This window comes from Microcaecilia unicolor, chromosome 1 (assembly GCF_901765095.1).
Source record: "Microcaecilia unicolor chromosome 1, aMicUni1.1, whole genome shotgun sequence".
NCBI classification, from domain to species: domain Eukaryota; kingdom Metazoa; phylum Chordata; class Amphibia; order Gymnophiona; family Siphonopidae; genus Microcaecilia; species Microcaecilia unicolor.
Window position 1 is genome coordinate 662,997,933 of NC_044031.1, and position 144,179 is coordinate 663,142,111.

The following is a 144,179-nucleotide window of genomic DNA, read 5'->3' on the forward strand; positions in this document are numbered from 1 at the left end:
GCTGGATAGGGATGAATAGAGGGGACAGATGGGCATGGATGGATATGGATTACAGGGCAGGCCTAAGGGAGAGAGGGCAATTGCTGGATAGGGATGAATGGAGGGGCCAGGTGACAGAGGAGCATGGATGGGCATGAATTGGAAGGGCAGGACTCAGGGAGAGGGAAATTGCTGGATAGGGATGAATGGAGGGGACAGATGGGCATGGATGGATATGGATTGCAGGGCAGGCCTCAGGCAGAGAGGGGAAATGCAGGATAGGGATGAATGGAGGGGGCAGGTGACAGAGAAACATGGATGGCCATGGATTGGGAGGGCAGGGCTCAGGGAGAGACTCACTCTCTCTCTCACACACTCACACTTTTACTCTGACTCTCAAACAGTCACTCTCACATACACTCTCCCAAACATACACACTCCGATGAAAACCTTGCTAGCGCCCGTTTCATTTGTGTCAGAAACGGGCCTTTTTTACTAGTATGACAATAAAATGATCTACAACACTGGAGTTGCTGAAGCTTCACCTATCTTTTGCCATTTTCGGAACACAGACTGTAGCAGTCTGTCCAGCATCATCCTCAGTTCCCCCAATGCTGGAGTTGCCAAATCTTCTTTCAGCCTTTTGCCATTTGCCGGTAGAGCAGCGGGCTGAGAACCAGGGAAGCCAGGTTCAAATCACACTGTCATTCCTTGTGATCTCAGGCCAGCCACCTAAACTTCCATTGCCTCAGGTGCAAATTTACTGGCGAATATTCAGCTCACAGCAGTCAGCACTTTTGACAGTGCCGACTGCCCAGGTATTCAATACCGACATTTATCCAGGTACCAAACTAACTTCCAGGAGTCACACAGCAGGCCTATCAAGAAAAAAAAGCAGCACAATCATGGGCATAGTTTTTGGGGAGGGCAAGGGGGGTAATCAGCATTTTATGCGCATAGACCATTACCGCCCGGTTACCACATGAGACTTTACCGCTAGGTCAATGACTGGTGGTAAGGTCTCAGACCCAAAATGGACGCGTGGCAATTTTCATTTTGCCACACGTCCATTTTTGGCAAAAATTTTAAAAAGGCATTTTTTACAGGTGCGCTGAAAAATGATTCTCTGTGCACCCAAAACACACATCTACATTACCACAGGCCATTTTTCAGTGAGCCTTTGTAAAAGGGCCTCTCAATTAACCAGTCAAGTCTAATGACTAAATGAAACTACCAACATGTCATATGCAGGTGGATTACACTCTACATGACGGTTAACAAACCTAGGGGTCCTTTTATTAAGCTGTGGTAAGCACTAATGTGTGTTTACTGCAGCAAAAAAGGCCTTATCGTGGGGTACACTGAGGCATCCCACAGTAATTTTTTTATCAGTGCACACTTCCCACGCACTAAAAAATAGAGGGGCAAGGAGTAGGCATGTTCTACATTAATTGGTTAGCACAGCTACATGCATCATGCTACCCAATTAACACGTGGTTAGCACATGAGCCCATACCACCTACAAAATGGGGAAAAAATCAGAATTTCAGCCATTTTATACATGCGGACAAAATAGTCTTAGTTTATGGGAATGACCTGTGTAAGCAGGTGCTAAGGCCACTTTTTATTTGTCTGTACCAGATTACTTTTTGCCAGCAGTACATGCAGATGAGAATATCATTTATTGACTGTGAATGAAAGACCCGAGGCAGCATGGCTGCACTTGAGGCAGGTCATGTCAAATGAATCCAATTGATTTTTTTTGACTGGGTGACCAAACAGTTGGACGTGGGAGGGGCTGTGGATGTGGTTTATTTGGATTTCAGCAAGACCTTTGACACGGTTCCACACAGGTGACTCATAAATAAACTGAGTTCCCTCAGTATGGGACCTAGAGTAACTGACTGGGTTAAAAATTGGTTGAATGGAAGAAGACGGGGGTAGTGGTAAATTGAACTTGCTCTAAAGATAAGGATGGTATCAGTGGAGTAACGGAAGGATCGGTCCTAGGGCCAGCTCTTTTTAACATCTTTGTGAGTGACATTGCAGTAGGGCTATCTAGTAAGGTTTGTCTCTTTGTGGATGATACCAAACTCTGCAACAGGGTGTGGACACCCCGGAGGGTGTGGATGACATAAGGAAGGACACAGCGAAGCTTGAGGAATGGTCCGATATTTGGCATCTGAGATTTAATGCTAAAAAATGCAGGGTCATGCACTTGGGTCACAAGAATCCGAGGGAACAGTACAATATAGGGGATGAAGTGCTTCTGTGTACAAAGCAAGAGCTGAACTGGGGGTGATTGTGTCTGATGACCTTAAAGTGGCCAAACAGGTAGAAAAAGTGACGGCCAATGCCAGAAGGATGCTTGGGTGCATAAGAAAAGGGATGACCAACAGGAAGAAATGGGACTTGATATACTGTCTTTCTGAGGTTTCTTGCAACTACATTCAAAGCAGTTTACATATATTCAGGTACTTATTTTGTACCAGGGACAATGGAGGGTTAAATGACTTGCCCAGTATCATGAGGAGCTGCAGTGGGAATCAAACTCAGGTCCCCAGGATCAAAGTCTACTGCATTAACCACTAAGCTACTCCTCCACTCCAGAAAGAGGTAATAGTGCCCTTGTATAAGGCTCTGGTGAGGCCCCATTTAGAGTACTGTGTACAATTCTGGAGCCCGCACCTACGGAAATATATAAACAGGATGGAGTCAGTTCAGAAGGTGGCTACAAAATTGGTAAGCGGTCTTGGACATAAAACATATAAGGACAGGCTTATGAACCTCAATGTGTATACGATGGAAGAGAAGAGGGAAAGAGGAGATATGATAGAAATGTTTAAATATCTCAGGGGCATTAATGTACAAGAAGAGAGCCTTTTTCAAATCAAGGAAATTTCTGGAATGAGGGGGGCATATGATGAAGTTAAGAGGAAATAGGCTTAGGAGGAATCTAGGAAAGTATTCGTTTACGGAAAGGGTGGTGGAAGTGTGGAATGGCCTCCAAGTGGAGGATGTGGAGACAAGGACTGTGTGAGAGTTTAAGAAAGCATGGGACAAGCATGTGGGATCTCTTAGGAAAAGGAGGAGTTAGTGGTTACGGAAGATGGGCAGACTGGATGGGCCATTTGGCCTTTATCTGCCATCATATTTCTGTTTCTAATGCATATTGCTTACAAATCTATGACACGTGGAGGGGCATAATCGAACGGGGTGCCAAAGTTTTCCTGAGGGTGTCCTCGCAGGACGCCCCCGTGAAGGGGCGAGGAAACCCGTATTATCGAAACAAGATGGGCGTCCATCTTTTGTTTCACTACTACAGTCAGGGACGCCCAAATCTCAACATTTAGGTCGACCTTAGAGATGGTTGACGTAAATGTTGAGTTGGTCAACCTTAGAGATGGTCATCCCCGGTTTTCGGCCATAATGGAAACCGAGGACACCCATCTCAAAAACGACCGAATCCAACTCATTTGGTCGTGGGAGGAGCCAGCATTCGTAGAGCACTGGTCCCCCTGACATGCCAGGACACCAACCGGGCACCCTAGGGGGCACTGCAGTGGACTAACTGATGCACTAACTGAATGGAAAAAACCCTTCCCTTACCGATCCCTTAGCAATTTGGAAAGGAACAAGCATGCATGAAGGAAATCGCATGCAAATGAGCTGCTCGCTGTTAGCTCATTTGCACATGATTTACTTCCTAAGGAGAGGAAGCCAGTGCCAAAGATGGCTTCATACATGCAGACAAGCTGTGTGTATAATAGCTGTCTACAACCGTAAATAAATTGCCATCTACAACCTTAGAAAAATACAAGTCCAGGTAAAAATGTCCAAGTGCTTGTCAGGGGCATCTTTTTTTTTTTAGAGTATGGGTGAAGGACATCCTTCACTATGCCTCTGTGTCCAAAATGTGGTGTTTTTGTGAGAAGGATGTCCATGCCTGCTATGCCTCCAACATCCCCTTTATTTATTTGGATCACAAGTAGCAGCAGTAGGATTTGAACTGGCCACCTCTGGATTGCAAGACCAGCACTCTAACCACTAGGCCACTCCTCCACTCCACTCCTTTGAAATTTGGCCATCCCTGTGGGGGGGGGGGCAGTTCAGGATGTCCAAAATGTTTGAAAGAAGGACGTCCACACCTTTGCTATGCCTCCGCTGACACACACATACCTCCCCTCCCAGGGACCTGCATACTGCTGCGATGGACCTGAGTATGACATTTCAGGCTGGCTAAAAAAGTTTTTAAAGTTGTTTTTTTTCAGGGTGGGAGGGGGTTAGTCACCACTGGGGGAGTCAGGGGAGGTCATCTGGTCAGTTCGCATACCTTTTTGAGGCTTGGTCGTGAAAAAAAATGGACCAAGTAAAGTCAACCAAATGCTCATCATGAACGCCCTTCTTTTTTCCATTATCGGCCGAGGACGCCCATCTCTTAAGCACACCCTTGTCCCGCCTTCAGTATGCTGCCGGCACGCCCCTGGGAACTTTGGTCATCCCGGCGACGGAAAGAAGTTGAGGATGCCCCAAATCGGCTTTTGATTATGCTGATTTGGGTGACCCTGAGAGAAGGACACCCATCTCCCGATTTGTGTCGGAAGATGGGCGCCCTTCTCTTTTGAAAATGCCCCTGTTAGGGGCCCCTTTACTATACCGCATAGGCACCTATGTGCACCCAATGTGCCCCAAATTGGAGTTAGCGCCCCGGTACCATGTAGCCCTTGCAGTAATTTCAATTTTGGCGTGCATCCACTACGCGTGTCTGAAAAATATTTTTTATTTTCTGATGTGCGGCAGCTACATGCATCAAGTGGAATTTGATGTGCGTAGACCATTACCGCCCGGTTACCACATGAGAAGTTACCGCTAGGTATTGACCTTGCGGTAAGGTCTCAGACCCAAAATGGACGAGTGGCAATTTTCATTTTACCACACGTCCATTTTCGGCCCCCCCAAAAAAGGCATTTTTTTGTAGATGCGCTAAAAAATAATTCTGCATGTGCCCAAAACACACGTCTACACTACCGCAGGCCATTTTTCAGCGCACCTTAGTAAAAGGACCCCTTAACCCCTGAACCAGCCTGTCAGCAAAATGTTGGTTCATGTGTTTGTTGTAAAATAAATACTTTTTAACATAGAAACACAGAGCTCTGTTTGTTTTCTGTTTTTGTGCTCTGATTTTGTGTGCACTTTTTTGTTTAACTTTTACTGTGGTGCACCTACCTCTCTTTTCCTGCAGAAGGTTCATAGTGCCATATCCCAACAGAAATAGGTCACAACTGAACTATAAGCATGAAGAAAATTATTATTTTTATCCATTTGTTGCATGGAAGTAACTGATTACTGTTACTCAAGTTTTTGACATAAGTATATTAGGTTGCTTTTATGTCACAGGTAGCAAAGCTCTGTGGCTTTAAAAGCAAGGGCTCTGTACTTTCTGTTTTGTCCCATTTTTTGACATTTATTTTATGGGGGTTTTTTAATGTTCTATTTTAGGACTGCTTTGTATACTGTTTGAACGTTCTGTATTTTTATTATGTAGGTACATTTGTGATCTGAATCATTTATATGTTGAATAGAAATGTAATAAGTAAATAAACTGATAAAGTTAGTGGAGGATAGATTGCTACCTGAATAGGCATTATATTCTGACACCATTTCTGTAGAGATAGCAGGGATTATTTTGCGTATCTCTGTCCCAGATTTTATTTACAAGAAAGAAGGAAATCAGCGAAGGAAATAATTTCACTAGGAAAGAGGCTGCTGTAGTACAGGATGCACTAGCAAGAATGCACATGTGTTTTCAAGACCCTTTTATCTGATAACATCCCTACTCTAAGCTGGAACAAAAGAGAACAAACAAATAACAGCTTTCCAAGCCTGGGCATTCCCACAGCCATATTAATGAATTTCTTTTCAACTCTAACCTTTTCTTTTATTAATACGACATTAGAGATATCTGCTGATTGCTTTCTTCCATGGAAAACCTATGGGATCTCTACAAATTACTGTATATATGAAGCAACCCTTTTTTGACTGTGAAAGTGCAATATGCCAGCTAAGATAAATGCTGGAGCATGAAAGAGTGTAAGGATTTGATTGACTGAAACCTAGAACTATGATTTCTAAAATCCGAGTACATTTGCAGGTGCTTCTTAGCTGCTAATTGCTGCCTTATGAGCAACAGCTGTGGAATTAGGAAAGCAAAAAAGTGCCAGCACCTGGCATGCATAAGATGTCATCGTAATCAGACCCAAGGCCGTTGCAATCACACTGACATTATCATATATTTTTCACTTTTCTAGCTTCAGTAGCAAGAAATTTTCAATTCATGTTTTTCTTAAGCAAACACATTCTCAGTCTTTCAAGTAGGGGGGAAAATGTAGCTCCTAATTTTCCTTTAATGGATAACTACTACAGTCCCAAATCCGTTCCAAATGGCCATAGAAAGTAAGCTTTTTTCCTCAACAATTTTTCTGCTGTGACCATCGAAATTAAGTTCAGTTTTTTTCTATAGAACATTCAGCAAACCCAATCCGACCGATATTCAGCCGGTGGAGGTCAGCATTTTTATGTTCACTGCCGTCTATATTCCCGGATATTCAATGACGGGCCATGTCCTGGCACTGGCATCGAATATCCGGTTTTAGGCTGGCTGTTAAAAAAGGTTTGGACAAGTTCCTGGAAGAAACGTCCATAGTCTGCTATTGAGACAGACATGGGAGGCAACTGCTTGCCCTGCGATTTGTAGTATGGAATATCGCCACAATTTAGGTTTCTGCCAGGTACTTGTGATCTGGCTTGGCCACTGTTTAGAAAACAGGATACTGGGCTAGATAGACCGTTGGTCTGACCCAGTATGGCTACTCTTATGTTCTTATGTGGTTAAGTGCAATATTCAGCCCTTGACCGCATAAGCTGAACTATTTAAAGACAGGACTGCTATTTATTCAACTCATTTTAAACCGTTATCTTATGCGGTCAAGGGCTGAAAATCGATACCTAACCCAGGAATGCCCACAAGTTAGCCAGCTTTGGTGCAGGCGCTAACAGTGAATGTTCAGCAGTGCTAACCAGTTAAGTGCCACTGAATACCAGTGTTTAGCCACGCACAAGCAATTTTAGCAGGCAGGAGCCTTTCCTGCCTGCTTTAATCATTTTGAATATTGCCCCGAATGTGTTTAAGCAGTGATCCCTCTTAGGTGTAATTTAATTTAGTCTTTACAAATTGTTCCAGTACATGTGCATAGTGCTGCTAAGTGTTGTGTAATGATACAGAGGTGTGTTTCATGCCACTGCTAAAAACTGTTGTTTCCTTCTCTGTAACATCACCAAAATTCATTGCTTCCTTTTTGAGCAGACTACCAAACCCCTTATCCACACTCCTATCATCTCTCGCTTAGACTATTGCAACTTGCTTCTCACAGATCTCCCACTAAACCATCTCTCTCCTCGCCAATCTGTTCAGAACTCTGCTGCACAATTTAAATTCTGCCAGTGTCACTGTGCTCATATTATCCCTTTCCTCAAGTCACTTCATTGGCTCCCTATCCATTTATGCGTACAGTTCAAACTCCTCTTATTGACGTACAAGTGCATTCACTGTGCAGCTCCACAGTACCTCTCCACTCTTATCTCTCCCTACACTCCTCCCCAGGAACTCCGTTCATTAGTCATTAGGTAAATCTCTCTTATCTGTACCCTTCTCCTCCACTGCCAACTCCAGACTCCGTTCCTTTTGTCTTGCTGCACCATATGCCTGGAATAGACTTCCTGAATCAGTACGTCAAGCTCCATCTGTGACCATCTTCAAATCTAAGATAAAAGCCCACTTGTTAACTCCTAACCCCTATTCACTTGTTCAGTACTCATATCTGTTTTATCATTCCCACTTTAAGCAATTCCCTTATCCCTTACTTGTCCTGTTTGTCTGTCTTGATTAGATTTTAAGCTCTGTCGAGCAGAGACTGTCTCTTACATGTTCGATATACAGCGCTGCCTATATCTAGTAGTGCTATAGAAATGATAAGTAGTAGTAGTAGTCTTTGAGATTCCGGAATCCTACTACTCTTGTCCTTATCCCTTATTTGTCCTGTTTGTCTTGATTAGATTGTAAGCTTTGTTGAGCAGAGAACATCTCTTACATGTTCAGTATACAGCGCTGTGTATGTCTAGTAGCGCTATAGAAATGACAAGTAGCAGTAGTATGCTGATGCTAAAGAATGAATAGAGCCACCTAGATGTATACAGTTTAACGTTAATGTCACAGTTTGAAGCATATCTAAACACGTGAACTGCGTTATTGACTTTTTGTGGTGTGCTAAAGTGTAGATTAAGGTGCCAGCCAGTCTCCTAGCTTTGCTAGTCCCACTCCTAACCTTCAAAACCCAGTCTAAACATGCTGTTAGTAAACTGCCCGATGTACACCTGGGCAAACAAGGGTTACAAACAGTAATGGCCTCTGTGTTAAATTGTAAAGCAAACTCTCATTCCATGCCCCAAACTGGTGTTTTCCCTGTTATCTATTTAATACCAGAATTAGCATTCATTAGCAGCTGACAAATTGTGTTAGCATGGGCAATGTATAGTAACTCCTATGTTAAACAGCCAATGCAGTTTAGGAAAGAGATCACTAAGGGGCTCATTTTTAAAACAGAAAAATGTCCCCCCCAAAAAACCGGCACAAAGCAGCAGATGGACCGGGGGGGGGGGGGGGTTGCCAAAATGTCCAAATCGCTATTTTTGAAACCTATTTTTAAGACCATTTCCTATGCAGTTTGTATGCAGTGTGTCCAAATCACAAGGGGACATAATGAGCATTTAAAACTCGAACGTTTTTCTACCATAATGGAACAAGGCAAAAACGTCCGGATCTAAAAGTTAGACATTTTGGTCTGGACCTGTTTCAATCACAGCTAAGTCACAAAAAGGTGCCCTAAATGACCACTGGAGGGATTAAGGCATGACCCCCCCCCCCCCCATTATTCCCTCAGTAATCACTAACCCCCTTCCATCTCCCCCACCCCCACCCCCCAAAGATGGGAAAGAAATAGTACATACCAGCCTCTATGACAGCTTCAGATGTTATGGCCAGTCCTATTAGAGCAACAAGCAGGTCCTCAGAGTAGCCTAGTGGTCGACGCAGTGCACTCTAGAGAAAGGAACCCAGGCCCATATCCCACTCTAACTGTTACACTTGTGGTGGAAAGTGTGAACCCTCCAAAACCCACCAAAAACCTACCATACCCACATATAGGTGACACCTGCAGACACAAGGGCTAGTGTAGTGGTGTACAGTTGTGTGCAACAGTTGTTTGATGGGTTTTGGAGGGCTCACCATACAATATAAGGGGGTAATAGTGAGATGTGTGCCTAGGACCTTTTATGTGGTCCATTGCAATACCCCTAGGGTGCCCCACAGCTCTGCTGGGATGTCTGTGTGGCCTGTCTACTAAGAATGTCCCCCCCCCCCCCCCATACATCCCAAAAGCTTGTTTTTGAGCAATTTTTCCTTGCCTTTTTTTTTAATGATCCAAAAAGATAAGACACACTGAGCACAAAAATGTCTAGCAAATGGTCATTTTTGAAACAAAAAGATGGACATTTATTTGGTGTGAAAATGGTCATGTTCATTAATGGATTATTGGACGTTTTCTGCAAAACATTCAAAATCAGATTTAGATGCCCCTCTAAATGTACATTAAAAATAAAATAAAACAAAATGAAACATTTTCCCCAGCATTATCTTATGTAAAGCCAGTACTCCCTGTCTATTGCTACTGTTTAACTGTTCATTTAACTTGAAAGGCAGCACATGATCAACATATAACAATGAAGACAGGGTGTCAGCACAGTAATTCCTAAACAATTTACAGATCCCACCCCTCCCTCCCATCCTAATGGCAAATCCCTTTAATCCCACCACCCATCACAATCTTAATTTTTGACTCTTCCAATACTTGCCCCAAATACAATTGTACAAATCAATTTTTCTATTGTGTTATGAATGACATGGCAGCCGGCCAAGAAGCACTTAACAGTTGATCTATGGATGATACTTCTGTACACATATTAGTCAGATTTTAAGAACTGAAGCACAGAACAAAACATTTTTCAAATGTCTTTTTCAGAGCAACAACTAGGCATTTTAGCACCAGGGATAGGTAATATGATTTGCACCTTCCCTGCTAGCTTTGGCGGCTGGAAGCACAACCACTGACTGCCACAGTGTTCTAATGGTCTGGGATTCCAGCAGAGGATGTCTTCAGCTGGCAAAGCTTGGGATTCCGGATGAGCTGGAACCAAAAGTGGATGGGCCGAGGCCTGCTCAGATCCACCCATAGCTAAGTTCCTGGTAGGAGAAGAGTGACACTGTTCCTGGATTGTCATTCACTGCTAGGCCACAGTTATATTTCAGTAGAACTTTACACCCAGGGCAGCTGCTTCTCTCACCCCCTCTTAGTTACAGCTCAGTTCCCTCTTCCCCCCTCCTTTTATTTTTGGTATCTTGATCATGAGGAAGTGCTGTGCACGCTTCCTGGTAGTCACAGCACTATTAGAAATGTAGTTTAGCTCTCAGGCAACTGAGACAAAAATAGTGACAGAATTCAAGAAACCATGAGAAGCACAAGGAATTCCTGACTTTGAGGAAGACAGGGGAAAAGCTAAAGATTAATTGGAGTCTATGGCACTGCGGCAGAAATGGAGTTGGACACGCTAGACAGACCTTGAGGCCCTTATCTATCATCATGTTTTTCTGTTTTTCTTATCTTTATGAGTGTACTAAGACTGTACTTCAGGTTGGCACAAAAATGTATGTAGAAACCCATAAGGTTCTACAAAGGTATTTTTTAAACTATGTGTTGGAATCTGGGAGCATTCCAGTGTTGGGAGGGATCCAATCATAACGAGGATTCAAGAAGTCTTGAAGGGCAAAATTAACCAGGGAGCAGGTGGGAGGCTGTACTCTCCAGTGTTCCAGGATTTGAACATGGATCCTCTGATTCTCAGCCCACTGCTCTAAACATTAGGCCACCCCTACACTATGCAAGGATATCTGTTTGGCCATTTTAAAAGATGGATGTTCCTATACTGCTACACAGACATCCATGCCCCTTGCTCTCCCCCCGTTCATAATTTGGACATTGAGTTTTGTAAAATGGATGTTCATGCTGAATGCTTCCAACTCATGGATATCAGTCTCATCATATATATTAGAACAGGCTGTATCCTATTCTAAACAGCATGTGGAATGAACATCCATTTGTGATGTTCTGAGTTGGACATCCTTTCTAAAATGCCCCTCTATGCATACATTTAAAAAAAATATTAAGAATTCAACAATGCAAAGCATCACTGAAATTCTGTAAGAACATTTTCCATTTATTTTTTACTAGTCAAAGAAAAGAATGAATAACATTTGGAATGTTATATATCTTGTAAATCTGTCAAGGAAAGGTCAATGTTCTTTGCTATTAATCTAAACATACAGAAAGTTGACTTTCAAAAAAATAAATACACGTATCTAACAAACTTTAGAAAAATAACTGTAACAGGACTTCCAAATGTTCTTATATCCTTCTTTCATATTCTTGAAGACAGTATGTAATTATCATGAGGCAGAAGAGAAGGAAACATTGTCGTTTCTCATTAATCCATTCTTCTTTAATTTGTAAACCACAGATTGTCATTTTAAATACTATATAACTCTGCAAAAAGTGTATTTTCAATCAAAGCACTGTGGTTAAGAAGAATCCAATAATATGTAAAAAGCCACCCTCACATTTTGGCAAGATTTAAAGAAACATCTGAAAGTATACGCTATCACTTTGTCATGAGTTATTTTCTTGTGGATTAACACTAGGGTCATTTTTTTTATTTATTTTGAGAGAGTACACATTAGCACTTTGCTGTAAGAAACTGTCTAATATGTAAGGTGTACTAATGCCCATTGTTATATTTGGAAAGCTAGCGAGTACAAAAACATCTGACGAAAGAAACCTGATGCAGGCCATTGCGGTTGAAACACATTTTGAAGGCCGTATCTTGCTAAGGATGTAAAAAGAATTGAGGCGGTGCAAAGAAAAGCTACAAAAATGGTATGGGATTTGCGTTACAAGACATAAAAGGAGAGACTTGCAGACCTGAACATGTATACCCTGGAAGAAAGGAGAAACAGGGGTGATATGATAAAGACGTTCAAATATTTGAAAGGTATTAATCCGCAAACAAATCTTTTCTGGAGATGGGAAGGCAGCAGAACTAGAGTACATGAAATGAGGTTGAAGGGGGGCAGACTCAAGAAAAATGTCAGGAAGTACTGTTTCATAGACAGAGCGGTGGATACTTGGAATGCCCTCCTGCGGGAGGTGGTGGAGATGAAAACGGTAACGGAATTCAAAAATGCATGGGATAAACATAAAGGAATCCTGTTCAGAAGCTTAGCGGAGATTGGGTGGCAGCACCGGTGGTTGGGAGGCAGGGCAAGTACTGGGCAGACTTCTATGGTCTATGCCCTGAAAATGGCAAGGATAAGTCAAGGTCAGGTATACATATAAAGTAGTACATATGTTTATCTTGTTGGGCAGACTGGATGGATCATACAGGTGTTTATCTGCCATCATCTACTATGTTACTATCCAGCTCATTTTTGAAAGTGATCGCTGGCCATCTTCCGACACAAATCAGGAGATGGCCGGCGATCTCCTGAACCCAGCCAAATCGGTATAATCGAAAGCTGATTTTGGCCGGGTTCAACTGCTTTCTGTCAGGAGCCGGCAAAATATCAAGGGGGCGTGTCGATAGGGTAGTGAAGGCGGGACGGGAGTGGGACGTGGCGTGCTCACAAGATGGTCGGCTTCGCCTGATAACGGAAAAAAAAGCCAGGTTTGACAAGCATTTCGCCGGCTTTACTTGGTCCATTTTTTTTCACGACCAAGCTTCAAAAAGGGACCCCAACTGACCAGATGACCACCGGAGGGAATCGGGGATGACCTCCCCTTACTCCCCCAGTGGTCACCAACCCCCTCCCACCCAAAAGAAAAAAAAAAAAACTTTTTTGCCAGCCTCAAATGTCATACCCAGCTCCCTGATAGCAGTATGCAAGTCCCTGGAGCAGTTTTTAGTGGGTGCAGTGCACTTCAGACAGGTGGGCCCAGGCCCATCCCCCCCTACCTGTTACACTTGTGGTGGTAAATGGGAGCCCTCCAAAACCCACTATATCCACATGTAGGTGCCCCCCTTCACCCCTTAGGGCTATGGTAATGGTGTAGAGTTGTGGGGAGTGGATTTTGGGGGGTTTCGGGGGGCTCAGCACCCAAGGTAAGGGAGCTATGCACCTGGGAGCTATTTTTATTTTTTAGAAGTGCCCCCTAGGGTGCCCGGTTGGTGTCCTGGCATGTGAGGGGGGCCAGTGCACTACAAATGCTGGCTCCTCCCATGATCAAATGCCTTGGATTCCGACGGGTTTGAGATCGTTGGCATTATTTTCCATTATGGCCGAAAACCGATGCCGGCCATCTCAAACCCAGCGAACTCTGACATTTGGCTGGGCCCAACTGTATTAGCGCAGAAAAAGATGGCTGGCCATCTTTTTTCGAAAATACGGTTGGATCCGCCCATTTACAGCACCAGCCCCGAATTTGAACGGCCAGCTATTTGGCCAGCGCCGTTCGATTATGCCCCTCTATGTTACTATGATTCTGAAAATTCAGCGCTGAATAGCATTCTATGATGTGCATTCCAGGATTGGCAGCCTTTATAGAATAGCGTGTAGTACTGGGATTCACATTCAACTAAGGCCATGAGGAGTTACGCCAACTGAAACCAGGTGTAAATCCTGGTGCTCAAGTTGGACACAGATCCTCCAAATTCTATAACACTGCACAGATGCCCCTCCCACGGCCATGTCCCTTTTACAACATCAGCATGCAGTGATAAATCAAAGATTGCATTTACACACAGGTACAAACAAGGATGTCTTGTGAGTAAGCAACATTTTCTCTTTCTTGAACAGAGAAAAATTCTGCTGAGCTATAGCATGGGTCAAGTGAAGACAGAAGAAAACGTGAGCAACTCTAGGCCAGCTATTCTGTTCTTCACACTTGTATCCTGCATTATGGGTTTAATAAGATATCCCAAAGAAACTTACAGTGCAATTCAAATAATGCAACAGGAAACGTTTCCCATCAAAATCACAGCATGATCTGTCATTTCAGTTCATTGATGATAGTGTGTTTTTTTCCACATATAATACTGTTACCCTGTTAACTAATTTAAAAATACAGACTATGTTTTTTTAAATACCTATAAAAGGAAATGTTAAATGTATTTTCTGTGTTCCCAAGTTTTGCATCAGATAGACTTGTACTGATGCAAAGAAGAAAGGGGTCCTTGAAGATTAGAACCTGGGAATTTGCCAGCAACAGTTTTTCAGATTCTTGCATTGTTTAAGTTTATTTGATTTGTATTAATAACATAAAGGCAAGAATGGTGGTTGCCAGTTTCTGGAGAAGATGAATACCAATAAATACCAACCAGATAACTCAATAATACTTGAGATAACAGAGAAAAGAGGCCAAGATTAGGAGACTAACAAGACTACAGGCTATTGAGAGGACTCTATGAAAGGCAGAGATGTCAAGTTACCCAGTTCCAGACTGGAGATTTTGGGACAGCCCTGGATTTCTGACCTTCCCATTATAGTTCATTATGGGTAGGGTTACCATATGTCTGGATTTCCCCGGACATGTCCTCTTTTTGAGGACATGTCCAGGCGGGTTTTGCCCGCCCGCCTGTTTGTCCGGATTTTTGGACAAACGGGCGGGCGGGCGGGCGGCGCCGTGGATCTCCCCTCCACTTACTTAATATCTGCCCTGGTGGTCTAGTGACCTCTTTGGGGCAGGATAGAGCCCCCTCTTTCCTGCCCGGAGCGCTGCCTGCCCTTGCCCTGGCTGCATCCTTCTCAGTTTCGGCTCGGGATTCAAAATGGCCACCGAGAGTTGAAGCGGCCTCGCGAGACTTCAACTCTCGGTGGCCATTTTGAATCCCGAGCCGAGACCGAGAAGGATGCAGGGCAAGGCAGTGCTCCGGGCAGGAAAGAGGGGGCTCTTTCCTGCCCCAAAGAGGTCACTAGTCCACCAGGGCAATAGATAGTAAATAAGGGGAGGGGAAGGGAATATGTGACAAGGGGGAGGGGAGGTGACAGACGGCAGGGGAGGGGAATATGTGACCCGGGGGAGGGGAGGGGAATATTTGACCTGGGGGGAGGGGAATGTGTGGCAGGGGGAGGGGTGACGATGTGAAAGGTGTGGGGTGTGGGCGGGACAGGGGCGGGACATGTGTCCTCTTTTTAAGAGTACAAAATATCGTAACCCTAATTATGGGACTTGCAGCACTGATTTCAATGCACAGAATCAGATACTACCAAAGAGGTTTGATCAACGGGAGACAGCATGATGTCACAAAGCTGAAGCCAGTCCACCCAAAGAGGTTTTCATTCTTCCTGCTGCCATCTTAATGCATCCAAAACAGTAGGGCAACAAGCTCCATCTACTGGCTTCAGGCCAGATAATGAGCTAAGCACACTCCTGCCATCTTCTGTTCATCAAACCTCCATGGGTACTATAGTGTTTTGGGATGTAAGGTCAAAACCAGGTCTAGCCAAAAACCTGCAGCCTGGAACTGGGTAACTTGGCATCTTAGAAAAGGTAAAGAAATGTTGACTGTGCTGGAATTTCCAGTTGTTTTTAAAGCAAATGTTTGGCATGCTAGTGTCCAAGAAATCAATTCTTGGCATTTAAGATGATATATACAATAAGCATTTGGTTTCCATTGCTTATGTTAGGGTAAAGCAGAGGGTTGAAACATGTTCATTTTGTTGTTTTGATTTTTCTTCTTCTGTGGGCAGGGAATGCAGCTCATTTGCATACTTTAATAAAACCTAATAAAACTTCATCCTACCACTGACATTTTACACATCACTTGACTCAGTCCCAGAAGGTTCCCAAATCAAATCCAAACTTACAAATGCATTAATCATTGTTCAGAAATCAGTAAAGCCCTCACTCACTTGGGCAGCTCCTTTTTCAATTACGTTTGGCATCTCAGTTAAAATGGTCTGGGAAGTTATAAGGGTTTGACACTTGCTGTGCCTCCAGAAACAGTGGAACTTTCTCTGACCCATTTCCAATGAGTACAACCAGTGTTTCTTTGACTTCTGCTTTCATTCAGCTAGACCAATGATTCCCAAACCTGTCCTGGGGGAATCCCAGTCAGGTTTTCATCCACAATTAATATTCATGAGATTGATTTGCATACACTGCCTCCTTGGTATGCAAATATATCTCAAAAAACTTCAAAAAAAACCCAGAGAGATGAGAGACCTTGTCTCACACTGCGCTGTACTACAGTATTAACCAGTCAGTTAAACCACTCCAACATCTACAGGAGAGACTAACTCTAAGGGGGTAATATTTGGCCTGTGATGGAAAGCAGCTTACAAGCCACTCACAGCCATGGGCTGAGCTAATCCGAATATTCAGTATCAAAGTACGTGCAGCTCCCAGCATTGAATATATGGGTATGTGTGCTGACCTGGAAATTAACCAGGCATCAGCCACTATTCAGACCAATGCCTGGTTAATTCAGCACATAAAGTTAAGACAGCCTTTTTGCACTTAGCTAGTCAGTTGCCAGACCAAATATTGCTGCTAACCAGCTAAGTAGCAGTTTTGCCCAAATTGTGCCTCCAGACCACCCCTAACCTAGCTGTCATGAAATGCCTAGCCACCCTCCTGGGATTACCCCACGACCACTTAGAGGTCTGTCCCCAGCACAGCTCAGGTCTGCCTGCACCTGCCTACACTAGCACCCTCCTTCCACCGACTGGGTCCCAACCACCTCTGGGCAAGTCTACCACTCTCAAGGTGTTCCCCAGTGATTTCTGGGTTACTGGGGCAACAGTCCCAGTGGTTCCATAGTTCCTAGAAAGCACCCACAAACCACCAGGATTCTTAGTTAGTCCAGACAAGCAGAGTTAATAAATTTAAAATGTTTATTATCATGAAAAATTAGAACAATGAACAGAAAAGGTGCAATCAGCAAAATAATAACAAGTAACTGAATATGGATCAGTTATAAAACTATCTAAACATTTGTTCACTACCTGAATAGTGCCTGGAGAGTACATGAAATATAGCTGTTCACAGGTTATCAAATATAACTATTCAAAGGGTCTCAGCAAAGAGATTTTTCTCTCTCTTCTCCCTGGCTATGATTGGGGGAAAAAGCCAGTACATCCTAGATGAATTGAGCTCCTGGGCCAATCAGAATCCAGAACAACAAGTTTTCAAAAATATGCTGCGTCTTACTTCCTATCTGTAACAGCTTTAAAGCAAAGAAACATCACCTGCTGGCCAATAGGAGAAATACACTTCAAGAAATAATACAGTTTTATAGGCTTAAACCCCACTGTTTTGCCACACTAGCCAGTTATAGAATGGGTGATTAAGGAGATAGTGGCAGTACCCAGTTAAGCACCCATGGATATCAGCGACAGGCCAGCTCAGTGCGGTTTAACCAGACAAGAGCCTGAGAGTGGAGCATAGTGTGTGTCACATTAAGGGCACTGAAGCAAACATCTGCCAGTGCTTCAGTGACTGGAGTACTACAAGACTGCCTCTAGGGGTTACAGCAGCCATTTTGAGGTTGGAGTCACAAGGGGCAGGAGTGAGTGGGCATTGCTGCCCATTGGACCCCCTAGACTACAAGGGATCTTAAAGGCAGTGGCACAGCTAGGTGGGGTCATGGGGGTCTGGGCTTCCCCAAATTTCTTCTGGACCCCTGGTTATGTTGGTGGGGGTCCCCAACCCCCACCAGCTGAAGCCTTGGTCCAGCTCCAGACTCCGGCGCCGCCATGTTGCCTGCCCTGCTCTGTCTTCCCCTCACATGTGGCACGCTCCTTTTAGTGAAACTGAGCATGAACAGTTTCACTAAAAGGAGCTTGCAGGATGTGAGGGGAAGAGAGAGCAGGGCAGGCAATGTGGCGATGCAGGAGACCGGCGCTGGACAAAGGCTTCAGCTGGCAGGGGTTGGGGACCCCCTCCAGACACGGTATTTGCAGTGGCGAGGTGGCGGAGAGTGAAGAGGCGGCGGCAGAGGGGGGCGGTGAGGAGGCAGTGGGGCAGCACACCAAAATGTGCCCCCACCCCAGGCTCTGGCCCCCTCCCACCACAAGGTCTGGCTATGCCCCTGCTTAAAGGTAGGCCCAGGGTTGCTTACAGGAGGTGGGATGGGAAGTTCTTGTCAGGGCATCTAGTTCAAGGGAGGAGGTCAGGAAGGAGGGGGCTCTGGATCCTTGGGGGTGGGAGGGAGCTTCTTGATTCTTGGGAGGGGGGGAGTTGGGGGTAGAGGACCTGCTTCCCTTATATGGGTCCTCGCCAATATTCAGCCAGGGCAGCTGAATATTGGCCCAGACCTGCATAAGATCTGGCAGGCAGTGCATGCTGGCATGGCCCCGGATATTCAGGTGCCCAGACATAGCCCAGTATTGAATATCGAGGCCTAATTCTACCTGTGGCTCTCAGGTAGAATTAGGAACTATTGTTAGTAATATGTAATTTATCCTTAAATTCGAGCGTGGTACCGGAAGATTGGAGGGTGGCCAATGTAACGCCGATATTTTAAAAAGTTTCCATAGGAGATCCGGGAAATTATACACCGGTGAGTCTGACGTCAATGCCGGGCAAAATGGTAGAGACTATTATTAAGAACAAAATTACAGAGCATATTCAAAAGCATGGATTAATGACACAAAGTCAACATGGATTTAGTGAAGGGAAATCTTGCCTCACCAATCTACTACATTTCTTTGCAGGGGTGAACAAACATGTGGATAAAGGTGAGCCGGTTGATATTGTATATCTGGATTTTCAGAAGGCGTTTGACAAAGTACCTCATGAAAGACTTCAGAGGAAATTGGAGAGTCATGGGATAGGAGGTAGTGTTCTATTGTGGATTAAAAACTGGTTAAAACATAGAAAACAGAGAGTAGGGTTAAATGGTCAGTATTCTCAATGGAGAAGGGTAGTTAGTAGGGTTCCCGAGGGGTCTGTGCTTGGACCGCTGCTTTTTAACATATTTATAAATGACCTAGAGATGGGAGTAAATAGTGAGGTAATTAAATTTTGCTGATGACAAAGTTATTCAAAGTCATTAAATCGCGGGAGGATTGTAAAAAACTACAAGAGAACTACTACTACTACTAATCATTTCTATAGCACTACTAGATGTACGCAGCGCTGTACACTTGAACATGAAGAGACAGTCCCTGCTCGACAGAGCTTACAATCTAATTAGAACACACAAACAGGACAAACAAGAGATAAGGGAATATTAAAGTGAGGATGATAAAATAAGGGTTCTGAACAAGTGAATAAGGGTTAGGAGTTAAAAGCACCTTACGAGACTGGGAGACTGGGCGTCTAAATGGCAGATGACATTTAATGTGAGCTAGTGCAAAGTGATGCATGTGGGAAAGAGGAACCCGAATTATAGCTACGTCATGCAAGGTTCCATGTTAGGAGTCACGGACCAAGAAAGGGATCTAGGTGTTGTCGTTCATGATACATTGAAACCTTCTGCTCAGTGTGCTGCTGCGGCTAAGAAAGCAAATAGAATGTTAGGCATTATTAGGAAAGGAATGGAAAACAAAAATGAGGATGTTATAATGCCTTTGTATCGCTCCATGGTGCGACCGCACCTCGAATATTCAATTCTGGTCGCCGCATCTCAAAAAAGATATAGTGGATTTAGAAAAGGTGCAGAGAAGTGTGACGAAAATGATAAAGGGGATGGGACGACTTCCCTATGAGGAAAGGCTAAGGCGGCTAGGGCTCTTCAGCTTGGAGAAAAGGCGGTGAGGGGAGATATGATAGAGGTCTATAAAATAATGAGTGGAGTTGAACGGGTAGATGTGAAGTGTCTGTTTACGCTTTCCAAAAATACTAGGACTAGGGGGCATGCGATGAAGTTATAATGTAGTAAATATAAAACGAATCGGAGAAAATATTTCTTCACTCAACATGTAATTAAACTTTGGAATTTGTTGCCAGTGAATGTGGTAAAGGTGGTTAGCTTAGCGGAGTTTAAAAAAGGTTTGGATGGCTTCCTAAAGGAAAAGTCCATAGACCATTATTAAAATGGACTTGGGGAAAATCCACTATTTCTGGGATAAGCAGCATAAAATGTTTTGTACTTTTTTGGGGATCTTGCCAGGTATTTGTGACCTGGATTGGCCACTGTTGGAAACAGGATGCTGGACTTGATGGACCCTTGGTCTTTCCCAGTATGGCAATACTTATGTATTTATGTAACATTTAAAAAATCATTGATCACTGCCAGCTGAATATTGGCCAGATAATATTTATTTTAGTAGGTTAGAATTTTTATGATGGAAAGTTGTACTGGGAGAGTCCCTGGCCACCCCACTTCGCTCTGCCCCCCTCCACCCCATCTGGGTGTCCCAGATTTGCAAACCCAAAATGTGGTAACCTCAATACAGCTGTGAGTCCTTCCACAACTAGCACTTTCTTACCATTCATTACATTCAGATATAGTAGCTATTTTCCTGTCTCTGGAGGGCATACAATCTAAGAGCTGCATATCCAACCTCAAATATTCGAATACCTTTGGAAGTTATCCAGATATTTGTGTTGGCCACAACTACACAAGGGAAGTATCTGGATAGTGCTGCTACATCTCCTTACAGGTAGCCTGCCTTGATACTATCCAGGGGGAAAGCTTGGTTGGAATTAGGAGTTATCTAGTTAGCCAAACCAGATAAAGTTAGGGCAGCAAAAAGACTATCCCAAATTTATCCAGCCTGATTGTCCCTCTTGCCTCTGGAACCTATGGTCCATCAGCCACTTTTTCCTCTTGCCTGTGCATTCTCGTGGGACCACAGAGTTCTCCACTACTGCAGATTTCTTTTAGAAAATAAAAAACACTGAACTGTGAGCAGCACCGGTGTTAGGGGGTGGCAAACAGGGCAATTGCCCTTGGCCCCCATATCACAGGGGGCCCTCAAACTTGCCTCAAACTGAAGAAGGCATAGGCTGAAGACCAGCTTTGGGGCCCCCTCCCCAGTTCCTGCCCTGGGCTCCTGAATGTCTAACACCAGCCCTTGCGGCTCAACATCAGCAATAAGTCTGTACCTGAAGCAACAGACATTTAATCAGAAAGAGCAGAAGGGATTTGAACCTTGATTTCTTGAATTTTAGTCCACCACTCCAGAAAGGTAGAATAGCCCTGATCAATATTCAATTATAGCAATCCCTAAAGTAATTCGTATGAGGAAAATCTAGTATTGAAGAAGTTATGATCTTCCTTACAGGCAGGTGATCAGAAGCCCCGAGCTGTTCCAAACCAGCTGGAACAGCACAGGGCATTAATGTCCCTATGATCAGAGCTAATAGCATGCAAATTTAAGCACGCTGTTAGCTCTCATAATAGGGGTACTTCTGCAGGAGGATTGTGCTTGGGTATGCGCCCAAGGCACAATTCTCTCGCAGAAATTGTTTGACAGGTCCGGGCTGACAACAAAAAAAGCCTGGACCTATCAAACAAGGCTGGAGGCCCCCATCCCACCCCAACACAGGGCCTGACACCCCCAAGAGCACCCAACACCCCCAGTCCCCGACACTGCAGCCAACACTTCCCTGGTGGTCTAGAGCTCCCCCCCCCCCAAGAGAGGCAAACCGTGGTGGACCTCCAGCCTTCCAGCCCCCCCCCCCCCCCCGGTAGTGTAGTGCCCCTCCTGAACACCCTCCCTGGTGTACCCTCCCATGTGTAACTCCCTCCTTCCTTCCTTCCTTCCTTCCTTCAGTGCTGCCTCCAAAATGGTGGTCCCATGCCCTGCCCAGTGCATCTTGGGATGCAATGGGCGGGGCTTTCCTACCATATAAGGGAGAAACTCCCTTATATGGTTGGGAAGCCCCACCCAGCGATTCCCAGGATGCACTGGGCAGGGCAGAGTGCCGCCATTTTGGAAGTGGTGCTGAAGGAAGAAGGGAGTGCTACTCCCTCCTCATCATTAGAGGTACACCAGGGGGGTTTAGGGAGGGGCGCTTGACGACCAAGGGGGGGGCTGGAAGGCTAGAGGTCCACTAGCCGCCCACCCCCAAGCCCTCTTTGTTGGGGGGGGGTGTCAGGTTTGGGGGGGTTAGAGGTTTGAGGAGTACTAGACCACCAGGGACGTGTCGGGTGTTGTGTCGGGTAGGGGGGTGAGGGTGTCGGATGTCAGGGTGTGTCAGGTCATCTGTCTGGGGTGGGATAGGGAGGCCTGCTAGCATGCAGATGCATGCTGGACAGGGCTTTCTATTCTCCCCAATACCCTGCAAACCCTAACACCAGCTCTGAGCTGGCGTAGAATTTGCCCCGGGAGCAGCATCTTTTTTTGACACACTACCTGTTGAGTATTGGAGAGGAATAGGTAATGCCCTGTTTAACAAACATTTGCATGCTCATTGCATTCAGAACTCGCCACCACGTTGTTACATACACTGGCCAGCTCTGATCAATGGGCGGAAGCAAACACAAGTGCTAGTAGGGAGCTATTGACCTCTAGTGCCCGCATTTGCTTTTGATCGTCTGGGCATTAGAGCAGGAGTACCTATATCATTCTCTCTACAGAGATTCTTCCTAGCAAAGAATGGCGCGAGAAACAATGGGTGTAATTCTATAAGGAACTATCTAGAATTAGGCAGATGTTGGTATTCTAAGACACCTAGAGAAGAAAATAACCATTTCCTGGTTACGCACTGTTCTGTAAGTACATGTCGATATTCGATGCCGTGTACTTTACAGATGGGCATTCACATGGGCAGAGAATGGACAGGGTGAACATTTACATATGCAGATTATAAAATACTAACATCTATGCGCGTTCTTTAACAATCTAGGCAAGAACATTTACACCAGCTCTATGGCTGGTATAAGCAATGACACCTAAAATGTGGGTGCGTTTTTGTGCTGTTATATTAGTATTCTGTAAACAAAAGTAGGTACCTAGCTATTCTTTATGGAAAAAGCCTGAAATAGGCATGTTCTTGGCCCCTTACCTAAAAATAGGTGCTCCTTTATAGAATTACCCTTTGTCCCCCGGATTCTAAAAATAGCGCTCAAAATTGCATACACAAATTTGGGCGTGCATCCAATTTGTGCGTGCAATTTAATTGAGTAGCAAGCCAATTAGCATCAATAATTGGGTATTAACAATCAATTATTGGAGTTAATTGGCAACAATTTGGATTTGCATGTGCATCTTGCTAAGTGCTATTCTATATAAGATGTGCACACAAATCTTTTACCGTGTAACTGAAAGGGGGGATGTGGCCATGGAGGGGCCTGGGCGGGTCAGGGGTGTTTAAGAAAGATGCATGCAGTACTATAGCATTCAGGAGATCCACGCCTAATTTATGTGCAAGGATTTATACCAGGTTTCAGCTAGTGTAAATCCTCATGTCACATTGTCACGACAATCATATGGTCGTGTGGCTACTATCGGTTTTGAGCCTTTGTGCTGTTCCGGGACCAGAGGTACCAGGCCGGGTGGCGTAAGTTCAGTTCCAGAAGCAGCAGTCGGAAAGCCCAGTGCTTCACCTGTTATGACCACTGTTCCCCAGGGGTTGAGCCCCTGGGTGCTGGCATCCGACAGGACTTGGAATAGGACCTGGACAAGAAAAGACTACCGGGAATGGTACCATAAGCAGGTTACAGGACCCAGCGGCAGAGGTACTAGGCAGGACTTTGACCACGCCCAGAGAGTAGCATCCAGGAATGGCAGAGCAGTGTAGACGGGCAGCAACAAATGAATAGTGTCAGGTTCAGGCTAACAGTTTCAGGCTGACGTCTACCAGAAGTCAGGGTCAGGTTCAGGCTTGCAGGTTCAGGCAGGCAGCTAGCAGAGGTCAGAGTCAGGTACAGGCTTACAGGTTCAGGCAGGCGCAAGATAAAGAGACAAACGCACCAGTGCTACCAACATAGTAGTAGCTAAGGCAATGAGATCCAACCCGGCTCTCCCCTAAGAGGTGAAGGCTTTGATGTCACCGAAGGGTGCGCCCTCACAAGGGGAAGAGCCGCGTGCCTTTGCCCGGCAGAAGTACCAAGGGAGAGAGGAGCTACGTGTGCCATGCCCCCGCATCAGAAGGTCAGTGCCTTGGCGGGCGCGGGCTCCGGAAGCACTTTGGTCGACCGCGGGGACGGCATGGGAGCTGTGACACCTCACACCCAAAGTTGGACGCAGATCCTGGCACTACTCACTATTCTGTAAACGGTGTTTAACTCGGAGCGCCATTAATAGAATAGCACTCTGCACTCAGTTTTTTGGTTTTTGTAGGGGTTTTGGTGCTAGTCCAATGTGTGTTTCCCTAGAGTCAATGATCATGTTTCAACTTTAGGAGTAAAAACTGGCAAGATGGTTGGTGTTCTCAGACTTGCAGTGCCCTTTCTGCAAATGAATGCAGTTCAAAAAGCAGTGCACTGAGAAAAAATATTGACTTCCTAGCTTATAAACATATGCCAGAAAAGCTTCAAACTCTAAGAGGTATCGATGTTTCATACAGATCTCGGACATTTGAACGGATTTTAACTAATTCATTGCAGCAGCTCCTAGTTCTGATGGCGAGGGAAAGGAATGGAATGTGTGCAAGCAAACGGGATGCAGAAAGACAGAGGGAGAATGTGAGTTGTTGATAAATGGTACTATTTCTTCCTCTGCCTCCAAAATACAACAGTTTACACCAGGGGCATAGCCAGACCTCGCGGTGTGAGATGTCCAGAGTCCGAGGTTGGGGGGGGCACATTTTGATCTGCCCCCCCATGCCACCTCGCCGCCCCCCCCAGTGGCGTTCCTAGGGCGGCTGACACCCGGTGCGGATCGCCAATGCGCCCCCCCCCCAACGAAACGACACCCCCCCGGGTGCATTTTTACCTGCTGGGGGGGGGGGGTGCCACGCACCTGTCGGCTTCGCTCGTTCCATGCTCCCTCTGCCCCGGAACAGGAAATAACCTGTTCCGGGGCAGAGGGAGCACGGAACGAGCGGAGCCGACAGGCACGTGGCACCCCCCGAGCGGCGTGCACCCGGGGCGGACTGCATCCACCGCCCCCCCCTAGGAACGCCACTGCCCCCCCCCCCCCACTGCCACAGCAAATACCTTGGCTGGCGGGGGTCCCCAATCCCCACCACCTGAATCGTTTCCAGGACATGCAGGATGTGAGGGGAAGACAGAGAAGGGCTGGCAACGCGGCGGTGCTGTAGACCAGCGCTGGACAACGCTTCAGCTGGCAGGGGTTGGGGAACCCCACCATCAAAATCATGGGCCCAAAGGAAATTTGGGGGGCCCCGGCCCCGATGGCACCACATAACTACACCACTGGTTTACACTCATAATTAGTACATCAACTTTCTGTTGCTTTGCAAGTTGACTTAGGGGCAGTTTTACAGGCTGAGCACACTGGATAACACAAGATGCAGTAAAGCATCTTGTGGTAGTTTTCTTGTTTGCACACACTAATTGCATGCTATTTATTTTTGGAGGGGCTGTGGAATGAGTGGGGAATAGGCGTGGAAATGTAATCCAGCTAGCACGCTCACATTACCACACACTAAGTACCGGTTCTATATAAGGCATGGCGAGTAACGCACATTAAATTGTGCATGCAGCCAATTTACATGTGCTACTCAATTGAGTAATGAGGCAATTAGTCATGATAATTGACTGATAACAGCCAAATGTCATCACTATTTATTTATTTATTTATTAGGATTTATTTATCGCCTTTTTGAAGGAATTCACTCAAGGCAGTGTACAGTAAGAATAGATCAAACATGAGCTATAGGCAATTACAGCAGTAAAAATATTCAAAAACAATACAAAGTATGGCATGGTATACTATTTACAATGTCAACACAATACGTAATAGAACATTATAGGTGATAGCGAAGGGTAAAGCAGAGAAGTAACATATAGAAGGGTAAGAAAGTAGGAAGAGTTAGAAAGTAAGGTGATTGATATAAAGGAAGTTGCACATGAGGTCAGAGAAATGGTTAAATGTTATCTCAGCTAGGGTAGGAGTGGATAAACATGTCCTGTTGCAGTATATGCAGCCTGAGTACTCCTTGTGCTTGTGAGTGAGACTAACGAGTTACTTCTTCCAGTAAAGGCTTGGTTGAAGAGCCAAGCTTTCACCTGCTTCTTGAAGTACAGATAGTCTTGTGTCACATGGAGCCTTTCAGGCAGTGCATTCCAGAGTGTGGGGGCTACTCCAGAGAAGGCTCGCTTGCGGGTATCACATCGTTTAATGTCTTTTGGCGAGGGTGTAGTTAGTGAAAGTCCTTGGGAGGACCTTAGTGTCCTTGGTAGTGTGTGGAGGATCATCCTATTTTTCAGGTTCTCAGGGCCATTTACTTTCAGGGCCTTGAAGATCAGACATAGAGTTTTAAATTTAGCCCTGTATTGTACTGGTAGCCAATGAAGTTTTTGAAAAAATGGTGTGATATGGTCACGTCGCAACCTTCTATGAGTCTTCCTGTTGCATTCTGAATCAACTGGAGCTGGTGCAGGCCCTTTGTAGTCAGAGCATTGTGTAGTGCATTGCAGTAATCCAGTCTTGATGTTACCATGGCATGCACAACTGCGATAAGATTTACCTTCTTGATGTAAGGAGAGAGGCAGCGTAGCTGTCGCAAATAGCAGAAGCAGCTCTTGAAGGTTGCTTGGATTTGGGGAATCAGAGTAAGTGTTGAATCTAACTGTATTCCAAGGTTTCTGACTTGTGATTTGAGGGGGAGTTCATACTTCCCAAAAGGGATTTGGCAATTATTGGAATTGCATGTGTTTCACTTTAGGCATACTCTATAACGAGGCTTGCATAAATTCTAACATGTATAGCTGAAAAGAGGGCATGGCCACGAGAGGAGTGTGGGCATGTTGGGAGCATTACTCAAATTTACACACGTTGTTATAGAATTTGGGGGAACGTGCCTACATTTAAGTCAGGGTATTTACACCAGGTTTTCAGTGGCGTAACTGGCCACGCCTAGATGTAGGCGCGTTCCCCAGCCCTATGCGTTATTTTACACAATGTGTCTAAATTTTTTTCAGATGCATCTAGATTTTAGATGCTATTTACAGAATCTATTCCTAACTGGTTAACGCAGGCCACAGGAGCCCTTAGTGTAAGCTGAAGGAGAAGGGACAGTATCGTCAATATGGCGCCCTATTGTGCCATAGTAAGCACTATTGATGGCACAAAAGAAGAAAAACAACAACAAAATATCAGAGCTGATAGAAATACAGCTGTTTGGCTGCTTTGTTAGATGCAATGGTGCCTTTTTTATGAGTGTTTAGGAGTTTTAACATCGTATAGCACCTGATGCAGCCTCTATGTGGGCGAAACGTGGCCTGTGTTGGGCATTCTTGGTTTTTGCTTTTTAATAAAGATTTGTTTATATTTTCAATTGATCTGCTTGGTTTGTTTCCACATTGGAGTTTGCAGATCGATTGCCCTGATGCTTCTGGTGGATGCAGAATTTCTATAGCACTACTGGACATACACAGCGCTGTACACATGATGGACTACATTCTGTATATTACACCTAAAAAATCAGTGCCAAAATGAAATTTTCCTAAACATATTCTATAAAGTACATCTTAATTTAGGCGTACTTTATAGAACAAGCGTAAATTTCCACTCAGTATATAGAATATGCCCAGGGTCACAAGAAGCTGCAGTGGGATTTAAACTCAATTCCCCAGGATCTCAGCCAGTGGCGTTCCTAGGGGGGCGGACACCCGGCGGCGCCCCGCCCCCCAGGTGCAGCACCCCCCCCCCCCAATGCAGCGCGGACCCCCCCGGGTGCACGCCGCTGGAGGGTGCCGCAGCACGCACCTACTCAGAGTTCCCTGACTTTGCGCGTTCGCTGCAGCTCCCTCTGACCCGGAACAGGAAGTAACCTGTTCCAGAGCAGAGGGAGCTGCAGCGAGCGCGCGAAGTCAGCGAACTCAGAGCAGGCGCACGCCGCGGCACCCCCCAGCGGCGTGCACCCGGGACGGACCGCCCCCACCGCCCCCCCCCTTGGTACGCCACTGATCTCAGCTCACTGCTCTAATCATTAGACCACTCCTCCAAGTTTGTGTGTAACAGTGGCGTAGCTACGTGGGGCCTGAGGGGGCCGGGGCCCCCGCAGATTCATCCCAGGACCCCCCCCTCCCGGCGAACCCGCCCCTGCCACCGCCTACCTTTATTTTTGCTGGCGGGGGATCCCACTCCCCGCCAGCCGACGTCTTCTCAGTCCTTCCTGCTCTTCAATTTGTTTGCTGACGTCCTGCACGTAATTGTACGTGCAGGACGTCAGCAAACAAATTGAAGAGCAGGAAGCGACTGAGAAGAAGACGTCGGCTGGCGGGGAGTGGGAGCCCCCGCCAGCAAAGTTAAAGGTAGGCTGCAGCGGCGGCGGGTTCGCGGCGGGAGGGGGGGCGGCAATGTCGGCGGTGGGGGGGCGGCGCCGGGGGAGGGCTAAAATGTGTCCCCTCCCCCCGGGCTCTGGACCCCTCCCCCACGGAAGGCTGGCTACGCCCCTGGTGTGTAAATTATAAAATACTAGAATTTATGTGCATTCTTGCTTCCATCTAGATGTGGGTATTCACACCAGTCCCAGGGCTGGTGCAAGCATCAGCACCTTAAATCAAGGCATTTTTTCAGTAAGTGCCTACTTTTCTTTATAAAATAGATTTCAAATAAGTGTGTTTTACCGCCTTAAACTAGGCACCCGGTTAAAAACTTACTCTCAAAATGTGTCAAGATAAATATGCTTTACAAATAAAAACAAGCATATTTCACCTGTCATCATTGTATTATAGATGTCTTTTTTATAGTTTCTATTTATTAGAACTGCATTTTGCGACTGAAATGTTAACCTGCATTCCAGTCCCAGCTCTCCCCAGTTTATGCTCTGATTACAAAATGCTTTGTCAGTTTCTATGATAAAAGGGTAACAAAGCATGAACAAAATGACTAGGTAGTGTGGAGCAACAATAATATATGCTTATAGGATCAGTAGGAGTCTGGAGACCTCTCTCTTGCAGTCCAAGTATTCGGGAACATTTAAGAATAGTAAAGAAAGCTAAAATAATATGTAGCATAGAAGCCCCCTCTCCTCTGAAAGAAAGGTGGAACTGGGGTTCTTATCTGTCTGAGGGGAGCTAAACCTCAGGACCCTGCTGTTAGTGCTATTAGAAATTGATCTATGGCTGTACAAGCAGTACACACCACTCAATATTGCAGTTCCAAAAAAAACCCCAAAAGATGTTACTGAAAATCAGGGCTTTTTTTTGAGGGAGTACTTGGAGGTACCGAGTACCAGCACCTCTTCCATTATCTGCTAGAATTGGCCCATGGTCCACAAGTTTTAATGAAAAGGCTCAGACATTACACACAAATTCTGCCTTGTCATAGATTCTGTGACTGGTTGCAGTGGGCCTGGCTATTATTGGGTGCGTCTCTCAGTGATCACCCCATCCCTGAAGGGTGGCCTGGCATTTGAGTACTGGCACCTTTTTCGTTAGAAAAAATACACTGCTGAAAATAAACTTGAATGGTCATGATCTTATAATATGTACAATACACAACTGCCTGAATTTCCTGTTTGTAGTCAAAGCAGTAGCATAGCCAGATATGAGTTTTGGAAGAAGGGGGGCAATGGTTAACATGGGTGAGCACTAGGCTCCCCTAGTGGCGTAGCAAGGGGGGGTGGGAGGGGCGGTCCGCCCCAGCTCGGGGGGGGGGGGTGTGCTCCCTGCCAGCTCCCCACCCTCCGGGTGCAGCACAATGACACACACACACACACACCCCCCCCCCCCCCCGACCAGTGCCTACCCTCCTCAGCTCCCTCCGGCTCCAACCAGCTCCCGCACCCTACATTTAAAGAAATTTCGGAAGCCGTGGAGAGACGAGGCACAGCGCCTCACGCCTGCATGTAAAAGAAGCATGGATCGTCATCAGGCCTTTCCTCATGCTGTCTGTCCCGCCCTCCGCTGACGCAACTTCCTATTTCCGCAAGGGCGGGACAGACAGCGTGAGGGAAGGCCCAATGATGATCCACGCTTCTTTTACATGCAGGCGTGAGGCGCTGCGCCTCGCCTCTCCACGGCTTCCAAAATTTCTTTAAAGGTAGGGTGCGGGAGCTGGTTGGAGGGAGCTGAGGAGGGTAGGCACTGGGTCGGGGGGGTGTTTGATGCGCTGAGGGGGGGTGTCATCGTGCTGCACCCAGAGGGGGGTGCAACGGCGAACCGCCCCGGGTGGCAGCCCTCCTTGCTACGCCACTGGGCTCCCCACTTGCTCTGCCTGCCCCCTTTCTCCCATTAAAATGTAAATGAAAAGTACTTTAGCTAGCAGAGATCTCCAAGCCCCACTAGCTGAAAAGAATCTAGAACCTGGCCCTGTCAATAAAGGTTGGCAGTCAGCAGAAGCACTTTGAGGGGCTGATGCTGGCACTATAAGCATGAATTCAGCATGTGCAGATCTGAGCATGCTCATGGTGCCACTGTTTGCTGGTCAAAGTGCTGTTGCTTTCTGCTGAGCTTTACTGACTATGGGCGGGTTCCGTATGTCTTCAGATGGCAGGGCTTACAGAATCCTGGCAGTTACATACATGCTACACCTGGCTGCTGAATGGATCTGAGGCAAAAGTGGATGAACCCAGACCCACCTTTGGCTATGCCCCTGATCAAAGTATCACAGCACCACTGTGCACAGGGCGACCTACTCAGGACCTTTGAATCAAAGTTCAGTCGTCAAAACACAAGATCACGCCTCCTCTTAAAACCAATTGTGTTACTGAATGTAACCTTTCAATGGTGAGTTAATAGTAAAATTAAATGGTGCAACGCCAGTCAGCTGTCAATGATTTACAAGTACAAACACCTTGTATTCGCAAATTGAACTGTTCAAAAACTATGATTAGACATTGTTCTTTTTCTAATCCATTTCTTTCTTTGCTATGACAAGGTTCATTGTAAGTATCAATCTCCCCAATATGAATTTACTTTTCAGGGAACGCAGGTAATGAGCACAGCTGCTGCGCTTACAGAGGGAACACTAAAGGCTGCATAAAAAAAAGTTTCATGGGATGGAAAAGGATGAAATGCAAGAGAAGAAATATGAGTTTTTATAGATCCCTAGAGACTTTCATGGTGAGACAATTTCCTTTCTCCTATAGGCATCTTTAATTGATTCTATATCATGGAGACACAAAACTGTGGTCTACAGTTACGTCCTTTTTCAATCTCATTTTTTTCTAATGTGATCAAATTCTATCCAGTACCACTCAGCTGTATTCACTTCAGTTTCTATTCATTTCATTCAATTCAGCTCAGTGGTACCATCTAGCCTAAATCCATCTTGCTAACTCCTAGGCAGCCTAGCAAATAATTTTACCAAAAGTCAAATATCAATACCACACAATGGGCTGTATTTTTTTTAAACATTGTTCTCTTTTATGTTTATGGGGAAAAATATCTTTATTGAATAAGCTCAATGTTTGTAAGCTTTAACCAATCTAATCAAGTGTCATCTGAAGTCCATCTATTCAGTTCAGTTAATTTGACATATCTAATCCCAGGAGATCTCAGTCTGGTTTTTAGCAAATCCATAATGAATATGCAAGAGATAGATTTGTTTGCACTGCCTCTAACGTATGCAGATCTTTTTCCTGTGTACTCGTAGATATCCTGAAAAGCCAAACTGACTGGGTGTGTCACAAGGATTGAGGTGAGAACCACTGCTCTAACTAATCACAATCTCACTTACTTGCACAACACAACTAAATCCATATTTCAGCCCTTTCAGTTCCTTCTATCTACCCTCTATCTCCCCATCCTGTCCTCCTATCCATTGTTTCTCCATTCCATCTTCCAACCCAGGTAGCCTCTCCATTATTTCCTCCTACCCTCCTTATCCTACCTATTATCTCATTATCCTTACCTCTTACCTCCAGTCCTTTACCCTACTTTCCATAAGTCCATCTCTTCCTCCAAGCTACCAACTTTCCATCGCTTTCTCCTGCATTTTAGTCTTTCCATTCTTTCTTCCTTCCATCTACTTCATGGTTCCTCTCCATCTACCATTCCTTACCTATATTTTACCCTCCCCCTCTCCTAGAAAAAAGGGAAGCCATGACCAGGGTCCATCGTCTGTTTCTTCACTACACTGTGCATAAATTTTAGGAATGCCCATGACCTGCCCATGCTCCTCCCGTGGCCACGCCCACTTTTCAGATCCACATGGTATAATTTACGTGGACTACTTTACGCTTAGCGAGTAGTGTGTGTAAACATCCAATTATCAGTGCTGATTGGCTTGTTAACCAGTTGAGTTGCACGCGCAAATCAGAATATGCCCAGATTTGCACATGCAGCTCTAGTCACACTATATAGAATTTGCAGGGGCATATGCAGAGGTCAGACCAGTAACCATGTCAGAATTGCAGACTGAATAGGCACATAGGGGATCTGGACACATTCTAACTAACGCTAGAAAAGGTAGAACCCTGGTAGAACTCTAGAGCTTAGGTTCTAATACAAAAGAATGTTAAGTTATTCTTACATCTCTAGATGGCAATAACATTCTAAAAATCTGGAAGTGATTTATTAAAATCAAGGCCACTGAGCAAACTGTCTTCACAGCTGAATGACAGTATAACTGGAAACTATGATAAATGAGAGTAGAGCATTAAAATGCCACCAGCTATGCCTCAGTTGTTCCTTTCTCCCATCACACAGTTATCAGGTCTTCATTTGCCTCATCTCTGTTTAACCCTCTTCTACTGCAGGTCTGATATTTCACAATCAATAGTCTTTTTACCAAGCTCTGGTAAAAGGAGGCCTGTGCTGGCGTCAGTGTATGAATTTGCCACTCGCCAAGGTCCCCTTTTACTACAGTGGGTAAAAGGTTGTTTTCGGCAAAAAAAAAAAAAAAGCAATGGCCGTGCACTAATCAGAGGGATTGACATGCGGCCATTTCCAGGAGGAGCCCTTATCACCACCTATTTAGGTGACAGTAAAGGCTCCCACGCTAACCCAGTGCTACAAAAATAAAATATATTTTTGTTGCACCAGAAATGGTGCATGCTGGACATGGGAAATACTACCAGACTCCTGGGGTAGCCCAGCAGTAGTCTGGTCCCGATTTGGTATAGACAATGCCTTGGTAGCTCTACCACAACGTTGTAAAAGGGCCCCTAAATGCAATAGAACAAAGCATAACAACAAGATATATAGTATTTTTCCTGTGTATATACAAATAATTCCTCAAATGTATAACATCCCCCCCCCCCCCGCAATGACCACATAGCACATCTATACAAGAAAATAAGTACAATCTGACCATCACCTATAAAAAGCTTCAAGTTTCAGCAAATGTATAACCCCACATTTCAGCCAAGGGTCTCCAGATTTTCTCCCACTTACGTACAGAATGTCTCTGTTCAGCTAATAGCTTTTCCATGTCACAGATATACCAAACTTTTGGTAACCATGTCTGGTAGGGAGGAACTCCTGCAAATTTCATGCTGTGAAGAGCTTCACAGCATGAAAACAATGGTCTTGGAGTTTCTATTAAGGTATTGTCAACCCAGGCACCCTCCTATTGAATAAGAAGATGCTTCATATCAGTGGCGTAGCCAGACTTGACATTTTTTTGGGGGGGGAGGGAGCCACACTTAACATGAGGGGGGCATTAGGCATATAAGTGTGAGTAGTGCTTGGTATACTCCTAAATAATGCCTTAGCGTGCTATTGATAACAGATTTCTAACTAAACCATCTATCCTGCACTAAGCATAAACCTCGTATATACTTATGGAAACTTTGACCTCCTTTTTCAAAGTCATGATAGTGATTCCCAGTGTGGCAAATGTGAAGAAGCCCATTCAAATCCTAGGAGCTTCATCGCATTTGTCGCACAGGAATCACTACCACAGCTTTATAAAAGGAGCCCTTTGGAAACACTGACATTTTACAATAAATTTGCATTATCCCATAACTTAAACTTTGCCGTTATAGTAGATCAGTACATTACAGGATCCTGCAAAATAATTACCACAATGATACTTATCCTTCAACTTTGCTTTATAACAAATATAAACACCTTAATAAACTGTATTAATAAAACAGGTAAATACCTTTGAAGTAGCAGTTTAAGTAGTGGTGTGCTGGAGCAGGCTCTCACAGGCTCGCAAGAGCCAGTTGTTAAGTTTTTAAGAATTCTGGGAGCCGGTTGTTAAAGTAGGGCCCTCCATGGCTACTTTAACAACTGGCTCCCAAAATGTGGACTTGGGCCCCCTGCTGAATTATCTTTTACTTTGCTGGTGGGGATGCTGAGCCCTGCCAGCCAAGTAAATAGACTACTGCTGCTCCCCGCTCCTTGTTTCCAGCTCTGGGCATCAGGCTGCGACTTCTCGAGAATGTGAGAGAAGTTCCAGCATGCTGCTCAGAGCAAGACATTGGGAGTGGTGGCAGTCCATTTATTGGCTGCCAGCAAAGGTATGCCTAGCGTGCCTGCACGAAGGGAGGGAGGAGAGAGAGGCAAGTGTTGCCCCCCCCCCCCCCCCCCCCCGGCCACCCCTGGCCCTTCCAAATGCAGAGCTGGCTACGTCCGGAGAAAGAGCCTGTTGTTAAAAATTTACCAGCACACCCCTGAGTTTAAGTATGTAATCTAATATTTAAAAAAAATAGCAACCCCTAACACTGCACACTGGACTATCAAGCCGTTAATTTAAACATATATTTTGCATCCACATAAACCCCCATAGCTCCTCCTCCTCTAAGAATAGATGCAAAGCAGAAAAAGGGGCATTTTCCCAGGAACTTGGCATACAAAAAAAGTTGATCTTGGTGTAATCTCAATAAAAAATATAGCTGCTTTCTAATCCCAAGCATACTGTGAAGTACTTGGAATACAAAAGCCTACAAAAATCATTCAGGATCTATAGAGCTAATCTACTTTACCATAACACTACTAACATAGCAAGGACCAAACCTAGGATAATGCAACACAATAAATATTGCAGTCAGACCTAGAACGTCAATACGCCCATTGGGAAACTGAACAAGCTGAATTATTACAGAGACTTCAATAGAAACTCCACACAAACAGACTACCTGGCCTCAGTCACAAATACTGAACACAAATAGACCTTTGCCGGGTACAAAATAAGTGACCACAAACTTAAAATATGGCTACGTAGACAAAAGCCCAAGAAGCCACACTCTGCAGGAAGTGCAACACTAGAGAAAGAGAAATAGAAACAGCACCCTGACCTCTTCAAACTATAAAGAAAGCAGTGTAAGTTTACTGTAAAACTGACATTTTCCAATCACTGAATTAAGAATAAAATTCTTCTTTCTACCTTTATTGTCTGGTTGTTTTTTCCATTCATGTTTGTCCCAGTGTCCAGTTTCTGCTTTCCTCTAGCTTTTCTTAACTTTTTTTTACAAGATCTCTAGTACATCTCCTACTTCTCTCCCTTCCTGCCTTCTTCACTTCTTCTCCTATATCAATCTCTGACTTTGATCTTTCCCTTTCAGCTTTCCTTCATTTATTTTTCTGTCTCTCAATCTGCTCAGACTTCCTTCATTCTTAGTATTCAATCTTCCTTTTTTTTAACCACATCTACCTACAGCTTTTCATCTCCCTCACCCCAACTATCCTATTCTTTTTTTGCTAACTCTCCCCTTTCTTCCAGCACCTTCTCTTTCTATTTCCTCCCTTTTGTACAGCACCCTCTGTCTCTATTTTCACTCCTCTGACCAGTATCTTCTCTTTCTTTCTCTTGCCCCCTTCTGTCCAGCATATCCTCCTTCCATTACCTTAATCCAGCATCTCTCCCTGTCACCCTACTCCCCCTCATATCCAACATCCCTCCAGGTCCCTCCCGCCTTCCATGTTAGCATCTCCCTATATCCCAATTCCTCCCATGTCCAGTATATTCCCCCTTCTCTCCTCATCCCCGTCTAATGTCAAGCACCCCCATCGTTTTCTTACTCCTCCCTCATTTTCAGCATCTCCCATCTTCCTACTCACCCCATGTCCAGCATCCTCCAATATCCCATTTTCCTCTCTACCTGAACTAGCATCATCTCTTTCCCCTTTCTTCTATTCTATTCATAGCTTATATCCCACCATATCTCCAAAAGGATTCATCACAGTTTACAAGATAAGAAACATCTCATTCAGATGGAATTGCAAAACAACATTATATAATATCAAGCAAAATGAGTATCAGAGAATAGAAAAGCCTTCAGTTGTTTTCTAAACAGCAGATAAGATGGAATAAACCGGACTTGATATGGAATATTGTTCCAAATTTGTACTCCTAAATATTGAAAATAATTAGTCAAGTAGCCCTTAATAACACCCTTAAAGTTTGGAATCAACAGAGTGTTACGGCAAACAGTTTGACAAATTCGGCCAGTAAATATTAACATTAAATATTTAGCAAGACAAACCGAATTTTGCCCTGACAATCATACGAGCTATTTTAAACTTAATACAGAATATACCAGAAGCCAATGCAGTCTCTCAAGAAGAGGGGTTACCCTCTCAAATCTATTAACTCGATAAATCAGTCTCGCAGCAGTATTTTGAAGCAGTTGCAATCTTCACAACAATTTCTTTGTCAGCCCACCATTGATATAGACAGAAATTAAACTTTTTTTACCAGTGCTGCTATTTGATCTTCAAAAGTTAATTTAGAATTTTATATAATCCCTAATACCTTTGAACTGTTAGAAATCTGTAAGATTTTGCCTGTATCTGACATCAGAGATGTTGGGGGTTGTATATCATAATTCCCAAACCAAACAGTGCTAGTCTTTTATTTATTCCACTTCAAAAAATTAATACTGGCCCATGAATTGATTAAATTAATATTTCTTGCTAACATAGATAGTGTATTGTCAAAGGAATTTAAAACAGGACAGAGCAAAAAGATATCATCTTCATATGATAAAATATAGAACCCAAGAGAAGTTATCCAGGCACCTAATGGTTTCATGAATAAAAAAGGAGACAACAGAGAATCCTGAGGCACCCCGTACCCCGGGGTCCAAGGATCAGAAAAATCTCCATCCTTAGAAACCAAATATGATCTTTTATCCAAAAACTCAGAAAAACATTTTAATACTCGTCCACCAATGCCCAACTCAGAAAGCCTATGAAGCATTAAAGAATGTTTAATAGCATTGAAGGCTGCAGAGATATCAAATTGAAGTAGAACAGCCTGACCTCCTTTGCACAATATGGGGCCCTTTTACTAAGCCGTGTAGGTGCCTACTCGTGCCCAACGAATGCCAATTCAGTTCAGAACTACCACCCGGCTATCACGTGGCCCGGATGGTAATTTTATTTTTTACGCTCGCCCACTAAGCGCCCTGGAAAATTTCTGGTGCATAGCACTAACTGGGCGATAATCGGCATTGTACGCATGCCTGACAATTACTGCCTAGTTAATGCGTGAGACCTTACCGCTAAGTCAATGGGTGAAGGTAAGGTCTCAGGCCCAAAATGGACAAGTGCCAATTTCCATTTTGCCGCACGTCCATTTTTGGCCCAAAACAGACCTTTTTTGCAGGTACACTGGAAAATGAACCTATGCACATCCAATTCACACGCCTACACTAGCGCAGGCCACATTTTGGCGCACCTTAGTAAAAGGACCCCTATATTTCTTATCTCTGAAGTCGAAGAAAGCAACATAGTCTCAGTACTATGTTGGAGTCAAAACCCATGTTGTGTGTGATACAAACATTCGTTAGAAAAAAATTAACTCATGAAGTTGAGAATAAACCAAGAACTCCAGAAGCTTGGCAATTCCTGGAATCCCAGCCATGGGTCAATAATTACCAAGCACAGATAGATCAGCATTAGGAGATTTTGGAATAGGAGTAAGCACAATAGTAGAGACATATTCTGGATATGTCCCATCTGTCATAAATGATTCCATTAATGTAGTTAACCAAGGGGTCCTTTTACAAATGCGCACTGAAAAATGGCTTGCGGGTTTTGGGCATGCGCCAATCCATTTTTCAGTGCACCTGTAAAATAGGCCTCTATTTTTGCCGAAAATGGACATGCGGCAAAATCAAAATTGCTGTGTGTCCATTTTGGGTCTGAGACCCTACCGCCAGCCATACACCTAGTGGTAAGGAATCCGCGTGGTAATGACCTGCGCATGTCAGATGCCACTTGGCATGCATCCGTTATGTGCGCCAGAAAAGAAAAAATATTTTTCAGATGCGCATAGCGGACGCACGCCAAAACTGAAATTACTGCAAGGGCCACATGGTAACCAGGCGGTAACTCCAATATGGCGTGTGTTGGCCGCACGTAGGTGCCTACGCAGCTTAGTAAAAGTGGCCCCAAGTAATTATATAGTATATAGGAATAGTACTCAAGAAATAAGAAGGACATTTGTCCAACTGACATTTCTTAGAAAAATTATTTTAAAATTTAGAGACAACTGTTGTATCAACAGCCATAAAAGAATCCCAGGATCTGTCTACAGGAATATCATCTAACATATTATTATTATTTGTTACATTTATATCCCACATTTTCCCACCTATTTGCAGGCTCAATGTGGCTTACAAAGTACCGTAGGCATTTGCCATTTTGGTTGATAACAAATACAAGATTGTGTTGAGGTCAGATGAGGTAGAAGTGAATCAGGCGTCATGGGGTCAAAGGGAAAGGGAAAGCAAATTGTCCAGTACGAACATTGATTATATTGTGTTGCTGGGTGTGAGGATTTATGTTGGATCGGTGGGCTAAGCTTTTTTGAAGAGGTGGGTTTTTAATGATTTCCTGAAGTTTAGGTGGTCATGTATTGTTTTCACTGCATATGGGAGTCCATTCCATAGTTGTGCGCTTATGTAGGAGAAGCTAGATGCATAAGTTGTTTTGTATTTTAGCCCTTTACAGTTTGGGTAATGTAGGTTTAGGTATGATCGTGCTGATCCAAGTCTGTTTCTTGTTGGTAGATCGAAACACCTGGACTAAATTATAAACACCCGGACTAAAATGTAAATATAAATCCTATCCCATAGAAAAATTCTGCCTTATTTTCTGAACTTTAATGGTCTGAACTTTAGATTGAAAAAAATAGCTATAGCAGCAGCAGAGGGGTTGTGATACTTTTTTGTTAAAACTAATCTTATTAACATCTATTAGTTTAAAAATTCTAAATAGCTCTTTGGAAAAATTACTTGTTTGCAGCACTAAGAAGTCATAATAACTATCTTTAGCAAAAGAAACAGCTGCCTTATATTTCTTAATCTGTTCCCACTAAAGATTATGATGTATCTCATCTCTGGTCTTTCTCCACTGTCTTTCAAACTTTCTACAAGTCCGTTTCAGTAAGGCTAATGTTTCAGTATACCAAGGATTATTTCGATCCCCCCCCCCCCCCCATCCCAATTCAGCATCTCCATTCTGTCACCTTACTCCCCCCATGTTTACCATTTCTTCTTCTAGGATGCGCTGAAAATGGCCTGTGGTACTGTAGATGAGGGTTTTGGGTGCGCGCAGAATCATTTTTCAGTGCACCTGTAAACAAGGCCTTTTTTTATTTTTGCCAAAAATGGACGTGCGGCAAAATGAAAATTGCCACGCATTCATTTTGGGTCTGAGACCTTACCACCAGCCATTGACCTAGCGGTAAAGTCTCATGCGGTAACCGGGTGGTAATGACCTATGTGTGCCAAATGTCACCTGGCGCACTTCCAATATGCGCGACATAAAAATTATTTTTCGACCATGCATATAGGACATGTGGCAAAAGTGAAATTACTGCAAGAGGCATGCGGTAGCCTGCAGTAACTCCATTTTGGCACGTGTTGGGCGCGTAGACGCTTATGCGGCTTAATAAAAGGGCCCCTGGATTTGCACATGCATCCTGCTAAGTGCTATTCTATAAAGATGTGCACGCAAATTTTTTGCATGCAACTGAAAAAGGGGCATGGCCATGGAGGAGCATGAGCAGGTTGGGGTGTTCTCTAAAGATGCATGCAGTATTATAGAATTTGGGGGATCCATGCCTAACTTCCACCCAAGGATTTACACCAGGTTTCAGTTGGTGTAAATCTTCACGTCTATCCCGGCGCTGCTCATTATTCCATTGGTGTCCAACTCAGAGTGTTGCTTATATGCCTCTGAATTGCTCCTCAAATATTGTGTTCAATTCTGGTCACCGCATCTCAAAAGAGATATAGTGGAATTAGAAAACGTACAGAGACGGGTGATGAAAATGATAAAGGGGATGGGACGACTTTTATTTATTTATTTATTGCATTTGTATCCCACATTTTCCCACCTCTTTGCGGGTTCAATGTGGCTTACAATAAGTTGTGAGTGATAGAAATACAATTTGTTACTACTCGGTTATGGAAACTGAAAGGGGCAGTATATTATAACAAGAAAGCATTTGGTATACCTTTTCTGTGAGTAGAGGTATGAGTGTGACTTCCCTATGAGGAAAGGCTAAAGCGGCTAGGGCTCTTCAGCTTGGAGAACAGACGACAGAGGGGAGATACGATAGAGGTCCATAAAATAATGAATGGAGTGGAATGGGTAGACGTGAATCACTTGTTTACTTTTTCCAAAAATACTAGGACTAGGGGGCACGCAATGAAGCTACAAAGTAGTAAATTTAAAACGAATTGGAGAAAATATTTCTTCACTCAACGTGTAATTAAACTCTGGAATTCATTGCCAGAGACTGTAGTAAAAGCAGTTAGCTTAAAGGTTTAAAAAAGGTTTGGATGGCTTCCTGAAGAAAAAGTCCATAGACCATTATTAAAATAGACTTAGGGAAAATCCACTGCTTATTTCTGGTGTAAGCAGCATAAAATGTATTATACTGTTTTTGGAACTTGCCAGGTACTTGTGACCTGGATTGGCCACTGTTGGAAACAGGATGCTGGGCTTGATGGACCTTCTGTCTGTCCCAGTATGGCAATACTTATGTACTTATGTAACACTCAACACACATTTTTTTCATTGCCCAAATTTGGGCACCATTTACTGAATTTAGTCCCTTATGCAGTGTTACAGTCCAATTACCGTTCCCATGTATGACAGCACACTGGGCTCACATGGAGGGGCATAATCAAAAGGTGCGGCCAAGTTTTCCTGAGGACGTCCTCACAGGACGTCCCGGTGAAGGGGCGGGGAAACACATATTATCGAAACAAGATGGGCGTCCATCTTTTGTTTCGATAATACGGTCAGGGACGGCCAAATCACAAAATTTAGGTCGACCTTAGAGATGGTCGTCCTTAGAGATGGTCGTCCCCGATTTTCGGCGCTAATGGAAACCGAGGATGCCCATCTCAGAAATGACCAAATGCAAGCCCTTTGGTTGTGGGAGGAGCCAGTATTTGTAGTTCACTGGTCCCCCTGACGTGCCAAGACACCATCCGGGCACCCTAGGGGGCACTGCAGTGGACTTCAGAAATTGCTCCCAGGTGCATAGCTCCCTTACCTTGTGTGCTGAGCCCCCCCCCCAAAAAAAAAAACCCCAAACCCACTCCCCACAACTGTACACCATTACCATAGCCCTTATGGGTGAAGGGGGGCACCTACATGTGGGTACAGTGGGTTTGTGGTGGGTTTTGAAGGGCTTACATTTACCACCACACGTGTAACAGGTAGGGGGGATGGGCCTGGGTCCGCCTGCCTGAAGTGCACTGCAGTACCCACTAAAACTGCTCCAGAGACCTGCATACTACTGTCATGGAGCTGCGTATGATACTTGAGGCTGGCAAAGAGGCTGGAAAAATATTTTAAAAAAATTTTTGAGGGTGGGAGGGGGTTAGTGACCACTGGGGAAGTAAAGGGAAGGTCATCCCCGATTCCCTCCGGTGGTCATCTGGTCATTTAGGGCATTTTTTTGTGGCTTGGACATAAGAAAAAAAGGACCAGGTAAAGTCATCCAAGTGTTCGTCAGGGACGCCCTTCTTTTTTCTATTATCGGTCGAGGATGCCCATGTGTTAGCCACTCCCCAGTCCCGCCTTCGCTAAGCCTCTGACACTCCCCCGTGAACTTTGGTCGTCCCCGCAACGGAAAGCAGTTGAAGAGGCCCAAAATTGGCTTGTGATTTGTGCCAAAAGATGGGTGCCCTTCTCTTTCGAAAATAAGCCTGTTAGGGTGACTTTATGGGTATGATATTGTATCATATTTTAAACAGCAATCTTTTATGTATTTATTTATTTATTTATTTTCATCACGTATACCTCAAGTGATCCCAGAGGCGACTATGCAGTTTACAATTTCTATTACAGGCTTTGCACTGTCCCTAATGGGCTCACAATCTAAGTTATGTGTTGAACCTGGGGCAATGGAGGGCTAAGTGACTTGCCCAGGGTCATATGGAGCTGCAGAGTGAATTGAACCTGGTTCTCCAGGATCTCAGCCCACTGCCCACTGTCTTGCAGAAGAAAGGATCAAACCCAGTTCCCCAGGTCCACAACCCACTGCACTAAATATTAGGCCACTCCTCCATGCACAATCCTCACTTAATCAAAGACTTTAGGCAGTGATCTTGCAGACATCAAAAGGGTAATTCTATAAACTAGGCACTTGCATTTCTTTGCTGACTGCATACTTCAATGTTTTGAGTACTATCATATATGCACAGATGTGCACACTTACATGCGTATATGCCAGTATGCTGCCTAAGCACTATTATGCAATACCCGCCTACCTTACATAGTGCGTATTTGCAAGGAGGCGTACACAAGAATGGAGCATGCAAAGAACATAGGTGGAGCTCCCACTTACATGTGTAGCTTACAGAATACTGTAAGTTATGCCCACCCCTCCCACATTTAGGTACCAGCACTTATGCCAACTCTACGGCTGGTGTAACTGCGGGCACCTTAATGTTAGGCACACTCAAAGCAGGTTATTCTAGTATTCTTTAACAACTGTTTCCCTCTAAACCAGTCCTCGGGACACACCTAGCTAGTCAGGATTTCAGGACACCCACAATGAATATGCATGAGATAGCTTTGCCTACAATGGAGGTAGTGCATGTAAGTCTATCTCAGCATATTCATTATGGATATCTTGAAAACCTGGCTGGCTGGGTGTGTCCCGAGGACTAGGTTGAGAACCCCCCCCCTGCTCTAAGTTTAGCCGGAGTCCTCCACCTACAGTCTTGCCAGTGGGTGGTGCTGTTTCACTATCACATTTTCAATAGTAAGGGACAGGCAAGTGCCTCAGGACTCCAGGGAACCTACCTGTCCCTAGAGACACCCCCCACTGGCAGTAATGCAGTTGGAGGACTCAGCTTAAAATGAACAGTATCAATGCCAAAACCTAGGTACCTATGTTCCTTTATGGAATAGGCTTTTATCACCTATCCTCAGGGTGCCTAAACGGAGATGGCCAATTATAGAATCCCCCCCCCCCCCCAGTGTGTCATATCAGAGTCATCTTCATTTAGACTCAATACAAGAAGCAAATCTGAGAAGAAGTTAACGAAATTCTAATAAGACGAGTTGTACTGCTTCAGAGTCAATCTGAACAACATCACAGTTAGTTTGAACTTCTGTCCTTTCAGCAACACCCAGCACCCTTTCCCTCTTGTTTGTAGGGAGGAGAAGGTTTCCCCTGTTCCTGATTCACTAGTTCTGGTGTGTTACAACTTAAGCTCTTCTGCTAGAGTCGCAGAGAGAGAGACTGCTGCCCTTCCTCAAATGCCTCCCTAATATTTAGTTGAAGTCCTTCCTTTTCATGAGACATTCCATTTGCATGCAGAGGCTGCAAATGCTTCTCCTGCTAATCGGAGCAGATGCCACTGTGTTCCGTCCTGGGGCCCAGCTGCATTCTCTCCTCATCTCTCCCAAGCAACCAAGTGGAACCGGCTTATAATGAAGCACTTGGTAAAAAGAGAATTTTTTTTTCCTAAGCTCTCACCGTGGAGCGGTGCAGAACGAGTCGTTAGCTATGCATCACTAACAACTCCTATTTCCTCATTAAAGGCCATCTCCATCAGGTTTTTTTTTCAAGAGCCTATATTACCAGCTTATGAGAGTATGACGGATTATTGCTATACTCATTAGGAAGTCAATCTAATTGGTTTAATCAAAATATGCACGTAAGAACAACATGTGTGACTCCGAGCTTAAAATAAATATGCAAATCTGACAAGCTTCTGGTTAGGGATCTATGCTGCTAGGTAGAGTCAAGGGGTTCCGCTTTAGCCTGGTTAGGGTTAAAAAGTGCTGAAGTAGCACTGGCAATGCCCCAGGTGAGAGAAAGACAAGACCTGCTCTCAATATGACATCTAGTGGCTCTTCAAAGTGCAGCATGTTGAAGTAGTATTAATGAGACTAGCTGTTATCACTGCTTCAGAGGACCCTCCTTCTTAATGGTACAATAACCAATTAAGACCATTTATGTGCTCTTTTTCTCTCAAAAAATCCATCCAAGCTAATACAGTCCAACATAAAGTTAAGATATTTCTCTCTTTCTTTTCCTCCTCACAGTGTTTGTAATTCTGACAGTCGGTTAAGTGCCAAAATGCAACCCTTAACCACCTAAGGGGTCCTTTTACTAAGGTGTGCTGAAAAATGGCCTGCGTTAGTGTAGGAGCATGTTTTGGCTGTGCGCAGATTCATTTTGCAGCACACCTGTAAAAAATGCCTTCTTTTGGAAGGGGGGGAGCGAAAATGGACATGCGATGAAATGAAAAGTGGTGCGCATCCATTTTGGGTCTGAGACCTTACCGCCAGCCATTGACTTAGTGGTAAGGTCTCAAACGTTAACCAGGCAGTAACGGTCAACACACATTCAAATGCCGATTACCGCCCTCAAGCCAGAAAATAAAAATATTTTCTGACGTGTGTATCGGACATGTGTCAAAAATTAAATTACCGCCCGAGCCACGCGGTAGCCAGGTGGTAACTCAGAATTGACATGAGTTGGGCACATGTAGGCTTATGTGGCTTAGTAAAAGGACCCCCTGAGTTTAGTGGTTAAATCGCACTGCATAAAAGTCAGTCTTATCTTTATGTGGCTTCGCTTAGGTAGTCATATGTCCAACAACGAATATCTAGGAATAACGCCACCTGCGGCTAAGAAAATGCTCACTGCTGCCAGCTGAATATCGATTCCATCATAATCAAAGAAGGCTTCTGTATTACTTTATCTACACATTGGAGAGAGAAAGCAACATTTACTGAATCCTTGGTGAATAATGACTTCTTAAAGAGACCCATGCAAGCTGCTACAGTGCATATTACAGGCATGTTCAAGGAGGTATAGTTATTTTATGATTTTTATGTATTTGTTATATTAATTACTGAAGGAATATATTTATTTAATTTCTTACCAACTGTCTGCAAGCCCAAAAGATATCAAATTGGTGTACATTCAGATACAGGAGGGTTTTATTGTGTCCCTGGAAGGCTCACATTCTAAAGGACTCTTTTACTAAGCCGTGTAAGCGTCTATGCACGCCCAACATGTGCCAAAATGGAGTTACTGCCCGGCTACCACATGGCTCTTGAGGTAATTTAATTTTTGGCACACATTCAATACGTGCATCCGAAAAATAATTTTTATTTTCGGACGCGCGTATTGGGCATCCGCCAAGTGGCATTTGGCATGTGTAGATCATTATCGCCCGGTTACCGCATGAGGCTTTACCGCTAGGTCAATGACTGACTGTAAGATCTCAGACCCAAAATGGCCGCGTGACAATTTTCATTTTGCCGCACGTCCATTTTGGCAAAAATTTTTAAAGGGCATTTTTTTTTTTACAGGTGTGCTGAAAAATGATTCTGCACGCACCCAAAACAAACGTCTACACAACCGTAGACCATTTTTCAATGTGCCTCTGTAAAAGGGCCCCTTATTTTGAACCTGAGGCAATGCTGTTCTAAGTGGTCCTTTTACCAAGCTGCTGTAAAAAAATGGCCTTAGCACGCCCTTGTGCAGGTTTTCCCCACACATTAGGGTCATTTTTACTGCGGTTGTAAAATAGCTGATTTTCTATTTTTTGTATTAATCAGCATGCATTAATGTTGCCACTAGTGTTCGGCCATTTAAAAAAATTACCACGTGAGCACTTACCGATTGATTTTTTCACTGAAAAAAAATGCGACAGTGTTTCTTTGTATTATACACAATTTCACTGGCTTCCAGTTCATGCAAGGGTATTTTATTAATGTTTCTGCTTTATATATAAGAAGCTTCATGGCTTAGCTTCATCGTATCTTTTGGATCACATAGGGGCCCTTTTACCATGCCGCGTAGGCGCCTATGCGTGCCCAATGTGCGCCAATTCTGAACTACCAGCCAGCTACCACATGGCCCGGGCGGTAATTTCATTTTTTACATGTGTCTACTAGGCACGCTGGAAAATATATTTTATTTTCCGGCACACGGTGCTAACCAGGCAGTAATCGGCATTGTACACATGCAGATGGTTACCACTTGGTTAATGCGTGAGACCTTAGCGCTAAGTCAATGGATAGTGGTAAGGTCTCAAGCCCAAAATGGACGCACGCCAATTTTTATTTTGCTGCATGTCCATTTTCAGCCCCCCAAAAAGGCATTTTTTGGTGTACCTTAGTAAAAGGACCCCTTAGTCTTTATGCAAAAAACTAGAGCTACGAAAACATGCTCTCTTTTCACATTTCCATCTTTAAAGAATATAAAGAATATAAAGAATATATACCAATTTTAAAAAATTAGTCCTGAATTATGGTGATCAACAGAATGACTTATTTCATTCTTGTTATCTTACTTTAAGGATTGTATTTCCAGGTAATATCCTGCTTCTTTAATCATGTAATCCGCATTGAACCACAAGGTATATGGCGGAATATAAATCTACTGTCAATGTTAACTTACCCCCACCCATTTTGTAGGTGGTAAGGGCTTCCATGGTATTCCTGCACTAACCAGTTAGCACATGCTCATGTAGATGCCCTAACTGTTTAGTGCAGGAATGCCCATTCTCCACCTTCTAACATACCCCCTCAAAAAAAAAAATTTAGTGGCACGTACCATGGCCTAATGCAGCTTACTAAATGGGCCCATCAATGACTTACCCAAGATCACAAGGAGCTGGAGTAGTATTTGAACTCAGCTCCCCAGTTCTCAGGCTGCTACTCTAACCATAAGGCTACTCTTCCACTCTAAAAAGAATATTAGGCTGGTCTTATGTCTTATATCCCTACCGATTTCCGTCTACCCATGTTGTTTTTCAACTTATGCACACAAGGCAGCAAGCAGGGGTGAGATGATGAGAAAGTTTGTGAGGAAGAGAAAGAAGAAAGATTAGACATAGAAGAAGAGAATAAAAGGGTGATTGGTAAGGAAGGAAGACAGAACTGCACCTGGATGAGATGGGGAGCAGAGGCAGGGCTTTTTTGAGGGGGCACTTGGGGGTATGGAGTACCGGCACCTTTTCCATTGTCTGCCAAAATTGACCCATGGATCCCCAAGTTTTAATGAAAGAGCTCAGACTCTACACACCAATTCTGCCTAGTCATAGATTCTGTGACTGGTTGCAGGGGGCCTTGCTATTGTGAGGTGGGTCCCTCAGTGATCACCCCACCCCTGAAGGGTGGCCTATCATTTGAGTACCAGCACCTTTTTTGCTAGAAAACACACACTGAGCGGAGGACAAGAGTGAAAGACTTGCATGAGGATAAAAAAATAGTGTGCATTCAGCAGCTGACCTAACCAACAGCACCATGAAGCTTCAGCAGCACTGCACCTTTTAGCCATTCCAGAAATCATTTATGTAATCATGTATATAATATGTAAACTGCTTTGGTTGTACCACAGAAAGGCAGTGTATCGAATACCTTATCCCCTCCTTCTGGTAATCATGGGGAGCTTTTTTAACTTGGGGAATAGTGGGCAGAGTACTACAATAGTAGCCTGGTGGTTTGAGCACCTGGATGACAACCAGGAAATCCTGGTTTAAATCTCACTGCTGTTCTTTCTGATCCTGGGCAAGTCACTTAACCCTCCCTTGCCTCAAATACAAAATTAGATTGTAATCCCTCTGGGGACAGGGAAACAACTAGAGTACCTGAACGTAGATCACCTCACGCTACTACTGAAAAACTGTGAGCTAAATACAAATAAACAATGAGCCCCATATTCAACCGGTAGTGATCACCATTGTGCTGATCGATGCCGACATTACGTCTGGCAATTCGATGCCAGGTTCACATCTGGGCTCTGGCATTGAATTTCTGGATATACAGAGCCAGCAAAAACATAGCAGGTTAAGTGTGATGTTCAGCACTTAACCAGTTATGAAGAACTGCATAAAGATAGGACTACATTTTGGGGTCCTTTTATCAAGCCGCGCTAGAAAGTGGCCGGCACTGCGATTAACACGTGGGTTTACCACACGCTCCGGCCAGTCAGGGGGGGTTTTAAGGGACATGTGCTAATATCCCCATTAGCACATGGCCATTACTGCCAGGAGCCCTTACCACCACCTATTTAGGAGGCGGTAAGGGCGTCCGTACTATTCCTGCGATAATTAGGTAGCATCGCCCCCAGACACACCTGGAGTAGTGTGCACTGCTAGCCAAACTACCATGGGACTCCTCAGCGCATCCCATCATAATGACCTTTTACCACATGGTAGGCCTGTGTTAGGTCTACTGCCCCTTAGTAAAGGAGCCCCTTTATGCGGTTCTATTTATGTGGTTATCTTAACCAGCAAAGTGCCGACTCCACCCCTGGAATACCCTCAAAATAGCTAGTTTTGGTTTGGCTGTTAACTAGGCATTTTCAGCAGCTGATGAATATATTTGGTTAGCCCCAGACAGGCAATGGATCCAGAGACACCTACCCTACCCTCCATGGGACGCAGACACAGCCTCCAATAAAGAATGAGGGCTCTCCACATTCTCTCTACTTTTCAGTGAGGCCTCAACTGGAGAAGAGGTGAGTGCCCTTCTAAGAACAAATATATCCATAAATCCAATTTGTGAAGAAAAAGCGAGCTCATAGTGGGCTCCAACGGGTAAGCACAGAGTTTTCTCTTCCTCTTGACCATACCCCAGAACATGACTTCACATAACACTGTCAATATGGATACCTCACCTCTGATCCCACCCCCAGAATATGCTAAAGGAAATGGCACTTGCTAAACAAAATAGTACCAGGGAAGCCTGTAAGAATATTTGGTGGCATTATCCGGATAGAGCCAGGGAGGCTGTGAGAATATTCGTTGGCACTGAATATTGGTGGATAGGGTACTTATCTGCATACTTATCTGCATAGTAGCTGCTGCTCTATTACTACTTCTCTTACTGACCTTTAAATGCATCCATTCTGCAGCCCCCCATTACCTCTCCTCTCTCATCTCTCCCTACATTCCTCCCCATAAACTCCGCTCACTGGACAAATCTCTCTTGTCGTCCCCCTTCTCCTCCACTGCTAACTCCAGACTTTGTTCCTTTTGCCTCGCGGCACCTTATGCCTGGAATAGACTTCCTAAGCCTGTACATCTAGCTCCATCTCTACCTGTTTTCAAATCTATGCTGAAAACCCACCTTTTCACCACTGCTTTTGGCTCCTAGCCACTACTCATTTGCCCTCCCCTTGTTCCTTCTCACCCAGTACTTCCCTCGCCCTTAATTGTCTTGTCTGTCTGTATTTTTAGATTGTAAGCTCTATTGAGCAGGGACTGTCTCTCCGTGTCAGGTGTTCAGCGCTGCATGCGTCTGGTAGCGCTATACAAATGCTAATAATAATAAATAATGCTCTGTGTTTAAGTGCTTATGAATAACCTGCCCTTAAGGCCTTCCACGGTCCTGATGTCTTGAAATAAGGATAGGACTTTTTTTGTTGCACTTTTAACAAAGATTGTCAATTCAAAATTTAATAGACGAAAAAACCTAAAACCCACAGCCAAAGCAAATTAATAACTCAAAATATAAAAATGTTAGAAAAATGTTTAATGCATGCTCAGAATAAATTGGAAAGATCAAAACAAGTATAAAACACCCACAATCACATGATTCAAAAGATCCCTGAATGTTTCAATGATTGCACACGTCTATCGCCAAATGTGTCTAATAGTGCCTATAAGGTAAACATACAAAAAAATGTTTAACAGTTCATACAGTCTTTTGGTCAAAAAGCATTTTATATATACTTTCCAAGAAACTGTTCAAGACATATAGATGTCAAAATGCTTCAGCAAGATCAAAGGAACTATTGTACTCTGTTCAAAGTTGTGGGGTCCCAACATGGACCAGGTTTCGCTGAAAGCTTCTTCAGGAAACCCCAAAATTCAGGTGTAAATGAAGTGTTGATTTAAGGCAATGATTTTTATGTGACCAATCAAAAACTAGCGAGAGTTTTCATGGAAAAGCTGAAAACCATACGGCATTGTCAAGTAAAGGAAACAAAAAACCATGGTGCTGATTCTAGAGGAAAATAAGCCCTTCCAAACGCACGAAGGGCTGTGCAGTCAACTTTACTCTTTTCACTCTTGGCATAAAATATTCACTGATCTGTACAATCTCCCAGAATGGAGTCTTGAATTCAAACTAATCCACTGTTTGTACATGACCCTGCTGCCCTACAAAAGATGAAAGTCACTTTGCACGAATTTCTGATTACACATCAGCATTAGAAATGAATGTAGTCCAATCATGTCTATGACACACATTAGCTTTCAGTCCAAACCATCATCTTCATATGCATTGGTATTCCAGTCTGAACACTGCCTCTCATTTCTGCTAAGAAGCAGCTGTGGATAATCAGGAAACTAACTCCAGGTGCTAAGTGCTGATAGTTCTCTGACACTAAACCTTTCTCAGAGTAGCAGAAATTCCTCAGAAGAAAAAAAAATATGGCCATATTTAATTGTATGTTGGCCATTCTCTACCCGACCACTGGATTTCTGTCTTCAGTTTCCTGAAGAGCTTTTAATTGACAGACTTTACAGTACACATAATTTACCTTGATGTGGGTGAGTGGATTCCGCTGTAGTCCCTGTCCAGGCTCATCTGCAGCTTAGTTTAATGGGATGACAGGGGTGGAGGGAAGTGAATTACTAGAAAGATTGTTTTTAACAAGTAATAAAATCCTGAATGACTTGACTTTGGATTACTTGGTCTACTGAATTTTGGATTTGAAAGTTGTTTTTCCCTAATACATTTTATATATGAGAAGGTAACGAGATTTATATGAAAAGCCTCCAGATTAGCTCATTGGAATAATGTTATACCCTAATTAATTCAAACCTGCTGTTGCTCTCTCTTTCTCACTCTCTTCCACTTGTCTGCCTCACGCTTTTATCTGTCCTTCCCAGGATATACACTGCATTCAGTCATTCTTGTTTTTTCACAGGTGTCTCCAATCTCATGCTTTTAAACGCTCCCTCATCTGCACTCTCACTCCTCAGCTCTCACTTCATCCCTGTGCACCTTCTTTCTACAAACAACCACAAGATAAGGAACCATGCCCATGATAAAACCATATGTTTGGCACCTTATAGACATTCAGTAAGACTATGGATTTTTTGTCTTTGATTTTGTTTTGTTTTTCTATCTGAATTTTTAGAAGGAATCTTTATCTACTTTTACCCACTTCTAGGGTGGTAATTCTCAATTAGCCAATGTATAAAGGTAGAGGGCTTCTTACCCACAGAAATTGCTATGAAAATGGCTCTCCCCATTCCTAAATTTAGGAGTATTTTCATCCTAATTTAGGGACCTAAGATTTCAGCTGAAAAGTCTCCTTAATTTAGGTGCTTAGGAAGCAACTAGAAAGGGTAATACAGTATACACAAAAAGCATACAAAGGAAAAAAGCATAACTGGGCCTTCAAGACTGAGACAACAGGAGTCCTTTATTAAGATCAGACCCGACATGGGCCATATTTCGGCGTAAACAACTCCTGCCTCAGAGGTCCCACCAAAGAGATTTGAGAAACTCCTGTAAACGCCGTCGGTCAGTGAAAACCACCATTCACTGACCGACAGCGTTCTACAGGAGTTTCTCAAATCTCTTTGGTGGGACCTCTGAGGCAGGCGTTGTTTACGCCGAAGCACAGCCCGTGTCGGGTCTGATCTTAATAAAGGACTCCTGTTGTCTCAGTCTTGAAGGCCCAGTTGTGCTTTTTTTCCTTTGGGTGCTTAGGAAGCTACAGTAATTTATGCTTAAAATTCCTTTGCCTAGATTTTGGACCCTTAGGTAGATATCGAGTGCTGAAAACCAATGATCCAGAGATGTAGATAACTGCATTTCATATTGGGGGCCATATAGTAACCCGCAGCAGCACCTACTGCCCCATGTTAGTAGCATAGCTGCTTTTTCCCAAAGTGCCAAAAACACTCTCAGCAATTCATAGGCGTCAGAATGGAGGGGGGGACAGGTGCCATGGCAACCACTAAACTTTCCTTTCCTCTCTTCCTTCCTCCCTCCTCCTTGAGGTGTTTATTTCTTTACCTCCTTTACCCGGGGTGGCGATGTTACAATTGACGTAACAGCAGAATCATCATGCCTGGCTGGCGCTGGGGCCTTGAACATCTGTGCATGCTCAAGGCCTGCCAGCTTCCAACCCCTCTTAAAGTTTGAAAGGGACAGGAGCCCATAGGCTTTGAGCATGCATAGATGTTCAAGGCCCCGTGCTTCTACTATTATGCCAAATGGAGTCACCACCCCAGGGGAGGAAGATAAGGAAATAAATATCTCATAGGGTCAGAGGAGGTGAAAGAAAAGACATAGATGATGGAAAACCACGGGGGGGGGGGGGGGGGGGGAGGGGTAAGGAAGGAAGGAGAGATGCTTAAGGGGAGAGGAAGGAAAGAGATGCTAGAGACCATGGGAGGAGGGTTTGAGAGGTATGGAAGGGGAGAAATGCTAGATTCCAACGTGGAGGGGTTGAAAGGTAAGGAAGAAGAGAAATGCTGGACACCATAGGAGTGGGGGTTGAGAGGCTGGGAAGGAGAGATGGGGGCTATAGGATGGTACAGAAGGAAATAGGAAATGCCGAGGTTGGGGGTGGAGCTAGGGTGGGGGTGGGGTAGAGCTTGACCCCCACCCAAACAAAAGAGCATTACAGTGTCCCTGCAACAATTACTGCAGAGGATTTGCACTGATAGCGCCTTCACTTTACTGCATATCGGGGGTAATTCTATAAAACAGGCGCTAACATTTACAGGCTAATTAAGCACATAAATGATTAGAATAATGGCACATACATGTGGTTGTGTGCACATACACATGTAAATGCCAACATTACACCTAAACACTATTCTGTAAATATGTGTATAACCTATGTAGTGCACATTTGACAGATGAGCAGGACGTGGGCAGGGTGCAGAGTTACATAAATCACTATAAATTAAACATGCTTTTTCCTGCTTTTAAGCAAACGCACTTACACCAGCTCTAAATACTCATGCCTACAATATAGGCACATATTTCACCTGTTACACTAATATTCTATGAAGGAAAGTAGGCTCCAACTTTCCTTTATAGAACAGGTGCCCTCTAGCTGCCAGATTCTGTATAGGTTGCCCAAAGTTGGGCGTGGATCTCATGTAAACTAGTTAGCTAAGTAGACAATAACAATCAGTTATTGGTGTTAACAAGCACAATTAACAATCGGTGTGGAGGAGTGGCCTAGTGGTTAGAGCACTGGGTCTTGCAATCCAGAGGTGGCTGGTTCAAATCCCACTGCTGCTCCTTGTGATCTTGAGTAAGTCACTTAACCCTCCATTGCCTCAGGTACAAGCTTAGATTGTGAGCCCTCCTGGAACAGAGAAATATCCAGTGTGCCTGAATGCAACTCACCTTGAGCTACTACTGAAAAAGGTGTGAGCAAAATCTAAATAAATAAATAATTGCGAGTGATTATGAGTTATATGTGGATCTGCTCTACACCCTATTGCTCTACACCCTATTCTAAATTTCACAGCACACAACTGCAAAGGGTGTGTGGCCATGGGAGGGGTATAGGCAGGTCAAGAACGATCCCAGACATTAGGTGTGATGTTATAGAATACCTGTATTCACACACCTAACTGCCTTCAGTTGGCCGCCAGCATTTACACTAGCCTTCGGCAGGCCTACATTTTCAAACCCAAAACAAACAAAGGGCCAGATTCTATATATGGTGCCTAGAAAATCCACCGGAAACCATTTCCGCCTATGTGTATTCTTTAAGTGGTACCTAGATTTAGGCGCAGTATACAGAATACGCTTTGCAGATATCCTAGCGCCTAAAGCTATGTGCCTCCAATTACACCAACGAAAATAAATCCCGGCACGTAGAATTAGGCACATGTACAATTTGGAGCGCCTAGAAAATGCCCATTCCCCACCGATAACCATGCCCCTTTTTGTCTGCGTGTATTAAAATTTAGGCATAGTGCATTACAGAATACGCTTAGGGAGTTGTAGGCGTAAATTCTAATTATTGCTAATTAGTGCTCATTATTGCTTGTTAAGTGCTGTTAACAATGCTGAATGGCTTGTTAAGCCAATTATGATATGCACATTCTTACAGAATACGCTTGGATTTTGGTACAGAACGCTAGGCACGCTATATAGAATCTGGGGGAAAGGGGTGAATTCTATAAATGGTGCCTTAAAAAATCAGGGCCAAAAAAATGCATAAGCACTATTCAATAAGCTGTGGCTATATGATAATTTATTGGAGTTTGTTAGAAAAGCTTCTGGACTTATATCTTTTAGGGGCCCTTTTACTAAGCTGCATAAGCATCTATGCGCACCCAGTGTGCGCCAAAATGGGGTTACCACCCAGCTACCGCATGGTTCTTGTGTTAATTTCATTTTGGTGCGTGTCCAATAAGCGCGGCCAAAAAAATGTATTTTCGGATGCGCGTAGGTCATTACCGCCCAGTTACCGCGTGAGATTTTACCGCTAGGTCAATGGCTGGCGGTAAGGTTGCAGACCCAAAATGGACACGCGGCAGCTTTGATTTTGCCGCACGTCTATTTTCGGCAAAACTTTTAAGAGGTCTTTTTTACAGGCATGCTGAAAAATGGATCGGCGTGTGCCCAAAACCCATGCCTACACTACCGCAAGTCATTTTTCAGCGCACCTTAGTAAAAGGACCCCTCAATTTTGATATCCATGATGAAGACTCTACAGTGGTGTCCATAAGTGACTGAAATTTCAAGATTGAACTCTGAAGACTCCTGCACTGTTTACTGGTGCTGGTTATATATGAGAATGCTTTAGAGACGTTGAGGTGAATTTTTACATTTATTTGATCTGGACTTGAATCCATCTGGTAGGAATACAGAATTGATTAAGATTTGAGGATAGTTGCTGTTCTTTTATAAATATACTAGTAAAAAAGGCCCGTTTCTGACACAAATGAAACGGGCGCTAGCAAGGTTTTCCTCGGAGTGTGTATGTTTGGGAGAGTGTATGTGAGAGTGACTGTGTGAGAGTCAGAGTGAAAGTGTGAGTGTGTGTGTGTGAGAGAGAGAGTGAGTCTGGGTATGAGTGTGTTTGTGAGAGAGTGTGTGTGTGAGAATGAGAGTGTGTGCAAGTGTGTATGTGAGACACAGTGTGAGAGAGAGTGTGTGTGTGTGTGAGAGAGAGAGAGTGTGTGTGAGACACAGATTCTCTGTGAGAGTGAGTGTATGAGACCAAGCGAGTGTGTGAGTGACTGTGTGGCACATAGAGAGTGAATGTGATACAGTGTGAGACAGAGTGTGTGAGAGTGAGAGTCAGAAAGACATTGTATATGAGAGAGAGAGTGTGAGCCTTGCCCTCCCAATCCATGCCCATCTGTCCCCTGCCCCCTCCATTCATCCTTTTCCAGCAATTCCCCTCTCTCCCTGAGCCCTGCCCTCCCAATTCATGCCCATCCATGCTCCTCTGTCACCTGCCCCCTCCATTCATCCCTATCCAGCAATTCCCCTCTCTCCCTGAGCCCTCGCCTACAATCCATATCCATCCATGCCCATCTGTCCCCTCCATTCATCCCTATCCAGCAATTTCCCTCTCTCCCTGAGCCCTGCCCTCCCAATCCATGCCCATCCATGCTCCTCTGTCACCTGCCCCCTCAATTCATCCCTATCCAGCAATTCCCCTCTCTCCTGAGCCCTGTCCTGCAATCCATATCCATCCATGCCATCTGTCCCCCTCCATTCATCCCTATCCAGCAATTCCCCTCTCTCCCTGAGCCCTGCCCTCCCAATCCATGCCCATCCATGCTCCTCTGTCCCCTGCCCCCTCCATTCATCCCTTTCCAGCAATTCCCCTCTCTCCCTGAGCCCTGCCATCCCAATCCATGCCCATCCATGCTCCTCTGTCCCCTGCCCCCTCCATTCATCCTTTTCCAGCAATTCCCCTCTCCCCCCTCCATGCCCCCCCCCCCCCTCGCATCCATGCTCCTCTCTCTCCATGTCCCAGCCTGGCCCGCCCTCTTCCCCCCCCCCCTTCGCATCCATGCCCCCCCCTTCGCATCCATGCTGTCGTTTCTCCCCTGCCCCCCCGCTCCCATTGTTCAACTTTACTGCCCACCCTCTTCTCTCCCCCCAACATCCCTTTTTTTTTTTTTCTTTTTAAATTTACCTCGGTGGCGGTTCTGGCAGCGCAGCGTCAGGGAAGGAGGCGGCGCTCCCGACGTCTAGCCTTCCCTTCGCTGTGTTCCGCCTTCTTCTGACGAAGGGAAGGCTAGAGACGTCGGGAGCGCCGCCTCCTTCCCTGACGCTGCGCTTTGTTTGTTTTTTTTTCCGCCCTCGACGTCATGACGTTTGACGCGAGGACGGGGCAGAGACGGCTGGCTGGCTTCACACCATGAATCCACGAACCCTACAGCCAGGGAGTGTTTGAGTGACTTCAGAACGTTGTCTTCAGAACGTTCACGGTGCGTTTTATTATATTAGATGTATTTATTTGAATTTTTAAAATAAAGTTGTTGTGGTTAATAATAGGAATACGTCTTTCTTATACTTAGAAAGTGTTATGTTATACAGATATGTGCTCATAGACAATAGAGGCACCGTCATAAATCCCAAAAGATTCTCTTTAATCCCAACAAGGAACCCCTCTCATTAGCTTTAATCATTGCACATATCTAGGTAACAATGTGCTCCACTTTATCTGAAAAAAACACATCGACTTGCCCAGCTCCCAGGTCCAATATATGTATAGTTTTTGATCATTTTTGTAATGTTTTAACAGTATATTGATTTATGAGTCATTACACTGTGGGTTTTGTGAGGTAGATATTATGTGACTGTTTCCTCTAGTGATTAATTAAGTGATTAATTATACTAGCATACCCCATTGATTAGTTTGGTTGTTTAGCAGAAATATAGCATGATATTCGTAGAGTTCTACTATATCACAGCTAGTAAAGATTTCATATATATATATATATCTTTGTAAGGTGGTTTTTGGACTCAGCTTGGAAGGACTCTAAGCAATCCACAGCTCAGATGCTTGATCATCATTCTCTGGAAGCTTTATGCCTGCTGCCTTAACATTACGCTGCTCAACAACAGGAAACCAGTCTAGCCTTTTTTGAGTTTTTGTTGCATTTCTCCTGACCACAAGATAAAATCGTCACCACAGACATGGCCTGTGGCGGAGAAAGCATTATGTTTCTGCCAATCATTCAAAGCGTCATGTTTCATTATTGTGCTCCATCTACTCCCATCTCCCTTGCTCTCTCTTTTCAAATCAGAGCAACAGGCAGAGAGCTAATTATCTGATATTCCAGGCTCATGTTGTGTTAATGGCACCAGATCGCCTGTGACATTTTACTCTTGTTGGTCTATTATTCGCGCTCATTGTTATCTCGACTACTCTGAACACTGGCTCCAGATTTTGATACGTCCCTTTCTTTATTTTCATTTTTATAGCTTTTTTTTTTTATTCTTTATCATTCTTGAACGATCGCTAGAATATTAAACTGCACAATGTCTGCCTAGCAGATTCACTATAAATACCAATGTAATTAATAATGAGAGGAAAAGAAATACATGATGCAAACAGGGCAGAAAACTGCAACAAGTTTGGATTCGGGCCAAAAACATTCTCAAGCAATACATTCTGACCTTTGTTATGCCCCTCTTATAGGGAAACTGTAATTCTTTCATAAGCCAAGGTGAGCAGTGTTTTGGTAATGTCAGAGAATGACTGAGGTCTGATGCCAGTCGCAGCTGGGGTTACTGATACTGGCATGTATTAACTGGATATAACACGGGTCGCTAAGTGCTCCCATGTTAATTTATTGCAGGTACTGCAAGCAAATGGAAACATTAGCACATGACCTTCAAAAAAAAAAAGAAAAAAGAAATTCTGTATAAAGTGCTGCATTAAATCTTGACTTTGCACGCGAGAAACTTCTGCAATAGAACACACTAAACCCAGATTTTTACCACATATTAATAAAAGGGCCCTGAAGTTAGGCGCACAATTGGTGGTGTTCTATAATGAGATGGGCAATTGCACACCTAACTGTGCAGACCACATATAGAATTAGTGGCAGAGTGACCCACCACTGGTTTTTTTGGAATTGTTTGCTTATTTATTGAAGAGTGTGTTTTAAATTCTTTTCATTTTTTTCTGCTTTCTGACTGTTGTGATGTTATTCTCAATTGCTTTGTTCATTGGTTTGATATGTTATTTCTGTTTATTTATGAACAAAATTCTTTTCCTGCATGGCCCTTAATCTGTTCAAATCATCCAAGATCTTGAATTTCTGTATGGCGTTTTCTCTCATTCACTGGCCATGAAGGATTCCAAGTGCATTTGATTTAATGTATTAAGCATCACTGCCCAAGAGATTAGTATATACAGCATTACTCCATTTTAATAATTTTAGTTGGTTTGGTACAGTTGTCTCCCTTTAGCTTCTCCTTTTTTTGATGTTGCCCTTCATTCCTGAACTAATGTACTCAACCCCTTCCCCTACGCAGTTCTGTTTTATTTATATTAAAGTTCTGAACTCCTATACAGGTTTGGTTCAGTACTTCAGTCCTAACCTACAGCTTGACTACTGCTATGGTATGGTAACTCCCCTTGCACACAAGAGCCAACCTGTGAATGGGCAGCTTATGAGGGCTGCCACAAGTGTGTTGGTTTTCATGGCAGGCCCTGAGTGGGATGGGGTGCCAGTGCATCCACAGCCATCCCAAGGCGATGGAGGGTTAAGTGACTTGCCAAAGGCCATAAGGAGCTTCTGTGGGATTTAAACCAGGGCCTTCTGGTTCCTAGACTGCTACTCTAACCATTAGGCTATCCCTTCACCTTGTTCAACCATTGGTATTCACTCCCAAGTTTGAGATCCACCAACAAGTCAGGATATCTTCATGAATAGGTATGAGAGAGATTTGCATACAGTGAAGGTAGTAGGCATGCAAACAAGACTATCCTGAGCTGGAAACATGCTCCATGCGACACCTCCCTAGAGCTCCTGTCCCGTCCACTGCATCGCAGTCAAGCAAGGAAGGCAATGGACAGGACACAGTTTTGGAGCCCCTTCTTCCCTTGCGTCTTGTGCAGCTGCACTGCCTGCACATAACTCACTACGGCCCTGCATGCAAATCTCTCTCTTGCATATTTATAATGAATATCTTGAAAAACTGATTTGTTAGCAGCCCTGGAGGGCTGGGAGTGAATACCGAGATAGCATTCTATTACTGGAACCCGACTGCACTGCTGACTACCTGAGCTCTGCTCTGCAAATTCTCTTGCCACGCCATTAGTAGGTGAGCAGCTCGACTAGTTCACCTCAGTCCTCAGCTACACAGTTGATTAAAATGACAGAGAAGAAGCACTCTAATTAGCCTTCTTCTAATTATCTAACAGTTAAACCTAAATGGTAATTCAGAGAAAGTTAAAAATAAAATTTTTCTTCACTCAACATGTAATTAAACTCTGGAATTTGTTGCCAGAGAATATGGTAAAGGCAGTTAGCTTAGCGGGGTTTAAATAAGGTTTGGGCAGCTTCCTAAAGGAAAAGTCCATAGACCATTATTAAAATGGACTTGGGGAAAATCCACTGCTTATTTCTGGGATAAGCAGCATAAAATGTTTTGTACTTTTGGGGGATCTTGCCAGGTATTTGTGACCTGGATTGGCCACTGTTGGAAACAGGATGCTGGGCTTGATGGACCTTTGTTCTGTCCCAGTATGGCAATACTTATGTAACAAACCCTTACTATGTATCTGTATCCAAGTAGTCCTGAAGCCCAGTGCAGCACCCTCTTTCCTAACATTGAATGTGGCAATCAGTTTAAGAAAAGCCCCAGGTTTCTGCATTACATGTTAGCAAATCTTGCAAAAGTCTTTTTCAAGAATACTCAACAATTATGTGGCATTTGCAAACCTTTGCATAAAGTTTTACTTAAGTTTGCATAAAAAGCCACTTTTTTATTCAAAACCTTTTACATTGCTTTTCAACAGTATTTAAACTACACACAAATGCTGCAAAATTCACTATGTGCATAAAGGGAAGGGAAAGGAATTGAGACTTGATATACTGCCTTTCAAAGGTTTTTTTACAACTACATTCAAAGTGGTTTACATATATTCAGGTACTTATTTTGTACCAGGGGCAACGGAGAGTTAAGTGACTTTCCCAGAGTCACAAGGAATTGAACTCAATTCCCCAGGATCAAGGGCCACTGCACTAACCACTAGGCTACTCCTCCACTCCTTGTGACAACACTTGCAGTAGATTAAACCCCTAATTCACTCAACTGCACCATTGTTAACATGGTTTAATGTATGTAGGTTAGTGAATCAGCCCCGCTGAAAATAATGGGGCTGTGATAATTAATGCACATGGTAATTAATTCACAGGCTGCTGCACTTTAGCAAACCAAGGCCATAGATCTTACCTGTGAAATTCTTCAATTAAACTACAGTACAATTTGGGATACTAAGGAGAGTAGTTACTAATGTACATTAAGGGAATAATGCACAATTTTTGGATCTTAATGCACAGAAAAGAAAATCGTGCATTTTACTGTAATGCATGCTAGTTTAAATGTATTGCAGACTGTATGGTAAATGCATGTGCATTACCTTATTATTATGGAAATCAAATAGCACAGCTGGAATTGAACTCTGCAAGTTGAGTTATTCTTGGAAAAACAAGCCCTGCATTAAACTGCCATTTTAAAGAGGTCAGAGCTTCAAAGGAAGACTAGTGATCCCCCTCCCCTCTCTTTGTTTTAGCCTTGCAGTAGCAGTAGTACCACATGACTACTCGCAACATTTTGAACACACATTAATTGATTTGATTTGCTTACTTTATTTTTTGTCTATTAGATTGTAAGCTCTTTGAGCAGGGACTGTCTTTCTTCTATGTTTGTGCAGCGCTGCGTACGCCTTGTAGCGCTATAGAAATGCTAAATAGTAGTAGTAGTAGTAGTAATGTCACTAGTAGGGACAAGAGCAACTAGGGATCACTTCTGGCCCCATACCCCCTAGATTACCAGGAATTCATGGAGGTAGGCCTAGGGGGACACTACAAGGGAGCGAAGTCTTTGAAGGGAGAGGAGCACTATTCCTCTTTTGACGTTCAAACCCCTTTAAGGAAAGCTCTCTAGTAACATCAGGCCATGTATTAGCACCCTGATGCTCCCAGAAAGCTGAATAACATAGCTTTTGAGGTTGACCAGAAATTATGTTATTCTTCTTAGGATTCTGCCAGGTACTAGTGACCTGGCTTGACCACTGTTGGAAGATATAGGGCTATACGGACCTTTGATCTGATCTAGTATGGTAACATCTATGTAGTTATTTGCTATTAGAGTCACTAAAGAATTACTCCTGCAGTAAACTTAAGCTATGGTAAAATTAAATCTTCTCGTCTTTCTGAGTAAATCTAATCTAATCGCATACCCTACCCATTTAGTCCCATAGGACCATACAGACTGGCTTACAATAAATGAATATACAATTCAGTAAATACATAAAAATTGCAAAATACAGGGTGGGGGGCTTCTAATGTGCTTAATAGGAATTTTTGCTCTCCAAAAGCAGGGAATCAGTGACCTCTTCTACCAGACCCATCGCAATGCTAAGCCAGTGCCTGATCTTTAGGAAAACGCAAACAAAAAAAAAATCAGCCGGAACTCTCACGCTTCAACAGAAATCCTGGGCAGAGAGGGCACAGAATTGCTAGAGTAGTGAGTTCATTAGCACGGGACTTTCAGTCAGTGCTTCCATGCATGGTAAAGCAGTGGCCAAAAACCTCTGTGCATTGACTGCACAATAACTTTTCATTTAGACTGGCTAAAACCAGTCTAAATGAAATGTTGCACGCACAGTAACCTTTGAGCATCTCTCCCAAAACTTTATCCACATGACAATTTTACATGTGTTGCCAAAATAATATGTTTAGGAATTAAGGTAAAATAGACGAATACAGGGGTTAGGAAGGGGTGAAGGGATTTGAAAGAGTTTTCTGACTGGTAGAGAGAATGCAGCTTTGAAGAGCTGGAGATGGCAAGCTGTAAGGGGAGGGAAGCTGGATGATAGGGACATGCACTGGGAATGGCACTATGGGGAGAAGTGGATCCAGTGGATCTCCAGCCCACCTAACCTCCCCACACCAAACAAATAAGGCCATGGTGACCCAATGGACTGCAAGCACAACCCCCACCCCACCTGGTGGTATAGTGGCCCCCTTTCTCCCCCCATACTCCCTTATATGGTAGGGAAGCTCTGCCCAGCGTATCCCAAGATACACTGGGCAGGGCTAGGCGCCGCCATTTTGAAGGTGGCACTGAAGAGGAGGGAGTGTACTACTCCCTCCTCCACCAGAAATGTACAGGGGGAGAGGGGACTGCTAGACAACAAGGTGGGGAGGGTTTGTGCATGCAACCCACTGAGCCACTAGGGCCTTATTTTGGGGGGTCTGAGGGAGGTTAGGGTGGCTGGAGATCCACTAGATCTCCAGCCCCCTGTGTCCCTGTGTCAGAGGGGGTTGGGGGAGGTACTAGGCCACCAGGGCATTGCAGGAGGGAGCCCCTGGGTTTGACAGGCCCGGGCTTTTGACAGCCCGAACCTGTCAAACAAGTGCAGGAGGATTGTGCCTCCTATGTGCTAGTTGGGTTGGTCAAGGGTGGGAAGCAACTGGTATTTTGACATTTCTCCTCTAGCCCTATGGTCAACAGCACATATAAGTTGTTATACTGAAAGAACAAGGGGGGAACAGAGGAGGTTTTGGCAGTACGTGATGCCATAATATGAAAAGGTTTTGTAACGGAGAGAACCTATAGTCAAGTCTCAAACTGAAAGAGAAATGATGAAGAAGAACATCATCTTCCTTTTTTTTTACAAAAAATGAAACAATCATTCTGCCTGTGGGGTATGGATAGGCCAGGCTGGACTGGAAGAGATATGACTGTGGTGTAGATGGACTGTAGATGGGAGGGAGGAGGTGGATTAAATTTGTTGGGATCAGTTGAGGTTGGGGAGGAAGAGAGACTGGTGGGACATTCATTTCTTCTCTAGCTCTTCTTTTAGCCATGTGTGCACTACTTGCTGTGCTTTTCATCTAAATATGGCCAGTTGTTTTCCATGACCCTGCCTTTGCATTGCTCCATGGTGCGTCCACACCTTGAGTATTGCATTCAGTTCTGATTGCCGTATCTCAAAAAAGATATAGCAGAATTAGAAAAGGTTCAAAGAAGAGCGACCAAATGATAAAGGGGATAGAACTCCTCTCAAATGAAGAAAGGCTAAAGAAGTTTGGTATCTTCAGCATGGAAAAGAGACGGATGAGGGGAGATATGATTGAGGTCTACAAAACCTTGAGTAGTGTAGAACAAGTAGAAGTAAATTGATTTTTTACTTGTTCCAAAAGTACAAAGACAAGGGGACACGCGAGGAAGTTACATGGAAATACTTTTAAAACAAATAGTAGGAAATATTTATTCACTGAACAAATAGTTAAGCTCTGGAACTCTCTGCCAGAGGATGTGGTAACAGTGGTTAGTGTATCTGGGTTTAAAAAAAGGTTTGGACAAATTCCTGGAGGAAAAATCCATAGTCTGGGATTTGTAGCATGAAGTGTTGCCACAATTTGGGTTCCTGCCAGGTACTTGTGACCTGGCTTGGCCACTGTTTGGAAAACAGGATATTGGGCTAGATGGACCATTGGTCTAACTCAGTATGGCTACACTTATGTTCTTATATAGTTTTTCCTTTTTACAGACAAGGCAATGTGTGCTGAGTTGAGCACCCTGAATCATTTTGAAAAGTTGACTCCTAAGGTGACAAATACAGCTCCAATGACCCAAAAAAAGTTTCATAAGCAACGCAGAATGCTGTTTTCTAGCTTACCAAAGTCTCATGCTGTAGCTAAGCAAAAGTGGCACACTGTATTATGCAAGATGGTTTACTATAATTATATCGCTTTATTGCCTCTAGCTGTGATGTGAATTAATACCCAGTGTACCATGATATGAGCATAAGCCACTGATCTTAGTTAACCCATTCCTAAGGCTGAACAGAAGCCAAAGTTAAAAAATATAGAAGATCACAAGCAGCTTCAGGGAGCAAAGTCATTTATGCAAAGAAATAGCATTTTCTCTGTGACTAATGTAGAGGGCATATAGATTATGCTTGCCAGAGCCAGCTTGCTGTGTCTCTGTGCCTCTCCTAAAGTAAGGTGTGTAACCTTTTGACTGGAAAAGGCCCCTGCAGTTTCCAGACAGAACTAGTGGTAATCCTTCTACCTAATAACAGCAATATGAAAAGACACCTTTGGAGGGAAACTGAGGGACTATAAATGCCCAGTTTAGTGGGGAGAGTACTGTCTTTGGTTCAGATCCTTGGCTACTGCAACTTCACACAAGAGGATCAGGGTTTTGGCTCCTCAGTCCCTGGCCAGTTCTTTACCATCAATGCAAGGGGATAAAGAATAACCTTCAAGCTACAGCATCAGATTTGAGAAAGAAAGGTCTTTGACTAGCACAGTCTCCGACCCTGACACGGCAGGAATGGGAACCAGCCTCAGGGCCTACAAAGCTGTTGGGGCGTAGCCACGGGCGGGCCCAGGTGGGCCTGGGCCCACCCAATTTGGGGTCAGGCCCGCCCAGCAGCACAGCGATTCTGGAGGCTCCGGTCCCCATCATCATCCATTCCCCCGTGGCGTGCTGCAACTTTCATCCCCATCTTCCCTCACCCTCACCCTCGCAGGCCCGCCCAGCAGCGATTCCGATCGCAGGCAGCTTCTTCGGCTCGCAAACGCTGCCTGCCGGCTGCCGCTCAAATCTCCTTGCAGCTACTAGCAGCGCTAACCTGGAAGCCTCTCCTCTGAGCTTCCGGGTTAGCGCTGCTAGTAGCTGCAAGGAGATTTGAGCGGCAGCCGGCAGGCAGCATGTGCGAGCCGAAGAAGCTGCCTGCGATCAGAATCGCTGCTGGGCGGGCCTGCGAGGGTGAGGGAAGATGGGGGTGAAACTTGTGGCACACAACGGGGCAAGGGATGATGGGGAAAAGATGTTTGGAATGGGGAGGGAAGACGGGGACAGCAGCTGCACGGGGGGGGGGGGGGAGGGAAGAAGATGGAAGGAAAGATGCTGCACAGGGAGGAGGGAAGATGGAATGATGAGGCATGGTGGGTGGGGGAGAAGCTGCATGGGGAAGAAGGGAGAGATCCAGTAAAGGGGTTGGAGGGGTCAGGAAGGGAGAAGTCTTGGCTGCATATGAGGTGGAGGAGAGGGAGACATGCTGCATAGAGAGGGGATAGGTGGTGAGAGGGGGAGAAATGTTAAACATAGGGGTGAAGAGGAGGGCAAAATGGTGGGCATAGGGGTGGATGGAAGGGAGAAATGTTAGACATGCTGGTAGAGGGGAGGAAGGTAGATATGCTGTATGGGAAGGGGAAAGAGATGTTGGACAGTGGGAATGAGAGGGGGAGATAGACATGGGGGTGGATGAGAGGTACACAGTAGATGGTGAGGGCTGGGGGGAAATGCTGGGCCATGGGGGAGAGGACTATTACTATTTAACAGGAATGAAGAGAGAAGGGGCAGGAAAATATAAGGCTACCATGGTGAGGTGGGGAGGGGATCAGATGCTGGTTAGAAGGGTGGAGGAGAAGATGATGGGAATGGTGGAACCCTGTGGGAGAGGGCAAGAGGGGGAGAAGGGGGTGGCAAGGAAATGAATGAGAGATAGTGATACAGAGGGTAGAAATATGGTAATGGGGGAGTAGATTAAAGATTAAAAGAGAAAGTAGGGATGGGGAGGAGTAAGATGGGGAATGGGAGAGCTAGTGGGTGAAAGAAGAAGATGGAAATTTGATAGGTAGTTGAAAAGTAAAAAGGAGACAAAGAAGGGGTGAGAGAGAGGCAGAAAAGAGCTACAAAGGAATGACCAACATGTCAGAGGCAGGAATATTGAGGGAACAGACAGGAGAGAGGAGAAAAGACAAATGGACTACAGCCGCTTGAAGAAGAATTAGCAGACGGCAGAGAGGAAAGCAGAAAAGAGAAATTGGAACCAGCAAGATGGAAAAATAAAATGCCCAGACAACAAAGGTAGAAACAAAGCATTTTATTTCGAATGTTTTAAATGGAATATGTTAGCTTTTGGAAATGTGCATAGGAAATGTCTTTGTATTGTGTTATGTAGAAAAGGAAATGCATGTTTTGTGTTTCCAGTGTTGCAGTAATGCTATGTTTAACTTCTTGGGGTTCCTTTTCAATTTTTGTCTAAATATTTTTATTTCTAATTTGTGATCCCTTGTTCTGTGTTTGGTGAGGTTCTGTTGGTGTGATAGTAATGGCAGGTGGAAAATTGGAAGGGAGGCAAAGAGGAGAGGGAATCGAGGAGGGGAGCCCTCCTTTATTTTCTGACCTGGGCCCAAGCAGGTCTAACACCAGTCCTAACCCTTGCTGTATAGCTGGTGAGGATTCCCAGACATCCCCAGCTAAGGACCTCCTCCAAAGGCGGCCAGAACTCCCTTCTACCAAGCTCTGGCAACAGCATCCTTGAGCCATCGACAGCTAAGCATGTGTGGGGTGCTGGCATCAGTGGCTTAGGGTCATTGCTGCTGCCTGCCAAGCTTGGTAAAAGAGAGTTCTGGCCACCTTCAGAGAAAGTCTTCAGCTGACTGAGCTTGAGGATCCTCATTAGCTAAAATATTTATATTTTGAGGTGGAGGTAGGGCGAAGCAGAGAAAATTTTGTGCCCACCCACTTTGGGCTCAGGCCCACCCAAAACTGGCTGTCTGGCTACGCCACTGTGTTGGACGGTTGAAGGGTACACAGGAACTGGAAATCTGTCTACCACTGCTGCCGGCTGAGGAGTGGGAAGTAGACTGGAGGAGAAAAAAGGTTATTAAATCCAACAGGAACTGAAGAGGAACTAAGGTAAAGCCTCTCAACACCAAACTTCTCTGGTGAAAAACTTTACACCAAGAACTGTAACTCAGGAAGGAGAACTAGAAAGAAGAATATAGAGGGCTGTGTTACTTATCATTACTGGCATATACAAGTGATGCAAATAGTTACTCTGATGCAACTTGCCCCAGTTTTGACTAGCCAAGTTGAAATTGAACTTCCCACAATTCTGAGCATAGTAAACTGTATGGATTATTTTATACCAAGTGTGTAGATTAAATGCCAGCTGCATTTCTAGCTTTGCTAGTCTCGGCCCTGACCACAAACCAGTCCAAAAAACTGCATAGTAACACATCTGGCAGAGGGACAGTTTGAACGGATCAGTTCTCTAACCACCCTATTTCAATCAGGGCTGGTGCTACACATGCAGGGGGCCCAAGGCAGAAACTGAGGAGGATGCTCCAACTGGGGAGAGTTGACTTCGGTCTCGCGATGGCCGCTTCAACTCTCGGTGGCCATTTTGAATTGGCGCTGGGACCGTCAGCAGTCATGTGAGGGAACAGAATGCAGGGTAGCGCTCCAGGCAGGAGAGAAGGGGCTCTTTCTTGCCCCAAAGAGGTCACTAGACCACCAGGGCAGTAGAGTAAGGTAAGGGAAGGGGAGGCTAGGATAGGACAACATTAGGCCCTCCCACCAGCCTGCCCATTGGTCCGGAAATCCGGACAAATGGGCAGGCTGGCAAAATCCGCCCAGTTGCCCGGCCATGTCCTCAAAAAGAGGACATGTCCAGGTAAAACCGGACATATGGTAACCCTACAACCACGGCAATTGCCCTGGGCCTGTATGTCAGAGGGGGCCTCAAGCTGAAGGAGGTCTAGCCTAAAATTCAGCTTTGGAGCATCCTCCTCAGTTTCTGCCTTGGGCCCCTGCATGTGTAGCATCAGCTCTGACATACACAGACACAGCCATACAGACTCATACACACAAACACTGACAAAAACAGATATCCATGCAAGCACACACATTTAGAAAAGCAAATCCATATGCACACACAGATAAAAACACACACACACAAACACACTCTGGCAGACATATATACATAGACACATACACACACACCGACATTAGGAGTCATTGCCCAGGAAAGGATCTAAGTGTCATCGTTGATGATATGTTGAAACCCTCTGCTCAGCATGCAATGGCGGCTAAGAAAGTAAATAGAATGTTAGGAGTTCTTAAGAAAGGAATGGAGAACAAAACTGAGAATGTTATAATGCCTCTGTGTTGCTCCATAGTGCAGCCACACCTTGAATATTGTGTGCAACTTTGGTCAAGGCTTCTGAAAAAGATATAGTGGAATAAGAAAAAGTACAGAGAAAGGTGACAAAAATGATAAGGGGGATGATATGACTTACCTATTATGAAGAAAGGTTAAAAAGGCTAGGGCTCTTCAGCTTGGAGTTGAGACAGTTGAAGGGAGATATGATAGAGATCGATAAAGTCCTGAGTGGGGTGGAATGGGTAGATGTGAATTGGTTTTTTATTCTTTCCTAAAATACAAGGACTAGGGAGCATGCAATAAAAATACTAAGTAGTAAATTTAAAACACATTTTAGAAAATATTTCTTCACTCAATGTGTAATTAAACTTTGGAATTTGTTGCCAGAGAATGTGGTACAAGCAGCTAGCTTAACAAGGTTAAAAAAAGGTTGGACAAAAAAGTCCATAAGGGAAAGGGGACTTGATATACTGCCTTTCTGTGGTATTTTGCAACTAAATTCAAAGTGGTTTACCTATATACAGGTACTTATTTTGTGCCTGGTGCAAAGGAGGGTTAAGTGACTTGCCCACAGTCACGAGGAGCTGCAGTGGGAATTGAATCCAGTTCCCCAGGATCAAAGTCCACTGTACTAACCACTAGGTTACTCCTACACCCATAAGCCATTATTAAGATGAACTTGGGAAATTTACTACTTATTGTTGGGATAAGCAGAGAGGCCTAATGGTTAGAACACTGGTCTTGATATCCAGTGATGCCCAGTTCAATTCCCACTGCTACTTCTTGTAATCTTGGGCATGTCACTCAACTCTCTATTTCTTAAGATACAAACTTAGATTGTGAGCTCTCCAGGGACAGGGAAATACACAGTGTATCTGAATGTAACTCACCTTAAACTACTACTGAAAAATGGCATGAGCAAAATCCAAATGATAAATTAAAGTCTGTTTTTACTTTTTGGAATCTTGCCAGGAACTTGTAACCTGGATTGGCCACTATTGGAAACATGATACTGGTCTTCATGGACCTTCGGTCTGACTCAGTATGGAAATGCTTATGTTCTTATGACTCTGTAAGGCCTATACAATAACTTTTGATGTGCATAGTAGGACTAGAGAATGACACGGAGATAAAATTTGTCCCCGTCCCCGTGGATTCTGTCTCCATCCCCGTCCCGTCCCTGCATGTTCTGTCCCCTGTCCCACAGGCTCTGCCCTCATCTGCAGAAGCCTCAAACACTTATGATTTTATATTTAAATCTTTTTATTAAAGTATAAAAAGGAACAATATGCTGTGCAACTGTTGTGTATAAATTACAAATAGAAAACAATAATAACAATGAGCAGCTATAATAAACCCTCGCACCATCACCACCCTCTACCCTTCCAACCCCAACAATAGCTGACTTCTACTACCCCAAGGAATCCTAATCCACCCGTTAAAATGTCCAGGGGTACAAAATACAACCCGTTCTGTATGGAGAAATATGCCCTATGAAGCACTGTTATGATTTTTTAATCTGTGGATGAATAAGAAGTCATCAACAATCTCAGGATTCAATCTTAGCTCTCCTGTCTTCCACAGTCCCTCCTGCAACAGAAGATGTCTTCTTAGAAGATGTGCTGGTAGCTGGATGTACAGGATCCACCATGCAAAGTTTGCTAGCTGTGGCCAGCATGTTTGCTTGTTTTTCCAAAAAATAAAAATATTGCCATCTGCATCAATCAAACATAAATAACAGTCCAGTTCATTAACAGGCTTCAAAGTAGAAAGTGACACGGGGACAAAGTTTATTCCCGTCCTCACGGATTCTGTCCCCATCACCGCCCTGTCCCTGTGGGATCTGTCCCCGACCCCACCCCATCCCCGCACGTTCTGTCCCTGCCCCGTCCCCAAGGGCGCTGTCCTCATTCCCATCCCCGTGGTTACTGCGGGTCCCTGTCCCCATGTCATTCTCTAAGTAAGACCCTTTTCTGCAGACTAAAACTAAGGTGACAGACAGAAAGGTCTCACTGGCCATGTTGAAGTGTTTCTTCTTACTTGCATATGTGAAAGCAATAATGTACATTTACATCAAACAGTTTTTGGGCCCCTTAAAGGATATATAAGTATTTATAGAAATTAAAGTGCACACACAAACACCTGCAGATATGTGCTCAGACACACTCACAGTCATACACACATATATTAGACACATGCACATATAGATACACACATGCAGATACACACAAATATCTTTGCACACAGATACACACATACACATGTAGAGGAGTGGAAATGATCCCTTGCAGAATGGTGAGCATGCTTTCCCCAACATGCCTTTGCCCCAACTGTTGCCACATATCTATGTGTATTTCATTTTCTCTGTAATAAATTCTACTGTGAAATCTAATGACTGGATCGTATAGTGACTGAACCATATGATTTACAGCCTCATAGTTGTGGAGAATTATGGCACTAGCTGCTGTCTTGTGGTTGAAATACAAAATGCTTCCTTTTAAAATCTGTTGACAGTGACCTCTATTGGTTAAATATATTACCACACTTAACTTTCCAAGAAGAGAGTAGCTTAAAGGTTAGAAGACTGGATTGAGAACCAGCTGAGCTTGGTTCAAATCCCACTACAGCTCCTTGTGATCTTGGGTAACTCATTTAACTCTCTAGTGTCCCAGGTACAAACTTGATTGTAAGCACTCTAGGGATAGAGAAATACATACGCTACATGAATATACACTGCTTCAATAGCTTGCAGGCTGTGTATAAGAAATAACTATTATACAAACAGAATGCTTTGCAAACCATTTCATTCAAGCCTCCCCCCTTCCATGTCAGAGACATACATAGATACAGATATATGCACCTTGGTCCTCATGCTTTTCTCCACATGTTACACAATACCACATTGGGCTTATCACTTACACAGGCTAGAGGGAACTAATCATTTCTATAACACTACTTGACATACACAGCACTGTACACATAATATGCAGGTACTTTCCCTGTCCCGAGAGGGCTCACAATCTAAGTTTGTATACCTGCAGCAATGGAAGGTTAAGTGACTTGCCCAGTGGGAATCAAACCCAGGTAGCCAGGATCAAAGCCCACTGCACTAACCATTAGGCTACTCCTCCACTCCAAAGCCTCTCAGGCTACAGTAGGCATAAAGCACAAATTCTCTGCCCTTCTTCTTGCTGCCACAGCAAGGAGCGTTGAAACTGATAACCCCAAGATCTGCCAATAACAGTCCTGGCTTTCCCTCACTCCAGAATTCTAGCACCTGGGGCACAATTAGCCTTCGATTCTCCACACTGCAAAAGTAATCAGTCAGCAGCTGTTTTTCTTGATAATCTAAGAGAAACATCTATTATTGATGCACTAGATTAGACAGCCTGGTATTTGCCCTTGCTGCTGGCCGTGTGATCTCTGATGTACACAGATCACATATGCAACGTTTAAGTAGCTATATTTATCCTGGAGAAAACCAGGTTTTCTTTGTGAACTGTGATATCTTCAATAGAGTTAATGCAAAAATAGTACAAAGATTTGTATGACAAGAACTATCAAGACCAAGAAGATCATCTGGAGAAGAAACCAGTGTGATCTCAACAGTTAATGCACAGCAGTGACTTTGTTGGTTTTTATATGGGGCCAATGAGAGGCAACACAACCTCCAAAAAGTTCTCAAGCCATCATCTTTCTCAGGCTATTCCACAGAGTGATCACAGGGAAATAGGAAGCAGATCTGATACTGGGAGACTCAACAAAAAAGTAGACTTAGGGGCCCTTTTACTAAGCCGTGTAAGCGTCTACGCATGCCAAAATGGAGTTACCACCCAACTACCGAGTGGCTCTTGTGGTAATTTCATTTTTGGTATGCGTCCAATACGCGTGTCTGAAAATATTTTATTTTCAGGCATGCATAACGGATGCATGCCAAGTGGCATCTGACGCACCTAGGTCATTACCACCTGGATTCTTTACCGCTAGGTCAATGGCTGGCGGTAAGGTCTCAGACCCAAAATGGAAGCGCAGCAATTTTGATTTTGCCACATGTCCATTTTCGGAAAAAAAAGTCATTTTTTACAGGCGCACTAAAAAACTGGATCAGCATGTGCCCAAAGCCCGCGCCTACACTGCCACAAGCCATTTTTCAGAGCGCCTTAGTAAAAGGACCCCTTAGTGTTCACACAGAAATGTTTTAATGGGGGGAAAGGGTCTCATTTGTCACTGGAATATGCTGCCATATAGGAACACCAAAGCATGAATAAATCCCACTTGTGACTAGAATAATCATTGACCAAAAAACCCCTTCCTACCTAAATCAGTGCGGCATAAATCTATCAAATGTAGTATCACTTATCTGAAAGCTCAGCTGATCCCGACAGGCACCCGTTTCGCTGACACTTTCTCAAGGGACCTGAGCCGGTAGATACTTCATGTTTTCATGCCCTGCGCTTCTGGTCATTCTGCTATGGTTTTTTAGACTGTCAATAATGTTTTTTGAAGAAAGATAACTGAAAAGATACACTACAAATGATAAAACTAAAATGTTTAATAAGTTACAAAGCACTGATTTAGGTAGGGGGGGGGTTGGTCAATGATTATTCTAGTCACAAGTAGGATTTATTCATGCTTTGGTGTTGCTATATGGCAGCGTATCCCAGTGACAAACGAGACCTTTTTCCCCCCATTAAAACATTTCTGTGTGAACACTAAATCTACTTTGTGTTCAGTTTATCAGTTTAAGACAGTAGACTATTGAGTGCCATTATATATCATCTTAAGTGCTGATACTGGGAGAGGCTTGAATGAAGTGGTTTGCAAAGCATTCTGATTGTTTGGAAAGCATAATAGTTATTTCTTATACACAGCCTGCAAGCTATTGAAGTAGTGTATATTCATGTAGCGTATGTATTTCTCTATCCCTAGAGTGCTTACAATCAAGTTTGTACCTGGGACACTAGAGAGTTAAATGAGTTACCCAAGATCACAAGGAGCTGTAGTGGGATTTGAACCAAGCTCACCTGGTTCTCAATCCACTGTTCTAACTGTTAAGCTACTCCCTCCTTGGAAAGTTAAGTGTGATAATATATTTAACCAATAGAGGTCACTGTCAACAGATTTTAAAGGAAACATTTTGCATTTAAACCACAGCAGCACCAGACTTGACGCCTATCACCGTACCAACTCTTCTGTTGTGCCACTTCTACATCCTCCTGCTCCACTACATCTGCTGCCTGTTGTCTCTTTCTTTTTAGATGACTCACTGACAACCAACAGCAGGGATTTATCTTTTACTGGAACAGGGTTTGAGGCCTTAGCATTAGGAAACCATTTTTTCTTCATTTAGGAAGATACTTATTTATTAAGATGATAAAGTCCTTACACACATTATTTGCTCCTTAACGCCTGTTAAAGGGCAATAATACATAATCCCATAGTGCACACTAATATAAAGTACCACAGGTTACACAGTAATGAGAAGTAAAGCATTCAAATACATGCAAAACAGCTCATTACTATGTAAATCGAATAACATGATTTGCGGTAAACACCATAGGTCACGTTATTACTGGGAAAATACTGACAGCAAAAAGCTGGTGGTATTTTTGCACCCTGGGAGCATCAGGCCACAAAGTTGAGCCTTATGTATCTCAGTACTTGTTAAAGAGGCCAGCACTCAAAATCAACAGCTGCTCTCCTTCCCCCTCCCAACCCTAATGCCCCAAATCACATCCTCCCCCCCCCCCCCACAAAGCCCCACCTCCAAGTCCATCCTTCACCTCAAAGATTCCCCAATGGCATCCTCCCCACCCCGAAGACCTCCCAATTACCCAAAGCACCCCCTGATGTCCCTTAGGCTCTCGCTACCTTTCATAATCCCTGGTGTCTAGTGTGGTCAGGGCAGATGCATTCCCTAGTCACTCCTATTCCTTACCAGAACCAGGTTCAAAATGTAGCCAGGAACCTCAGGCCTTATAATGGCAGCTTGACCCCTAGCGTTAGTACTGTGAGACTACCACTAGGGGTAGCAGGTATCATTTTGAACCTGGCTCTGGTAAGGGGCAGGAGTAATGGAGGAACGTTCCTGCCCTTACCCAACTAGACGCTAGGGATTATGAAAGATAGGCCAGGAGGCTAAGGAAGTTTGGGGGGTCATCAGGGGGCTTATTGGCCCAATGCTCCCACAAACTATGAATAACGCTGCCTGCAAGGCTGATCACATACAATGTTATTTATATATCGTTGGAGTGACTAACCAGTGGTACTGTGCTACACCAGGTTAGTCACTCCTGTAGTAAATTAAAGTGCAATAGAAGCCTATTTTAACAGCACCTTAGATTGTTAAAAGATAAGATCAGAGGTTACTTGTGTCTGTCAATGCTCAACAAAAAATATAATTCCAAACTGGGTCAAGCTTTTAAGATTGCAGTTTTGTAATACAAAAAAAAAACCTGATTACCTTTTTTAGAAGCTTGGTGCATTTATTTCCTTGTATTGTCATAAAAGTAACAGCTTTTAACCTTGGTGCAGAAAAAGATGGAGCGTGTTGCCAGGGGAAGATGCAGCAGACACCAAATAAGGGCTTGTTTATTTATTCATTTATTTGTATCTGTTTGCCACCTGCTCATACAGCAAGAATAACCTGAACATAGGCAATATGCCATTATAAACACAGTAAAATAGTCATATGGCAGTATACATTAAAGCATTAATTTCTATGTTTATTTGGTTTTCATTAACTGCCTGTATGAAAAGAATCACCGAAGGTGGTGTACATAAATACAGCTTGACATAAAACTTAGAACTGTGTTAACAACAACAGTGAAATGATCAAAAATAAGCATTAATAGAATCAATGAGGTACACTTGGAGAAGGCAAACTGAATCCTAGAAATAGGAGTAACATGATGTAGGGGCTCATTTTCAAAGCACTGAGACTTACAAAGTTACATGGAGAGGCATTTTCCATACTCCAATCCTCTCCCCCACGTCTCTTCCTATTGTCCTGCTCTATATAACTGGGTTATCTCTGTGACACTTTGCACCATACTTTGTGTTATCTCTGCGATACTTTGTACCATACCTTGTAAGCCGCACTGAACCTGCTATCGAGCGGGAAAGAGCGGGGTATAAGTGCTATAAATAAATAAATACATTTTCGATATGACATCTAAATCCAACTTTGGTCGTTTTTATCCTAAAACATCGTTTTTGCTAAAAACATCCAAATTTTAAGTGGGAAACAGCCATATTCAAAACAGAAAAATATCTATCTTTTGTGTTTTTAATGGCTATTTGCTAGATGTTTTTGTGCTCTCTGCATTTATCTTTTTGTTCCATTTTTGAAAAAAAAAAACGTCCAAGTGAAAATGTACAAAATCAAGCCATTGGGATGTAGGAGGAGCCAGCATTGTTAGTAGACTGGCCACATAGACATCCAAGGAGAGCAATGGAGCACCCTAGGGGGTCACTGCAGTGAACTTCAAATAAATGCTCCCAGGTACACATTTCACTGTGCTCCTTTATCTTGTCTTCTGAGCCCCCAAAACCCACTATCCCCAAGTGTATACCACTACAATAGCCCTTATGTGTGAAGGGGGCACCTATATATGGGTACAGTGGGTTTCTGGTGAGTTTTGGAAGACTCACAGTTTCCACCACAAGTGTAACAGGTAGGGGGGTGGTCTGGGCCTGGGTTCATCTGTCTGCAGTGCACGACAGATGGACCCAGGGGCCTGCATGCTGCTCTAATGGCCCTGAGTATAACTTCTGAAGCTGGCATAGAGGCTGGTAAGTAATGTTTTTAATTACATTTGGGGGGGTAGTGACCACTGGGGGGAGTAAGGGGAGGTCATCTCTGATTTCCTCCAGTGGTCATTTAGGGTACTTTTTTATGGCTTATCTATATATATAAAAGGCAACCCCAACGTTCTGAAGCCTCCACGGAAGTTGAGGCGCCCGACATATCCGGTGTGCCCTGGAATGTCTGCACCGCCCTCACGTCAAAACGTCATGACGTGTCAAAACGTCATGACGTCGAGGGCGGAGCTATTACTACTACTACTACTTAGCATTTCTATAGCGCTACTAGGGTTACGCAGCGCTGTACAAGTTAAAACATGGGGAAGGACAGTCCCTGCTCAAGAGAGCTTACAATCTAAAGGTAACAAACTATGTAGTCAGTGTAGTCAGTGTATCGTGAATGGGGAAGGTGGTTAGGCGCCAAAAGCAAGGGAGAAGAGATGGGTTTTGAGTAAGGACTTAAAGATGGGAAGGGAGGGCGCATGGCGTATGGGCTCGGGGAGTCTGTTCCAGGCATAGGGTGATGCGAGGCAGAAGGGACGGAGTCTGGAGTTAGTGGTGGTGGAGAAGGGTACAGATAGGAGTGATTTGTCCTGAGAGCGGAGGTTACGGGTGGGGACATAGGGGGAGAGGAGGGTAGAGAGGTAATGGGGGGCTGCAGATTGAGTGCATTTGAAGGTCATTAGGAGAAGCTTGAACTGAATACGGTAGTGAATCGGGAGCCAGTGAAGCGACTTGAGGAGAGGGGTGATATGAGAGTATCGGTTCACGCGGTAGATAAGACGTGCAGCGGAATTTTGGACAGATTGAAGGGGGGATAGGTGGCTAAGCGGGAGACCAGCAAGGAGAAGGTTGCAATAGTCAAGACGAGAGGTAACGAGTGAGTGGACGAGGGTTCGGGTGGTCTGTTCAGAGAGGAATGGGCGGATTTTGCTAATATTATAGAGGAAGAAGCGACAGGTCTTAGCTGTCTGCTGGATATGGGCAGAGAAGGAGAGGGAGGAGTCGAAAATGACTCCGAGATTGCGGGCTGACGAGACGGGGAGGATGAGGGCGTTGTCAACAGAGACAGAGAGTGGGGGAAGAGGAGAGGAGGGTTTGGGTGGGAAGACAAGGAGCTCAGTCTTTGCCATGTTCAGTTTCAGGTGACGGTTGGACATCCAGGCGGCGATATCTGAGAGGCAGGCCAAGACTTTGGCCTGGGTTTCGACTGTGATGTTGGGAGTGGAGAGGTAGAGCTGGGTGTCATCGGCATAGAGATGGTACTGGAAACCATGTGATGAGATCAGTGAGCCCAGGGAAGAGGTGTATATTGAGAAAAGAAGCGGTCCAAGGACAGATCCTTGGGGAACTCCAACAGAGAGCGGGACGGGGGTGGAAGAAGAGCCATTAGAAGATACTCTGAAGGTGCGTTGGGAAAGATACGAGGAGAACCAGGAGAGGACGGGGCCCTGGAATCCAAATGAGGACAGTGTGTCAAGAAGTAAATTATGATTGACACTCGAGGGCCGAAACGGCCCACAGCGAACAAGGCAAGTAGCTTCGAGGGACGGAGGGAGGGCGAACAAGGCAAGTAGCTTCGAGAGACGGAGGGAGGGCGAACAAGGCAAGTAGCTTCGAGGGACGGAGGGAGGGGGCCCCTTGCTAGCGCCTTTTCATTCCGCTCAGAAACGGGCATTTTTTCCTAGTTTGTTAACAAAACAGACCTAGACCAAAATGTCCATCTTATTGCCATGGATGTTTTTGTTTTGTTCCATTATGGCTGAAAAGCCTCTAAGTGTTAGGAATGCCCAGATCCCACCCTTAAAACACCCCTTTGTGACTTCATCACACTTCTGACGGACTTCATAGAAAAACATGTAAACACTGGTTTTGAAAATACCAATGTGGACGTTTTTGTGAGAAAAACTTCCATATGCAGATTTATGCCATTTTGTGGGCATTTTTCTGTTTTGAAAATGAACCCCATAGCAACCTATGGAACTTTGTAAGTCTAAGTGCTTTGAAAATGAGATTCATAGTATCAGAAATTCACAAATAATACATAGTAATAAAAATACTAAAATACTAATACAGTGCAATCCGCTTAAGTGCAAGGGTCTGGGACCAAAGAAATGCATGCAGTTAACCGGAGCATTCACTTAACCGTTGTGACCCAAAGAAGCTTGACATCTGATAAATATATGTACAGTACTGTTTATTATTATTATACGTACAGTATACAGTCTCTGTTAACTGACATTAGGCTTACTTGAAGTAATCAGTTATAGTCCGCTGTACACTAATGGGTCTGTGAGTTCCATAGACTACGTCTGCCAGATGGTAAAAATTGTCATAGCACTGACATCCAGTGGCCTCCAGATAGGCCCGCACGGTGTTGAGACTCTCCAGCACTCTTGCAAAAGTGGCAGGTGGAGGTTGTTGAATTTCGTCAGCATGTGCCTCGCTGCTCATTTCATCCTCTGTTTCATCATCAGTGCTGTCGTCAGCTGTTTGTAGATCGTAATCAACAGCTACGTAGCGATGAAACTCCTCTTCAGTAACACCGTTTGCAACAACTGCATCCCCCTCCACATCCTTAACAAAGCTTGCCCGCTTGTAGCAGTTCACAATGGTTGCCTGTATAACATGATTCCAGGCTTCTTTCTGCATATGTAGGGAATCCAACAGTGATATATTATGAGCCAGTTCAACAGCACATTTATCCTTGCCAGTCTGGTCATCCATAACGCTCATCAGATGATGTAGCACAAGAGCCCGATAATGTTGTTTGAAATTGGTTATTGTGCCCTGATCCATAGGTTGGATCAGAGAGGTAGTGTTTGGTGGCAGGAAGACCACCTTGACGTTAGACAGCCTGACATCATTCCTGTGTGCAGCACAATTATCACAAAGCAACAAAATCTGACTCCTTTGTGCCCGCATTCTAGTGTCTAACTTCTTTAGCCACTACTTCCAAATTTCCCCAGTTCTTGAAGCAACGGGGCTGTTTGTTCTTTCCAATGACGAGGGGTTCCAACTTCTCACTCCCATTCATATTGCAGCAAAGGAGGATTGTCAGTCGGTCTTTCGACGTTTTACCTCCAGTAGTTTCGGCATGTTTGAATGCAAGTGTTCCATCAGGAATCGCTCGCCAGTAGAGACCGGTTTCATCAGCATTGAAAATGTCACGAGGTGCAAACTCGTTCAAGATGGTAGGAAGAACTGAAACAACCCAATTTTCAGCATCAAAGTCATCAGCGTCTTGTTTCTCACCATGATGTTTCTTGAATTTTATGTTGTTCCTCTCCTTCCATCTTTCCAACCATCCAACAGTGGCTTTGAATTCAGTTAGTCCAAGACTTTCAGCTAGCTGGTTAGCTTTCTCCATAAGCAGTGGACCACTGACAGGAAACTGTCTGCTCCTGACTCAAGAAAATCACCGAAGAAGAGCATCTTCTACCTCCTCAGCTTTTCCCGCCCGTTTTCGTTTCCATTGTGCATTTGTATTGTTTTGCCAGTCTTCCAGAAGCTGGTCTTTCTACTTCAAGATACGTGAAATTTGACTGGAATTGACACCATATTCTTTAGCAATAGATGCTTGACTTTGTTTGTTTTCTAATTTTTTAAGAACTTCTATTCGTGCAGCAAGTGTTAAAGTCTTACAGTTCCGCTGCCACGACGACGATGACCCCAGTGTACACTCTAACAACATTTTTTCACTTATTCTGCCTGTGGCAGTTAAAGAGGCAGTAAATTTGAAATCTCGTTGGTTGTCAAGCGCCAATCAGCTTCCATATTCCATCCGCGTGCTTATGCAGAGTCTTAAAACATGCATATAAGCAAATCTTGCACTTATCAGTGGTGCGCTAAACCGAAGTTTGTCCCCACAGAAATTGATGGTGTCAAAAACGGGACCGAAGTATGACATGCAGTTAAACAGAACATGCGCTTATCCGATGTGCACTTAAATGGAGTGCACTGTATTTATTTAGAGGCATACAAGTTACATTGTTAACCTAATACACATTAAAACAGCCAAGGGGTCAACCCTAGGGGACAAGCAGAGGTGGAACGTATAGACAGATAAGACAGATACAAGATGGTGGCTAACTTTAGGACAAACTGCACAGGCATTCAGTTACCACCTGGCCACAGGTTTGCTCAACAGCACTAATCTGGCAGTCCTGGGTTTACTCCTTTGCATGCAGGACTTGTAGTTTACTTTTATTTAGGGATGCAACTGAGAAATCAGAACTACAAGCGTCTGTTGCAATGGGATGAATGCAAAACTAGATCAGCCCTGTTGGGTGAATCAGGATCTAGTTGGTAGCCTTAACAGCAGACTGAGGTACCACAGTTACACAGTAATGAGAAGTAAAGCATTCAAATACATTCAAAACAGAATGAGTGGTGTTATTGGATAATGGCATAATCCCAACAGCCCAATGCTAAATGTTGTGCACTTGAGTCCTGCCAAGGGAAAACATGGATATGAAGTTGTACTTCCTAACCTAAGGATATTCCTCAAGGCAATTTAGTCTATCTCAAGGAACCCTGGGAAACTGGGGTTTTCTATGTGGGAAGCAGTACTGTGTGACTCTCTGTACTATTCATTGGCCCAGTCTTGTGTTAGCTTTCTGTTCTGAGGCATTCTTGTTACTTGCCATTATAACAGAAATGTTGTACCCCTGGTCGCCAAGAGACAAAGCTGGGCCTGGAGCAAACAATCTTCAGGGCCCCTCCACCACCCCACCACCACCGCTGCCACTGCTCCCGCCTGCCACCACAGCCGCTGCTGTTCCTCCCCTCTTGGCAGTCCTGCTTGTGTCATGCCACCCTTCTAGGGCTCACATGTTTATCAAATCATCTGATAGAGGAGAAAATACATCCTTGTTACTGTGGCTATGATAGGAATCAATAATCTCTAATATAGAACAAGATTATCAATACTGCTATGAGTAACATAACGAAAAGGAAGAATCGCTGTAGGCAGATATGGATCTTGTTTCTCTGGTTTCTTTGGGGATGCATCTCCTGCTGAAGTATTGTGGTTCTCCAAGGGTTATTGAGCCAAAATGCTGTTATGGTGCCACCTGGTAGAAATCTGAAGAAGTATAACTGAAATGATTAAGGCAGCAATCCCTTGACCCCACCCCTCCCCCCACAGAAGGGTCTCTGCAATCAATGACAAGTGAAAAAAACAAGGTAAGAATACCAAGGTTGAAAATTACTCACTACTGGAGAATGGATGGAAGGAAGGATAAGGACAGATATCTTACATGAATGATTGGAAAATGAAGAAGTAGAGAGTGTGACACAAGCTTCAACACAGGGAGTGTCTATCACAATTCCTTTATTGCATCAAACAAAGACCCGACATGGGACTGTGTTTCGGCGGTAAGAACCGCCTGCCTCAGGGTCAAAAATACAATATCTGCTGCTGAACGAGTTGGAAATCAATGGTGCCCAAATAGAAAAGATATTGATCCAACTGTGTAAATTAGGATTACAAGGATTCAAAATGCACACAGAAAAACGCCTTGGCACCAAAATCGCCACTGCTTCAGTTACTCACATATAAAATATCGACACAATGCAAGAATGCTGTTATTTACTAACAGCGCACACTATTAGTAAATGATCCTTTTCATGCTGCAGAGGTTACCTGAGGCAAGAGGAAGAAATAATAAAATAAAAAGAACATTATAAAATCTATCAAGTTTGTTTATAGCCTTTTCTCAGTCTACAAAGGACGAGGCTTCATCACATGCTCATAAGGAATTCTCAAGATAAATCTAATTTGCCAGCTGGTAGTCTATCTTATTATCAGCTTTACATTGCTTTCATTCATTCTCAGATACCATAGTCCGGCTAGTGTCAGCAATGTCAAGGTTTAAGGGGAAAGACATGAGCAAAGACACTCAGTTACAGAACTTTTGAAAATGAAATCCACTAACATCAATTTATAGGGTTTTTATAATCATCTAATGAATGCATTTTGTAATCCCATATTAGACTGTTTTCTTTTAGTTCTTTTAAAGAACTGAATGGAAATGACTCATGCACAAAAACTGTTTAGACATGCATTTAAAAATATATAAAGGAAGCCCACACAGCCTACTGCAAATTACAATCACAAGATTAATAAGGATAGTTCAATATTTTAAAATATGTTTTTGGTTTGAATGCATAGGATAAATCTGACATACATGTGCACATACATCAACTTAACCCTCACCGATCCAAGTTCCTTGTGACTCTGGGCAAGTCACACAACCCTCTGTTGCCACAGGTATAAAATAAGTGCCAGTATATAATATATAAGCTGCTTTGACTGTAATCACAGAAAGGCATCCAATCCCCTTATTATTTTCTCATGATTAATATAACTACTATTCATATTATCATTTCCTTAGCTCATGCCAGATCTACACAGTGCTGCACTGAAACAGGGTTGGAGTCCACACAGCAGTAGGCAGGGAGCTATGACAGACATTTAAATACTTTCATGGCATTAATGCATAGGAATGGGCCTCTTTCAATCAAAAGGAAGCTCTGGAACTAGGGAACATAGGATGAAGGTGAAAGGAGATGGACTAAAGAGTAACCTAAGGAAACATTTCTTTACCAGAAGGGTGGTGGATGAATGGAACAATCCCTCAGTGGAGGTGGTGAAGATGAGGACTTCATTCGCCAGTGTCGTTATGCTCATATTAGCCCTCTCCTCAAGTCACTTCACTAGCTTCCTATCCGTTTCCGCATACAGTTCAAACTCCTCTTATTGATCTATAAGTGCATTCACTCTGTAGCTCCTCAGTACCTCTCCACTCTCTGGTCTCACTACATTCCTCCCCAGGAACTCCGTTCACTGGGTAAATCTCTCTAATCTGCACCCTTCTCCTCCACTGCTAACTCCAGACTCTGTTCCTTTTATCTTGCTGCACCATATGCCTGGAATAGACTTCCTGAGCCGGTACGTCAAGCTCCATCTCTGGCCGTCTTCAAATCTAAGCTAAAAGCCCACCTTTTTAATGCTGCTTTTAACTCTTAATCCTTATTCACTTGTTCAGAACCCTTATTTTATCATCCTTACTTTAATATTCCCTTATCTCTTGTTTGTCCTGTTTGTCTGTCCTAATTAGATTGTAAGCTGTGTCGAGCAGGGACTGTCTCTTCATGTTCAAGTGTACAGTGCTGCATACGTCTAGTAGCGCTATAGAAATGATAAGTAGTAGTAGTGAATTTAATATTGTCAATATTTGCTTATTTCCAATCTGAAGAAGAAGGGTTATTTTCGAAAGTTAATCAAAAGATACATTGTTAGTCCAATAAAAAAGATATCATCTTGTTTTTTTATGTTTTGATTTATTTCTATTTATTACCTTTAAAAATGGACTAACACGGCTACCACACCATTTTACTCAAGATAGAAGATACCACATACAACCGTATGAAAAAGCAAATGAGCAAACTTACAGAAAAAGAAACAAAAGTGAACAGTCACCTTTTCTTTCTGACAATCTGCAAAAAGGACATCATTCCCAAAGGACTCAAGATCAAAAATCCTTTGACTACTACTTACAATTCCGACTATGCAGACAAACTCTGCAAACACACTAGTCAGAAACAAAGACATGAACTTATACATCAACTTTACAAAAAGAAGAAAATGATAAGAACCCAAAAGGAAGAAAAGGAAGAAATCAGAAAGCGCATGCAAGAGCTAAACTCCTATCTTATCAGTCAACTGAAGAAGAACATAAAGAACATACAAGATATCCAAGCAAAAAAAACACAACAATACATTGCTATCCGTAAGAAAGAAAAAAAAGCTGACAATGACAGTAACTAACTTGTTAGTCTCACTCACACACAAAAGGATTGACTTAGGCTGCACATACTGCAGCAGGACATGTTTATCCACTCCTAGCCTAACTGAGATAATATTTAACCATCTCTCTGACCTCATGTGCAACTTTCTTCAAATCAATCAAATTACTTTCTAATTCTACTACTACTACTACTACTATTTAGCATTTCTATAGCGCTACAAGGCGTACGCAGCGCTGCACAAACATAGAAGAAAGACAGTCCCTGCTCAAAGAGCTTACAATCTAATAGACAAAAAATAAAGTAAGCAAATCAAATCAATTAATGTGTACGGGAAGGAAGAGAGGAGGGTAGGTGGAGGCGAGTGGTTACAAGTGGTTACGAGTCAAAAGCAATGTTAAAGAGGTGGGCTTTCAGTCTAGATTTAAAGGTGGCCAAGGATGGGGCAAGACGTAGGGGCTCTGGAAGTTTATTCCAGGCGTAGGGTGCAGCGAGACAGAAGGCACGAAGTCTGGAGTTGGCAGTAGTGGAGAAGGGAACAGATAAGAAGGATTTATCCATGGAGCGGAGTGCACGGGAAGGGGTGTAGGGAAGGACAAGTGTGGAGAGATACTGGGGAGCAGCAGAGTGAGTACATTTATTGGTTAGTAGAAGAAGTTTGAACAGGATGCGAAAACGGATAGGGAGCCAGTGAAGCGACTTGAGGAGAGGGGTAGTATGAGTAAAGCGACCCTGGCGGAAGACGAGACGGGCAGCAGAGTTTTTAACCGATTGGAGAGGGGAGAGGTGACTAAGTGGGAGACCAGCAAGAAGCAGATTGCAGTAGTCTAAACGAGAGGTGACAAGGGTGTGGATGAGGGTTTTGGTAGAGTGCTCGGAAAGAAAGGGGCAGATTTTACGGATGTTGTAAAGAAAGAAACGACAGGTCTTGGCGATCTGCTGGATATGAGCAGAGAAGGAGAGAGAAGAGTCAAAGATGACCTCAAGGTTTCGAGCTGAGGAGACAGGGAGAATGAGAGAGCCATCAACAGAAACAGAAAATGGGGGGAGTGGGGAGGTGGGTTTGGGGGGGAAAAATGAGAAGCTCGGTTTTGGTCATATTTAATTTCAGGTGGCATTGAGACATCCAGGCAGCAATGTCAGACAAGCACGCTGAAACTTTGGTTTGGATGCAAGGTGAGATATCAGGGGTAGAAAGGTAGATTTGGGAGTCATCAACATAGAGATGGTAGCAAAAGCCATGGGATGAGATTAATGAACCAAGGGAAGAAGTGTAGATAGAAAAGAGGAGGGGACCAAGAACAGAACCCTGAGGTACGCCGACAGGCAGAGGGATAGAAGTAGAAGAGGATCCACCAGAGTGAACACTAAAGGTGCGGAGGGAGAGGTAGGAAGAGAACCAGGAAAGGACAGAGCACTGGAATCCAAGTGAGGACAGGGTATCGAGAAGTATGCTGTGATCGACAGTGTCAAAAGCAGCAGAAAGATCAAGAAGAGTGAGAATGGAATATTGACCTCCGGATTTAGCCAGTAATAGGTCATTGGAGACTTTAGTAAGCGCAGTTTCAGTTGAGTGCAGAGGCGAAAACCAGATTGTAGTGGGTCAAGAATAGCATGTGAGGAGAGAAAATCAAGGCAGCGGTGGTGAACAGCACGCTCAAGTAATTTGGAGAGAAAAGGGAGGAGGGAGATGGGTCGGTAATTAGAGGGACTAGTAGGGTCGAGTGAAGGCTTCTTAAGGAGAGGTGTGACCACAGCATGTTTAAAGGCAGTAGGGACAGTTGCAGTGGCAAGTGAGAGGTTGAGAATGTGACAGATAAAAGGAATAAGAGCAGGTGAGATGGCATTAAGAATACCATGAGAGAATGGATGGGAATGGGATCAGAGGAACAGGTGGTACATTTTGAGGAAGAAAGGAGAAGTGTAGTTTCCTCTATAGTAACTTCAGGAAAGGAGGAAAAGGAATGAGGGGAAGGAGAGAGAGGGGAACGGACTAGTGGAGGGAGAGGTGGCGAGGTAGAGAATTCAAGATTTATCTTTTGAACCTTGTCGTGAAAGAATTCAGCAAGGGTCTGAGGAGATAATGAAGGGGGAGTTGGGGGAGGGGCACCTTGAGGAGAGAGTTCAATGTGGTGAAGAGAAGTCGAGGGTTAGAGCCAAGAGAGTTGGTCAGTTGGATATAATAATCCTGTTTGGCGCGTAAAAGAACAGATTGGAAGGAGGTCAGCATGAACTTAAAGTGTAAGAAATCAGCAAGGGCCCGAGATTTCCACCAAAGGCGTTCGGCAGAGCGGGTACAGGAACGTAGGTAGCGGATATTAGAAGTCAGAAGTCCTACTTTCTTACTCATCTATATGTTACAAACAGTGGTGTGCTGGTAAATTTTTAACAACAGGCTCTCTCCCCGGTCCACCTCGGCGCCCCCCCCCCCCACCCCCCCCCCCCCCCCCCCGTCCACCACTGCGCCCCCCCCCCCCATCCACCTCTGTGCCCCCCCCCCGTCATTGCATAGCTGGCTATAGCCGGGGGGGGGGGGCAATGCATTACTCTCTCCAGGAAATAAAAATTGAATGATCCCAGGTTCCAATCTAATTCATGTTTAATGTGGGATAAAATGCCATAAATAAGTAAATAAATATAAACTTTTAATGTTGAGCACCTGATTCTCAAAGTGAACATATTCCAAACACTATAATGAAAATAAAATGATTTTTTTTTTCTACCTTTGATGTCTGGTGATTGTTTTTCTGATCATGCTGGCCCAGTATCCGATTCTGCTGCTATCTGTCCTCTTAACTCCGTTTCCAGGGCTTCCTTTCCATTTATTTCTTTCCTTTCCTCCTTTCTTCTTCATTTCTGGTCTTCAGCTTCTGCCTATTTTCTTCATCCATGTGCAGTTTTTCTCCTCTCTTCCTTTTCCCTCATCTCATCTCCTTCCTCACTCTTCTCTCCCTTCCATCCATGTCCAGCATTTATTCTCTCTCCCCTCCTCTCCCCTGCCCTGCATGCACCCATGTCCAGCAGTGACCCTCCTCTCCCCTGCCCTGCATGTACCCATGTCCAGCAGTGACCCTCCTCTCCCCTGCCCTGCATGCACCCATACCCAGCGACCCTCCTCTGCCCTGCCCTGCACCCATGTCCAGCAGTGACCCTCCTCTCCCCTGCCCTGCATGCACCCATACCCAGCGACCCCCTCCATCCACCCATGCCCAGCAGCGACTCCCTTTTCCCCCCTGCCACCCCCTCCCGAGTTGTTTGGCGAATTCTTCTCCTCCCTCCCTCCCTCCCGATCTGGTCCCTCACCGCCCGCTTGTTCTTTGAATTCTTCCGGACAGGCAGTCTTGCCTGCCCGCTTCCAGCGCTGACTGTCCCCCGCTGCCGATTCGTGCTTCAAAATGGCCGCCGAGACTTCAGCAGAAGTCTCGCGAGACCGCCTCTGGAAGTCTCGGTGGCCATTTTTAAAGCGTGAACTGGCAGGGGAGGACAGTCAGCGCTGGAAGCAGGCAGGCAAGACTGCCTGCCCCGAAGAATTCAGAAAACAAGTGGGCGGTGAGGTGGATCCGGAGGGAGGGAGGAGGGAGGGAGGAGAGCCAGAGCCGGCTCGCAATTTTCAACAACCGGCTCGCAAGCCGGAAGAAAATTTAACAACCGGCTCTTGCGAGCCGGTGTGAGCCGGCTCCAGCACACCACTGGTTACAACTTTGCCTTACCCTTCACTACCAATTATAATGTTCTATTACGTATTGTGTAGTCATTGCAAGTAGTATACCATCCCATACTTTGTATTGTTACTTGAATATTTTTACTGCTGTAATTGCCTATTGCTCATGTTTGATCTATTATTACTGTACACCACCTTGAGTGAATTCCTTCAAAAAGGCGGTAAATAAATCCTAATAAATAAATAAATAAATAAATAAATAAAATAAATGACACCCCAGCAAGGACATCCAAAGAAATTCTCACTCCAATAGTCTGACATTGGAATCAACAGCCCTGGAAAGAAGAAACCATTAAATCAAACTGCTGGTTTGGTAAATTGGACTGAACTGGACAACAAGGGAGTCCATAGGACTCCCAGCAATGGGCAGGTGAAACTCCAAGGGAAAATCTCTACATCTGCCCTTCCTCTTAGTCTTGCCCATAATTTCAGAATTAGGAAAGCAGTCAGAAGAAGCATAGAGCAGCATGTGTCATCTTGAATCCCACCCCCGCATACCCTTAATGGCATTTAAACTATTATTTATTTTCAGTTCCACTACATGTATTGGGGAGGCCTAAATATTTGGTCAGCTCTCATTCTGCCCTTTCTCCTCTCTTCTACCATAAAGATAGTGACAGAGAGGTTAGACCAATTTTCAGCCTGCCACATTTTGTACTGTAGCTGAAAGAATACAGGTAAGGAAGTTATATGCTTACCAGTTGCCCATAAACATATACATTCCATTGAAAACTGACCCCCAACATACATCATTTAGATTTAGATTTATTATTTTTCTAGTCCGCGGATTACAAAATCAAAAAGAAAAATCAAACATATTACAGATACAGTAGACAATTCCGAACAGAAACAAGCCTTAAACAAGATGAAGTCTCTGAGCTATTTCTGGAATGCAGGACCACTGGTTTCACACTTGAGTCGTAATGGTAAATGGGTCTATTCAATTGGACCATGGATGGAAAAAGTTCCCAGCTTTGTGAGCTCCAAACGTATACGTTGCGATGCAGGAACCACAAGCAACTGCTGGCATTCAGATCACAATGGTCGGGATGGTGTATATCACTGTAATGCAGTTTTCAAATAAATAGCTGTATCTTGATACATAGCCTGATGAATCAATAGCAGCAATTTATATTATCCTCCATTGCATTGGCAGCCACTTCAAACAAGGAGAAATACTACTACTACTAATCGTTTCTATAGTGCTACTAGATGTATGCAGTGCTGTACACATATACAGTATGCAGGTACTTTCTCTGGCCCTATAGGGCTCACAATCTAAATTTTTTGTACCTGGGGCAATGGAGGGTTAAGTAACTTGCCCAAGGTCACAAGGAGCTGCAGTGGGAATTGAGCCCAGATAGCTAGGATCAGAGCCTGCTGCACTAACCATTAGGCCACTCCTCCTCAGAAATATGCTCTGAACCTGAAAGTCCCCTTAACAATCGCACTGCTGAGTTCGTTACTATTTGAAGCGCTGGAACAGAATACTTTGGTAGCCCAAGATATACAGTCTTGCAATAATCAAGACTACTAAATATCATAGACTGTATTACTATTTTAAAAATCACTCCAAGGCAAGATAGACTATAAGGAACGAACCAATGTCTGGCCTTGCGCTCTGAGGGGCCCTTTTACTAAGCCGCGTATGCATCTACGCGTACCCAACATGCGCCAAAATGGAGTTACTGCATGGCTATTGCATGGCTCTTGTGGTAATTTCATTTTTGGCACACGTCCGATACGCACGTCCGAAAAATAATTTTTATTCTCGGACGCTCGTATCGGACGCGTGCCAATTGGCATTTGGTGTGCTTAGGTCATTACCGCCCCGTTACCGCGTCAGACTTTACCACTGAGTCAATGGCTGGCAGTAAGGTCTCAGACCCAAAATGGACACATGCCCATTTTGATTTTGCTGCTCATCCATTTTCGGCAAAAAGTTTTAAAAGGCCTTTTTTCCAGGTGCGCTGAAAAATGGATCAGCCCAAAACCCATGCCCAAAACCCATGCCTATACTACTGCAAGCCATTTTTCAGCGTGCCTTTGTAAAAGGACCCCTGAATGTAAAGGTTGAATCTAACGCAATCCCCAAGTTTTTAATTTGCTTAACAATCTTATTAGGCACACCCAGTGGTGTGCTGGTAAATGTTTAACAACAGGCTCTCTCCCCGATCCACCTCTGCGCCCCTCGTCCACCTCTGCGCCCCCCCCCCCCCCTCCAAATTGCAGAGCTGGCTATAGCCAGGGAGAGAGCCTGGGGGGGGGCAATGCATTACTCCAGGAAAAAAAAATTAATGATCCCAGGTTCCAATCTAATTCATGTTTAATGTGGGATAAAATGCCATAAATAAATAAGTAAATAAATATAAACTTTTAATGTTGAGAACCTGATTCTCAAAGTGTACATATTCCAAACACTATAATGAAAATAAAATTATTTTTTTCTACCTTTGTTGTCTGGTGACTTTGTTTTTCTGATCATGCTGGTCCAGTATCCAATTCTGCTGCTATCTTTCCTCTTAACTCCGTTTCCAGGGCCTCCTTTCCATTTATTTCTTTACTTTCTGCCTTTCTTCTTCATTTCTTGCCCTACATCCGTAAGTAAAAGCTGGGTCCTCTGCAGACTTGACTGTCCAGTGGATCCAGCTTCTGCCTATTTTCTGCATCCATGTGCAGTGTTTCTCTTCTCTTCCTTTTCCCTCATCTCCTTCCTCACTCTTCCCTCCCCTCCATCCATGTCCAGCATTTCTTCTCTCCCTTCCCTCCCCTCCATCCACCCATTTCCAGCGACCCTCTTCAATCTTTCTGTGGTGCAAGTCTATGTCTAAGGTGTTGCAAACTATAATGTTTTGGTCATTATAATGAAATATTAGTTTAGGTGAGTTTCTGATATCCAAGAATTATTTTGTTGTATTTGTAGTTCTTATTCCCCACTACTCTAACAAATAGACCTCTCTCCTTTCCCCCTTCTAAGTGAATGGATTGTGTGAGTAAATGTATATATAAAATAATAATTATAATAATAATAATAAAAATCCTCTTAGATCTCAAGGAGAAGACCTTGAAGGAATGAAGTGTTTATCTGATTCCAATACATCTTTCTTCTTTCACTAGGCAGAAAAAGTGGAGCAATCTATTATCCATAAGTAAAAAAGGAAGAGTAGAATCACCTCAATATTCCCTTTAAATGGGCTAAAAACTATTCTCTGTGGCTTAATATTCAGCAGCACAGCAGTGCCCTACCCCCAGTGCTACAATCCTCTGACCTGATCTGGCATGCAGATCCAGGCACCTCACCTCCTGCCAGCCCCAGAAGTTTTCCCTCTGCATCATCCCATCTATATAGGGACAGAAAGTTGTGCAGAGCAAACACTTCAGGTGCTGGCAGGAGGCAGGTTACCTTGATATGCAACACTGGTTTTATCTGTCCTGACTGAACCCACACCCTCTGGCTAAGCACTCTAGGGCTAGGTTCTTAAGATGACTCTGTGAGGGACTGTGTTTAAGGTGGACCAGCAATTTCCTTTACACTCCATTACAGATGGGCTAAAATGTCTGTCACAGACTGAATGTTCCCTGTACTTATTTTTTTCTATGAAATTTATTAAGATCCCTCCCTAATGAGAATTGTGAGTTTGTACCAGTGCCTGGTTAAGAGTGCTGCTGAGCTCTAATGGGCTCAGGTGCTACTGAGCTCTAATGGGCTCAGGTGCTACTGAAAAGAAGAAGGGAGATGCCACACTTCATGGCCAGCTATGCCGTAAACTTGGAGAGTTGTTGCCCCTTCAGCCCAGCCTAACTGAGGGAAATAAGTGTCTTTGAAATGCACATCAGGGAAGATCTCGAGTTTTTTTTTCTGTTCCAATTGGCAAAGCAAGTGTATTTATAGGTATAAGTCTCGAAAGCATCTATTTTCGTAGGCATGCATTCTATTAAAGTACCTCGGATGTCCAGCCTGATCTGTGAAGGTTTGAACCCAGATACATCCCAGACAGACAGGAAGACTTGAGGATTTTTGTGATAGTTTGGCTTGGGGCAGAAGGAAGCTCAGAGGACTGCAGCGTCGGGGCACGGGGAGAAAAGGGAAATAGTTGCCAGACCATGAAGGAATGAAGGGAAGAGACGAAACAGAGTTACTGGAGTTCCTTGCCTCTTGCAGCCTCTTGCCCACCCTGTTGCCTTCTCTGTTTAATTTTTTTTTTAAGCAGTTAACACATCAGTAGGAACAGGCTGCTTCAGCCAATCCCAGGGGCCTTCCTTCAGCCCTCGGAGGCGGAACACGCTGAAGGAAGGCCCCTGGGATTGGCTGAAGCAGCCTGTTCCTGCTGATGTGTGTTTTTTTTTTTAAAGCAGTGTTAAGCTCGGGTTTGCGCGACGCTAAGAAGAGAGGTTGGGGCCGGGTGGGGGAGGAGGAGAAACGAGAAAAAGTGCCGCGTGTGACAAGATGCTCAAAAAAACCACAGGGGACGCGCCCGTCGACACTGCCAGGTGGGGACCAGAGCCCAAATTTTGAGAGCTGGTTGTTAAAGTAGCTACTTTAACAACCGGCTCCCAAAATTCAGAAAAAAATAACAACCGGCTCTCGCGAGCCGGTGAGAGCCGGCTCCAGCACACCACTGGGCACACCCAATAATACAATTTTGTCTGGTAGCTCAAGAGAAGCAACCCACATTGTTTCTGTCTTAGCTACATTCATTTGCATCCGCTTTTTATTCAGCCTGTCCATTTGTGCTTCAAAAATCAAATGTAACCAAGATAATACATCATTAAACATAATAATACATCAAATACAAACCAACCTATGCATCGAGCTTCTCCTATATAAGCATACAACTATGGAATGCACTGCCAAAAGCAGTGAAAACAATCTACGACCATCTAAACTTCAGGAAATCATTAAAAACTTACCTGTTCAAAAAGACCTATCCTACTGACCCTACATAGATGTCTACACTCTGCAACACAGCATAACCAACAATCATACTGGACATTATATAATCTTCCCACTCTTTGACCCCCATTGTGACTGAATCAAATGTACTTTTAGTTGACCACAATATCACCTTGCACTTTTCTCTACCGGTCTTGGCAAACGCCTTACGGTACTATGTAAGCCACATTGAGCCTGCAAATAGGTGGGAAAATGTGGGGTATAAATGTAACAAATAAATAAATAAATTATCAATCGCGGATACTGGCAAAAAAAATTGATCATCATCAACATAAATCCTTAGGAAACTCCTAGGAATTGTAACAAAATACACAATGGCTAGAGCCATACGTTAAATAAAGCAGCTACAAGACTGATCCCTGTGGCACCCGAGTTGTCAACGGATGTACAAATGAGAACCCTGTGCTCATAAGAACCACAGCTTTTCTATTATTCAAAAATGAACAAAACCATTTGTAGACTGTTCCCGCAAGGCCACTTTAATAACCAACTCCCAAAATTCTTAAAAATTTAACAAATGGCTCTCACATAAATCATTTGTATTTCTTATATATTGCCTGCAAGCCTGACAAGAGGTATTTTTTTACATCCATGGAGGGCTCACAGTTTACACTTGAGGAATGAAAATTAAGTGCCATGCCCAACATCACAAGGAGCCTGCAGTAGGGTCTGAACCGGAATCCCCTGGTTCTCGGTTCACTGCTCTAACCATTAGGCTATAAAATAAGCTTAAGGTCCTTTATATTAGTTTAAATATTCTTAGCTCCCTTAGCAATTTTAAATGACTAAACAATTAAGTTGCAGACAGCAGTGAGATGGGTACTATCCAGTCTTTTGCATTGAGTGCCACATGTATGGCTACCTTCCAGTTGTTGAGAGGTCATACCAGGGGCATAGCCAGACTTTGGCGGGAGGGGGGGCCAGAGCCCAAGGTGAGGGGGCACATTCCCCCCCCTGCCGACCCCCCCCCCCACGCTGCCATTTTTGACCCCCCCCCCCCCCCCCCCCGCCGATGCCATCTTTGACCCCTCCCTGGCATCGCCAACCCTCCCCCGTCGCCATTGTCATCGCCATCGAGTACCTTTGCTGGTGGGGGTCCCCAATCCCCGCCAGCCAAAGTTCTATGTCTTCACTGAAGATTCTTCAGCCCGTCTCTGGGTTGGCGTGTTGCTGCAGACTGCTGCAGCAGCTGATCTGATTCTGCAAGCAGGAAGCCGATTCTCTTTGCGTGGTATGAATCGTCCTGACGTCCTGCACGTTCCTACGTGCAGGACGTCAGGACAATTCATACCACGCAAAAAGAATCGGCTTCCCGCTTGCAGAATCAGATCAGCTGCTGCAGGCTGCAGCAACGCGCTGGCCCAGAGACGGGCTGAAGACACAGAACTTCAGCTGGCGGGGATTGGGGACCCCCACTAGCAAAGGTACTCAATGGCGATGGCGACGGGGGAGGGTTGGCGATGCCAGGGGAGGGTCCAGGGCCAAATCTGAGGGGGCCCAGGCCCCCCAGGCCCCACATAGCTACTCCACTGGGTCATACGTGTGCACTTAGTTCGAGCTCCTGGTACTCAGAGAACAATTCCAATGGTTGGAGGCTAGAGTAGCAGACTTGGAACAGCTGAAGCAAGCAGAGAGCTACATAGAAGAGACTTACAGGGACATAATAGAGAAGTCCTACCCCTAGTCTGGCAAACTCTGTGCTGTCTTGGAAGAGAGAGAGGTTACCTGAAATGAATTTATCAGCTTGATGAGACAAGAAATGATTCAATATCCTCTTGCCAGGTGATACAATATCCTCTTGCACCAAGGATGTGTTTCCAAGGGCTTCTGCACAGGAGGCAAGTGTTATGACAGCTGTTTTAGTTGGATATTCGATCATTAGGCATAGAGATAGCTGAGTGACTGGTGAGTATTACATTACATTATATTACAAAAAATTCTTATATTCCACCTATGACATATGATTTTATGTGGATTCCAAAAATCAAGAGACCAAACATCTTCTGGGATAAGCATCACAGACAACAATTTTAAAAGCTAACATCAAGCATCTAGATATTTTTTTAACATAATAAGCCTTTAGTAACTTTCTAAATAAAAGATAATTCTGTAGTTTCCTGATTTGATATGGAATCACATTGTAAACAGTTGATGCCAGATAAGGAAACCCCATTGAAAACATTCTTTTCAAACATACTTCCCTAGGGTTTGGAACGAGTAAAGATAAGGCATAATGGAGTTGCTACTCCTTGAGTAACAATTCCAATCTAACTTATATTGAGGGACATATCCATGTAATATCCTATAAATCATTTTACACAATTTAAATTGTATGTGAGTCTCTACTGGCGACCAATGAAATCTTACAAACATAGGAAATATTCTGTCATTTTTATGGGTGAAAAAATTAAGCCGAGCAGCTTTGTTCTGTACTGTTTGAAAATTTTTCAAAAGATTTTTCTGACAGCCCAGGTAGACAATATTACAATAGTCAATCTGAGACAATATTAGGCTTTGCACCACTAATCTAAAGGTAAGGCATTTCAGATAACATCGTATTCTATGTAGTTTTCTTAACATCAGAAACACTGTCTTTACCACTAACATTCACCTTCTTATCCATTATTAGAGAACTTGTCAGAAAAATGCTTAAGATTTTCCAGCTCGATTCAAATTTGACATCGGAATTACTCAGTTTTAATACATTATTATTCCATATATTGTCATCCTGTCCTATTAATAGAAACTTCATTTTATTATTGTTTAATTTCAAATATTGAGCCTGACTCCATTGTTCAAGAAAATTTGAACAGTCTACTTCATGCCTGATGTGAAGGTGGCAGACTTCATGGGTCACCTAGACATAATTTCACAGTGCTAGAGAGAAGCCAGCTGTCTTAGTAACAATTGCATAGGAAAGTGTGGAAGGGAAGTTCTGGAAGCCAAATTTAAGCTATAAGGTAGAAATCCTGAACCTCCAGGGTAACATTCTCAGATATGCTTTCATTGTAGGGGGTAAACCTCCTCTTCTATAATATATTCAGTGTACCATGGACTTTAATTTATTTCAATCTGCTGTGCTGTCTTCTGATGTCAGCTGGCTGCACTCTCCACTATGCCTGAATTACTTTTGCTTGCCATGCATCTAAGAAAGACTCTTGACTGGGACCCTCACACTGACTGTCCAGTGACATCTGGCCCATTCTGGACGCATGAAGTAACCCTGGGCAAGGACAATTCCTTATTCAAGCCCAGACTGCTTGGAACTCTGCAATTGGGGGAATATCCGAAATGATGTCAAAGATATACTTGTGTTTTTTTGGCACAATTATAACAACAGGGCACTGACCAATCACCTGTCATAATGTTATCATGATTTTAAGGCTACTTCTGATGAGAACTTGCGTAAAAGATGATCCTGCATATGCCATAGGATAACACTCATTAAAACATCATCACTGTATATTACATGGCCACGAAGAAGATAATTACTACCTGCCTTCCGTGCCAGCTGCCTACGTGAAGAGATGACCCAATACCAACAGACCGAGGTTGTACACCTTCTATTTTAAGATCTGGGATCAATCTGAGCTCTTTAGGAGGTTTTTGTTCTATCTGACTAAGGAAATCTGCAGCATTAGCATTTAATTTTCAAAAGGACAGCTATAATCAAGTAAGCAAAAATGGTAAAAAAAAAAAAAAAAAAGTTCAAAGGAGCAGTTGTACACAGTTGCATTACAACTATAGGGGCCCTTTTACTAAGCCGTGGCAAAAATGGCCTGTGGCAGAGCGAGGGTGTCTTTTGGGCACCTACCGGGCCAGTTTTTGCTGTGTCCTGGAAATAGGGCCTTTTTTAAAGGGGCTGGAAAATGGATGTGCGGCAAAACAAAAATCAGCGTGTGTCCATTTTCGGCTTGAGACCTTACCACCACACATTGACTTAGTGATAAGGTCTCAAGCAGTACCTGGGCGGTAGGTGTACAGCATGTGTACACTGCTGTTTACCACTGGAAAATATTTTCTATCGCATGTTTTCAACACACTCCAAATTCAGAATTACCTCCCAGGGTACGTGGTAGCCAGGCAGTAATTCTGATTAGGTGTGCACTGGACTCACGTAAGGCCTTATGTGCCTTTGTAAAAGGGCCCTATAATGCATGTTATTTGACCTTTCACACAACTTAAAGGTCACTAACGCAAGTTTTGTTGTCAAAACACAGTTAAGTCACTGCAGGTTACACACCAATGAGATGTAAAAACAAATGCAAGTAAAACAGCTAATTTTTAATGTAAGAACACACCAGAAGCCATATTATTACAGGAAAAATAATGGGTTCCTTTTACTAAGGTGCACTGAAAAATGGCTTGCGGTAGTGTACACGTGGGTTTTGGGCACACGCAGAATCATTTTTTACCGCACCTGTAAAAAATGCTCTTTTTTTATTTTTGCCGAAAACAGACATGCAGCAAAATCAAAATTGCCATGCATCCATTTTGGGCCTGCGACCTTACCACCAGCCATTGACCTAGTGGTAAAGTCTCACATGTAAACTGGGCGGTAATGACCTACGCGCACCAAATACCACTTGGCACGGGTTCATTACACACATCCAGAAATAAAAATTATTTTTTGGCCGCACGTATCGGACGCATGTCAAAAATGAAATTATTGCAACAGCCATGCAGTAGCCGTGTGGTAACTCCATTTTGGTGTGTGTTGGGCATGTGTAGAGCCTTACACAGCTTAGTAAAAGGACCCTAATGTCAGCAAAAAGCTGGAGTTATTTTACCATCCTGAAGCCTAAGGATTGGAGGGTGGCCAACATGACACCAATATCTACTACTACTACTTGACATTTCTAAAGTGCTACTAGGCTTACGCAGCGCTGTACAATTTAACATAGAAGGATAGTCCCTGCTCAAGGAGCTTACAATCTAAAGGACAAATGTACAGTCAGTCAAATAGGGGCAGTCAAATTGGGGCAGTCTAGATTTCCTGAAAGGTATAAAGGTTAGGTGCCGAAAGGTGCCGAAACAGGTTACTTCCTGTTCCGGGGCAGAGGGAGCAGGGAGCCAGCAGAGCCGAGAGCCGCGCGGCTGCTCCCTGCAGCTAAAAATGCACCCGGGGGGGTTGATGCGCCAGGGAGGGTGCGCATCGGCGATCCACCCCGGGTGGCAGCCGACCTGGGATCGTCACTGTTCAAAACAGTATATTTGAAAGAAAAAAAAAGATACATGTTTTTCTTTTTCAAAAATGACCTTCTTTCCTATTCGGATTTTGGACATTTTGTGCAAAACGTCCAAAGTCAGACTTAGACGTCATTTCAAAAATAAAAAATGCCCCTCTTAGTGTAGAATTACTCAAAACAATTACTTAAATAATACTTTTGAAAGCCCAATATTATTTGCATTTTACTGACTGAAACAGGCTTATTTTCAAAAGAGAAGGGTGCACATCTTTCGACACAAATCGCAACATGGGCGTCCTTCTCACAGGGTCATCCAAATCAGTATAACTGAAAGCCGATTTTGGGCATCTTCAACTGCTTTCTGTCGCAGGGATGACCAAAGTTCACGGGGGCGTGTCGGAGGCATAGCGAAGGCGGGACAGGGGCGTGCCTAACACATGGGCATCCTCGACCGATAATGGAAAAAAGAAGGGCGTCCCTGACGAACACTTGGACGATTTTACCTGGTCCTTTTTTTCTTACAACCAAGCCACAAAAATGTGCCCTAAATGACCAGATGACCACCGGAGGGAATCGGGGATGATCTCCCCTTACTCCCCCAGTGTTCACTAACCCCCTCCCACCCTCAAAAACATTTTTTTAAATATTTTTTCCAGCCTCTATGCCAGCCTCAAATGTCATACCCAGCTCCATGACAGAAGTGCAGGTCCCTGTGTTACAAGAAATTATTTATTTTGGAGAAAGAGCTCGAGAGCACTCGCTACTGTTTATAATTTAAGAGCAGGTGCTGTATTTATAAGTTTTAGGATATTAATTTCTCCACCAATCACCAAAGGTGATAATTGCAATAAATTAAATAAATTAAGTATATATATATTCAGAACACAAGGAGGTCGTATTTTTAGCTTCAAAAAGATTGATTTAATATACAATTGCACACGAGAGGTAGGTTTTAAGAGATCTTTACAGGTAATCTGTGCTTAAAATAGAACAAAGTAGCAGGTAGGTTAACTTACAAGTCCTTGTTACAAGCATGCTGTGGTCCAGCTGATTGATGAGCACATGTTGAGGACAGGAGGGCTTCTGCAGCTGAAGAGAATCTGAGTTGCTGGCAGTTGATGAGAATCTGACTGTTGGGAAACAGCTTGTCCTTTTATATCTTGCAAGCTGCAGGAGGATATGCCATGTGGATCTTTGTCCTGGTTTCCACACGACCCTTGGGCATTTGCAAAGCATTGTGGTATCTTGGTCTCATGTCTGCACACGACCCCTGAGTTGGTCTCATGTCTTATGACATCACGAGACTTACAGTCTGGATTTTCTTTTGATGTCCTGCTCAGTCTCTGGGGCAGATACACATTACAAGTCCTTCCTTTCTGCACATGTCTGAAAGCTGATGGGAGGGGCAGGTATACCTTTGACAAGCAAATGTCCTGTTTATGCTTCCTCTGAGTTCTTTGTTTTATTCAGGTGCCCACCTTAGTCCATCTTTTGTTAGGTGGGAGGGCAGAGGAAGCTCTTTTGTGTTTGTTAAGTGTTTATAATTAACTATCCCTGCTCTGAGAAGTTCCCAGAAAAAAGGAATGGAGAGAGAGGGGCTTGAAATGAAACTATTCTCTAAAAGCTGCACAAATATATATTTTTAAAAGATACACAAATATATTGGTGTATATATAATCCAGCAAATATGCTACATATTTCAGTAATAAACTGATACCATTACACCTGGAGCAGTTTTAGTGGGTGTAGTGCACTTCAGACAGGCAGACCCAGGCCCACCCCCTCCCCACCTGTTACACTTGTGCTGATAAATGTGAGCCCTCCAAAACCCACCACAAACCCACTGTACCCACATGTAGGTGCCCCCCTTCACCCATAAGGGCTATGGTAGGGTGTACAGTTGTGGGGAGTGGGTTTTGGGGGGGGGTTGGGGAGTTCAGCATACAAGGTAAGGGAGCTATGCACCAGGGAGCAATTTCTGGTCCACTGCAGTGCCCCCTAGGGTGCCCGGTTGGTGTCCTGGCATGTCAGGGGGACCAGTGAACTACGAATGCTGGCTCCTCCCATGACCAAAGGGCTTGAATTTGGTCATTTCTGAGATGGGCGTCCTCGGTTTCCATTATCGGTGAAAATCGGGGACAACCATCTCTAAGGATGACCATCTCTAAGGTCGACCTAAATTTCGCGATTTGGGTGTCCCCGACCGTATTATTGAAATGAAATATGGACGCCCATCTTGTTTCGATAATACGGGTTTCCCCGCCCCTTCACCAGGATGTCCTCAGGAAAATTTGGGTGCCCCTTTTGATTATGCCCCTCAAGGTAACCTAAAGACCCCCAAAAATAAGTCCCTTGACCTCCACCTTCTTAAAGTAGTAAATCCACATCAATAGCCCCAGCTGCCAGTTTTTGTTTTTGCAATTCGCACCACTGAAAGTGGAAAATGAAAATGAAGAGCTAGGGCCACTATGGAGGTAAAGTCATCCACTGAAAACAGAAATAAATTGCCATGGCAGGAAGGAGCAAAAAGAAGGAGGGGACAAACCCCATCGCAATTCATGCATCAAGAAAATGGTTGAGTATATTATAACACTGAGGACAAGCAATATCGATTTACCACAAGAACAAGTGTTACAGGTACTGCACAGCATGGTGGTCCTCAAAACATAACAAGAAAAAAAATGATAAAAGGGTGTGAGTGCTGGAAAAGACACCAGAAAGATGCTATAAATTCTAATAATCTATATTTCTCTAAAGCAATTGCTACTGGCTGCAAAACAATAGACCAGGCGTAATGTAGCAAAATGTCAGGACAGTGGAGCGGTAGGAATTCAATTTGCTTCAGCCATATATCAACTTGAAATTTAATGTAATGGCATGTAGTTAAGGTCACGCCCTCACTTAATAGCTATTACCAGTCTTGGGTGGGCTGTAGAAGGCAGAGTGCTGAAAACAATTGGCACTTTACTGCCTGCATCACACTCTAATGAACCCTCATTTGGTTGCAGTGAGAAAAGTGCAAAAGAAGGATTTCCAGTACCCCAAGCAAATTCACTACTTCATCCAGTTCCCTATTTTATCACTTTCTCTAATAATCTATCTCAGCCACCACCCTAATTCCAAGGGCTAGCAATCTGTGCCAGGGTGTCCGCTACATCCCTAACCTCATGGATTAATAACTCTCGGGCAATTTTCTAACTTTACTAGTTAATCATCCATTTCAGGATCTCAATCATTTTCCTAGCAACAATACTGGAATGCTAATTTCTTGCTTCACAAACATTTCCAAGCAATGCACATTCAGAGATGCCAAGCTACCAAGTTCCAGGCTGGAGATTTTGGGCCAGTCCTGGTTTTGAACTTACATTCCAAAGCAGTGTGGGATTTGTAGTTCCTGATCCTGCCCATTGAAATCTGTGCTGTAAGTTCCATAATGCACCATGATGAGGTGGTTAGAAATCCAGGACTGGTGAAAAAATCTCCAGCCTGGAACTGAGTAACTTGACATCTCTGCACTTTTCACAAAAACTTTAGAGCTCAATGGAAGACTGTTTGAATACACATTCAGAATCTAGGAAAGTATTTGAAAAAACATAAATCCAACTTTTGCTCTGGTTTCCCCTCCCCCCATCTGCATTGGTACCTCCCTTCCCCACCCCCCACCTCTACTGGTATTGGCACCTTCTCTGCTACCACTCCTTCCTCCCCCCCACCAGCATGGGTGCACAAAATTTTCAAAAGGGCGGGTGGGAAAGTGGTTTAGTCAGGACTTAGGCGGAGCAAAACTCTACCCATGTACTCCCCATTTCAACAGGAAAAAATGTCTATGGGCCAAATATTCCTGTCAGGTTTCTAAAAAGTAATTGCTTAGACCAGGACTTTACATGAGAGATTAAGGGAATCATGCTTCTTAAACCCCTGTTATTTATTTTCACCTCCAACATGAAACCAAATTTAAATTGCAACTTCATTACTTATTTAGTACTGTATACACATGTAGGTTTCTAAAATGGGGAAGATAAAACCAAGAGGCAGACCTTGTAAGAAACACATAGTCTTTATTTATTAGCTAAAAGCTCTCAGGAATTCAAAGATCTGTGCCCGACATGGCCATGTTTCACCAGAGATACCGGCTGGGTCAGGGGCAAGATTACCAATTGGTGTAAAACTGCAGAATTCCTGGGAGCTTTTAGCTAATAAATAGACTGTGTTTCTCATAGGGTCTGCCTCTTGGTTTTATCTTTCATGTTGAATTTGACAGGCTGCCTGCCTTGTTGCTTTTTGGTTTCTAAAATGGGGCAGCTATGGAAGTGGCACTATTTATACCTGGAAATTGCAAAATTGTCAGTTCCTGGTAGAAGTGTCAACCCTTCCACATGAAAGTTGCAGGGTTCATGCAAGTCACGTTATCCAGGTGTGTATTGATAAAAATGGCTGTTCCCACTTTACATGCCTGCAAATACATGTGCACTCCTGCAGATATTTTAGTCTATAATAACATCTGTAACTCTTCTTTGCCTAGGAGGGGCATAATCGAACGGGGCGCCCAAGTTTTCCTGAGGGCGTCCTCGCAGGACGTCCCCTCGAAGGGGTGGGGAAACCTGTATTATCGAAACAAGATGGGCGACCATCTTTTGTTTCGATAATATGGTCGGGGATGCCCATATCTCAACATTTAGGTTGACCTTAGAGTTGGTCGACATAAATGTTGAGATGGTCAACCTTAGAGATGGTCGTCCCCGTTTTTCGGCGATAATGGAAACCAAGGATGCCCATCTCAAAAATGACCAAATCCAACTCATTTGGTCGTGGGAGGAGCCAGCATTCGTAGTGCACTAGTCCCCCTGACATGCCAGGACACCAACCAGGCACCCTAGGGGGCACTGCAGTGGACTAACTGATGCACTAACTGAACGGAAAAAGCCCTTCCCTTACCGATCCCTTAGCAATTCGGAAAGGAACGGGCATGCATGAAGGAAATCGCATGCAAATGAGCTGCTCACTGTTAGCTCATTTGCACATGATTTCCTTCCTAAGGAGGGGAAGCCTGTGCAGAGCAGCCAAGCATTATGCATGGCTGCTCTGTGCATGCCAAAGACGACTTCATACATGCAGACAAGCTGCGTGTATAATAGCTATCTACAACCTTAAATAAATTGCCGTCTACAACCTTAGAAAAATACAAGTCCAGGTGAAAACGTCTAAGTGCTCGTCAGGGACGTCTTCTTTTTTTTTTTAAGAGTATGGGTGAAGGACGTCCGCTATGCCTCCGTCCCTGTGACGGCAGTTGAGGATCTCCAAAATGTGGATGTTTCTGTGAGAAGGATGTCCATGCCTGGATGTTTCTGTGAGAAGGATGTGCCTTTGCATTGCCTTTGACAGCCTCTTTATTTATTTGGATTTTGGATCACAAGTAGCAGCAGTGGGATTTGAACTGGCCACTTCTGGATTGCGAGACTAGTGTTCTGGCCACTCCCTTGAAATTTGGCCATCCCTGTGGGGGGGGGGCAGTTCAGGACGTCCAAAATGTTTGAAAGAAGGATGTCCACTCCTTCGCTATGCCTCCGCTGACACACACATACCTCCTCCCCCAGGGACCTGTATACTGCTGCGATGGACCTGAGTATGACATTTCAGGCTGGCAAAAAAAGTTTTTAAAGTTATTTTTTTCAGGGTGGGAGGTGGTTAGTGACCACTGGGGGAGTCAGGGGAGGTGATCCCCGATTCCCTCCGGTGGTCATCTGGTCAGTTCAGGCACCTTTTGAGGCTTGGTCATAAGAAAAAATGGACCAAATAAAGTCGCCCAAGTGCTCGTCAGGGATGCCCTTCTTTTTTTTCCATTATCGCTCGAGGACGCCCATGCATTAGGCACGCCCCAGTCCCGCTTTCGTTACACTTCCAACACGCCCCCATGAACTTTGGTTGTTCCCACGATGGGAAGCAGTTGGGGACGCCCAAAATCAGCTTTCGATTATGTTAATTTGGGCGACCCTAAGCGAAGGACACCCATCTCCCGATTTGTGTCGAAACATGGGTGCCCTTCTCTTTCGAAAATAAGCCTGCAGGTGTCCCAGGCAAGTGACACAAACATATTTCATGGACTGGTTCAAGGTCAGAGTCAGGACCTGCAGAGCTGAAGGCCAGCTTACACTTATATAGAAATATAGGGGGTCTTTTACTAAAGATTAGCTCGTTATCTGTAGCAGGGCCCATAGGAATAAAATGGGCCCTGCTGTAGATAACTCAAGCTAATCTTTAGTAAAAGATCCCCATAGCCCCTAGCGATTGTAGTGCAAGTCTACCACTAGGGGTACCCTTTTGGAGATGGCACCAACAGGGCAGGAACAACTCAGGATCACTTCTGTCTGAAGACCAATGGACCACCAGGGAAAATGCTTATAGGGCCCACTGGGATAATGGGACACCCTGTGGAAGAGGGGCATATGTTCAAAGGGGGTGGTGAATGTGATGGGGTTGGAAGGGTGTGATCGGGGACCCTTGAAGCCATATTTGGCTGGGGTTACTGTACTGTCATTTTATGCCCATGACATGACTTGCAGTGTCATGTTCTAGTTTTTATAAAGGATTCATGTTTTGCGTCTCATTATTATGTAAACCGTAGTAACCTAAATATCACCACGGTAGGGCAAGACAAGCTGCATTAGAACCCTTTAAGTGGCATTAAGGGGAAGTAATGCAACACGACCCTAACACAGCTTGGAGTTGGGGTTTTGCAGTGTTGGTCTTAATTTCCAGCCTCTTTTCCCCATTTTTTCCTAATACTGTCTCTTTCCTATTTATTGTAATCTCTTTTATTCCTTTCTATTCGCTATAATATATAGTATTAATTGTAAACCATTGATACCTTATTCTAAAGTGGTATATTATGTTGAAAATAAACTTGAAATTTAATAACTTCTCACCTAAATGTTGCAGTTGGGCGTGTAACTGACAGTATTTTATGGGTCCTTTTACTAAGGTGCGCCAAAAAGTGGCCTGCGCTGGTGTAGGCATGTGTATTGGACACATGCAGGTTCATTTTTCAGCACACCTGCAAAAAAGGCCCTCTTTTTGAACGAAAATGGATGTGCGGCAAAAAAAAAATTGGTGCGCATCCATTTTGGGACTGAAACCTTACTACTACCAATTGACTTAGCGGTAAGATCTCACGCATTAACCAATCAGTAATCATCAGCATTGTGTACAATGCCGATTACTGCCTGGTTAGTGCTGCATACTGGAAATTTTCTGGTGCACGTAGTGGGCACGCATAAAACATGAAATTACTGCCTGGGTCATGCAGTACATATTAGGCACGCTTAGGTGTCTACACGGTTTAGTAAAATGGCCCCTTAGAGTCTTATCTTGTAAGTGCTGAGCATGTTCTTAAACTCACCCATTCCTCTCCCATGTGAATGACTCCTTGCAGTTACACACTATGGCTTTTATGAACTAAATTTCTAGAATAGCGACTAAGCGCAATTACACGTGTAACTGCAAATTAGTGCCAATTAACTGCAATTAACTGTGATTATTGTTTAGCTTACCGGTAAAAGCAGTTAGTTTAGCGGGGTTTAAAAAAGGTTTGTCTATCTTCCTAAAAGAAAAGTCCATAAGCCATTATTAAGATGAATGTGGGACAATCCACTGCTTATTTCTAGCATATGCAGAATGAAATCTGTTTTTCTGTTCTGGGGTCTTGCCAGGTACTGATGACCTGGATTAGCCACTATTAGAAACAGGATACTGGGCTTGATAGACCTTTGGTCTGTCCCAGTGTGGCAATGCTTATGTTCTTAGTGCCAATTAGCATCTAATTTGCTAATTAACATGCATGTAACAGGCACTATTCTATGACCTACACATACAATTTTGCATGCTAAGCATCAAAATGTGCAAGCAAGATTAAAGAATGAAGGAATAAGTGCACCGACCTAGTAGTGACCAAGTTGCATACATGCTAATGCAAATGTCCGTGTGATAACATGATTCCTGCCACGACAATTATTATACCTTTGATCATGTCTCGCAATCTCCTTATTCTCAATCCTCAATCTTTTCCTCTCCATCCTTCCTACTCCTTACCCCTCCCAATCTCTTCTCCTTTTGCTCATCCTATCTTTGTTTTCCTCTCCATGCTCAATTTACATATCCTCAAAACCCCACTACAACTACAACTTGTAACATTCTCCTTCAAGACTTTGTAATTCTATTTACTATGTAAGCCGCATTGAACCTGCTATGTGTGGGAAATCGCGGAGTACAAATGTAATTAATAATAATAATAATAACCACAGACATGCTGGGCATGCCCCCAACAATTAGTGTGAGGCCTTTGCACCTAATATGTGCTGATTTTTTCTGTTAGGGCACGTTAAGTTCAAAATCTTAATGCACTTTAGCAAAAGACCCCTTTAGTGGCCTAGGAATTGTACTCTGTTCTGTTGACAGAATTGTGTACAAATCTGGCAATCTGAAGAGTAGTAGACAATACCACTCCTCCATCTCTCAGAGAGATGGTTGGATAATTAAGGACTCCGTGGTTTCACATATGGTCAGAGAAGCCTTTCATCTTGGAAGCCAGAAAATGCTAAAGCAAGCAACCAGCTAAATTAAGGGTAACAGCCTCCAAGCCAAGCAGCCACCTTGGAAAACCCTCCCCCACACCTCAGAGCATCCATAACTTGTATGCCACCATTTTTATCATCCTGCTGCTGCTGTTGCTACCCCTCCTAATCAGAAGGCAGCCTTGCTGTCTTCTTCTTCTGGAATAGTCACTGCAAGGACAGCTCTGCTTTCTCTTATTCTACCTCTTCTCCTTCTATGATGGTCAATCCTTGGAGTCAGCTGACATCAACCTCTGAGCCCTCCTCACCCTTAGCAATACTGCAACCTACCTAATTTATCATACTTGTACAAAGAGATAGCCACTGTGCTACAAGTAGAGGAGAATACGCCCTTGGTATAGCACCTACTACTGAAACAATGTCAGGACTATCCAAAATTAATGAAAAACTCAGAAGAGAGATGGACACACGGCTATACTGTCAATTGATAATGAACATTTGTTTTCGCCATCACTGCCTCCACTGGCATATGTAATAATGTTGCTACCTTTACCCCTTGCAGTCACTCTCTGCCAGCTTGACTGAGCTGAAAGATTATAGTGAAAAATGATTTCCCCAAGAGATGACAACATGACTGATAGAGTATTATAATATCCAAAGCCAAGGGGCTAAGTGCACTATTACGGTCTGCAGATTGAATGTAATGGTTTTCTGCTGTACCCTGACAAAGTTCAGTCGATATCTATTTTATGTACTGGGCAAAATAAAATGTAAAATAGCTGCCCACATTGTGGCAACCAGGTGTAAAAATACAGAAGATGAGTGTTACCTGACAACCAGAGAACCTGAAGCAGGTGACCCTAGAAGGAAAAATATGAGCACAAACTACGGAGTTTAGAATTTTAAACTTATAAAACACAGAAACTTGAAGCAGGAAGCTTGGAGGCCCCCAGGTGATTTATGTGAGCTAGTAGATAATAATAGAAAAAAAGAAAAATTCAGCAGACAAGATGATTTTTTATTCTATTAAAATTGGAATAGGTTACTTAAAGAATGATATGTAAATTTATACAATGACAACTTCACAAACCTGCTTACCTCAACAACAAACTATTCAACATCCATCCATCTGCTGCTTCAGTTTCAAGACCTCCTTTACCGGAAAAGACTGACATTTAAAAAGACATCTCTGGATTTATAGAGATAACCATGTGCTTCCTGCTGCAAATGGAAAACTGTTATACTATGCTATATGATTCTTATATCCCGCTAAGTTCAAAAGAGATTCTAAGCGGATTACAAAAAATAAATCCTTCTTCAAGAGAATTTACAATTGCCTATCTGATACATTGAAACTGAAAAAGAAACATCTTTTTCTCATCAATTGCAAATCTAAAACGTTAATTACAGTTGCATACCTAATTCATTGAAACTAAAAAGCATCGTTCTTATGAAATACATTGAAACTAAATAACATCTTTCTCACCAAACAAAAAACACTTTAACGCTTTCCTGAAGGAATAATATTGTGCTATTCTCCGAATTTCTAAAGGCAGTCTGTTCCAAAACCTAATCTAGCATGGTTTTGTTCCACACAGCTTTAAAAGGTAGATAATTTAATTTCAAACAGCGTTCCGATCTACCTGAGGAAAAAGATGATGGGAAATCCAAATAATTAATCAGTCTACCAGATCATCACCGTACAGCATTTAGTACATCATACTTGCTTGCTTAAACTTCAATCTTGAGGACACAGGAAGGCAATGTAGCTCCTTCAATAGTGGGGATGCTTTTTCATACTTTCCCAGGCTGTAAATCAATCTTGCTGCTATATTCTGTAGATGTTGATGTTTTTGTAACAGGTTTTTTTCTAAGACCCCCCCCCCCCCCAAAAAAAAAAAAAATCGAGTTACAATAATCTAAGTATGGAATCAGGATTGCCTGTGCCACTGTTCTAAAATTATCCAGGTGTAATTTAGATCAGCTGCTGTAACCGGGAAAACCTTTTTTTTTAATAGATAAAGCCTTCACTTGTAATTCAAAAGTTAAGCCCGAATCAATTATGACTCCCAACACTTTTGAGTGGTCCTCATTCATTAGCTTCTCATTTGTACCCAATTCCAAACACTTAGCCGTCAGCTTCTCATAATCTCCAAACCAAACAACCTTAGGGGGCCTTTTACTAAGCCATGTAGGCGCCTATGAGTGCCCAACATGCGTCAATTCAGAGTTACCGCCCAGCTACCGCATGACCCAGGTGGTAACTTCATTTTTTACGTGCATCCACTACGTACGCTGGAAAATAATTTTTATTTTCTGGCGCGCAGCGGAAACTGAGCGGTAATCATCATTCTACGTGCATAGATGATTACTGCACGGTTACCATGTGAAACCTTACCACTAAGTCAATGGGTGACGGTAAGATCTCAGACCTAAAATGGATGTGCGCCAATTTTTATTTTGCCACACGTCCATATCTGGTAAAAATTTTTAAAAGATGCACTGGAAAATGGATCTGTGTGCACCCAAAACATGCGCCTACACTAGCGCAGCCCATTTTTCAGCGCACCTTAGTGAAAGGACCCCTTAGTGTTTAGTCTATTCAGTTTCAGAAAATTAGCTAGATGTGTGGTTGTGAATTTAAATGACCATTCACAAGCACATATCTAGCCTCAAAGTGGAATACAATTCTGAGCGACACCATCAATAGCAATGTACTTTGGACTGTGATTGAAATTTTGAGAGTGGGGCTGTATGAATTCATGATGTAGTGTGACTTGGGACCACTTTGAGGATTCAGCAACTAGTGATAGTATAGAAAAATGGAGACTGCCTTGTCTCTAGCCAGTTAATTTGAAATTTATCATAAGTTCCAGCACTGTGGGTACAGCGGATGATTAAGACTCCCTGCAATACTGAGCCCACTACTTCACTGTGTCCAGAAAGGGGACATTTGTGTCCAATTTGGAACCCACAATGGTTTTGAAACGTTGTCTTTTATGATATATATATATATATATATATATATATATATATATATATATATATATATATATATATATACTGTAGGTGTTATCATTGATGATATTTTGAAACCCTCTGCTCAGTGAGCGGCGGCGGCTAAGAAAGCAAATAGAATGTTAGGTATTATTAGGAAAGGAATGGAAAACAAAAATGAGGATGTTATAATACCTTTGTATCACTCCATCATCGAATATTGTGTGCAGTTCTGGTCACCACATCTCAAAAAAGATATGGTGGAATTAGAAAAGGTACAGAGAAGGGCGTCGAAAATGATAAAGGGGATGGGACGACTTCCCAATGTGGAAAGGCTAATGTGGCTAGGGCTCTTCAGCTTGGAGAAGAGACAGCTGAGGGGTGATATGATAGAGGTCTATAAAATAATGAGTGGATTGGAATGGATAGACATGAATCTCTTGTTTACTCTTTCCAAAAATACTAGGACTAGGAGGCATGCAATGAAGCTATTAAGTAGTAAATTTAAAACAAATCAAAGAAAATATTTCTTCACTCAATGTGTAATTAAACTCTAGAATTTGTTGCCAGAGAATGTAGTAAAAGCAGTTAGCTTAGCTGGGGTTTAAAAAGGTTTGAATAGCTTCCTAAAAGAAAAGTCCATAAGCTATTATTAAGATGGACTTGGGAAAATCCACTGCTTATTTCTAGGATAAGCAACATAAAATCTATTTTGCTGTTTTGGGATCTTGCCAGGTACTTATTATCTGGATTAGCCACTGTTGGAAACAGGATGCTGGGCTTGATGGGACCTTCGGTCTGTCCCAGTATGGCAACACTTATTTACTTATGACTGAAATCATGCTCTTAGGACGTGATAAGAAAGAATTGTGGCCAGATTTATTTTGTGTGGATGGTGTGGTCTTGACAGTTAGGAAGGAATTGAAGTTGTGGAAAGTAATTTTAGATGTGCAATTATCTATGAAAACGCAGATAACGAGGGTGGTGCAATCAGCTTTCTTCCAGCTTCGGTTGTTGTATCGCTTGTGTCCTATGTTGACAAAGGTTGATTTTAGGAGTATTTACCAGAGTATAGTTTTGAGTAGGGTGGACTATTGTAATGCTCTATATTTGGGAATGGGGAGTGTGCAATTGAAGACATTGCAAGTTATTCAAAATGCCGCAGCACATTTGATTGTGGGGCTGTCAAAGTTCAATATTACCCCTGTGTTGTGACAGCTCCACTGGCTGCCAGTCAAACACAGGATAATGTATAAAATATTGACAATTGTTCATCAAGCTGTGTATGAGACTGCTCCAGAATATTTTATAAAGGTTTTACAAGTTTATTGTTTTAGGCATTCATTAAGGTATGAGACTGCCATGAGATTAGATGTGGGTGTTGGGGACAAACTTCAGTTGACAGTGCACAGACTTCAGCTTTTACAGTGGCAGGTTCACTGGCCTGGAATAGATTATTGGGGTGTCTATTGCAGTGAGGAGAGAGGATTCAGTTTAAAAAACTACTCAAAGCAGCTCTTTTTGTAGAAGCATTCCCGTGAAGGCAGCTTACTGCTCCTTGTGATAACCCTATACTGTTTTAAATTTGTGATGATGAATTTGTATTTGTGTCAGTTTTATATTATGTATGTTGTATTGTGAACTGCTTAGAAATTTTAAAATAAATAAACAAATTAACATAGTAACATAGTAGATGACGGCAGAAAAAGACCTGCACGGTCCATCTAGTCTGCCCACGATAAACTCATATGTGTATACCTTACCTTGATTTGTACCTGTCTTTTTCAGGGCACAGACCGTATAAGTCTGTCCAGCAGTATTTCCCACCTCCCAACCACTAGTCCCGCCTCCCATCACCGGCTCCGGCACAGACCCCGTATAAGTCTGCCTCTCAACCACCAACCCCTCTTCCCCCCGCCACCCAATTTCAGCTAAGCTTCTGTGGATCCATTCCTTCTGCACAGGATTCCTTTATGCCTGTCCCACGCATGTTTGAATTCCGTTACCGTTTTCACCTCCACCACCTCCCACGGGAGGGCATTCCAAGTGTTCACCACCCTCTCCGTGAAGAAATACTTCCTGACATCTTTCCTGAGTCTGCCCCCCTTCAATCTCATTTCATGTCCTCTCGTTCTACCGCCTTCCCATCTCCGGAAAAGATTCGTTTGCGGATTAATACCTTTCAAATATTTGAACGTCTGTATCATTGACAAGTAAGAAAACATGACCTTTTCTCAAATTGTAAAACATCTATCATTTTTTTTTTCAAAAATACCATTTGTAACAAGTTTTGTGCTACATGCATTTATCTTTCAGGCCATTTTTGAAAAAAAAATGTACTGGTGAAAAACGTATAAAATCAAGCCACTGGGATGTAGGAGGGGCCCCCAGATATCCCAGAAGAGCAGTGGAGAACCCTAAGAAGCACTGCTCCCAGGTACATATCTCACCATTGCTCCCTTATCTTGTCTGCTGAGCCCTCCAAAACCCACTGCCCCCAACTGTACACCACTACAACAGCCCTTATGGGTGAAGGGGGCACCTATATGTGGGTACAGTGGTTTCTGTTGAGTTTTTGAGGGTTTCCACCACAAGTGTAACAGATAGGGGGAGGTATGGGCCTGGGTCCACCTATCTACAGTGGACAACACCTACCACTAGACTACTCCAGGGACCTGCATGCTGCTCTAATAGACCTGGCTATAGCACCTGAGGCTGTTATAGAGACTGGTAGGTACTATTTTTATTCACATATTTAGGGGGTGGGAGGGGGGTCATCCCTGATTCTCTTCAGTGGTCATCTGGTCATTTAGGGCAACTTGTTATGCCTTATTCATTATAAAAACAGGTCTAGATCCGATTTTCACCCTCAACATTTTTGTTTTGTTCCATTATGGCTGTAAAACATCCAAGTATTAGGTATGCCCTAAGCCCGCCCTTATCCCACCTTCGAAATGCCCCAGACACACCCCCTTGTGATTTGGATGCACTGGAGACAAATTGCATAGATAGACATTTGCAAAACAGGTTTTGAAAATACCAATTTGGATGTTTTGAGAAGATTTTCATCCAAATGCTGTTTTATGACACTTTTTAATGTTTTTCTCTTTCGAAAATGAGCTCCATAGTGCATGAGAGTTAATGGATGCACCAGCGGTTTCTCATCATCTTACACACTACTCAGTTATTCTTCCCAGCTGAAATTTGGGCTCATCTGAGAGGTGTTTACATTTTGTTTGAAAATCTACTTTTATTGCTAAATGCATGACATGATTAAGTGCAATTAATCATGTGATAGTAATTTTTAATATTGTGATTAATTTTGATTAAAAGTTTTAATTGTTGTCTACCCTGCTCAAAAGCCTGTTCTCCAACCATCTCCTGTGTTCTGGACCTTTGTAAATAATTTTGATTTTTTCAGAATGGAGAACGAAGGCTTCTTCTGCTTCTCTTTTTATAAAAACTCTGATAAATTTCACAAATAAAATGGCAGAGCTCGACACAAGAGCTTCCTAAGGTAATGGTTTAATAGACTGATGTTTATTGACTGCTCCTGAAACAACAGTAGAAAATAGTTTTGATCTGGCAATCAGGTTAGGTGCAGTCATCGTAAAACGTCACATTCCAGGGTTGTATTTTTACATTATTTATTTATTTGTTTGTTTGTTAAACTTTTTACTGCCTAGTCTTTGCTCAACAAAACTTTAGATTTATAACAATAATAAATCATATACAATAAAACATATCAGAAAAAAACATACTGCTTATGGAACTGTTCCAATTCATGTTTAAGTAAAACCAAATTTTATAATATTTTAATGAAGTTTATCCAACGCTTTCAGTTCAAACTACACTGGAATCCTCAGCTTAAAAAAATAAATATTCTCTTAAAATTAAGGATTCGCTAATTGAAATTGCTTTTCTAGCCTTAATTCCTGAGAAAAAGTATGCTCACTGTTGGGTTTAAATATTGAACTGCATATTTTTAATCATATTATTTATTTATTGAAAAAGTTTTATCCCACTCTATCCAGCAATTCTAGGTAGGTTACAGTCAATATTTTTTCTCTGTAATAATGCAACTGGAATGAACTTGTTTCTTTTGAATTGGACTGTTGGGAGTGATACTGGAAGGCACACCTGAAGTGAGAAATTGTAGACACGGCCCAGACCTCAGGATTCATAAAGTAGGAGATAAGCAGAGGTCTCCACCTCCACCTCTGTGTATCCCCGTGAGCCAGTTACACATATGTTGCCCCTACTTCATAAACACAACATATGCATATGCATAATAGCTTCATTGAAAACTGTGCATGGTTGGAGCAGCAAGTTATCTGGAGAGCAGCGATTTTCAGCCCTGTATCTGGAAAACTATCCAGATAAAGTTAGGATACAAAAAAGCTGCCCTAACTTTATCCAAATAGCCATCTGGATATCATCACTACCTGGATTTTGGCTGTTGAGCCCATTCTACCTCGATATTCAGCATCGCATGATGTAAGGAATGTCCACAGTTTACTTAAGTGCTGTGGTCACCCATATCTAGAAAACCACAGAAGCACCAAGATCCTTAGGAAAATGAAACATGATTCTTTAATAGCAACTGTTGATATTCCAAGATAGACCCGACACGGGCCGTGTTTCAGCACCTTGCGCCTGCGGCAGGGGTCTGTATTAAACATACATAAACACATCAATTAAAATGACAATTTAAAAAACAGATAAAAACATGTAGATTTAAATTGTTTCATACAGTGAAAAAAATATTTTTAATTAAAAAACTAATAATTAAAAAACAATAATTGAAAAAAATATTTTTTTTAAAAAAGGAAACAAGAACAAGAAATAAGAAAAAAGTAAAAAGAAAAAATCATTTGTGTTCATAAATCATAATAGCCAATTTGTTATGAAATTATATCAAAGATATGAATATTTGTACAACAATATAGTTATATATATGTAATCAATTAATATTGTGGAATTAATTAATTTTATATTTTACTCTTAATGGAATTTATATGAAAAACCATTGATTGAAAAACATTTACAAAAAACAGTATAGCTATGCTCAAGGATTATTTTTAAAGAAACATATTGAAATTTGTCTACATAGCAAAAATGAGTTATATTAGCAAAACATAGTTTTTATCATAGCACAAAAAAATTCTTCTAGATAAATGATGTCAAACTAGATTGTAGCCGCATCCACATCAGTACTATAGAGGGGCATAATCAATGGCGCCGCAAAGAGCAGTCCCGAACCATATTATCGAAAAAGATGGCCAGCCATCTTTTGTTTCGATAATACGGTTGGGGCCGGCCAAATGTCAGAGATGGCCGGGTTTGAGATGGCCGGCATCGGTTTTCGCCGATAATGGAAACTAATGCCGGCAATCTCAAACCTGGCCAAATCCAAGGCATTTAGTCATGGGAGGAGACAGCATTTGTAGTGTACTGGTCCCCCTGACATACCAGGACACCAACCGGGCACCCTAGGGGGCACTGCAGTGGACTTCAAAAATAGCTCCCAGGTGCAAAGCTCCCTTACCTTGGGTGGTGCGCCCCCCCCCCAAAAAAAAAACCCACTCCCCACAACTGTACACCATTACCATAGCCTTTAGGGATGAAGGGGGGGCACCTACATGTGGGTTCAGTGGGTTTTGGGGTGTTTTGGAGGGCTTAACATTTACCACCACAAGTGTAACAGGTAGGGGGGGATGGGCCTGGGTCCACCTGCCTGAAGTGCACTGCACTCACTAAATACTGCTCCAGGGACCTGCATACTGCTGTCAGGGAGCTGGGTATGACATTTGAGGCTGGCATAGAGGCTGGCAAAAAAATATTTTTTGGGGGGTGGGAGGGGGTTGGTGACCACAGGGGGAGTAAGGGGAGGTCATCCCCAATTCCCTCCAGTGGTCATTTGGTCAGTTAGGGCACCTTTTTGAAGCTTGGTCCTGAAAAAAAAGGGACCAAGTGAAGCCGGTGAAATGATCGTCAGGACCGGCTTTCTTTTTTTCCATTATCGGGCAAAGCCAGCCATCTCAAGACCATGCCCCTGTCCCGCCCCGTCCCACCTTCGCTACCCTACTGACATGCCCCCTTGAAGTTTGGCCGGCTCTGCGGCAGAAAGCAGTTGGCGCTGGCCAAAATCGGCTTTCGATTATACCGATTTGGCCGGATTCCGGAGATCACCGGCCATCTCCCGATTTGTGTCAGAAGATGGCCGGCGATCTCCTTCGAAAATAAGCTGGATAGGCACCTTGTGAAATGTAACTGCTTACCTGGTGTTTTTTAAGACTGAAACTTCTTTCACCCATATCTACCCATACGTTTTCTGCTTTTCACACGTATACACTGGAGTCGTTTTATAAGTGTGGAGTGGAGGAGTGGCCTAGTGGCCTAGTGTTTAGGGTGGTGGACTTTGGTCCTGAGGACCTGAGTTCAATTCCCACTTCAGGCACAGGCAGCTCCTTGTGATTCTGGGCAAGTCACTTAACCTTCCATTTCCCCAGGTACAAATAAGTACCCATATACAATATGTAAGCCACATTGAGCCTGCCATGAGTGGGAAAGCATGGGGTACAAATGTAATAAAAATAATTTTAAAAAACATGTAAAATGCTGTTCTACACAATGAAGTCACTTCTGAAGTTATACCCTTAGAAGGTAATTTTCCAAGCTATTTCCATAAGTAAAACAATGTTTTATGCACAGAAATGGGTATTTAAAGAATTTCCCAACCTACAGTATATAAAGGCCCTTTTACCAAGCTGCAGTAAAAGGGGCCTTGTGCTAACAGCAGCACATGTTTTTGCCATGTACCAAGGCCCCCTTTTACCGCAGAGGGCAAAAAGGCCAAAAAAAGAAATGGCCGTGCAGTAAGTTCACACTTGAGTAAGGGCTCCCACACTAATCTAGCAGTAACCCCAGCGGTAAAAATATGAAAATAAATTTCTGGAAATGGAGCACACTGGCGGGAGTTCCGGATTGGCACGCAGCATGCCTATTTCCGTGTGCCAACCTTTTAGTAAAATGGCCCCATAGAGTTGATAACTGGATCCATATGTGCCTGATAGGGTTGATGTCCTGGGCTTGCCCCATTGCATGCAGAGACTTGTAGTTCTGATTTCCTCATTGCATTCCCTAAGCAAGGTGACAAGTTCCTGTATGCAATGGGGTAAATCCAGACCTGTATCAACCCTGTGAGGCAGAGCAGATGAGTTGAGCGTTAGCTAACACTTGAATTTCACTGCTTGTCTTGATCAGAATTTGTAAACAGCCTTGCTCTACCCAGGAATAGGGTTTCCAACTAGATCCAGATACATCCAACAAGACAAGTACTAAAATTCAAGTGAACTCATCAGCCCTACAACACTTTTGTAGAAGAAACAACTTCATGAGAAGAGTCTAAACTGGATTCTTCTATCTATTCCTGAAAGAACATAACCTGTGCTTTTGCTGCTTTTAGGAATGGTCTCCAAGGGAAGCCCAGACAAGAACCCGTACTCGATTTCTATGAATTCTTAGAATGGATACAACTGAGAGCAACTTTGCTACTGCAGCAGCTTAGAATAAAAGAACCTGAACGTATAAAATACAAATCTTCACATGCCGCCAACCTCTCGTTTATAGCCACACAAATTTGGAACTCACTACCCAAAGACCTAAAACTCACAGAAAACTACTACAATTCAGAAAAACCCTGAAAACACATCTTTTCAAGAAGTCTTTCCCTCCTGGATCTGCCTAATCCCACACCACCTTACATCACGAAAAATTCAGAAATGGAAAACAATAATATTAACCTCTCTCACAATATGCTAATATATCAACCTAAGCATTTATTGTACTTCTGTATTATGTACTAGTCTTCTACAAATCTAAATTTTGTAACCGCCTTTTTAGCAATATGTAATCCACATTGAACCTGCCATACGGTGGGAAAATGAGAGATACAAATGCAATAAATAAATAGATAAAATCTGACACCTCCATTCATTCTCCCACTAGCATCACTGGATCCAGTTTTTCCTTTTTTCAGAAGAAAGGACTCCAGATATATCTCACTGACAAGAAAATTGCTTGACATGGGTTTCAATCTTTACCTGGAATTGGCAGTGTTAGTGTCTGCTGTACTGTAAAATTCCTTTCAACTGATGGGCTAGATTCATTCACGGGTGGTGACCGAAGACAGAGAGAGAAGGTGTTGTGATGTTTAATGCAGTCACTAAGTGGGCAGTATTTATTACCACACATGTGGTGTTGCAGGCAATCTGTTATGGGGCCATTATAATTACTGCGATTCAGTGATTGCAGGCAGCCAGCAAAAACATCTGACAAACCGTGGGTCAGCATTTATTTCTGCTGCTGAATACTGCTTGAAATTATCTGTGGTCCAGTGAAGAGCATTTAAGCATATGTTAAAGTCAACAGAAAGAGAGGGAGAGGCCTTTGTCTGCACAGAGCTATTCAATATTGAAAAACACTAAATTAGAAAGCCATGGAAATTTTTTCCTAATCATTACCTCCATTACAGTGGTATTGCCAGTTGGGAGACTTTAATGGGAGTGGAGTGGGGTCAGTAGGAGTTGGCTAGGGCTCCTTTCCAAATGGCTACTCTATTCAAAAAAAACTGTCTAGTAATAAGCCACACAATGAAAATCACAATGCTGGTGATACATGAATGTGTTCTGTCCATGACTGAATGTTATCTTTACTAACAGTTCTTCAAACTCAAGATACAGACTGCTCCAAGTCTCAGAAACAGGCCCAGATACAGTACCTTGTACAAGTCTTCTCACTCTTGCACATGTTTCACATAAGTAGGAATGTTTTTGATTGGTCTACACGCTGTGTAATTTCTGAGGGAACAGTCTGGAACTCAGTTTTGCTAATTTTTTTATCAGACTACAGTGTCGGAGCAGGAGGGGCATTTTCCTCCAGCACCTCCCATCAGGTAGCCTGCAGGGGAGGGAAGAGAGGGAACCTGGAGCAGAACACAGAATAGCCACTCTATTCCCTAATCCAGCCCCTCTTCTCCTGAAGTTTCTTCCTCCCCTCCTCTTCTGCAGGAACCAGGAAGAGAGGGGTGAGATGATCCTGAAGCAAACACTGTGAAGCATAGAACATCAGCCCTGAAATACCAGCCTACCTATGGAGGGAACCATTGGGTCTGATAATGGCCAATCAATTTTGTCCAAGACAATGGGAGTCCCACTGAGGTGGTCTGCTGAGAGCAGAATGGAATCAAGAGAATTTGGATAAGTACGGCTTTCCTCCCAATTGCCACTACCAGCTCCACTGGGACAGGGGGAGTAAAGAGGGATCCACTACGCTGTCCATAAGCCCTCCACTTAACACCAAATCACAGCAAACCCCAACTTTGGTTGACCTCCAGAATCTACTACCTATGCTCATGTGCCCACAATACAGAGAAACTTTAGCCAAAATCCCATGCCCATGACAACCTAATACATTTGAAATTCTTGCTGATCTCCTTCCAGTCTGTTACTGCATTTACCTTCATGAGTGAAGGGGGTAACGGTGCGAGGGCCGCTTGATAACAGTGATCATAATATGATCGGTTGTGATATTGGCTGCGAAGTAAGTGAACTCAGGAAATCAAATACACTAGCGTTTAACTTTAGAAAAGGAGATTACGATAAAATGAGAAGAACGGTGAAAAAAAGAGTGAAGGGAGCAGCTGAAAGGGTAAAAAACTTGAATCAGGCGTGGATGCTGTTCAAAAACACCATCCAAGAAGTACAGGACAAATATATTCCGCGTATTAGAAAAAGAGGAAAAAAGACCAAACGTCAGCCGGCGTGGCTAAACGGTAAGGTAAAGGAAGCTATTAGAGCCAAAAAACAATCCTTCAGAAAATGGAGAAGGGAACAGACTGAAGACAATAAGATAAAACATAAGGAATGTCAAACCAAATGCAAAAAGGAGATAAGGAGGGCTAAGAAGGACTTTGAAAAAAAGTTAGCGTTAGAAGCAAAAATACATAGCAAAAAAATTTTTTAGGTATATTAAAAGCAGGAAGCCGGCTAAAGAATCGGTAGGGCTGCTGGACGATTGTGGTGTTAAAGGGGTGATCAGGGAAGACAAAGCCGTAGCGGAGAAATTGAATGAATTCTTTGCTTCGGTCTTCACCGAGGAGGATTTGGGAGGGATACTGGTGCCGGAAAAGGTATTTGAAGCGAACGAGTCAGAAAGACTAAATGATTTCACTGTAAACTTGGAGGATGTAATGGGGCAGTTCTGCAAACTGAAAAGTAGTAAATCACCGGGACTGGATGGTATTCATCCCAGAGTATTAATAGAGCTGAAAAATGAACTTGTGGAGCTACTGTTAGTAATATGCAATTTATCCCTAAAAACAGGTGTGGTACCGGAAGATTGGAGGGTGGCCAATGTAACGCCGATTTTTAAAAACGGTTCCAGAGGCAATCCGGAAATTATAGACCGGTGAGTCTGACGTCGGTGCCGGGAAAAATGGTGGAGGCTATTATTAAGAATAAAATTACAGAGCACATACAAAAGCATAGGCTACTGAGACAAAGTCAGCACGATTTTAGTGAAGGGAAGTCTTGCCTCACAAATCTACTGCATTTTTTCGAGGGGGTGAACAAACATGTGGACAAAGGGGAGCCGGTGGATATTGTATATCTAGATTTTCAGAAGGCTTTTGACAAAGTGCCGCATGAAAGACTCCAAAGGAAACTGAAGAGTCATGGGATCGGAGGCAGTGTATTATTATGGATTAAGAGCTGGTTAAAGGATAGGAAGCAGAGAGTAGGGTTAAATGGCCATTATTCTCGATGGAGAAGGGTGGTTAGTGGGGTCCCTCAGGGGTCTGTGCTGGGACTGCTGCTTTTTAACATATTTATAAATGACCTCGAGATTGGAGTAACTAGTGAGGTAATTAAATTCGCAGGGGGCACAAAATTATCCAGGGTCGTCTCGTTGTGGGAGGAGTGTGAAAAATTACAAGAAGACCTTGTGAGACTGGGGGATTGGGCATCCAAATGGTAGATGAAGTTCAACGTTGACAAGTGCAAAGTGATGTATGTGGGAAGGAGGAACCCGAATTACAGCTATGTTATGCAAGGTTCCGCGTTAGGAGTTACGGACCAAGAAAGGGATCTGGGAGTCATCATGGATAGGACATTGAAATCTTCAGCTCAATGTGCTGCGGCAGCTAAGAAGGCGAACAGAATGTTGAGTATTATTAGAAAAGGGATGGAAACCAAGCATGAGGATGTTATAATGCCGTTATATCGCTCCATGGTGCGACCGCACCTGGAGTATTGTGTTCAGTTCTGGTCGCCTCATCTCAAAAAAGATATAAAGGAATTGGAGAAGGTGCAGAGAAGGGCGACAAAAATGATAAAAGGGATGGGACGACTACCCTATGAGGAGAGGTTAAGATGGCTAGGACTCTTTAGCCTGGAGAGAAGGCGGTTGAGAGGTGATATGATAGAGGTTTACAAAATAATGAGCGGGATAGAGCGGACAGATGTGAAGCGTTTGTTTACGCTTTCTAACAATAATAGAACCAGGGGAAACAAGATGAAATTAGAATGTGGTAGGTTTAAAACAAATCGGAAAAAGTTTTTCTTTACTCAGTGCGTAGTTAGACTCTGGAACTCATTGCCGGAGAAGGTAGTGACGGCAGCTGGCCTTGCTGAGTTTAAAGGGGTCTGGACAGATTTCTGATGGAAAAGTCCATTGATCATTATGAAATTTTGGGGGTTTTGCCAGGTTCTTGGGGCCTGGATTGGCCGCTGTAGGACACAGAGTGCTGGGCTTGATGGACCTTTGGTCTTTTCCCAGAGTGGCAGTGCTTATGTGCTTATGTGCTTATGAGTACTATGTGCATTTGACAAACTCTCTTACCTCTAACCTTTGACACCTCTACACTTTCTAATCAGACTATGATTATTTCTATGACAAAGTTGACCCGGTTAAACTTGATTTCTCCACCAAGTCACTCCTTCCCGACGTCATTCTCACATCCTTCCTTCAGCCTTTGGCATCCTTTTATTCATTTTCTCAAGTCACAGAGGAGGAAAATGCACATTTTCTTTACTCCACCAAACTGCTTATCTGCTCCCATTCCCACCCAACTGCTCAGCTCTATCTCCCCTAATGTCATCCCTTCCTTTGCTCATATCTTCAAAAAACCTTCACTGGACCCTACCTGTCCAACTATTATTCCATTTCCTTCCTCCCTTTCGAATCCAGTAAATTACGCCCAAATTTAGGCGCTGAGAAGAATGTGTGCTAAGCACTATTCTGGGCTGAGCGTCCTTAGAACAGAGCTTAGCACAGATTCCTACATCCAACTTTGGGCATGGGGACTTATGTGGAAGCTGGGCACATATCCCCAGTATTCGTAACATAGTAGATGATGGCAGATAAAGACCTGTATGGTCCATCCAGTCTGCCCAAAAAGATAAACTCATAGCATAAGGGATGATGTGATACTTCATTTGATCTTGATTTGTCCTTGACATTTTCAGGGCATAGACGGTAGAAGTCTGTCTGGCACTATCCTTGTTCTAAAACATCTGAAGTTGTTATCAAAGCCCCTGAATGCTCCACTCCAGCCCATCCAAATCTATCCAGCCATGGTCATGGCACAGACCATAGAGGTCCGTCTTGTACTAGCTTTGCTTCCCAATTACCAGGGCTGCCACCTAGTCTCTACTAAGCTTATTTGGATCCATTCCTTCTAAACAGGATTCCTTTGTCTTTATCCCATGCATTTTTGAATTCCAATACCATTTGCATCTCTGCCACCTCATGTGGGAGGGCATGCCAAGTATCTACCACCCTTTCAGTAAAAAAAAATACTTCCTGACATTTAGTGCATTTTTTCTAGCAAAAATGTTGCCGGTACTTAAATGCTAGGTCACTCTTCAGGGGTGGGGTGATCACTGAGGGACCCACCCCACAATAGCCAGGCCCCCTGCAACCAGTCACAGAATCTATGACAAGGCAGAACTGGTATGTAGAGCCTGAGCTCTTTCAATAAAACTTGGGGCCAATGGGTCAATTTTAGCAGACAATGCAAAAGGTGCCAGTACTCGGTACCCCTAAGTATCCCCTCAAAAAAAGCCTTGCTGACATTATTCCTGAATCAGCCCCCCTTCAACTTCAAGTCATGTCCTCTAGTTCTATCACCTTCCCATTTCTGGAAGAGTTTTGCAGAGTCTCCTTTCCTGCACTGAAACTTTTGGAAAGCCCCTGACCTGCCCATGCCCCTCCCATGGCCATGCTCCCTTTTGGATTGTATGTGAGACACTTTAGCCATGCAGCATTATAGAACAGTGTAAATCCAAATTAGTGCCAATTAATGTAAATAATTACTTGTTAACAGCTTGTTAACTCATTAGTTTGCACATATCTCTCTATTATGACCTAATCACCTTTTATCAAAATCAATACTAAGTATTATTACAAACACATTACTTTATTCAAATCAAACATAATCACTGGTTAATATTTAGCAAACTACTTATACAAGGACTGTGTTCTGTATTAACGCCCCTGATACTCAATATAGTTCTTCAAACTTTCATAACCTATTAAAAAATACATCGTCACAAAAGTCAGATGACTTATCTTATCTTCATTCCAGACGACAAAATGTTAAATGTTCCATCATACAGTTCATTGATGAGTATCAATCACTAGTCCGTTGATAAACAGAAAACAGAATCCAAAAAAGAAGAAATTCACAATATCCTCGGGGTGGGTCAATATTCTCTGAAGCAAATGACTCCACTCAAACCGGATCCTTATATCAAGTTTCCTTCACAGCGATGTTTAGTTTCAATCCACATTCATACATATATATATCCACAGATCTCAACACAGGCCGTGTTTCATTATAACTTCTTCAGGAGATCCTACATACAAATATATAACATCACTAAACACATCATCAACCTCAAACAACCATACAAACAACATTTTCTTAGAACCCTTACCAGCCACATTAGAACACTGGGCTCACAACAGGAAATCCCTTCTGATAGCGTAAAACGTCATAATTAGATTGAATGATCTAACTTTATGTGAACTACTGCTCTTATACTGACATCAGTAATGCCCAATCAACCTCCTTATTAAGGCCATATGGGTGCACAGTCCCCCAATTAAAAATAAAACGCTGTTCCCTTCGAATAAGTTCACGTTCTACATTGCCATAACCTCCCTGCAAGCAATTGATGATAACAAACTGCAAATCATCCACTGAATGATTATGTTGTAGCCAATGGCTAACCAATGGCGTTTCTATTTTCTGTAATCGAATATTACTCAGATGTTGAGCAATGCGCAATTTAATTTTTCTTGTAGTTTCTCCTATATACCATAGCCGACAAGGACAGCATATGGCATAAACTACATTTTGTGTGTTACAATCCGTATGAGATCGTAACTCAAAATATCTATTTAAAGATTGTACCCAAATCCGATTCGTACATAAAGCATATTTACAGTACACACAAGAATTACACAGGTATGCCCACCCACTTCCTGCTGGGTATCCCATCGATAAAATTTTTTCTTGGATAGAATCTCACCTATATTTTTCTCACGATTACAAGCAAATCTTGGTCTGGTTTGTAAACTATGATGCAGAGATAACACAGACCAGTGTTTAAGAATGATATCCTGTATAGCTCGTGTCTGCTTATAAAAAGGGAGAATACAGTTAACCTGGGAAGCATATGTATTCACAGAGGATGCCTCATTATTCAGCCAACATCTTTGTACATATTTTGCCCGTTTATGAGCTGATTTTATCGCATATTGTGGATAACCACGTTTTTGAAATCTCTTCGCCATAGATATCGCTTGTTGATTAAATTCTACCGGACTAGAGCATAGCCGTTTGATTCTTAAGAACTGACCTATGGGAATACTTTCTTTCAACTTTCTCGGATGATGACTATTAAAGTGTAAAATGGCATTCTTATCCGTAGCCTTCCTAAACACTCCTGTGATAAACTGACCATTCAACAACTGTATATCTATATCCAAAAACTGTACTTTAGAACCTTTGGATTGTACCACAAAACGGATGTTGGGATCGCACTCATTCAAGTATTCCACAAAAGCATGTAACTCATTTTCAGTCCCTGACCAAATAATAAATATATCGTCGATATACCTTTTCCAAGTGACTAAATGAGAAAAACTATATATGGATGTATATACATATGAAGATTCAAACATCGCCATATACAAACAAGCAACCACCGGGGCAACAGTAGCCCCCATGGCGACTCCTTTCACTTGTAAATAAAATTGATCAATAAATCGAAAATAATTTTTTTCTATAACAAAAGTTGCCATCTGTAACAGTAACTGAATCTTAGATTGAGATAAATCTTGCTGTTCTAACGCTCGTTCAATGATCTGTAAACATGCTTTTTGCGGGATACTTGTGTAGAGCGATGCCACATCCAATGTCAGCATAATAATTTGCTGATCACAAGGAATCTGTATCTTGTTCAAAAACTCTAGCATATCACCAGAATCCTTGATATATGATTGCATATGCACCATATGTGAATGTAAATAATATTCCAAGAATTGAGACAAAGGTTCAAATAGGGACCCCACACAGGAAACGATAGGCCTCCCTGGAGGATTTGTTACCGACTTATGAATTTTCGGTAAAAAATAGATATTCGGAACATTCGTTTTTTTACGCAGTAAATATTTATATTCTTTCATCGAAATGATCTTATGATCCTTAGCTACGTCTAACATTTCCATAACTTGTTGCATATACTCTTCAGTAGGATCAAATGTCAATAATTTATAAGAGGTATCATCTAACAACTGAGATAAAGCTTCTTGTACATATTGACTAACATCTTGTACAACAACCGCACCCCCTTTATCGGCGCGGGTTATAACTATAGACTCGTCCTGTTTCAAATCATATAGTGCTGTTTTTTGCAATTTAGTTAAATTATAACAAACAGGTATGCGTTGTTTTTCTAAAACCTCTATATCTCTCATAACAAGTTTTTGAAAAGTATCCACAGCGGGATCAGTCATTCCAGGTGGTGACCATGAAGATGGTAACTTATATTTATCAAAAAACGCAACAGTGGTATCCATTGTCTGTGATACCACATTGGTTTCATCATCAGTTTTGTTATCAAAAAACGCTCGGAGTTTCAACTTACGAAAAAATTTTTGTAGGTGAAATCTTACCGAAAAAGCATCATAGAAAGCAGTGGGGACGAACGATAATCCCATAGATAAGACTGATATATGGGCCTGTGTCAGAACTTTAGAAGAAATATTTACCACTAAATGACTAGATTGACCGATAATTAAGAAATTTAACCCATGTTAGTATATTAAAATTAGTTTGCACATGGGATCTTGGATCTGTGCCCAAATTTGGATGCCCAAATCTGGGTGACATATATAGAATCCAGGGGCTAGAGCAAAGCCACGACATGACAGAATGGTATGCTTGAAGCTGAGGTTGGAATGGTGGCATCTAGTTGGGTTTCACAGTAGGTGCTGAACCTTATAATGGAAAACATAAGCTCAGCTAGCAGAATGAAGACCTAGCTCAGAAACACAGCAGGTCACCTGTGTATCTGTAATAGCTTCGGCCCCCTACCTAGCTCTGGCACAGTGCAGGGCATATATCTTATGGAAGCAGACAAAAAAAAGGAAAAAACAAATTCCACAAGACATCAAGGCAGGAAACAACCACAATGGGAATGACCAAACGGATGAACCGGGTGATTCCTGTTCTTGGTTTTCCTTTACATTACAAGGAAACTACACTTTGTTTGTGGACCCCTGATGACGGCACTTACACCAAAACATGGCCTTTTGTCGAGTCCATTGCCATTTGCCCTCTGAGACTTTTGAGGTTTTATCCCTCTGTAACTTGTGTGTATATAATAAAGGACATTCAGTGTCGAATCACCCGGTTCATCCATTTGGTCATTCCCACTGTGGTTGTTTCCCATTATACAGAAGGAAAGCATGGATTGGGTGCTTATGTGATTAACTGGTTATGTTGTAATGTTAGTAAAGCTGCAGTCATAAACCCACTATATTGACCAAGTCATGTTTATCAGCCATGGTTAACAGCACTAATGCACAGCTCCTAAAGACATTACATCTGCCTATATTAGGCACTACAGGAGACGATGCAGGAATATGTATCATATTACTGCACTTCCTCATTGTGTATTTCCGTTCCCATAGTTCAACGATATGCTTTTGTGTTTTTCTTACAACAGAAGACTATGCTTTCTTCGCCTTTAATAATTCATGCTTCCATTAAACTCATTCTAAATTTCTTGGGTGGTTCTGTTCTTCTCTAAGCTTTCACTTGAGAAGGGAAGGGAGTACAAACTTGGAAAACTCTTTTTTACACGTATATATTCATTTTCTGTTTGGTTAGATTCTTAAAGTGGAAATCTGAAGGCTTTGAAGAACATGGCAGTGAGAGCCCCTAGCTTTGATTTGGGATTTAATCTGCTCACCAGCATGTGTTGGGGAGAAAGAGCAACAAGGGGTTGCTGTGTGTGTGTGTTTCACTTACTGTTTACTTTCTGGCATCACAGGAAATATAAAATGAATAAAAACAATACAAAGAAAGGATGAGCTGACTGGAGGCTGACTGTAATCAGACTGATCCTATTATAAAGCTGCAGGCCAAGGGGAAGCTGTGCGGATGTGAATTTCAGCCAGCATGCTCTGGTCTCTAGCTGGGACATATTATTATTATTGGTAATGGCAATGAAAGTGGGCACCGGATGGCTCTGTGATTTAAAAACCAACTCTGCGTCATCAGTTTTTACTTTAGAAACCATAGTTGAGGTAACATAGTCCATCCAGCCTGCACAGCTATTTCTGTTTACACTTCAAAGATATATTCATTTCACTTAATTTCATGTCTTAATAATCCTCTTATTTTTACAATTCTAGCTGAATAACAACAAAGTGTACATGGAGGGGCATAATTGAAGGGGACGCCCAAGGTTTGCTGAGGAAGTCCTCACAAAACGTCCCGGTGGAGGGGCGGGGAAACCCCTATTATCGAAACAAGATGGATGTCCATCTTTCGGTCATCCTTAGAGATGGTCGTCCCTAGACTTGGTCGTTTCCGATTTTCGGCGAGAATGGAAACTAAGGACACCCATCTCAGAAATGACCAAATGCAAGCCCTTTGGTCGTGGGAGGAGCCAGCATTCATAGTGCACTGGTCCCCCTGACATGCCAGGACACCAACTGGGCACCCTAGGGGGCACTGCAGTGGACTTCACAAATTGCTCCCAGGTAGATAGCTCCCTTACCTTGTGTGATGAGGCCCCCAACCCCCCCCCCCCCCAAAAACCTACTACCCACAACTGTACACCACTACCATAGCCCTTATGGGTGAAGTGGGGGCATCTAGATGTGGGTACAATGGTTTGTGGTGGGTTTTGGAAGGCTCACATTTACCACCAGAAGTGTAACAGGTAGGAGGGGGATGGGCCTGGGTCCACCTGCCTGAAGTGCACTGCACCCACTAAAACTGCTCCAGGGACCTGCATACTGCTGTTATGGAGCTGGGTATGACATTTGAGGCTGGCATAGAGGCTGGCACAAAATATTTTGAAAGATGTTTTTTGAGGGTGGGAGGGGGTTAGTGACCACTGGGGGAGTAAGGGGAAGTGATCCCTGATTCTCTCCGGTGGTCATCTGGTCAGTTCGGGCACCTTTTTGTGGCTTGGTCGTAAGAAAAATAGGACCAGGTAAAGTCGTCCAAGTGTTCATCAGGGACGCCCTTCTTTTTTCCATTATGGATCGAGGATGCCCATGTGCTAGGCACACCCAAGTCCCAACTTCGCTACGCCTCCTACATGCCCCCGTGAACTTTGGTCATCCCCGTGATGGAAAGCAGTTGGGGACGCCCAAAATCGGCTTTTGTGTCGAAAGATGGCCGTCCTTCTCTTTCGAAAATGAGACTGATAATCAGTTCAGGTTCAAAAGGTTGTTGTGCCCTACATAAGTACATAAGTATTGCCATACTGGAACAGACCAAAGATCCATCAAGCCCAGCATCCTGTTTCCAACAGTGGCCAATCCAGGTCACAAATACCTGGCAAGATCCCAAAAAAGTTCAATACATTTTATCCTGAGACATCTTTTGTTTGTAGCCCCATCCCCCAGCTAACTTTTAATTTGCAGTGCCCTCCTCCTGCACACCCTTATCAGCCCTTTAAATAGCAGCATGAGCAGGGCCATGCCTATGGTCTCTGGCGCCCCCTGCAGACTATCAGTTGGCGCAAGCACGCCCCCCCCCCCCCCCGGACTTTTAAATTTACCTCCCTCCGATGTCTGCACAGCGTCAGTGAAAGAGCTATCTGTCTGACGTCTTTCCACCAGCCCAGCCTTCCCTTCGCTCATTCGTTCCCTCTGTGTCCCGCCTTCTTCTGATGTCATTTCCTTGAGGGCGGGACACAAAGGGAATGAATGAGCGAAGGGAAGGCTGGTGGAGAGATGTCAGACAGGCAGCGCTTTCACTGATGCTGCACAGACGTCAGAGGCGGAGCGAGGTAAATTTAAAGCGCTGGGGAATCAGAGATGGAGAGGAGCAGAGGAGTAAGATTTTTTTTTTTAAATACAACGCGACGGCACGGCGCCCTTGAAGGCAGGCGCCCCCTGCAGTGCTTACTGCGCTTACCGTGTTGGCACTGCCCTGAGCATGAGGTCTCGCTGCTTTGCTCTCCTCCCTGCACGACAGCAGCACCTCCATGTTTTAACCTGCTGTGGCACCAGCAGTCATACAGAAAACAGAGCACAGTAGCAAGAGCAGAAAATGCTCTTACAGGTAATGTCTCCAAATGGGTTATTTGTGTGCATAACTATCATCCAATATGGTCATAAAAGAGCTTCACCAGACCCAACTGAGCATATCATTGAAGATGGAGAAAAAATCTCGAACTTATGTGACAGGTGCATACAAAACGAGCAAACCCGCTAATCACTATTGTCATCAGTACTATCATCGGCATTCAAAAACTCCATCAGATATCGAACACAGTGGGTTTCCATGGGAAAAACACCCCGGACTATTGTGTGCACTTTGAAATACAGTACTTATCTGCAGCCAAATATCTCACGATGCCACCAGCACTAACGCTCTTCATAACAACTCTTCTTCCAAACTGAAGGCAAAACTCCCGAACTGCAGAGCAAACTCCTGACAAAGATCCTTGCTTTGCCAGACCCTCTGGCTGCTCCAGGGGAAGGTTCCAAATCATGCACATCAAATCCAAATGGTGCTCAGACTAAAAAGATGCCAACAACCAGAAGCACATTAGCCTCTTCCAGCCCTTGACGCCAACAGTTCAAAACCCTAATTCCCTTATTCAGAAGAACTTTGGTTTGTTCAAAAAAAGTGAACCATTTCTATCCTATCATTCAAACCCCTCGGCCAAACAGTGTCTAACTTATAAATAAGAACATAAGAGTAGCCATACTAGGTCAAATCAATGGTCCCTCTAGCCCAGTATCCTGTTTTCCAAACAGTGGCCAAGCCAGATCACAAGTACCTGGCAGAAACCCAAATCGTGACAACACTTCATGCTACAAATCCCAGGGCAAGCAGTTGCTTCCCATGTCTGCCTCAATAGCAGACTATGGACATTTCTTCCAGGAATTTGTCCAAACCTTTTTTAAACCCAGATATGCTAACCACTGTTACCACATTCTCTGGCAAAGCTTAACTATTCGTTGAGTGAAAAATTATTTCTTCCTATTTGTTTTAAAAGTATTTCCATGTAACTTCCTCGAGTGTCCCCTAGTCTTTTTACTTTTGGAATGAGTAAATAATTGATGTACTTGTTCTACACCACTCAGGATTTTGTAGACCTCAATCATATCTCCCTTCATCTGTCTCTTTTCCAAGCTGAAGAGCCCTAACCTCTTTAGCCTTTCTTCATTTGAGAGGAGTTCCACCCCCTTTATCATTTTGGTCGCTCTTCTTTGAACTTTCTAATTCTGCTATGTCTTTTTGAGATATGGCGACCAGAACTGAACACAATACTCAAGGTGCAGACACACCATGGAGCAATACAAAAGCATTATAGTATTTTTGGTCTTATTCACCATCCCTTTCCTAATAATTCCTAGCATCCTGTTTGCTTTTATGGCCGCTGCTGCACACTGAGCAGAGGATTTCCCTCTGGTAGAGCTTTAATTTCATATCACCCTGGTGTTTGGACCAGGAGATCATATCAATCACAGCACATGTTGATCTTCAGTACAGTGGCGAATAAAAGGGTGCTCTCCCCGACTGTGATTAACATTATAATGCTGTTCAGATAGCCTCACTTTCATTTGTCTAGTGGTTTGGCCAATATATACAAGCTTAAGAACATAAGAATAGCCATACTGAGTCAGATCAATGGTCCATCTAGCCCAGTATCCTGCTTCTAGCAGTGGCCAATCCAGGTCACAAGTATCTGGCAGAAACCCAATTTGCAGCACCATTCCATGCTACCAATGCCAGCTTACATTCACATACATTCGCATCCAGCTTCTTCTACTTAAGCATACAACTGTGGAACGCACTACCAAAAGCATTGAAAACGACACATGACCATCTAAAATTCCGTAAAACACTAAAAACCAACCTGTTCAAAAAGGCATACCCTACTGATCCAACTTAAATGCCCGATCTCAGCTACACAACAAAACTAAAGAACGTAATGGACGTGACACAACTCTTCCGTTGTACAATTCCCCTAATGTGGCTGTGCCACATGAACTTTATCTTACCACAACATCACTTTGTATTTGTTCACACCGGAGTCCGCAAATGCCTCTCCGGTACTATGTAAGCCACATTGAGCCTACAAATAGGTGGGAAAATGTGGGATACAAATGTAACAAATAAATAAATATGAACACATAACAGTTAAGGTCCACACAAAACTGTTAAATAGTGGGGCAGTCAATATTGCAACTTCCTTAAATCCCAGCTCTAGAAAATCAGTACAGTTAGCAAGGACCTCAGCTGTGACTCTTTTCACCTGAGGAGAACAGCCTCGCAGCTCACATCTTAATAATGGCTTATGGACTTTTAGGAAATTATCCAAACCTTTTATAAACTCTGTTATGCTAACTGCTTTTACACATCTTCTGGCAACTAGTTCCAGAGCTTAATTATGCGTTGAGGGGTCTTTTTACCAAGCTGTGGTAAAAGGGGCCCTGCGCTAGCAGTGGGGGCCATTATGCTGCGTGGTGAGGCCCTTCTTACCGCAGCAGGTAAAAAAGGCTGTAAAAAGATTTTACTTACCGCATGGCCATGCAGGAGGGCAGCACTTACAGACACCCATTGAGGTAGCAGTAAGGGCTCTAGCGCTAACCCAGCAGTTATCATCGGTCCCAATTTGAAGGAGAAGAATGTTTAAAATGAGCTACGGCTTTTCTCTCAGGACCGAGCCTTGAAGCAGTGATTCAAAACACGGCCTTGTCGGCAGAGATCCTGTTGTGAAATAAACTGAAATAAGTACTCATTTAAATATTCACTTAAAAATTAGTGTTCATCAAGTTACTGAATGCTTTTAAGACTTTGACTAAATGTAATGAAATAAAGTGCCAATATTATGGTTAGCAGTAAATTGGGACCGATGATGAGGTATGTGAGCCATGGGGCTGTGCTTCTTGCGTGGAAAAAAGTCACAGCTGAGGTCCTTGCTACCGTAAATGATTGATTGTACCTCTACTTTAAGATTTTCTAGCACTGGGATTTAATGAAGTTGTATATCAACACATAAACCACGTTTTCAGAAGTACATGTTGTGGAATGTCTTAATTGCACAGTACATCGGTCAGATATTTCCACTTTGACTCCTTCAAGCATCATAGTACAAGCAGCACAACCCCCACATTCGTAATGTCCCACTATCATCCTAGTCACAGCACATGTCCACACATCTGATATACATGAAAGATTTTTAAAATTATAATTTCTACTATAAGAAATCAAACATCCAAGGCTTTTCTTGTGCCAGTACACACCAGTAACAGTGTACTGGCACCATTTTTTACCTGCTACAGGGTCGATACCGTTTCCCTCTCCCACTGCCTCTAAGAGTCCAGGCCCCTGGCAGTAATCAAACAGTAGTAGGCCTGGCACCAGTGCTAATTTCAGCAATGTGAAGCCTTCGAGACTATCTGCTCCTGGACGCCCTTTTGGCACTGCCCCTCTGACGCATACGTGTCAAAAAGGGTTGAACCAACAGGGCTTTCCTGAGCATGTTGGCATAAAGGCTTGTCACTGCTGAATCAGTTATCTCCCACTGAATATTAGCGGTTAGACACCAATATGTAATCTACATTTCTTTATAGGTATGGACTTCAAAAACCAAGCTTTTGATAAAAAGGTTTTAGTCTGTAACTCATTGAGGGGCACTTTTACAAAGTGATGGTAACCCCAACGTGGGCTTACCACACACTGTCCTGGAACTACTGCCAGCCCAACACAGCCGGCGGCGGTAGTTCAGGTGCGCCAGAAAAAAAATTATAGTGGTAAACCAGCGGTAATTGGGCATTGTTGCACGCTGCCCGTTTACTGCCTGCCGGGTTACCAAGGGAGCCCTTACCACCACCTCAATGGGTGGCGGTAAGTGCTTCCCTCCGCATTGCCACGCGGTAAGAGATATCTTTCCACATGGCTATTCGTTTGGGGGAGGGGGGCATTTTGCCTGCTGCATTCAAAAGGGCCCTGGCTCGCGGGAAAAACAGCCTCTGCTGCTACTGCAGGACCCTTTTTCCCACAGCTTAGTAATAGGACCTGTGGAGGAGTAGCCTAGTGGTTAGTGCAGCAGACCTTGATCCTGGGGAACTGAGTTCAAGTCCCACTGCAGCTCCTTGTGACTCTGGACAACTCACTTAACCCTCCATTGCCCCTGTTGCAAAATAAGTACCTGAATATATGTAAACCACTGTAGTTGCAAAAACCTCCGAAAGGCAGTATATCAAGTCCCATTTCCTTTTCCTTATTTGAGATTCTACATGGAATGTTGCTACTATTGAGATTCTGTTGCTACAAAGCCTGCCCTTGCAGATTAGCAACACAGCTACACAGGCTTCTGTTTCTGTGAGTCTGACATCCTGCACATTTTTGTAGTGCCAGTGCTTACCCACTGGTAATTGGGCAGCGCTACTTGTTGCTCAGTTACCGCCAGGTTAGCACTGGAGCCCTTACTGCCACCTCAATGGGTGGTGGTAAGTGATCCCCCCAAAATGGCCACACAGCAAGTGGTTCACTTACCACATGGCCATTTCTTTTCCAGCAAAAACACAGCCTTTTACTCGCTGCAGTGAAAGGGGGCCTCAGTGCATGTCAAAAACACCTAGTGCAGGCCCCCTTTTACCAACCCTGAATGTAAAAATATTTTCTCTTATTTGTTTTAAAAATATTACTATGTAACTTCCTGAACTGATTCACAGTAATTCTTCCTAAACCTCTCAGGTATTCACAGATTTTCTGCAGTTAGTGCAGCAGTAATTAAGAATCTTAAATAAATCAGAATCCATATTCAGAGGCTTGATTGCAGTTTTAATAAGTATAAATCAAAAATCAGGATTACGGTACATAAAACTCACTCCCACTCTCTGGTATTCTCCGTTTATCTCTTTCTTCTGCACATATGAATCACTAAGGCTCAGTTTGGTTTTCTGAAAGAGAATCAATATAACTTTGTAGTTCCCTTACTATCATGGGCTCCAGGGGCTTAACAGGTTCTGATAGCAGTGATTGGCAGCTAGAGAAGGATATTCTAATGAGATGACTAGGAGTGGAATAAATAAAACTGTTTTTAAGGGAGAGAACTGAGTCCTGGGAGTGCCAGGATTGAGAGAGAAAGCCTAGGGGAAGCTGCTGGGTTTATGCCACTAATCAGCTGGAGCTAAACACTGATACATCCATTATATTCCTATGGGCGTCTCACCATTTAGCACCAGCTAAAAACGCTAGCGCACCTTAGTAAAAGACGTGTATTTCTTAAATTGCTGCTCCTGCTATGTGTGCTGGCTGCATAACCTATATGTATTTTACAGAAGGATCAGTATTTGGCAGAGCCTTTTGTAAAATACAGCAGGGACTGAACAAGTTCCAGCCTGGACATCTGAGTTCTGATCTCGACATTCTTTGTAATATAAAAATGGTCTGTGAACCTGGGGAACTGGGTTTGATTTCCACTGCAGCTCCTCGTGCCTCTTGGCAAGTCACTTAACTCTCCACTGCCCCAGGTACAAAAATCTTAGGAGTCCTTTTACTAAACTGTGTTAGGTACTAACATACACCTAACGCAGCAAAGATGGCCTTAGGCAGGATGTGTTCAAAAGTCCAGCATTAGTTTTAATGTGTCCATGTTAACTGTGGGCTAAATATTTGGGGGGAATTTTTATAGAGGGCATGTAGGGATGGAGACCGGACGTTCCTGTGCTAACCAGTTAATGCTGCTACATTACTGCTCGCTAACTGGTTAGCACAAGGTTAATGCAGGAGCCCTTACCGCCTCCAAAATAACAACAACATTAGCACATGGCCATTAATGGAATAAATGGAAAATAGGAGGTTTTTATGGTCATGGTAAAACTGGCCTTAGCGTGCAGATTGAGCGGCGTAAGGATGAGTTAAGGCCAATTTTTACTGTAATTAGTAAAAGGACCCCTTAAATTGTGAGTCCACTTAGGGACAGAAAAAATGATTTAGAGATGGGAGTAACTAGCGAGGTAATTAAATTTGCTGATGACACAAAGTTATTCAAAGTCATTAACTCGCGACAGGATTGTGAAACATTACAGAAGTACCTTACGAGACTGGGAGACTGGGTGGCTAAATGGCAGATTACGTTTAATGTGAGCAAGTGCAAGGTGATACATGTGGGAAAAAAGAACCCGAATTATAGCTACGTCATGCAAGGTTCCACGTTAGGAGTTACGGACCAAGAAAGGGATCTAGGTGTCGTTGTCGATAATACACTAAAACCTTCTGCTCAGTGTGCTGTTGCAGCTAGGAAAGCGAATAGAATGTTGGGTATCATTAGGAAAGATATGGAAAACAGGTGTGAGGATGTTATAATGCCGTTGTATCGCTCCATGGTGCGACCGCACCTTGAGTACTGTGTTCAATTCTGGTTGCCGCATCTCAAGAAAGATATAGTAGAATTGGAAAAGGTGCAGCGAAGGGCAACTAAAATGATAGCGGGGATGGGACGACTTCCCTATGAAGAAAGACTAAGGAGGCTAGGGCTTTTCAGCTTGGAGAAGAGACAGCTGAGGGAAGACATGATAGAGGTATATAAAATAATGAGTGGAGTGGAACAGGTGGATGTGAAGCGTCTATTCACGCTTTCCAACAATACTAGGACTAGGGGGCATGCGATGAAACTACAGTGTAGTAAATTTAAAACAAATCGGAGAAAATGTTTCTTCACCCAACGCATAATTAAACTCTGAAATTCGTTGCTGGAGAACGTGGTGAAAGCGGTTAGCTTAGCAGAGTTTAAAAAGGGGTTAGACGGTTTCCTAAAGGACAAGTCCATAAACCACTACTAAATGGACTTGGGAAAAATCCACAATTCCAGGAATAACATGTATAGAATGTTTGTAAGTTTAGGAAGCTTTCCAGGTGCCCTTGGCCTGGATTGGCCACTGTCGTGGACAGGATGCTGGGCTCAATGGACCCTTGGTCTTTTCCCAGTGTGGCATTACTTATGTACTTATGCATCCGATACGCATGTCCAAAAAATAATTTTTCTTTTCGGACGCACGTATCGGACACGTGCCAAGCGGCATTTGGCACACGTAGGTCATTACCGCCAGCTAGGTCAATGACTTGTGGTAAGGTCTCAGACCCAAAATGGACGTGCGGTCGTTTCTGCGCTAATCAGTTGGTATGTCTGCAATACCACACACTAACTGATTTGTGCATGATTTGCATGTGAGCCCTTACCATCTACAAATTAGGAGTCAGTAAAGGCTTATGCAATAATCTTTTTTAATGCCACACACTAATGGCAAAATTAGCACATGGCTATTAATTCCAAAAATTGAAAATCAACCATTTTCCAGCTGCGCTAAAATGGCCTTAGCATGCAGGAAAGACCCATGTTAAGGGCACTCTAAGGTCACTTTTTTATGCAGCTTAAGAAACGGACCTCTAAGAAATTAAGGGCCCCTTTTACAAAGTGGTAGTAAGCTCAACGCAGTCTTACCGCTTGCTAAAACGGGAGTACCGCCAGGCTACAGCAGCGGCCCGACAGTATTTCTCACATCCAGCGCGCCGTCATATCCAGCGCTATAAAAATATATTTATTTTTGTAGCACTGGTATGTACCCGACGGTAATCGTGCACTGCTGAACGTTGCCCGGTTACTGCCAGGTTAGCGCAGGAGCCCTTACCGCAACCTCAATGGTTGTGGTAAGGGTTTCCCTTCAAAATGGCCATATGGCAAGTTCTTCACTTGCTGCACAGCCATTTCTTTAAAAACAAGAAAAACCTACTGTTTACCCATTGTGGTAAAAGGGGGCCTCTGTACGAGTCAAAAGCATACGCCGATACCAGCACAGACCCCCTTTTGCTGCAGCTTAGTTAAAGGGGCCCTAAGCCACCTTTAGCAATTTTAAGTTGTCAATAACTATGAATCAACAGAATGAATTTTGTTTTAAAGATGTTTCCCCCAGTAAATTATTATTGTAATGTCCAAAACTATATACAGTTGATTAGTTAAGTGATACTGAGAAGACTGAGTGCAGGAGCTCAGTGCATGAGACAGTGTACAATCCATCCTTGGAGCAATGGACTCCAGAGCAATAGACACTGGGAACAGCGAACACCTGCTAAAAAATGAAAAAAGTATATTAAAAAATACTGAAAAAAATGAAAGAAAAATAAAAAAGATTAACATAATAAAGCAATAAAACAGGAAAACAGGCATTAAAAATAGGACTTTTTTCAGGGGTACTCGAGGATACTGAGTTCTGGCACCTTTTCCATTGCCTGCTAAAATTGATCCATGGTCCCCAAGTATTAATGAAAGATCCCATGTTCTGCCCACCAGTGATACCTTTTCATAGATTCTATAGTTGGTTGCAGGGGGCCTAGGCATTGTGGGATAGGTTCTTTAAATGATCTCCCCAACCCTGAAGGATAGCCTGGCATTTGAGTATCGGCACCTTTTTTTGCTAGAAAAAACACATTGGGGTGAATTCTATATATGGCACCAAAATAAATTGCTTAGCGCTATTCTATAAACCACACCCAAAGTCAGGTACGGTTTATAGAATGCACGTGGAATGTCCTCGCAAAACATCCCGATCCAGGGGCGGGGAAAACCGTATTTTTGAAGCAAGATGGACGTCCATCTTTCGTTTCGAAAATACGGTCAGAGATGTCCAAATCTTTAAATTTGGTCGTCCCTAGATTTGATCGTCCCTAGACATGGACGTTTCTGATTTTCGGTGATTTTCGAAACCAAGGACATCCATCTGAGAAACGACCAAATGCAAGCCATTTGGTCATGGGAGGAGCCAGCATTTGTAGTGCACTGGTCCCCCTGACATGCCAGGACACCAACCGGGCACCCTAGGGGGCACTGCAGTGGAATTCATAAATTGCTCACAGGTACATAGCTCCCTTACCTTGTGTGCTGAGCCCCCCAAAACCTGTCACGGATCTGAGTATGACATCTGAGGTTGGCATAGAGGCTGGCACAGCATATTTTGAAAGACATTTTTTGAGGGTAGGGTTAATGACCACTGGGGCAGTAACAGGAGGACATCCCCGATTCTCTTCGGTGGTCATCTGGTCAGTTCGGACACTTTTTGTGCCTTAGTCATAATAAAAACAAGTCCGGGTGAAAACGTCCAAGTGCTCATCAGGGACGTCCTTCTTTTTTTCCATTATGGGTCAAGGACGTCCAAGTGTTAGGCATGCCCAAGTCCCGCCTTCGCTACGCCTCGACATGCCCCCTTGAACTTTGGCCGTCCCTGCAACAAAGTGCAGTTGGGGATGTCCAAAATCGGCTTTCGATTATAACAATTTGGACGTTTCTGTGAGAACGTCCATCTTCCGATTTGTGTCGAAAGATGGGCGTCCTTCTCTTTCAAAAATGAGCCCGATACTGCCCATTCCCACAACTAAAATTTAGGCATGGCCATTTTCACCAACTAAAACCTGGTGTAAATGCCTGTGCCTAACTTAGTAGCTCAAGGTGAGTTACATTCAGGTACTCTGGATATTTCTCTGTCCCAGGAGGGTTCACAATCTAAGTCTGTACCTCAGGCAATGGAGAGTTAAGTGACTTGCCCAAAATCACAAGGAGCTGCAATGGGATTTGAAGTGGCCACCTCTGGATTGCAAGACCCGGTGCTCTAACCACTAGGCCACTCCTCCACTCTAGAACTTACGTGCCCCACTTTACAGAATATGCTTAGAAAACTGCATGTGTAAATTCTAATTAGTGCTAATAATTACTTGTTAGTGGCCAATTATCAGCGTCAATTGGCTTGTTACCAATTTGGCTGCAGTGCCAAATTTGCTCACACAACTTTAGGTGCCATATATAGAAACTGGGGGATTGTGTACACACATACAGCAGGGGATAATACAAAATACCTGTTCAAAATACGAAACATCAGGAACAATGGACTTTCAGAGCTATGGACCCTGCCTCCCCACATATACCTGGGGATTCTATATAGCGCACCAAGACTTCTGCATGGAAATCCAGGTGCATTCTATAACTATAGGTGTAACTTAATTGGTTAGTAATGGTTAGTGCAGCAGACTTTGCTCCTGGCAACCTGAGTTCAATTCCCACTGCAGTTCCTTGTCACCTTGGGCAAGTCACTTAATCCTCCAATGCCTCAGGTACCAAAAAACTTAGTTTGTGAGCTCTCTAGGGACATAAAAAGTACCTGCATATAATGTGTACAATGCTGCTTATGTCTGGTAGCGCTATAGAAATTATTAGTAATAGTAGTAGCATTAACAAGCCAATCAGCATATTTAACAGCACTTAACCAGCAATAATGAGCACTAATTGGCAATAATAAGAATTTACACCCACTACTCACTAAGCGTATGCTTTAATTAACTGTGCCTAAATTCTAAAGTGCATAGTTCAAAAGGGGCGTATTTATAGGTGGGGAAATGGGCATTTTGAAATTTACACATGTAATTACAGAATATAGCCTACTGCGCCTAAACCTACGCACTGGGATTTACACCAGGTTTTCGTTGGTGTAAATGGACGTGCATAGATTCAGGCACTAAAATATCAACTAAGTGTATTCTATGTACCACGCCTAAATCTAGTCACTGCTTATAGAACATGCTTAGGTGGAAATCATTTCCACCTGGATTTTTTTAGGTGCCATATATAGATTCAGGCCCATAGTCTGTGGCTCTCTGTTAGGTTTGCAAATACAGAAAAGGTGTTGAGCACAGAGTCTTTAATGGCCTGCAATGCTTTTTTGTTGTTGTTGTTGTTGTTGTTGTTGTTGTTTTTTTTTTTTTTGCATTATTTGTTTGGGGTTTTAATGTTTTCATTTTAAGTAATTCAAAAGAAAGAAACAAAAAGAAAAAGAAAATGTAAAACAAAGCAAAAGGGGTTGATGATCAAAAGATTTAAATGAGCAGGAGAGGCTGCTGCCTGGTTAAACCCTGCGGAGCTACTTATCATTTCTATAGCGCTACTAGACGTACGAAGCACTGTACACTTGAACATGAAGAGACAGTCCCTGCTCGACACAGCTTACAATCTAATTAGGACAGACAAACAGGACAAACAAGAGATAAGGGAATATTAAAGTGAGGATTATAAAATAAGGGTTCTGAACAAATGAATAAGGGTTAGGAGTTAAAAGCAGCAACAAAAAGGTGGGCTTTTAGCTTTGTTTTGAAGACGGCCAGAGATGAAGCTTGACGTACTGGCTCAGGAAGTCTATTCCAGGCATATGGTGCAGCAAGATAAAAGGAAAGGAGTCTGGAATTAGCAGTGAAGGAGAAGGGTGTGCAGATAAGAGAGATTAACCCAGTGAACGGAGCTGACTTAACCAGAAAGTACTGCTGAATATCTCTGCTAACCAGCCATCCCCTAACTATCCAGGTTAGGGACAGTTCAGGGGCACAGCTTGCATGGAGTCAGCACTTACCAGTTAGTGATGATATTGAGGGGTCCTTTTACAAAGCCGCAGTAAAAAAAAGTGGCCTCTGGTAGTGTGGAGCACACTGGGCCACTTTTTACTGCAACTGGGGAAAAGACCATTTTTTAATGGGCTGGGAAATGGGCGTGCGCAAAAATTAAAAACTAGCACGCGCCTATTTACGGCCTGAACCCTTACCACCAGCCATTGACCTAGCCATAAAGGCTCATGTGCTACCCGTGAGCTAACCATGCAGCGCGCACCAATGTGGCCATGCTACCAATTACCATCGGGAACACCCCACATGGTAGAAAATAGAAAAATATTTCCTACCGCAGGATTCGGCACGCGCCAAACTCAGAATTACCACCCTGGTGTTAGTGCAAATTTGGCACATGCATTAGCCCTCTTGCGGCTTTGTAAAAGGGCCCATGAGTTTGCTAACTGGCTACACAAGCACTTAAAGTTAGGTCAGGAAAAAAGGCTGTCCTAACTTTTACCAAGCTGCGCTAAAATGTGGCCGGCACTAGTGTCAGCGCATGAGTTTTCCATGCACTGCAGCCACTTTTAGAGTGGCAGTGAAATGGTCACCTTGCCAAATTTTTTTGTAATGGCCACATGCTAATTTCCCCATTAGCGCTTGGCCACTACCATGAGAGCCTTTTCTACCACCTATTTAGGAGGTGGTAAGGGTTCCTGCGCTGTTCCTGCGCTAATTGGGTAGCACGGGGTAATGTGCTCGAGGTACCCCAATTAGTGCAGGCACACCTTCTCTCCTCCCATGGGCATGCCTCCTTCATTGGAAAATCAAAAACATTTTTCAGTGTGGGATTAGGGCATTCTAAGTGGAAAACTACCACAGGACACCTCAGCATACCCTGTAATAGTGTCCTTTTAGCACATGGTAGGCCTGCAATAGGCCTACTGCATCTTAGTAAAAGGGCCCCTTTATGCACTGAGTTAACCAGGCACTGGACTGAATATTAGCTGGTGCCCAGTTGACTTCCCGGTCAGAGCACATACCCTGATATGCAGTGATGAGCTGCTCATGCCCCAGCATTTATTTATTTATTGCCCTTTTTTTGAAGGAATTCAGGGGTCCTTTTATTAAGGTGTGCCGAAAAATGGCCTGCGCTGTTGTAGATGAGTGTATTGGACACGTGCAGGTCCATTCTTCAGCGTGCCTGCAAAAAAGGCCTCTTTCTTTGGGCAGAAAATGGACGTGCAGTAAAATTAAAATTGACACGCGTCCATTTTGGGCCTGAGACCTTACCGCCACCCATTGACTTAGCAGTAAGGTCTCACTCGTTAAGCGAGTGGTAATCATCTGCATGTGTACAATGCCGATTACCACCCGGTTAGCGCCATGTGCCAAAATAGTTTCCAGCATGCGTAGTGTACACGTGTAAAAAATTAAATTACTGCCCGGGCCACGCGGTAGCCAGGCGGTAGTTCCTATAACAAATGGCTCTGTTTACTAAGTCGAACTAGGGGCACATTAGCATTTTTAGCGCACTCTAAACATGAACATGGCCTAACCGTGTCTGCGCCCATATTCCTATGGGCGTCTACACGCTTAGCATGAGCTAATTTGTAGCACAAGCTAAAAACACTAGTGCACTTTAGTAAAAAGGGCCCAAAGTATGGCATAGAGGGGTATAATCGAATGGCGCCAGCCATCTATATGGCCTGCCATCTTCGGGGCCGGCTCCGCAAAGGGGCGGTGTCAACAGTATTATCGAAAAAGATGGCCGGCCATGTTTTCTTTTGATAATACGGTTGGGGTCGACTAAATCTCAACATTTAGGTCAAATGAGATGGCCTGCTTCAAAAAAGTGGGGGAAAGAATCCAAATGCTTGTCAGGAAAGTTTGCTCAGCTTTTTCAGTAGTATCAGTGGGATTTGAACCAGCCACCTCTGGATTACAAGAACAATACTCTAACCACTTGGCCACAGCTCCACTTACTTGACTGCACCTCCCTTTTGATTATGCCCCTTCAGGTCTCTCTCAGCCAACCATAGACAGGGGTCTCTCTCAGCCACTCACAGACAGCTAAATGCGCTGTGATTGGCTGAGAGAGACCTGAAGGGGCATAATCAAAAGGGAGGGACCTCAAAGTAAGTGGAGCTGTGGCCAAGTGGTTAGAGTACTGATCTTGTAATCCACAAGTAGCCTGTTCAAGTCCCACTGGTACTACTGAAAAAGCAAAGCAACAATAGTTTTGATTTAGGACGTCCCTGACGAGCACTTGGATTTTTTTGGGGGGTGGGAGGGGATTGGTGACCACTAGGGGAGTAAGGGGAGGTCATCCTCGATTCCCTCAGATGGTCATTTGGTCAGTTGGGGCTTCTTTTTGAAGTTTGGTCGTGGAAAAAAAGGGACCAAGTAAAGCCGGCGAAATGCTCGTCAAGCCTGGCTTTTTTTTTTCCATTATCGGACGAAGCCGGCCATCTCGTGAGCATGCCCCCGTCCCGCCTTCACTGACACACCCCCTTGAAATTTCACCGGCTCCGCGACAGAAAGCAGTTGAAGTCAGCCAAAATCGGCTTTCGATTATACCGATTTGGCCGGTTTCAGGAGATCGCCGGCCATCTTCCAATTTGTGTCGGAAGATGGCCGGCAATCACTTTTGAAAATGAGCTGGATAGTATACTACATTACAGTATCAACACAATAAACATGTTAACAGACAGCATAGGGTGTAAGCAAAAATGAAACATGGCTAGATAAGATAGAGTAACAGGAGTTAGTAAATAAGGGGAGTAATTTAAAGAAAGTTGCACATGAGGTCAGAAATATGTTTGAATATTATCTTAGCTAAGGTAAGAGTATCTTGGGTTAGATCAGCCTGCAGCTGGGAGCAGCTTACAAACCCCTTACCACTGTAGGCTGAATATCACCCCCCCCCCCCAAAAAAAAAAAAATATATATATATAAAAAAAAAATATATATATATATATATCTGTGCATACTCCTAATACATGGTTTTTTTTTACTTTTTTACTATACACTCTCCAAAACTTACAAACAATGAAAAAATATTGGGGCTGAATTAAATCCATGCTTCAAGACTGCCATATTTTGTAAAAGCATCATCTTAATTATCTGATCTATGATCTGTAATAAATCCTTTCAGTAAATAACCAGCTTGATTTTAGATACAGGCCCATCTCTAGAAAACATCCATGAAAGGTCAGCAAATGAGTATTGGCAAGGCGTAACAAACCACGGGATGGGCATTCT